The 142880-nt window shown below is 41.6% G+C and overlaps 7 protein-coding genes and 1 long non-coding RNA gene across 14 annotated transcripts in view; 6 read left to right on the top strand and 2 right to left on the bottom strand.

Moving 5' to 3' along the window:
* Positions 1 to 25106: 25106 nt before the first annotated feature.
* Positions 25107 to 30948, top strand: cfap73 (cilia and flagella associated protein 73). The gene is made up of 8 exons (XM_061260868.1): positions 25107 to 25315; positions 25544 to 25646; positions 26434 to 26538; positions 27390 to 27590; positions 28324 to 28545; positions 29096 to 29254; positions 29599 to 29690; positions 30213 to 30948. The coding sequence occupies exons 1-7, from the start codon at positions 25260 to 25262 to the stop codon at positions 29686 to 29688; spliced, it is 936 nt and encodes a 311-aa protein (XP_061116852.1). The 5' UTR covers positions 25107 to 25259; the 3' UTR covers positions 29689 to 29690; positions 30213 to 30948.
* On the bottom strand, positions 28580 to 32033 carry LOC133140721 (uncharacterized). Its single transcript, XR_009710028.1, has 3 exons — positions 31990 to 32033; positions 29580 to 29656; positions 28580 to 29480 (listed from the first exon to the last, which is right to left on the bottom strand). It is a non-coding gene; the product is annotated as an uncharacterized LOC133140721 (long non-coding RNA).
* A 1775-nt stretch (positions 32034 to 33808) lies between these two features.
* Positions 33809 to 46732, top strand: LOC133140719 (taperin-like). Its single transcript, XM_061260867.1, has 4 exons — positions 33809 to 35923; positions 43702 to 43885; positions 44800 to 44927; positions 45183 to 46732. The coding sequence occupies exons 1-4, from the start codon at positions 33911 to 33913 to the stop codon at positions 45243 to 45245; spliced, it is 2388 nt and encodes a 795-aa protein (XP_061116851.1). The 5' UTR covers positions 33809 to 33910; the 3' UTR covers positions 45246 to 46732.
* A 4968-nt stretch (positions 46733 to 51700) lies between these two features.
* On the bottom strand, positions 51701 to 59591 carry LOC133141091 (microtubule nucleation factor SSNA1-like). The gene is made up of 3 exons (XM_061261484.1): positions 59317 to 59591; positions 54285 to 54484; positions 51701 to 51962 (listed from the first exon to the last, which is right to left on the bottom strand). Exons 1-3 carry the CDS (start codon positions 59366 to 59368, stop codon positions 51873 to 51875), a joined length of 342 nt encoding a protein of 113 aa, XP_061117468.1. The 5' UTR covers positions 59369 to 59591; the 3' UTR covers positions 51701 to 51872.
* Positions 59592 to 63043: 3452 nt separating this feature from the next.
* hdhd3 (haloacid dehalogenase-like hydrolase domain containing 3) lies at positions 63044 to 65690 on the top strand. Of its 4 annotated transcripts, XM_061261431.1 has the most exons (4): positions 63087 to 63182; positions 63390 to 63554; positions 63830 to 64164; positions 64434 to 65690. In XM_061261431.1, exons 3-4 carry the CDS (start codon positions 63835 to 63837, stop codon positions 64827 to 64829), a joined length of 726 nt encoding a protein of 241 aa, XP_061117415.1. In that variant the 5' UTR covers positions 63087 to 63182; positions 63390 to 63554; positions 63830 to 63834; the 3' UTR covers positions 64830 to 65690. The 4 variants fall into 4 exon arrangements, with proteins under 4 accessions (XP_061117414.1, XP_061117415.1, XP_061117413.1 ...); XM_061261430.1 differs by lacking the exon at positions 63390 to 63554 and having other exon boundaries at positions 63044 to 63182; XM_061261429.1 differs by lacking the exon at positions 63390 to 63554 and having other exon boundaries at positions 63087 to 63342.
* An 866-nt stretch (positions 65691 to 66556) lies between these two features.
* LOC133140445 (V-type proton ATPase subunit G 1-like) lies at positions 66557 to 71266 on the top strand. Its single transcript, XM_061260419.1, has 3 exons — positions 66557 to 66788; positions 69752 to 69852; positions 70161 to 71266. The coding sequence occupies exons 1-3, from the start codon at positions 66707 to 66709 to the stop codon at positions 70332 to 70334; spliced, it is 357 nt and encodes a 118-aa protein (XP_061116403.1). The 5' UTR covers positions 66557 to 66706; the 3' UTR covers positions 70335 to 71266.
* A 3115-nt stretch (positions 71267 to 74381) lies between these two features.
* kansl3 (KAT8 regulatory NSL complex subunit 3) lies at positions 74382 to 93329 on the top strand. Of its 4 annotated transcripts, none has more exons than XM_061260238.1 (22): positions 74382 to 74625; positions 75310 to 75591; positions 76195 to 76365; positions 76617 to 76707; positions 76902 to 77087; positions 77630 to 77761; positions 77998 to 78114; positions 78507 to 78608; positions 79112 to 79183; positions 79728 to 79802; positions 80405 to 80562; positions 80723 to 80786; positions 81009 to 81197; positions 81507 to 81663; positions 83579 to 83656; positions 85640 to 85819; positions 86321 to 86408; positions 86930 to 87045; positions 87128 to 87237; positions 88249 to 88444; positions 90240 to 90355; positions 92243 to 93329. In XM_061260238.1, the coding sequence occupies exons 2-22, from the start codon at positions 75380 to 75382 to the stop codon at positions 92243 to 92245; spliced, it is 2613 nt and encodes an 870-aa protein (XP_061116222.1). In that variant the 5' UTR covers positions 74382 to 74625; positions 75310 to 75379; the 3' UTR covers positions 92246 to 93329. The 4 variants fall into 4 exon arrangements, with proteins under 4 accessions (XP_061116222.1, XP_061116225.1, XP_061116226.1 ...); XM_061260241.1 differs by having other exon boundaries at positions 87131 to 87237; XM_061260239.1 differs by lacking the exon at positions 74382 to 74625 and adding an exon at positions 74739 to 74761.
* A 13385-nt stretch (positions 93330 to 106714) lies between these two features.
* bmp1a (bone morphogenetic protein 1a) overlaps positions 106715 to 142880 on the top strand; it is a 39380-nt gene continuing 3214 nt past the window's right edge. The window contains exons 1-16 of the mRNA XM_061260982.1: positions 106715 to 106977; positions 122865 to 122978; positions 123667 to 123816; positions 125914 to 126031; positions 127198 to 127376; positions 128014 to 128119; positions 134695 to 134819; positions 136557 to 136672; positions 136908 to 137010; positions 137285 to 137401; positions 137727 to 137872; positions 139481 to 139676; positions 140264 to 140389; positions 141854 to 142014; positions 142345 to 142525; positions 142677 to 142802. Of these exons, the coding sequence (XP_061116966.1) occupies positions 106833 to 106977; positions 122865 to 122978; positions 123667 to 123816; positions 125914 to 126031; positions 127198 to 127376; positions 128014 to 128119; positions 134695 to 134819; positions 136557 to 136672; positions 136908 to 137010; positions 137285 to 137401; positions 137727 to 137872; positions 139481 to 139676; positions 140264 to 140389; positions 141854 to 142014; positions 142345 to 142525; positions 142677 to 142802 (2209 nt within the window). The 5' untranslated portion in view covers positions 106715 to 106832. The remainder of the gene's footprint in view (positions 106978 to 122864; positions 122979 to 123666; positions 123817 to 125913; positions 126032 to 127197; positions 127377 to 128013; positions 128120 to 134694; positions 134820 to 136556; positions 136673 to 136907; positions 137011 to 137284; positions 137402 to 137726; positions 137873 to 139480; positions 139677 to 140263; positions 140390 to 141853; positions 142015 to 142344; positions 142526 to 142676; positions 142803 to 142880) is intronic.

Genomic DNA, 142880 nt, shown 5'->3' on the forward strand with positions numbered 1-142880 from the left:
ATCTAGCTAAGACATAACAATATTTGAATTGTAATGTAATTTGCAAAGCAGTACTCTTTTCAATGCTGTCAACCAAAGTCTAATAGGACCATAGAGATACTGGCAAATGCACCCTGCTACCTTCAGAGCACATTTAACAGAATGTTCTGTTTAAAAGCCAGTGAGCTTAAGTGTTTTTTAATGTAATGCTATTAGGCCATACATTGCAACAATGCCTAGATTGAAGTTAATTTACCTAAATGAGAGTTTATGGCTGGAGCACTTATACGTTTCTAAGGAGTAGATCTTAATGTATTAGTACATATTGTCGGGGGAAAGTGGGGGTATATTGCAGAATGCTCTCTTTTGTTTAGACAACCAGAGGTAATACCCACAAGAGACAACCTTTTACAATTAGGTACAGTTCTTTTGGCTGGTCATGCAGTCATTACCCCCAATTGGCTCATTAGCTTGAGAAAAAAAAAGTCATTTTGTTAAGGATTTCAAGTACTTAATTGACATCATAATATATTTATACCATTATGCATGGGTGCACTATCTAGTTAAGACCCAAGCATATTAAACATTCACACAAACCATACATACACTCAGTGACCATTTTATTAGGTAGCTTGTCAATGCAAATATTTAATCAGCCAATTATGTGGCCACAAGTAAATGCAAAAAGCATGCAGATGTGATCAAGAGGTTCAGCTGTTTTTCAGACCAAATGTCAGAATGGAGAAGAAATGTGACCTGAGTGACTTTGACCGTGTAAAGACAGGGTGATTTGAGTATCACACAAATTGCTGAGTGTTGCACACACAACACTCTCTATCGTAATAGCAGAAAATGGTGTGAAAAACAAAAAACATTCAGAGAGCATTCTGTGGGCAAAAAAGTGTTATTAATGAGAGAGATCAGAGGAGAAGGGCCAGACTGGTCGAAGCCGAGAGGAAGGTGACAGTAATGTGAATAACCACACATTACAACAGTGGAGTGCAGAAGAGCATCTCTAAACACACAACGCGTAAAACATCTAAGTGGACAGGCTACAGCAGCAGGAGACCAATAAGTAAAAAATAAGTCTAATAAATACATAATAAAGTGCTCACTATGTGTAGACTCACAAAGACAACCAATAATATCAACACTGTTTTACTGACATGGTGACTTGGATTATCTTTTGTCTTAATGGAAAACAGCAACACTTTTTCCTACATACCCATACTTAGACGAGATGTTTGATTCATTTTTATTTTTGTGCATTCACTGTCTGAATTCCCATGTTAGCAAAACATATTAGCCTAGCATAAAGACTTGAAGCCTATCGGAGTCAGTAGAAATACACCTTACAGCAGTTCTACCTTTTAAAGCTACATTCAGAAGGTGTTCAGATCACTGCGCTCAACCAGTGGAAGCCAGAAGTGGTCAGTGGTTATAGTTCCAACCATCTAAGTTCTCCGAAAAGTTGCTGTAAGGTGTATTTCTTCACTTTGAGGAAGGTTGGTTACTGACTCCGATAGGCTTCAAGTCAATGCTAAGCTAACATGTTATGCTGACATGGAAATTGAGCTAGTGAATGCACAAAAATGAAAATGAAATCGAATGTCTGGTCTGGGTAAGTCGGAAAAAATATGTCCCAAAATGTTTTCCTTTAAATTGTGGCTCTAATTCCAATTGGTGGAGTGGCTGATGAACAGAAATCATCATTAGCCTCAGCTCATTGTCCCAGAGATAATGGGCCAGCTTCTGCCTGCCATGCAGCCATATTTCTAGCTAAAGAGGTAGGCGTGACCCAGAGGGTAAGAGATTGAAAGGGCCCATTTGACGGGTCACTGGGCGGCCGTTAGAAGAAAAGGGCTGGGTCAGGGGTCAAACTAACATCAAGCCTCTGCAGCACAGGTCAGCCTCTGCACTGACAGAGTGGGTAGGTCAGGCAGGGGAGCCAACCGGAGTCAGCCCCACAGACAGGGAGATTAGGGAATCTGCCACAGCCTCATTACCAGAGCAACCTGAGGATGAGGATGGTGCTGGCTGATGGAGAAGATCATCTGCCGTAGGGGAGTTTCATTAATAATAATCCAGTCAAATCCCATCAAAGAAAGGTTGAATGCAAAAAGAGAAATAGGCAGCTCACTGGGAAAATTCAAAAGATACTGCTCAGACAAGACAACTAATTATGTGGACCTTATTATGGTCCTTCCCTCACTGGTTGCCTCTGCTGCATTCATATGTATTACTGTATAAGTTACGCATGCTTTGCATATTTGCACCTTTCTACTGGCCGGGTATGGCATTGTTATATTACATTACAAAATATTAAAGTGCAATATCCAAAAGAAAGCACAAACGATGCATTTATAATCAGACAATTAGTACTGTAAATACTAGTATGTACCATTTGACAGCTTTTACCTATCTTACACAGCTATAGGTATAACATTATTATCCCAGTTTCCTTTGCACACAATACATATATGCTGGGATAGGCTCCAGCCCTCCTGACCCTGAATTTGACAAGCAGGTATAAATAATGGATTGATGGATAAAACAGTGCTTTACTTTCATAGTAAATTATACAGTATATATCATTATCAATTTTAGGCCACCCTATATACAGTCAGGTCCATAAATATGCACAAAAATACTTTCAACTAAAAAATAATATAGTCATTAACATAAATGTTATTTATATAATTCCATGAAAAACGGGTTTCACAATTAACATGGTTTAATACTTTTCCTATAATTTATGATAAGGTTTGGAGGGATTTTCAACCATTCTTCCATGTAGAACTTTGATATCATTGATATCCCTGGGTTGCACTTATGGACTGACTCTTCAGTTCAGACCACTGGCCTTTGATAGAATTAAGTCTGGAGACTGAGAAGGCCATTGCAGTTCATGGATGTTGCTTTTCACTCAACCATTTCTGTGTGGATTTTGTAGTCATGTTCCTGCTGGAAAACCCACCTATGACCAAGTCTAACCTTCCTAACCACCTTTCTAACAGAGACAGCCTGGATAGCACTGTTGCCTCGCAGCAAGAAGGTTCTGGGTTCAAATCCCAGCCAGGGCCTTGCTGTGTGGGTTTCCTCCGGGTACTCCGGTTTCCTTCCACAGTACAAAGACGTGCAGGTTAGGACACGTGGGGGGGAGGGGTACTAACAGGGCATTGCTGCAAAAGAGCATCTGTGCTCAGTCAACTTTCCCTGTATAAATAAGGAGAAGCATCAATTGTACAGCGCTCTGGATAAAGGTGCTATATAAATGCCAACCGTTTACCATTTACATGCTAACAGTAGCTAAACTGACCAATAAATAAAGGAATCCAGGTGCCCTGTTAAAGCACCAGATAAGTTTCCGACTCCAAAACCTATAGGCTTGAAAATGACTTGGCTACTACAGATAAGAAGTGGGTTGTATGGTTATGTCTTGGGATTTATGCATTTTTCATGACACGTCATAGATTGAGGGGTGCTTTTGTACATTTCTCTATGTCGCTTTTGAGTGCTTGAGATTGGTAACAGCAAAAATCTAATCGAGAACAGGTGGATTTTATTGTAGGATGATTATTAGTTTAGCCAGCTAGTAAGTCTTTGTCTGTAACATACTCGTTGTCCAGCGATCGAGTTGGGAAATATATAATAGGCTAACATACGCAATGTATTTGTTTAAAATAAAGATATTGCCTTGTTTACCTCTGAGAAATGACTGCAGTGCCGCTGAATCTAAAAATTGTTTTGGCTATGCAGTATGGTGCATGGTGCCCCCCAATGCAGGTTTGCCTTGTTATTACATTATTGGCATTTGGCAGATGCTCTTATCCAGAGCGACGTACAGTTGATTAGACTAAGCAGGAGACAATCCTCCCCTGGAGCAATGCAGGGTTAAGGGCCTTGCTCAAGGGTCCAAGGGCCCTATCTTATTGTAGCTACACTGGGATTTGAACCACCAACCTTGCCTGTCCCAGTCATTTACCTTAACCACTATGCTACAGGTGTCAACAATTTCACAAATTAGGAGCCCACTGATTCACTTCAGTCTTATTTGATCAGTTATAATTTTTCACTTTTCATGCAATTTCTCTGCAAAATGTATGCATTGATTGCAGTTTAGCACAATAAGTAGAATATGAACCTGGGAATTTATATTCTTTATGGTCTGCATATCTATCTCACAAAATGTGGTTTAAGAGGGTAACTAATCCCTCTCAAAATGAACAGCGCCTAATTCAGAAAAATTAACAGCTTGTTAAAATTCTTGGGTTGCAATTATGGGTTGAACAAAAACCAACATATAAAGGGGTACTCCAGGACCCAGTTTGGGAACCACTGCTTAAGTAAGTCAAATTTTATTTACAATAATTGTTAGGGGGGCCAATTATTTTGACAAAAAAAATGATTTAATGCCAACATTGAAATACAAGAGTAAATGTTTTGAAATAAAAATATATGGTTTTCCCATATTTTTTAACATAACATATAAATTATGATCTGTTGTCTATCACAGCCTTTTTTCTTCATTTTTCTTCAAGGGTGCCAAAAATTCTGGAGCTGACTGCAATAGTTAAGACTAGTTTTGACAGGTCCTGTCATATTTTTAATGGGTTCATTATGTTAGTTGAGTGAAAGATTATTCCTAGAAATTTCTAATTTAAAAAGTTTGAAAGGCAAACAATTGTTACGTCTACATTCCATCTGCAGTGCTTAAATATGGTCTTTACTAGAACTCTTCATATTAATGCGTCGACATTAGCTCAAGGTAAGAGCGGTCGCCTGGCAGGTTGCCTGTTCGATTCCCAGCCCTGGCTGAATCGATGTGTCCCTGAGCAAGACTCCCATGAGCTGATTGGTACCTTGCATGCAGAAAAAAGAGACCCTTAAAACTACATCAATCAGGAAGCACCATTTGGTGGCACTTCCTTGGTGGACCCCATTGGGATACAAGACAAAACTACCCTTTAATTCAAACAGGGTGATGATAAGGAAATCTTGGATTGTTGGACTGGGAGTAGGAGGGGATCTAATTACTAATCTTCAATGTCTTATAAGCATTTATGATGGAATGATTGGAGGGAGAGAGGGACCCTAGGCTGTCCCAGACCCCACCTGTGAACAGTCAGTCTGCCTGGCACCAGACTGGAGCATAGCTGAGCCAAGATGTGTGAGAGCCCCCTGCTGCCAGCATTCAGGCAGGAAGGAGAAACAAACCACTCCTAATGGAGACATGACATGCTCACTGGGGCGGAAACTCAAACAAACGATTAATGGGCCACGGACTCTTCAGCATAGCCACCCCCCCCAAGCCGAAACCTCCAGCCATCTACAACCCAACCCCCACCCTCTACTGCCAAGGGCAGGGTATGCTCTTAAAGGGATAGAAAGACACCTAGCAAAGACAGGGAGCAGCCTAGCTCCACACTGGTCTATCTTAAAGAGTTCATATTATTGGTAATGTCTCATTATTTCATGTAAAAATCAGAGGCAGAGCATGTAGCTATGGACTTGAGGATGGAAGGTTAGAAATGCAGGACCTTTAATAAGTACACAGATTCATTGAGTACAAGGGATTAGAGTGATTGATTTATAATTACATTTGTGTGCCTTAATTTCCATTTTGCTGTAGTTTAGGATGCTGTCTGATCACTCGGCTGGTATTGGGGCAGGGGGGAGGGTGGCAGCAGGATGTGGGGGGTTATGACATCATGGCTGTGTTGTGCACAGAATGAAGTACCTTTTAATAGGATAAGGAAGAGGCCAGTCTCTGATGAGGGTCAGGACACTCCAGCCCTTCCTAGCACAGAGAGGCTCAAACTCATTTTGCCACGCTTGGCTGGGGGAAGTGACCTAATGAGGTACCAGCAGTGCAGCCGGAATGGAATTAGAGCGAGTTACACAGAGAGGCAGATCATTAGATGGTAAAAGCACACCACACTGTTAGACAGAGACCTTGGTGTACTATTGAAATGCGAATTAAAGCGTAGCAGAAAAGTAGACAAATATAAGCACACTGGTTCTCTGAAACTGGCTGTATCAGATATACTGTAAGGCTTTGGCTTACATTGATAGGAAGAAACAGACAGTTTTACTTATTATATACACATCACTCATATTTATAACAAAGACATTGTGTGTATGTAAAGTATATGTTTGAAAGTATGTTGACATTTTCAGTTGTCCTTTTACTTATTACTGCTTATTTTCATTTCCCCTATATTTAGAACGACACTCAGTGAGCACTTTATTAGGTATTTATGAGACTTGGTTTTTAGTCTTCAGCTGCTGTAGCCTATCCACTCAGAGGTTTGATGTGTTGTGTGTTCAGAGATGCTCTGCATACCACTGTTGTAATTTCTGGTTATTTTTGCTACTGTCACCTGTCAGATTTGACCAGTCTGGCCATTCTCCTCAGACCTCTGTCATAAACAAGGCATTTCTGGCCACAGAACTGCAAAATCTTTTACACCATTCTCTGATAACTCTAGAGACTGTCCCTGGAGATCAGCAGTTTCTGAGATACTCAAACCGCCCTGTCTGGGACCAACAATCAATGGTCAAAGTCACTTAGATCACATTTTTCCTCATTATGATGGTTGATGTGAACATTAACTGAAGCACCTATCCCGTATCTGCATGATTGTTTGCATTGCACTGCTGCCACACAAATGGCTGATTAGATAATTGCATGAATAAGTAGGTGTACAGGTGTTCCTAATAAAGTGCGTAGTGAGTGGGTCTGTTGGAACCACATCACTAAAATACAGAACCCCAAGCAATTTCCTGGTGGTAATATAAAAGCTACATTCTAATAAAATGGCATGTTTTTTTCCTGAAAATTGGTGTAGCAGGACTCACTGTGTTAACTCACCTAATTTTGCTATCAAATCAATGCACATTGGGTACTCTTATCGACTGTGTCCATAAAATAGCAGTTGAAGGATTCACATCATGGTCAGGATTCTTCACAGCTTGGTCCACATCAATATGAGGACATAGGCCTCCAAGAGAGCAAGGCCCCATCCACTAGCTGCGTCCCAAACTCTAAAGTGCACCGGAGTGAAGGGCAGCCGTCATGCTCATGTGTTTTGATTTGCAGGTAATGATCTTTGATCCAATATGTTGACTGGGAAAGTGCGGCTCCGATTGAATTCCGGGAGATGCTTGGACGACCTGGAGCCAGTGTCACTTCTCATTACAGCCAGCAGCTCGGCGGCCCCTCGTAATCCCCCCCAATCCCCTGTCTCTCCGTGGGGGCTCACTGCGTAATGATATCAATAGCAGCAGGGGTGCAATGAATACAAACCCTTGTGTGGAATGTTTGGACAAGAATGTGCTCCCCAACCTCTATCTGCACCATTCCCACACACCAAGAGTCCCAATGACTCCTGTTGGAAGGGTGCATTGCCTTTATCTTTAATAGATTACCATTAGGACTTCTGTCTTTAGAACATTTTTGAGAAGCAGACAGAAACCAAAGTTAATGAATGGAAGTGTTATTTAGAGAAGCTGCTGATTCCAACAAAAATACTGAATCATTGAAGTTCCTGTGAGGAAGCATCACACCTTAGCCCCTCCTCATTACCCATTACTACCGCTGTTACAGGACCTACTAACCTGCATTCAAGTGCATCCATTATGTCTCAATCCTTAACCCTCCTCATCATCCTCTCTTTTCTCCCATTCCCAAAAAGGGTGACTGAGTTATATTTATATTTAAGTTATATTTGTATAAAACCAAAAACCTTGATTTTACCATGAGAATTTTGCGCATGTGTTTTTTATGAAAGAATAAAAATCAAATGAAGAGAATAGTGGACATGTTTTCAACGTCCTTCTATTCTTTATGGGGGACTTCTGACACACGACCAAGACTTTTAATTCACTGATGAAGCAGGATTACCGAGACAGGGGGGGATGAGGTGATGGGGTTCACAGACACCAACCCCGGGCTTATCGATAAGTTTGCAAAGCTCTCCACTGAGACGTGCAGTCTCCAACGACGATGTATTTAGCCCTGGTACAATCCCCACAAAATAACAAACATACAGTAATAATGACAAGCAACAACAGGTAGATGTTGAAACTGCCTGAAACTTTCCTGGAGCCGAAACCAGATCTCCAGCTAACATCTACCTAGTTTGGTGACAAAACAGGTTATGATGAAAGCTGTACTCCCAGCAAAGCCCACCTCTAGTCCTACTAGCGGCTACCAAAACGAGGCGAGAAGGGAATAGGTACAATCTCCTATTCAAGTCCAAAGGTACAGGGTGTTCCTACATTGCTAACAGTATGGAATATAGCATGTGTGGCTTGCAATCCTACACACGAAGGGAACAATAAACGTATTCTTTTAATTATGTTTTCGGGTTGTCCGTCTATCCATTGTCTGTCCGTCAGTCCCATTCTTGTGAACACTATGTCTCAGGAAGGCCTTGAGGGAATTGATTTCAATCTGATTTGAATTTTGTGGTCAAAGGTCAAGGTCAATATGACCACAGAAAATATATTTTTGGGCATAACTCAGGAATTCATTCACTAATTATGACAAAATTCATGCAAATGTCCATTGGGATAAAATCATGAAATGATGACATTTTATATCCAGAAGGTCAAGGGTCAACTTCACTGTCACACTGTAACTGAGAAAACGGTCTTGGGTTATTTTGTTTGTTGATTGGTGATGTAATCATTGATATTAAGTGAGCATCAAACACTTTTTATATATTCTTCAATTGTTGTTAGTTTGACAGAAAAATTATAATGAAAATCAAATAAATGAATACAATGTTGTTCAAATATGTGCAATTTTATTTAAAAAATAAAAGAATGAAATATTTGTACTTTTCTTTGCCCTCCCTAATAAGGATCCAAAATGCCCTGATTTGTCACACATGCCCACATTTACCTTCCTTCCAGTCTTTTGAATTATCATTCTTTGACATGCTGATCATCTTCCAAGGGTGTAAAATGCTGACTGCACGCCGAGGATACCTAAAATTCCTCCCTGAGCTACATAAGAGGCAGGTATGTCATCTGGGGAACATTCCAACTGGGACAGAGTATTTTTCCAGTTTACTGTATGTGTTGCTTTCCCGTATATGATCTACAAATTGCTGTTGCCCCAATATGGCTGGGAGCTTTTGATATTCCTTTCATTCCCAGATGTGTGATTCTATGATTATAATTTTTTTTTAAAAATAAGCAGTCTACTTCATATTTCTCAGGAAAATAAAAAAAGAAGGCATTTTGTTCTTTGAACACCATTTTGCAATCTATAATCAAGGCGCAGTGAAAACAACACTACGCTCTCACTGCACCAGTTAACCGCTGTGGTTGTTTGCCAGGCCCAAGCTTTCCCTGGGTGTCCCCAGGGGTTTGTTTGTAATTGCTCTTGTGCCAGGCCTCTTTCTGGTTTGTGGCTTGTCATCAGCAGACAAGGATACCACTGAGAAACTCAAGATTTACACAAACAGCAAATAAACAAACAAATGCACAAACCCCCTTTACTCCCTGATTCCTTTGTTGTAGATGACGGAAGGCCTTGTTTTCTCCAGCTTTGCACAAATTCACGCAGCCAAAATGAGATCACTCCTCATCATTTATCAATGGGTTGAAAGTGCAGCCTGCACACTGTATCTCCATTCCCAGCAGCATCATTTCCATAAACATCCTCAGCCTCTCAAGGATGCCTTTTCATTGCATGTAAATAATAAATGCTGAAGTATTTATCCACCGCCTTCCCTGGTTAAAAAATGATATACTCACAGAAATATGTTTACGGCCATTACATCTTACATGGGGCTTTCCCCTAGGGACTGGAGTGAATTGTATTATGATAATCACAATAAGAATCTTTTCATGTCATTGTATGGCCTTGCTGTGGCAACCTTCTTTATGTTTTATATTATAATTATTACAATCAATAATATTAACTACTTGTATAGCACTTTTTAAGTACACAGCACAAGTGCTTTATTGCATTAAAACAGCGCACTAAAAACACAAACAAAAATAACACAATAAAATTACTTATTCAATTATTAAAAGGAAAATACTGGGGCAAGAAATAGAGTAATACAAGTAGATAACAACAGATAAAACAGAAGTCAAATACAGGGTCCTATGAAGAGATTTATTACAGTGGCTACTGAAAGTATTTAGACCCCTTCACTTTTTGCACACTTCATTGTGTTGTAGATTTAATTTTAAATGGATAAAATTGCCATTTTTGGCCATCAACCTATACTCAATAACCCATAATGATTAAGTGAAAACATGTTTTTAGAAATGTTTGCAAATGTATTAAAAATCTAAAACTGAGATCTCTCATTTACATAAGTATCACTAGGAAACCAGATCCCTTAATTTAATAATGGGAATAAGGCTATTATAGTTTTTGTAATTTTTTTTATTAAATCTGATGAATGACGATGGCTGTCATGTCAATGTATAATAACCTGTTATGTAGCTCCTGCCATGACAATTGTTATAACAGTTGAGCGTCAACTAGCACACAGCTAAATATGACAACCAACAAAAGCTGCCATGTCAATACAGTGGGGCAAAAAAGTATTTAGTCAGCCACCAATTGTGCATGTTCTCCCACCAGATGAGAGGCCTGTAATTTTCATCATAGGTATACCTCAACTATGAGAGACAAAATAAGAAAAAAAAATCCAGAAAATCACATTGTCTGATTTTTAAAGAATTTATTTGCAAATTATGGTGGAAAATAAGTATTTGGTCAATAACAAAAGTTCATCTCAATACTTTGTTATATACCCTTTGTTGGCAATGACAGAGGTCAAACGTTTTCTGTAAGTCTTCACAAGGTTTTCACACACTGTTGCTGGTATTTTGGCCCATTCCTCCATGCAGATCTCCTCTAGAGCAGTGATGTTTTGGGGCTGTCGCTGGGCAACACAGACTTTCAACTCCCTCCAAAGATTTTCTATGGGGTTGAGATCTGGAGACTGGCTAGGCCACTTCAGGACCTTGAAATGCTTCTTATGAAGCCACTCCTTCGTTGCCCGGGCAGGGTGTTTGGGATCATTGTCATGCTGAAAGACCCAGCCACGTTTCATCTTCAATGCCCTTGCTGATGGAAGGAGGTTTTCACTCAAAATCTCACGATACATGGCCCCATTCATTCTTGAGTTGAGTTTTTACCAAAAAGTTCTATTTTGGTTTCATCTGACCATATGACATTCTCCCAATCCTCTTCTGGATCATCCAAATGCTCTCTAGCAAACTTCAGACGGGCCTGGACATGTACTGGCTTAAGCAGAGGGACACGTCTGGCACTGCAGGATTTGAGTCCCTGGCGGCATAGTGTGTTACTGATGGTAGCCTTTGTTACTTTGGTCCCAGCTCTCTGCAGGTCATTCACTAGGTCCCCCCGTGTGGTTCTGGGATTTTTGCTCACCGTTCTTGTGATCATTTTGACCCCACGGGGTGAGATCTTGCGTGGAGCCCCAGATCGAGGGAGATTATCAGTGGTCTTGTATGTCTTCCATTTTCTAATAATTGCTCCCACAGTTGATTTCTTCACACCAAGCTGCTTACCTATTGCAGATTCAGGCTTCCCAGCCTGGTGCAGGTCTACAATTTTGTTTCTGGTGTCCTTTGACAGCTCTTTGGTCTTGGCCATAGTGGAGTTTGGAGTGTGACTGTTTGAGGTTGTGGACAGGTGTCTTTTATACTGATAACTAGTTCAAACAGGTGCCATTAATACAGGTAACGAGTGGAGGACAGAGGAGCCTCTTCAAGAAGAAGTTACAGGTCTGTGAGAGGCAGAAATCTTGCTTGTTTGTAGGTGAAATACTTATTTTACCAAGGAATTTACCAATGAATTCATTAAAAATCCTACAATGTGATTTCCTGGATTCTTTCCCCCAATTTACCTATGATGAAAATTACAGGCCTCTCTCATCTTTTTAAGTGGGAGAACTTGCACAATTGGTGGCTGACTAAATACTCTGCCCCACTGTATGTGTTATAACATGTTATGGCGTCTACCACTTCATGGATTTTATGTATGACATTTCCTTATGCTTATGATTTTCATGAAGTCCCTGTCATGACAGCTGTCATAACACTTTTGGTTCATGCATTCATTCATTCATTCATTCATTCATTATCCTAACCCGCTTATCCTAACAGGGTCGCAGGGGGGCTGGGGCCTATCCCAGCATATATTGGACGAAAGGCAGGAATACACCCTGGACAGGTCGCATCGCAGGGCACACACACCATTCACTCACACACTCATACCCATGGGCAATTTAAACTCTCCAATCAGCCTAACCTGCATGTCTTTGGACTGTGGGAGGAAACCGGAGTACCCGGAGGAAACCCACGCAAACAAGGGGAGAACATGCAAACTCCACACAGAGAGGCCCCGGCCGATGGGGATTCGAACCCAGGACCTCCTTGCTGTGAGGCGGCAGTGCTTCCCACTGCACCATCCATGCCGCCACTTTTGGTTCAGCTTGCACAATTACTAAAATTTGGCAAGTAACATAAGCTGTCATAGCACATGACATAACTAACATATCTGTCATAATATTTATTGAAAAATTGACAATAATGTTATGTAATTTGACATGAACTGACATCAGCTGTTATGTCATCTTGTAACAGGTATTATGTCATGTGTATGACAGTGTTATGTCAGCCTTATGTCGAAGGGTTCAAGTAAAGTTATCTACCTTTCCATTGCCTTCTCTTTCAAGTTATTACTCCAACTGTGTGTCTGCTTCCCACTGCCTTGTGCCTGTACTGTGTTTTTGTGGATGATATTAAATAGAGTGTGTCATATGGCATATTGTTTCAATTTGTCTCTGAATATTTGTATCAACAAACAGTTGTGCCCACTGATGGATTGTCTCGCATGCTTTTTGATTTGTAACGTAGGCTCATTGATACTGCTGTCTTAATCGCTTATATATTCCTGACTAGTTGTACTATGAGGTTCAACATATTGCAAACATACAGTTTTCAAAAATCAAAAGAATATTATTTTTCCATGATATTTAATAGTAATATTCAAGGTAATATGACCACAACCAAAGTCTTGTTGACATTCATACGTTAGTATGAGGAAACATAATTGTTTTGTTTTTTCAAGAACTGCTGAGACAGATACTTAATAGATTTTAAGGGTTTTTTTTATTATACAAACTATAAGAAGATTATTGGTTAAATTACAAAAAAGTTAATACTCATTTCTTAGGTTGTCAGAGATGGAATGCTTGCTGAGGGAAACCCATAACTTGTGACCTGGGGAACCAAAAAAAATCTAAATATCAAAATAATGATGGAAGATAATGCGAATGCCCTGAAATATTCATAAGCCTGCGTGTTGCCATCTTAAAAGCGACGGTTGACTTTTACATGGGTGTGAGGAGCCCATTTCCAAACAGGTCACACTTGGGCCCCCCTGACAACAAAAGCTTTTATTCAAATATGCTACTGCTGCATTAGTATTAATCGAGCGAGCACAGATCAGCCCTCATTCCCACATGGTACACATTAATGAAAAATGCATATGGCTGCATCCCAAGGAACCCTTCTGTTTTTATTACATCCACTCTCCCCTCTCTTCTGATCCATACCGAGTATAAACTAGTCTGTGATCAGATGCCCGATGTGACACCAGCTCATGTTTCTTTCTGGGTACAGACACCGAAGATGCATTTCTCTGGTTTGCTCATTCATTCTCATTTAACACACCAGTGCTTGGCAAAAATATAGATACTATTCACATTAATTTGTGAAAGCCAACAGAATTTTCCACTAAAGACCGTTAACAGTCATTTCATGTTTTTTCTTTAACTTCTGAGAAATAATTCAGTTACAATGAAAGTTAAATACAGAAAAAAACATAACTTTGAATCCTTAATCTTGAAAGCTGATGTGTTTTTCAGAACAAAATTAGAATATGATGTCAATGAAGATCACATTCATCAACTCATGATAATGTGCCATTGATGCTTTCCAGAAACAGAATATGTTCGCCAAATGGAAATGTACAGCATCTTACTTTTTGTAATGAGGAAAGAAATACTGAATAAAAAAAGCCCAGAGACACTGTGAGCATTATACCAAACATCGTAGATATAGTGGGGTGAAAAATTGTGGGCACCCCTGGATGAAATATCTGTTACAATTAATCTGTAGGTGATCGAAAGGAAACCTGGACTCTAAATGGTATATAGTTAAACATGAAACCTTTCTGCAAATGTTTTTATTTTCATTTTTTACTGTTTATAATTTTTTTTTTAAAGGAAAAAGGCCCTGTGCAATTAGTCAGGTGAATATAATCCCAGGGCAGAACTTTTGAAGTAAGTAACTCCATGCCTTCTAAAGTATCTAACTACAGTGGCTGTTTTGTCTGGAGTTGTCAAAGGATTTCAGAATGAAGATGGTTCATTTCCACAAAGTGGAAGCACAAGTGCTAGCATTAGAATCACAGTCACACACCTACTGCAAACCAACGACTGGCAGTCTCCGCTCTTGCAAAGGCTCTCTGGGCCTCTCTGGGAATAGCATATCCATGGCCCAGGGGCACAGAAAGTGCACCCTGCCGAGGTTCTGGCAGCAGCAAATCAGTATGTCACCTGAAACAGAAAAAACGCGTCTCCAGTCGAACCCCCATGAGAGCGCAATTCAATGTGCCCCAGGGCCGGAAGCAAGAGGCGTATCCAGCCAAAACTGAGCGATCTGAGAGAAAAAACTGAAAACTGACAAATATTTTTATTCAAACATTCAAAATATTTCCATTATTTTTCCTCACTGACAGATCGGACGTCAGGCAGCACCCAATGTGCCCCTATTGAGCAGACTCCACTGTCTAACATTTTAAAGCTCTTGGGCACTTTCATTGACCTTAACAAGAGCCTCCAAAACATACAAGATTTGCCGCTATATTTCAGTGTAGGTATGATGTCCTTTTCTGACATAAGTATCCCTCTTCCGATACTAAGTCCACTGCTGGTTTTAAGCATTTGGCAGTGAAGCTCAGAGCAACCAATTTCATACATGGTACATGTAACAGTAATGGCCTACTATATTTTGCAAAAGTAAATGGGAACGAGTCCATTGAGAAATTCCTTTTCTTGATTTTTGGACATGTTTGGGCCCAGAGTAATTTTAGCATATGGAAAACATTACTCTCTTTCATAAAGATGCATTATTTTATGCCAATTATTAAGTGACTGAACATGATTGAATGGCAGCCCACCATGTTTCCAAGCACTGTAAGGAAGTGTGGGCCTTATAAGTGCTATATGAGTAATAATACTGAAATATATTTGGGAATTCATGAATTTCATGCATATTGATTAGACATTTAAAGGGATTGTGTTAGTCCACAATCCTTATCTAAGGACATAATTTAAAACTTTGTTAGGCTGTACAATTTGTCCTAAAAAGTACAAAAACACAGAGTTGGTTGTCTATTGTGAAATATGTTGTTTTCAACACAAGCTTGTACATGTAGAAAAAAATCCTCCCTCAAAAGCAGACAAAAGTCTGACCCTGAGAAGTTTTAGATTCATCTTGTAGAAGTATGGCCTGCACCTAATCCCTTCTTCCCTTTTGAAGTTAGGGGACCGTGGGCAGTGGGGTTTGATTGATGGCTCATCCTCCTATCAGACGCAAGACTCCCAGGTCACGTCCTGTCTGCCCTCACCCAACACACACTTCCACATCATGTTTCCAGGGATGAAGACTGGTCAGGCCAGGGTAGTAGCAATGCGCCCTCGGCGCCATGCAGTACTGGTGTTCAGCCATCCTGACTTCTGGGGGAGCCCATCCTGCTGCCCATGTCCTGTCTGGTGTAATGAGACTCCAGGCCTGCTAAATCAAATGGGTTTCACTGTTCCCACAGCACAGCCATACAAGGGAAGGGCTATCACTTATGAAAGAGAGGATGTTTTGATGCATCAAACAAAAGTATGTCTTAAGTTACGTTAAGTGGTAAAAATGCAGTGTAGCATGAAGTGTGAGCATGGGTATCATTTAGATTTTGCTGATACAGATGTGGAAACGGTTAGCATCTCTATTAAAATAAAAAACAAACAAAGACATTAAACTACACCTTTTTATTGCACAGGCAAAAATAATTGATCAAATTCATTGTTTTATTTAATTGTATAAATTATACTTTATACTTACAATTTAAACCGTGGGGTTTGTCCGCCCGCCCACAGCATCTCCTGGGTTGTTTCTACCCATAATAAGCTTGTTGGGCCTCACTGGTTAGGTAGGGAGCAAGCAGGCTGACCCACTCTGTCTGAGCCCACATCGCTCACTCTGCGACTCGTTCGAAGGTGCGGGGGTACACCTCAACGTCATCGTCAGCTGTCATCTTGGTGAGGAGGTCTCGGGTGGACCCGGGGGAGTGGGAATGTTGGGATCCTGCCCAGGGGCATATGGCCTCCGCCAGGCATGCTACCTGCTTCCCTACCAACTTGGAGCTGTTCCAGGTTAAATTCTACCATAGGCCTCAGCAGCTCCTCCATGGTTCCAGTTAAGTTAAGTCAATTATTATTATTATTATTATTTATTTTTCCCGCAATATACGCCTATGCCAGTGCCCGCAAATTTCCACTAGTGTGATGTGGGCAGACACCCACAGTCACAGAGGCAGGGCACAGACGAGTGGAGGAACAGTAATACATTAAAGGGGGGAATTTTCAGTGAGGAACAAGTGCGATTGTTGAAAGTAAGCCTGGTCAGTGCAGGGTGGTGCCGCTTTTGTCCAGGGCAGGTGGCTGTTTGGGCCAGCTGGGCTGGGCTTGGAAGGCTGGGACATTTGCACAGGTCTGAGGTCCAGATTCTGGATGATTATCCGATGATTACCCTGGTGGGGATTCCTGGCTCTGTCCTGTGAAGATGACATCAGCTGCTGATATGAGGACGTGTGACGTGGCCGGTAGCAACCTCCAAAGAAGAAGAGCCGGTGTTTCCCCAGGCCGCATCAGAGTACTTATGGTCTTTTTATTTTAGGATAATGACCATTTGGGGAGCGTATGTAATTAATTTTGTTTATTGATAAAAGTGATTTATGATGATTGATAGTGATATAAAGACCCACAAGTGTGCGGCCAAACACTTAACAGGGGCGTGTTTGTGGCATTTGGATTACTTGGCTAATGGGGAGACAGCATGTCTTTAGGGACAGTGCATATGAGATTCAGATACATTTGCGGAGGACTATGAGTGGCTGATGTTTGCACACAACCCTGAAGGCGGCATGCCTTTTCTGCGATTTCTTGGGTGTTTCCTAATGCAAATTAACATGGATGGGCATGCTCATTGAATTTACGAACAATTGCCATTCATGAGTCATCACTGATACGCCTAGGATACGGACAAAATCCAAGGTCTGCACAAGAACAAAAGTAAGAATAATTTAAGAAGCTTTGTGAATGAGGCCCAATCAGTCAGTGAAAAACCTTTATTCTACTTCTTATTTTTCTGTATATGCCAAATTCCTGAAATGTCATAATCTGGAATGGCCAACTGTTTGCAATGGTAGCTACGTTCCACGCGTAAGCACCTTGCCAATGTGGGAGGACTGAGACATGCGTGGTTTTCCTCTGAAACATGTGGTGTGCAACAGCAACTTCTTTTCACATCCCAGCCTGCAGCGACGCTCACATAGAGCAGGGTCAGAGGAGAACCTTTCATATCTGGCATTGACATGCAGTCTTACAACCAGCAGTGGGGGTCCCCTGAGAGTGATGACACGTGGATCCCTAAATAACAATTGCGTGTCACCCTACAGCGCTACCAGACACAGTCAGCCCAGATTTGATCTGAGGCCATGATGCTCATTGATGTGTGACAGATTATGCACCACAGCATGGTGCCAAACAGAAGGTGAATGGGCCATCCAGCTGCCAAAACCTTTATTTTTTCATGCATGCTTATTGTATATTTCAGTTGAATGGTCACAACTTAATAAAAGTACAATTTGAATGTGAAATTTGTTTAAAAAAGAAAAGTAATTTAGTATAATCAATATTGTCATTTTGTATAACCATACAGTTGGCCATTCCAGATTGTGACGTTTTAGTCTTGAAAAAATATTTTTTTCTCTCAAGTAGAAAATAGCTTATTTGTTTGACAAGCAAAGTGTTCTTACCTCTTGAAATGAGTCAAAGTGTATTACCTCATTCGCAGTATTTTCACTTTTAGCTTTTGCTTTTTGAAACAAAGATTATACATGCCTAAAAATAATTTATTTTCTTTTGAAAGCCATTGGAGTCACATCAAAGATTGTAGCGCCACCCTATGGCAACAAAAAGATGTTTTAGCTCAGAGCTCATACATTTTTGGTAAATGTTTTAGCTCAGAGCTCATGAATATTTAATAAAACTTCCAACACTGATAATGACTGGAAACTGATGTTCATGTCATTTGGTTAAATATGTGTTTCCCATAAAACAAGTTTTCAGAAAACAAGGGAAGTCATAGTCTTTTCAAATTGGTTTTATATTTAAGTCTAAAGCAATAGGTGGTGTATATTGTTAAATAAATAGCTTGGAAAAATACAGGGTGAGTAGGTGCGCGCAGGACATAATTTATGTGCTACATATATGCTTCTTGTATGGAAATTTCAAGCAAGCTTTTTATCAGAGGAGTATACAATCGCTCCTTATAACCCAAGCAACATGACCACAGCCAGAAAAATGAGTGTAAATCTCCTGTAAATCTGTAAAAGTGGGAACATAAACAGCGTGGGCCAAGTGTTTAGGCCTGCTTGGTGGCCTTGCTCGGCCCCAGTCAGCTGTGGCCTGTTTTAGAGCTGTCTAAATACACCCCACCAGGGTCAGGACGAGACTATAAGGGGATTAAGATCAAAGACACTACAAAAATGCTTTCGGTAACTGCCTGCAGGTCTCTGCCAAAGCATCCATGTGCGCACCGCTGTTCCTTTTTATAAGTTTTGCGATAATCACAGATACATGCATACATTAATAAATGCAGACATCAAGTCAAAAATTATGCATTCATAAACTCTCCATCTTAATTAATGGCTGAGGTTGCAGAGCCTAGTGGTTGCAGTCACCAATATCCACAGTTATACTTTAAGTCACCTTATTATTGGATAATTTTAACCCTTTATGGCAAATTTGAAGAAAGAGAAAGGAAGCGTTGGGGGGGGGGAGCTGGAATTCTTTTCATATCCAGCACATTGCTGCCTCTGAATATGATGAATGAAGTGTCTGGCCACAGAGATGAAACGCTAAAGAGAGGGCTAAAATTGAAATCCTTTACAAACATTCAGCAAAATACAAGAATAAAAGGGGAAAAAAGGGCAATTCTCACGTCTGTGTAAGAGGCTGGGTGAAAGGTTCAGAATGAATGTCAAAAACAGGCTGAACACTTTACAGGAACGTGTACACAAACCCTGGGTTAAATGGAAGATCATCTCGCAAAGGTTTATGATGAATGACTGGCTCATAAAAGGAAAAATAACAGTAATTTTCTTACAGAGTGCCAGATACCAATAATACATTATGACAAAAGAGTAATACTCGGTTTAGTTTGAATGGTAGTGAAAATGTAAACACACACCTCACTGGCTGATGGCTGCATGGAGCTTGATTTATTGTATTTAAAATGAACCAGCAGTGCCATAATTTACTGGACAATTTTCCAGGTTAAGCTGCAACAGCACAACAAATCAGTTGTCATGTAGCTATCAGGAGATATATAAAATATCCTTTAGATTAAAACAAAGCGGCCGGCTGGTATTTTATCTTACTGTGCTCTCAGTTTAATGATAATGGGTCTGAATTAAAAAACCCTTAACACCCGCAGCAGCTCACTGTAAGTACTCCGGCATTAACGTCCCATCAAGATGGAGCAACAGTCCAAGATTGAAGTGGTCAGGCCAAAAATACACCGTTTAATTCTGATACAAAAAATGGGGTGCTCATTTCGTGCTCTTCAGTGGAATCCCATGTGTGCAGAGTGTGTTATCGAGCAGCCAGTGGTTGGATTAGGGAGATTTGCTTGGCAGCGTAAGAGGGGTGCAAGGTGCTGACTAGATACAAACGAGTTGGCCTTGTGAAGTGCAACAATCTGGCTGATAGCCCCCACTTCCACCCCATTCAGAAGGACGTCTTTATAAGGCCTTGCCCTTCATAGTGCAGCCACCTGAGTCTCCAGAAATAAATGCGCTGGCTCCTTGCCAGAATGTCACTGACAATGCATGCTACCAGGTTACCCCATTGGTGTGTGTGAAATTCAGGACTTCTCCTTTCCTAGTTTTAGTAGAGTTCCACCAAATGTTTCCTGTCCTGAAAAGCCACTTTCTATCTTCTTGCATTTCTGAAATGCTATATCGATTAAAAATAGCCAAATAATGTCAAATTTTGTTGTCATATGCATATACAGTATATGTCTCATTCGTTATGTAATTTCATTCATGTTCTCATTTTGATATCCAGGTGCCTAATGTACTGCCTGAGTGTACATATTTGGCTTTCATTTCATGAGTGTAAAATGCTTCTCTACGGCACAAAACAATGAAAGGTGGTACAGTTCAGATTGATTTCTAGCAATAGCAATTATCACACATACAGGTGCGATTTTGTTACATTACTGAAGCATTTATCCATCTTCTAAGTTTGCCTTCCCCATCAATGGTGAGAAGTGTCAAGGTGTTTTTTAAACTGTGCCTTCTGAATACAGTCTGTTTAGCCTCAGTATAGGGGAGCCACCTTTCTGATGACATACAAGTACATGTATTTTGTAAAAAACATATTGTGTCAGTTTTGTTAACACTGATTAAACCTAATCTTAGACTAAATTCTATTTTGATTGAAGATTCTCCATATGAAGCGGAAGTTATTCCAGGCTGAAGCCTAATCTTTGTCCATGAAACTGGCCCATTAACTATAACTATTACTAACTATAACATGCTGACAGGATGTGCAGTATAGACTGCACAAGACTTTTTGGACAGTTAAGAAACAAATTCCTCCTACTGCAAACATTCAGCAGAACACACCAAGATTTAATTCAAATGAAATAAAACTCTAGGAGACCACAGAGCCTCCAGGCATACTACTCTGTATGGCTTTGACAGTAGGAATGGCATAAGAAGGGATTCAAGTTCCTTTCTTTATGAAAATAGATTAGATATAGTGCAGTATACTTAAAAAAGGAATACTGTTGGCTTATATGTAAAAACGTTGTCTCAGAATTTAATTACTATATTTTTAGTACATGTCCATATATTAGGTATTTACTGGATAATATGTAAGTGATTGTTAATAAGCTGAAAGCAGCTGTACAGATAATAAATAAAGATAATACATACATTGACTAAGAACAACAAATCATAGGATGCAACAAGTAGCACATAAACAAGAAGTGTATTACTGTAATGTACATAAATGTAGCAGAGAATATTAAAATGATAGCTTGAAGCATTGACTAGAAGTTAAGATAGCCTGGGTATTCACCCTGTGGAGCAGCCCTTGAGTGATCACCACGGATGCAACAATGCAATGCTGGTTATAGAGAACACTGCCATTAGCAGTGTGAGTGAAGCTATGGTAAAAAAAATATTGCATTGCCTCTATTGTGAAAACATACTTCTGAAACATATGAATGAGTGGCAGTAATACAAATTCTAATATATAATGTACATATATTTGAAAATACATTTGTTATTAATATGAATATTATATTTTAACATTTTTCCAATATTTGTGGGGGCATCATTCTATACCATCAGCAGAGGGGACTGGGGAGATAAAGAGCTTGAATTAATAAGGACAGTGACAGGCTGTTCAATATGAGGGCTAGCAATTATAAGCAATATGTATGTTTATAATGAATAGGAAAAAAGTATTCACAGAATCAATGTTCTAAGGCACACTAAGTATTACTTTTGTCTTTTTATTCTACTTTTCATTCACCCTTTTAATCAGTAAAATTTTATTTTTTTATGTAAATTAAATTTAAATGATTCCAGGAGTTTCTTTATTATCTTATGTCTCATTTTTTAAGTCTGGTTAAAGCCCTTGCTAAATGGTAGAATCAACATTTATGACAATAATACAATAATACTGCTAGCTCTGCTGCTTTAACCAATGTTACAGTTTCTGTTTTCTCTAAAATATATATGTACTATAACACAACTAAAAACGAATAATAATAATAATAATAATAATAATTTTCTATTTTTCATTATAGTGACCATTGTAAAGTCTCAGAATCCCCCAACCATCCATTTCCATCCAGCCTCCCCATCACTTTGCACATCCATCGTCAATATCACAATGGAAGCCATTCGCTCTGGTAGCTGTCCAATCAACTCTGAGGCAACAAGCTGTGGAGGGGTCATAGGTCACATTTCCGGGGGGTCATGAGGAGAGGTGTGTTGGATCTGAGGTCGTGACGCTCGAAAGGGGGTTTAGGGGGTTTGGAGGGGGTATGGGAACATACAGGGAGATACTGTATGGCACTGTGCTGGGAACACAGATTAACTATAAGAGGCTAGGAAAGAAAAACTGCCTTTAATTAACAGCGGAAGCAGCTCATGCTACAGTGGATCCCTGTTGCTGTATTGAGCCAGCAAGGATCAATCTTCAAACAAAAATCAGTTTGAAGTGGATGTACACACTGGACATTTGGAAAGAATGTAGCATATTCCGTGCTCTCCCATGCCACCTTGTGGTGGACTCGCATACTAGTTTAATCAACGACTAATCTCAATCTAATACAATAATATTACAGTTTGCACGTGCATATTTGCATGGAAAAGGTAAATTAACTTCTGGTGCTAGATCAGGGTCTTTTGCCAACTTGTAATTGTAAATTGTAAAAATGTTAATTGTAAACATGTACAATGCTTATTATTCCAAATATTACAAAAATGCCTATAATATGATAATTACAGCATAGCGTTGAACTATTCCAGCTTGAGACAAATTAAGGTCTGATGATGGAAACTCAATTAAGGTAATTCTGACACATCACTGCCTGAACAGCATCTGTAAGTACCAGCATCTCAGTGAGCACTTTATTAGGTCTTCATTTGACTTATTTTTTAGACTTATCAAGTCTTCTGCTGCTGTAGCTTATCTACTTGGAGGTTTGACGCATTGTGTGTTCAGAGATGTTCCTTTGCATACCACTACTGTAATGCGTGGTTACTTGCGTTACTGTCACCTTCTTGTCAGCTTTAACAAATATGGCCATTCTCCTTTGCATCATTCTCTGCAAACTCTAGAGACTGTTGTGCGTGAAAATCCCAAGAGATCAGCAGTCTCTGAGACATTCAAACCACCCTGTCTGGCACAAACACATTTCCACATTCAAAGTAACTTAGATCACATTTTTGTATGATGGTTGATGTGAACACTAACTGAAGTTCCTGATCCATATCTGCATGATTGTACAGGTGTTCCTAATAAAGTGCTCAGTGAGTGCATGTATTAGCGCTTTGCATTGGTCAGGTTTCACATGAATGCATCTATCAGATTGGTGACAGTTTTGTGCAGCTGGACCCATGTGAACATTTTCAGGTCATGTTCTCAGGCATGCAGCATTGATGCTTGCATAAAGATCAAATTGCTGATTTGGACGATGCATTTCACTATGCAAGGATGTGAGAAACGCCCCCTGCGTTGCTCTGTGCATCATTGTGTGGAGTATGTAATAGGCTTTAGAGTAGTCACAGCCCTGGGCCTGCTGGAAAGCTGTGCTGTAAGCACAGTGGCAGGCCTCAGTCTGATTCCTTGCTGGGGTTATCTGAAGTGGATGCTGTGTACACCACAAGACAGAGATATGGTGCCCTTCTGGGGGCTGAGTTACTTCAGAGCTGCTGGATTCCTGAAGCACAGCAGCCTGGGAAAAGGGCAATATGATCAAGTGCTTTATCGGGATTTGGGGAAACTGTTGCTGCCAGATTAGTGCACGTCAACCCAAGGCCCTGCTTGTTCCTATCCTTTCTGATAGCACATCCATTGACATTCAAAACCTGTCCAAATATGAACGAGGACACCAAAATTCAGTTCAGAACCGAAAGTCCACAGGTATTTATTAGACGTCTCTCATTAACAAGGCATTTCTGTCTGCAGAACTGTTGTTTTTTTAAAGTTTCTTACGATCTTAATACGTTACTGTATTTTCGTGGGAGTGTCATGTGATCACCTGGATGGGTGGCCGCCCATAAACTATGTTTGTGTCCAGTGACGTGTTTGAAGTTTAGGAAACGGCTACACTGACAGTTATTTTAAAAATGCCTACAGAATTTAAGCATTTCCTCCAAATAATCTCAATTGAAAAAAGCGTGACAGTGCTCCTTTAAGTCTCAGGTAATAGTATGTATACAGATGCATTTAAAAAAATGTGAATATCGTGGAAAAGGTTTTCTGTTATTTAATTCAAAAAGTGGCATTTTCATATATTCTAGATTCATTACACATAAAGTGAAATATTTCAAGCCTTTTTTTGTTTTAACCTTGATGATTATGGCTTACAGCTCACAAAAACCAGTATCTCAAAATATTATAATATTACATAAGACCAATCAAAAAAAGGATTTATAATACAGAAGTGTCGACCTTCTGAAAGGTATGTTCATTTATGCACTTAATACTTGGTCTGGGCTCCTTTTGCATGAATTACTGCATCAATGTGGCGTGGCATGGAGGCAATCAGCCTGTGGCCCTGCTGAGGTGCTATGGAAGCCCAGGTTGCTTTGATAGCGGCCTTCAGCTCGTTTGTATTGTTAGGTCTGGTGTCTCTCATCTTCCTCTTGAAAATACCCCATAGATTCTCTATGGGGATCAGGTCAGGTGAGTTGGCTGGCCAATCAAACGCACAGGGTTGGTTGTCACACTATATAAATATTGTAGTGACCAAAGAAGTTTTACATTTGTATGCCTACCTTGTGGTTAAAAAAAATGCAGGGCAAATGTATAGAAATGCTTTACATGATTTACGTGGTTCATTATGTAGCCTAGCTGAATGAGTTTTTGAATGAGTGCTTTTAATGAACAGCGTGTGCAACGAGTACAAGAATGAGTAAGCACATGACAAGTGATTTCGGCTGCATTGTCATTTTGAAGCCCATACTGATCAACGAATAGGCTGCCAACAGGGGCGTCATTGAGACAGATACAAGACGCTTTGTTTGTTACCTTGGTAACAAGAACCGAGTACGGAACGGACGCTGTCGTTGGAAGCAAAGCTACCAAATTATTGTCAGGTAGTTTGAAGCAAACCGCCCATAGAAAATGACTTTGGATTTAAAGGATTACTTCCGAACGTTCTATGAAGAACAACTGACAATGTGAGTGTGAATGTTTCCCCTGTTAGTCTATAGCCAACAATTTCGTCTACAGAGAATCTAAATTCCTTCGCAAATGTTTGCTAGTTATTGTTGTAAGTGACCTAAAATACAAAACTTTCCAATGTCGGAATTGCTTCGCACCACTGAAAGCTGAAAGACGTTCGTGGATACACGCAGTTTTTTTTTAAATAGCTTGTTTAATTGTTTTTACTCTGTAATATTGTGAAGTCTGCCAGTGCCGGTTGAAGTGCACGTGACGGGGGCAACTCGACTGTTGGAGAAGAAGAATGAGATGAAGGATGTGGAACAAGCACTCGCAGCACAGAAGGAGGTTCTCAAAATTAAAACTGCACACTGCTCCCCTACTAAAATATAGTTATTTTAACCCCAGTAAATGGATTCAAACTTTTCTGCCGAGACGTATGCCATAATTGCTGTTATATTACCCAATATTAAACAATGCTCGGATAAATAGCTTGTGGGGATTCTGGGGAAGTAAACTGAGCTTATACTTTAATTATACTTGCATCGTCATAATCACTACGATCGCGCCATCCGCACTTCGAAAAACAATATACAGCTGAAAACTCTACTACTCCCTCATTCAGTACTCCAAATGATACCGTTTGGTTATTTTGTTCATCTGGAAACATGAAACAGTAGCCTTGAATACTCAAAAATGGTCATTCAGTTCACTGCATGGCGATTTTTTAAATTCCATAAGTATCGTTACCGATACATCCGATTTACCTCCCTTTAACCCCTTTACCACTTTTGCTCACCTAAAAATTGGGTGGTCTGATGCCAAAGGGGATATTTTCCAAGTATTTTGACACATCTAGGTGTAAATACCAGGAAATAAAAACCCATTAGCACACACTGATTTTATGCGTGACATTGCTAGACTGGCTAGTGTTTGTGGCTGCAGTTGTGCTGATACAAGGCAGACAACGATAGAACCTCTGCAATTACCAATGGAGATGCGCGGCAGAATTTGAATTGCGGACAGTTTGACCACCGTTTTTCGCAGTGCGGATGGCGTGACCGCAGTGTCGTAATCCTAACGCAGTGTCAGTAATTAAATTAAATGTCATGCCAGTGCCTGTTGTGTTCTTTAGGAGTTCCAAATGAGAATGGAGAGTGTTCAGCAGCGCAAGGACGACCTGATAGAACAAAAGGAGCAAATGAAAGAGCAGCTGACTAAATTCGACACATTTGTCAAAGTAGGTGTGAATCCCAACACCAGTGGCTGAAAGTTAACCTGCACCCCTTTCTAATTCACAGACTGAATGATGTAGAGTGTGCAATCATGCAGCATTTGTGTATTATTATAATGCTACAATACGGTTCTATGAATTGGCAGGAATGTAGTTGTTAACTACTACTGGGCGGCCTGTAGCGTAGTGGTTAAGGTACATGACTTTGACCCGCTAGGTCAGTGGTTCGATGCCCGGTGTAGCCACAATAAGATCTGCACAGCCGTTGGGCCCTTAACCCTGCATTGCTCCAGGGGAGGATTGTCTCCTGCTTAGTCTAATCAACTGTACGTCGCTCTGGATAAGAGCATCTGCCAAATGCCATTAATGTAAAAACTAACTACTACTTGGAAGTTAATCTGTACAGCTTTGTTAATGTATTTGTACATCATGAGTTCATGTTAACTACCACATTATTTATTGTCATATTGGAATGAAAAAAAAAAATCTCACTGACATGTTGACTCACCCTCTGTCTGTGTTTATAGTCCTTAAATTCGGGTTTCCAAATATACAGTTGACGGGTCGTCACTCTGTACCAAAACATTGTATAATATGAAAACAGGTTCACAGCATATAGGCTAATCTATAAGATATGGAACTATAAAGTATATAGTTCCATATCTTAGGCACATAAAAACAGAAAGAAGCCTCTCCGCTCTTGTTGTGCTTTGCTTTTGGAACTTGAAGCAAGTCTGCTACTGTAAAGGTCAAAAGATGATGACCATGCATTAGTCTCATCTACTGCTAATGAAGACATGTGCTCATGTTTCTATGTCAGCCTCTGACAGGAAATATGTCACTTTTACCATTTGTAGGAGAATGAATCAAAGTGCAGTCGAGCCAAGAAAAACGCAAGCGCTGATAAGGAGCTGGTGCGGCAGAAGGAGCTGGAGATAGAGCGTCTGGAAAAGGAGATCACCATCCTGCAGGCCAGGAAAGACGTGCTGGAGGAAAGGGTGCAGAGGAATGCCATCTACTGGGAGTTCTTAGAGAAAGTCATTAAGAAATCCAAGAAGGTGACGATATTTAGGAATATTTATTTTGCCAAATATTCTTAAGAGAATCTCTCTTCTGCTTTGCCTGTTCTGGTACAATAATACAAAAGCACTGTTACTGTGGGAAACAAAGTTACAGTGGGAGTTTTTTTTCTTTTCAGACACACTGTTATAGCCAGCAAAAACTGGATATAGGATACAGGTGGTGAACAGAAATGTGGTTAAAGGTACATGGGTCTAATCCCAAAGTAATATTGTATTATTATTATTATTATTAATACTAATGATAATAATAATAACACATAATATGTATATTTATGGGGGCAGTACATATGGTGGACTCATCGGAATATTATGCATTGGTAAAACAAATTACTGATATCAACATAACGCAGTATGATTGACTTAACATCACCTTACTCAGGTCTGACCTGGTTGGCACTCTGATGTGATCCACCCAAATCCACCCAATTTCTGCGGATGTGCTTAGCTAGTAAATTAATGACGAATTAGTCCTTCAGACAAATTGTGATCTTGGTAATGCGATCTCCGATTGCAATATTTTAATAAATGCTGATAATTTGCACCTTAACCCTGTAAATGGTTTTATTACAATTATCTTTATTTATTACAGTTTATTCACAGATGGAAAATGTATTCCTGTTCTTAAACCCATTCAAGTTTTAACCCAGAACTTCAGGTTTAACCCTGCACATTAATGCTGCCTCTTTGGTCGCTCTGCTTTGGCCCGCAGTTTGAGGAAGCCCGGGAGCTCCTGGGTCGCACGGACACCTTGCTGATCACGCGGGACCAGCTGCTGGAGAAGGAGAGTGAGGGGCAGGAGCGCAGGGAAGCCCTGCGGATGGAGCTGCGCCATTTTGTTGAGGAGCAGAGCAATCTTGTCCTGCATCGCAATAACCAGCTGTCAGCTTTACAGACCCAGCTAGACCGCACGCGGATGCTGGCTTTCAAATGGGTACACCCTCCCCCAGCAACCAGCCGCTGTCCCAACCGCACAAGCCCCTTCCCATGATTCATAATCAATCCATATATAGGAGCATGGAAGAGAGTTGCAGGTTCTGTTCACACCATTTCCTGATTACAGTTAAGGCCCATCCACACCATGAACTATAACTAACAGTAACTATAACGATAACGACGTGAGCATCCATTACATTACATTATTGGCATTTGGCAGACGCTCTTATCCAGAGCGACGTACAGTTGATTAGACTAATCAGGAGACAATCCTCCCCTGGAGCAATGCAGGGTTAAAGGCCTTGCTCAAGGGCCCAACGGCTGTACGGATTTTATTGTGGCTACACCGGGATTAGAACCACCAACCTTGCGTGTCCCAGTCAATTACCTTAACCACTACGCTACAGGCCACACTGATGAAACTTTCTGTAAACAGTGGCACCAAGCCATTTCACTCCAATTTTTTAGCCTTGCTTAGTCCTACTTTGCATTTGGCATAGGCTACACGTGCTTGTCTGAAAGCAAACTCTTCTTTTTCGGATAAACAGGAAAGCACATGGAACCACATCCAGTCCACTGCAGCGAAGGAGACCCTCCTCCTGGGACAGATAAAGGTGGTGACCCTTAATCTCTTCCACATGATGGGTGGGAAGACAGGCCAGGACAAGGCTGTAGCCATTGAGGACACTGCACAGCAGCTGGAACAGGTAAGTAGAGCTGAAACAAGTTTTAATCCAGACATTGCCAGTACCAGTTGTGGCCAGGTTTTCAGTCAGACAGCTCAGAAGTTGTCAGGATGATCCTCGTTCGACTGGTTCCAAGCAAGGCCCCTGCTTGTCTGGGTGCCTACAGTTTAACTGCATGACATGTGCAGTCGTCTGATGCACTACCGTGCAGGACTCCGAAACCAATGAAAATTATGCAAGGAAAGGCCTACAGTTGGAAAATGATGGAAGAAGCATGTTGCTTGGTAAAAAATTATGTTTCAATGAATACTTGAATTATGACCAAAAACAAAGAAGATAAACTTACACTGTTGTACTCTTACCAGATCCAGCTCTTCATCCAGGATAAGGCTGACATGGTTTATGATCTGAGAAGGGCTAGCTCTGGTTCAATAGGAAACATCAACAAGGAATAGAGGTAAGAGTCAAGTGTACAACATACTTGCAGTAGAATACCATCAAAATTCATATAGAAATTTTTTTTTCAATGGTGTAATTTATCTGCTATTGCAGTGATTTAACTATCCCGATGATGGCTACTGGAATTTGGCTACAGTACCATACAATATTTTCTGATCCATTTTGGGCCGTGTATTTGGAAATAAATCTGATATCTGCATCAACTGTCAACTAAACACATGGATTGGAATTCCCCGGTCATTTGGATTTGCACATCATTCCAAATGCAGTATTCTTATATTCTTTTACATTTGAATTATGTGTAACACACTGTGTGTGCAACCAGCACTCATAATGTTAAATGTTAAAATAAGTGAAATGGAGGATGAAGGCTCAGGGCTGTGAATGAACACAGGTTATGGGGTGAAGAGTTACTACAGGCAAAAATAGAGGGAATGTCTGTTGCAGAACTCTAAAGGTGTGTCAGACAGTAACAGCTTGACTTATTAATGACTTAATGTATCATTTGTGTCCGTTGCAGATGGCGATATGGCTGTGCCTGTATCAGTAGCCAAACACTTGTGTATGTGGACTGTTTCAAGTGTAAACCATGTTAACACACATATCAGATATGGGTCACTTTTCAAAGTAGATGTAAACAGGTGGAAATATCAGATACAGGCACAAAAATCGGAACTGGGCATCAAGACCTGTGGCATAAACATAGACTTAGTGCTTAGACATTGTTACTTGCAGCAATATTCATGTTATTATTTGCCAAGTCTTTGTATATTTAAATTATAACAGAAAAGAGGTCATAGAATCAGTTAATATTGTTTAAGCAATATTTGAGTTTTTTTTCTCTTTTTACATGCCCTCCCTATACTGCCTCTCTGACTTCGCCAATTTCAACCCTTGGTTTTCATTTGGATGGAAAACAGAGTAATGTACTGTCATATAGTAAGGTTCCAGAACAATGACATCCACTTTTGAAAAGCACTGGGGGTAAAGAGATTTGACATTGAGGGAAACCCTCTCTTAAGGTTTAGAAAACTTGGGAGTCAGTTTTTTTTAAATAGTAGATAATGAAGTGAAATGAGATTGAGCATTGACTGCATGGTAATTTCAGACATACAGTAGGGTGTGTCAACAAATCTGTAAATGCGTACATAGATATACATTTCAGCACCCCTGGTTTAAATGTCTTACAATGAATCTGTATGTGATCGAAAACAAACCTGAACTCAAAATGGTACATCATATTTTCTTTTAAGAGATTGTGGGGGGGGGAGAGTATTTGTTGTACAGAACAAATAAAAATTGGAAACCCAAGAGAATTGTAGTTGTGAACACTGAATTTGCATTACGTTTTAGATATAATTACATACACTTTATTGGACTTTTTTTAGATTAAGTCATCTGCTGCTGTAGCCTATCCACTTAGAGGTTTGACACATTGTGTGTTCAGAGATGCTCTTCTGCATACCGCTGTTATAATGCGTGGTTATTTGTGTTACTGTCACCTTCCTGTCTAGCCCTTCTCTGACCTCTCTCATTAACAATGCATTTCTGCATGTAGAACTGCTGCTCACTGGATGTTTTTTTATTTTTCACACCATCCCCTGCAAGCTCAAGTGACTGTTGTTTGTCCCAGGAGATTAGCAGTTTCTGAGATACTCAAACCACCCTGTCTGGCACCAACAATCATTCCATGGTCAAAGTCAATTAAATCACATTTCTTGGACCCAAACACCCATGCAAATCAACCTAAAGGTGCTCACACACCAAATTTGGCGACCACATGACGCGTCGTACTCCGAAGTTTTCTGTTTAATGCATCAAGATACAGTTTAATAGGTGGTATTGTAGGTGGGTGATTGATGGCTCCATGGGATCAATACGAAGAGGGACGTAATCTACCGCAGAACAGTCGGCACCTGACTGGATAGCAATGCGTTTGTTTGTTTCTGCAAAACAAAACGGACCATTTATACACTTTATTTTATTCCTCCTAAACAATCCACTATGTTTCTGAAAGCATTTGAGGAGAGAAATAAACAATACAGCTACTGAATCTTGATTCATATTTTATCTGCATCACCTATTTTGATAGTTTTATCCTAGTTTTGTGAGCCATAAAACGAATGAAAGCAGTGCTATCCAATCAGGTGCAGACAATGTTCTGTGGGAGACTACGTCCTTCTTAGTACAGACCTCATTCCCTTCAAAAGTATCTATGGTTTATGGGAGTTTTTTTTAAATCCTTTTTTTCATCCCATGGAGCAATTTATCAGACGGAACCCACCTATAGTACTCACCATTAAACGGACAGATTTTGGGTACTATGCATCACCGTGTACGGTGGCCGGATTTGGTTTGTGAGCACCTTAACTCTCCCCATATGAAATAAAATTTCTGAATTAGAAACAATTAGGTAATTGACTGTGCAATTGCATTGCTTATGGGGACCCTCAGAGGATAACCATCGAAATACAAGTTTAAATCCCTGCAAGTCACATGGTGCAAACAAACTGGCAGCCCTACTCATAAAACAAGTAAGGAACTCATGCTCTTTTAATTTCGTCAGTTGTTTTCAGGTGCACTAGTTTCTCTTTTGACTTGTTGAGCTGCATGCTATAGCCCCAGTTAGCCACGGGGTGGAGCCATTGAGTTGTGCCATGTATCAGCCCTTAATCACCTGGCCCCTCAAGCTATGCATAGATGGAGTGCTGGCAAGGTCTGAGAAACAGTCTACTACGACGGAGGAGTTCAAACAAACATTTTTATTCTTGTACTCCATGCAATCAGGAGTGTATTACAAAAACAGAGGAATTGGCCTTGCTGTTCCAATTCCTTTGGAGGGGACTGTAGTATCTATAACATGAACACCCAAGTGAGGTTAGTACATCTATGTAATAATTAGGGCTCAAAGCAGTATATTCATAACTAACAAGTGTATTTAATGTCCTTTCCATTTTAAGATGCACTCGTGCTAGTATTAGACTGCCACAATGGAATGCAGAACAAAAACATCAGTGTGAAATATAACACTGGTTGTTATCAGAAACTAGTTATATATTTAGTCTCTGATATCTAATCTCTCAAAACTGGAAAGAAATGTGGCCTAGTTTGAAAACTGCTTTAGAGTTTGTCTGCTATTACTTTATGGAGAGATCAAACTTTCTGTGCACTCAATTGATCAATGAAAGCAGTTAATGAAACACTTAACTCGCCTCACCTTGTTGTTTCTTGGGTCTGAATCAGTTACTGATTTTAAGGTGAAAACAAAAACCAGCACACCCTGCAGCTCTCCAGGACCAGGGTTGCCGACCTCTGGGCTACGACACTCCCAATTTGAATCTGATCCTCTGACACTACAACACTTAATAGGCTTATGCATATTAATAACCAGAAATGCTGATATCATTATTTTCTGCTCAAAAAGCCAGTTTCCCCCTTGGAATTCATTCACTTTTGACAGCAAATAAAAAATACTTCCAATCACATATTGATGTTAATTCTGTGTATTATATTAAAAAGTAAAATCACTTATCTTTCTGACGTAGATGGGAATACACTAATTCGCCAAGGTACTGCATACTTGAACCCTAGCCACATTTCCTATGATATTTTATATAAGTGGCACCATTTCTGGACAGTGGAGGATCCCAGGTTTTCAGAACACCCACAAATAATTGAGACACTCTGCCCAGGGGAGGCAGAAGAGCATGATATAATTGATCCATTCACCTGTACTAGCAGTAAATAGCAATACACTAATTTGAGTAAGCACACCACAGCTGGACCCAAACAATATTTTCTATAATATTTTTGATATCCATTACATCATATAAATGTAATGAAGGGTTGTACATTTCAAAATACCCCCATATCATCGACACTGTCTAGTTGGTATAATATCAAGTTAGCTTGTTATTACATACTTTTTTTTGCTACCTTTTTTGTAATATATAACACGCATGTATAATTTTTTTGTAACATTGTGATATGTGTGTATGTTTTTAACATATATTGAATGTTTGTATTTTAAGTGTGTATATTTCTTAACATTACATGGGTGACAGGTGGAGAGGGCGGAGTCGGGAAAGCGCTCATAGGAAGTCGCTGGAACAGCGATGGAGAGATGCGTGCGTGTGTGCTGTGAACAGTGGATTGTGAGTTAAGTGGCTGCAAAGGACACAACTTCGACTTCGGTTTCGAAAATAACGTCTCAGCAAAATGTCTGGTGATGAAATAAACGTATTCCGCTGCGAGACAGAATCGGACAGCTCGTTACCGCCCTGGAAGAGAGAGATTCTGGAACGGAGAAAAGCAAAGAACCGAGGTGCATTCGACTCATTCTCCAGTGCTTTCACATCTCGGGTTAACGACGAGACGCATGGGAAGAATGGCAGGTCTGAAAAGTCTAGTACTTCTAATGGGAACTTTACAGTTACTTCTGCTTTTGCATGTAAGCGCGTTTGCACTCCTGCCTTCCTCACTCCGCTTAAAACAAACAAAAAGCCATGGTCTGCTTTCGACCACTATGACATTACTGTACCGGACAAGAATGTTTGTTGCCATAGCGAACAAGAGAGTTTGGTTTTGTCGGACAGTCTGGGCCCATTACACGATAATCTCTTTATTAAAATGGAAAGGGAGAGTAAAAAGCGCCAGGACCAAGAGAACGCTGCACGATCCATACAACACATATTAGAGTTGTACGGCGGTGTGCCTGGCATCCGCACTATTCGCGCTGAGAACATTATAATTATAGAATCCGACCCGGATTACTTGCGAATGCCTCCAGATTTTAGAACTGCCACCAAACCGCAACATAACGGTAGCTACAGCTCCCTAAAAGACCTGTTGGATCAGAAATGTACTTCAGTGACTGAGATACATGCAGAAGAAGTGGTCATCTACAATTCAAAATTAAGCAAAAGTGAGGAAAACCTGAGCACATTAGGTCATTATGGTACTGATGAGGAACTAGTACACATACAGGGCCAGGGCAGGGTCAACCGTATGCTGCAGAAGTTTGACTGTAATTATGACAAACTCCAGCCTAGGTCCCGCAGCAGCGAAAACCTGCTGGATATAGACACCCGCTCAGACAGGCGGAGACTTCAGCCTAAACCACAACTAAATCCAGTGCCAAAGTTTGTGACACCTGCAAAATCCAGCTCACCAGTTTTAAGTTCAGAACCAGTGCATACACATTTAGTCTTCCAGAGCTCAAAGTCTTCCCCATCTTCCCAATCTCATACCTTGTCTTCTGTTGAAAAGCAGGAGAGTGGTACACCCTTTTCTGTATCCCTCCAGTCTGAGTGGGAGGGGGAATCCAGTACACCAGTGAACGTGAGGTTTCCGACTAAACTCTCGAGAGGGAAGTGCTGGGATGCTCCAGAAGAGTCTTCCAAACCCAAAGTGCCAAGCTCTTTGGGGAGACCCAGCAATGTTCCAGACGGTCCATCTTGTCGCCTGTCGCCCCAGTCCTCTACCTTTGAAATCCGCCCCGCTCCTCGCCCGGACTTGTCCTTGTTGCCAGACGACGACATCCAGGCACGTGCCCTTGCCAACCTGCGCCTGCAGTCCCGCAACTCTTTCACCGTCATACCGAAATGCAGGATGCCTGTGTTGTCCAAAGCTGAGCCTTCAAGTCCCATCAAACCTGCATCCTCTCCTTCCCCACAACCCGTAGCACCTGAGCCTCTGGCCACTACAGTGCCAAAGCCCACACCCCCAGCCTTGCCTCCACGCTCACCTAGTCCCCCCAAAAAAGAGGAGATGGTTCCCGGGCATGCTGTAACAGAGCTGCCTGAACCAGATGTCCCTGTGAATCCTTGTGCCTCGCCCTCATCATCCACCGTGGACTTCACACTGGATCCCCCTATGCAGTTGACGCTACCCAAAGAGCCCCTTTGTATAGACCAGCTGCCAGTCACTAATATAGATGATGTAGTTGTAGAGCCAGTGTGGGCTGCTCCAAGCTCTTTGGTTCACCAGCGGAAGGGAAACACCTTCACGGTGGTGCCTAAACGTAGGCCTGACTCCCAGGTTGCGTCTCTGGAGCCCCAAGAGCCTGGGGCTGACCGGCCAAATCCCACCCAGGTGCCCAAGCAGCCCCCCTATGCAGAGCTTGGTTCACTCCTAAAGAAACGCTATCCTAAAGCAGAAGAGATAGAGGTCATCGGTGGATATCTCTCTCTCAGCCGTTCATGCCTTTCCAAAACCACTACCCGCAAGAAGGTAAGCATCTTAACATGTGCACAGGCTATAGTACTGAACTGGTGTTCTATTAATTGTAGAACAGTGTTAAGCACTCAAGGCATCTGTTAAGATATACCATTTTTATTGAAAAGCCGGTTGGATTACCACCTTATCTTTTCAAAGGTATGCACTGTATACTTTGGCATCTTATTTGGGTGTACTTATTAAGGTTCAACTGAATCACAATATCCATCACCTACCTTCATGTGTTCTTGTACATTTTGAGACAACAAAATGCCTTGGCACTGTTAGTCATGTAAGCTGGTGCTGTTGATCTGCCATGTTTTGTGTGGGTGCAGTAGATTTGTTTACATTCACAGGCAGGTAGTTTAGTAGGCTTCCTGACACAGATTCAATCAACATTCATCCTTAAGTTGAATTTACATTATTTCATTCAGAAAGACAGTTTAGTCAGTTCAGCTATTACTACATCTAAATTGTCAAACTGAGTTCATGATGACAAAGCGAAATGTTTTTAATATAAGGCCACAAAGGGAGATTCATATGTGGAATGGAGTTCACTGCCCTACAGGCTGCACCACACACTCTCACTCCATTTTTATATATCCTAACAATGTTATATGTAATGGTTGCATATGAAACTAGTCTCAGTGAAACAGGCATTTCAGATGCAAACATGGGAGAGGATTCAGACTAATCTTTAAACAGATTGTGTTGGCTGTATTATTTCCTAATACTTATAGGCAAGCCTGCAAACAGACAATGCATGCCATGTTTAATTTTTTTATTATATTTTATCATTGTGCAATTATTATATATTTGGTAGAAATTAATGTTCTTTTAAATTGGCTTATACAGCATGTGATGGTGTAATATGAATGTCCAAGTTACTATTCAAAATCAACTCCTGAGTGTTTTTTGCAGTGCATGATTGTTCCCTAAACATTATTGGTTGGTTGATACTTGAAATCACAGCCTCAAATCTAGATTACTTTAAATCAGTAGATTTGTTGTGTGTATGCTGTAGTACTGCTGAAATCTGTTTTTGTTCTGGAAATCAGAAGAACTGAAAGTCATAAGCATTTAGGGCCGTTGCATATTCCTGGAAACCTTTCATTCTCTGATTCCATATTCTGTAAATGTAGAGTACATTTAGCTGAACAGATCCCTGTCAATGTAAGAGGCTTCTAATTTACTCATCTGACTTACAGTGGGCTCCAGAATAATTGACACCCTTAATAAAAAAGGCTACATATGATAAATACAGATGAGCTATGTTATGTTCAAACATATAGGACTATATGAAGATACTATACTTTTATTTAAATATTTACTTTGATGTTTCAGTGTTATTTTCATTCAGTAATCTCATGAAAACTATAGGTGTTCGCACCCCTAACAATTATTGTAAATAAAATCAAATTTAAATGGCCAATAAAATGTTACTTAATTTAGTTAATCTCAGTCTAAAGGAACTATATTGTGTAATCCCATCAATTCCTATTTCATGGGAAAAAAAGAAATGCCTAAACCGTTAAACATACCTCTTAGTACTGTAAGGGCAAGAATAAAAAAATAAAAAACAAATGGAAGAGGACGCAAGTGCATTTTATCCCCACGGATGGTGAGGAAGATGGTGAGTGATGCCATAAAGAGCCTTTGGATCCTGGGTTAAGAACTGCAGAGATTGGTTGCATCTTGTGGTCACACCAAGTCACAAAGAGAACCATAAAACGGTTGGTTGCACAAAGACAGCCCTTACTGAGCACAATAAACAAAACCAAGCATCTGAAATTTGCTAATCCTCACCTCATTGAAATTTTAACTGGGAACTGTGTGCTATGGTCAGATGAGACCAAAATTGAATGTTTTTACCACACACACCATCAATGTGTTTGGAAATAAAAGAGGAATGCATACAGGGAGAAGCCAGTGTTCCGGGGGACTATTTAAGATCAATGGCATAATGAATACAACAAAGTAGAAGACAATTCTGGCAGAAAATCTGGTTGGCTCTACTAGGAAGCTGAGACTTGGTTGTAGTTCAATTATCCAGCAGGACAATGACTCCAAACATGCATTATTCACATCACATCCATGTTCTGCAATGGCCATCTCAGTCTCCAGACTTCAATCCCATCAAACTTAAGAAGGGGGTCCATAAGCACAAACCCAAGGATATCAATGATTCTCAAAGGTTCTGCATGGAGGAATGGTCAAAAATCCCTCCAAATGTGTTCTCTAACCTTATTACAAATTATAGGAAAAGACTCTTTGTAAGGAGTGGTTGCACAAAGTATTAAACCAGGAATGCCAATAATTATGAAACCTGTTTTTTGGAGAAATACATTTTTTATTTGAAAAATCTAAGACGGATTGATTCCATTGAATAATGAATAAACCACTTGGCCTTTGTCTAGAGCAAATTACAGTTTACATTCTTATTACATACAATACATTTATAGCTGGATATTTACAGGTACAGTGGTGTGCTAAAATATGGGCACCCCTGGTCAAAAAGGCTTTTAAAATTAATATCTAAGTGAACAGATGCAAACCATTATATAAATATAATCCATTAATCAGATTAATGAAATAGGCCCTAGTTCTTATCTTTGTTGTACTGTTAGCACTAGAAATTGTACTTCCCTCTAGGGTCTTCAGTGCACTTATCCCTGGTTATGGGTATGCACTTTGCACTTTGATCTATGTTGCTCTGGATAAGTACATTACAGTACATGCCAATAATGTACTGTAATGTAATGAATTCACCTCCATACGTAACAGTTGGTAAGGTGTTCTTCTCAACAAAGACTTGACCCTTTTTTCTCCAAGCATACCTTCTTTAGTGATGGCCAAAAAGTTCCATTATGTTTTCATCAGTCCAAAGCACATTGTTCCAAAAGGCTTCAGGCTTCTCAATGTTTTCTTTTGCATACTTCAGATGCTTAATTTTGTCTTGGTCATTCTCCCTGGCAACTCTGCCTTGTAGGTCTTTGTTGTTTAAAGTATGTTGTATTGTTGTCCTGTGAACAGCTAGACCTGTTTTTGCTACTCTTTTGCAACGATGTGTGGGTGCATTTCTCTCCAGGTCTCGGCCATTCTATCTGAAAACGTTCTTGTCTTCTGGACCTTGCCTTGACTTCAACTGTTCCATTCATTTTTCATTTTTAATAATGTTTGTGTCAGTGGCAATAGGTTTGAAACATTTAGAGTTTTTGTAGCCTTCTTGGAGGAAATTAACCATCTTCATTCTGAAATTATAACTGTTTAGAGGGAACCCATGGTTGTTCACACCAGATAGAACAGCCACTGCAGTTGGATACTTTAGGCATGGAGTTATAGAAGGCCCTGAAATTATACTCACCTGACTCATTGAAGCCCTAATTAGTAAATCACCTGGGTCCGGGCCTTGGTAATCGTCTTTTTTATAAAAGTAATAACGAATAATCCAAAAGGGTTCCCAAACATTTGCACAAGGCCCTTCCCCTTTTTTTTTTATATATAATTTATAAACGGTAAAAAATAAAAAAGCAATCTTGCTTTAAAATTTTCAGAAAGGTCTCAAATGTAACTCCTTTAGAGTTCCTTTAGAGTACAGATTTCCTTTTGATCATGTACAGATTCATTGTAACAGACATGTAAACCAGGGGTGCCCAAATTGTTGCACTCCAATGTACAACTCAGGTTAAGTACTTTGCTCAATGCTTGCAGTAAGTATGTTTTCTAAGTTCCATGACCATTATGCTACACTGCTATCCTGCAAGAAGGAAAGGGCATGAGAGAGGGCGTGAACTCACTTTGCTTTACAGTACAGTACAGTACCTATATGGGCCAATCGATATTCATTTGGACATAAAATTCCCTTAATATCTTGGATTTTCCTGAACCTGTCCGCAAAGAAGCTCGCTATGGAGGAATGATATCTAACATTTATTTGAGATTTGGGTCGCATTTGTTGCTTTTAAGAAATCAAAATGACCATTCTGGAGCATGTTTTGGCCCCAAAGATACCTTCATTAATGTGCTGTAATTTGTATACGTCATACCGACCATTATAGTCCTGATGGGGTGTGCAGGAAACGGTGATTTTCTATGTTATTTTTGTACAGTAATTTATTAATTTAGAAAATTTCTAAGTAATTTTGCTAATTTTGCTCCTCAATATTGACAATATTATTTGGCTCATATTGGTATTGGTAGATGGCAACTTAAAACAATCTTCTCAGCAGCATTGGCCAATAAGCTATGATAATGGCCTGTGATGGCTCATTAGGATGATGAAGCAGAGGAAATGCATTTGATCAGCTGCTGATGATCTAAATTAAGTGCATAGGTCATGCTCAGAAAAGAAGCTTAATCATAGTCTGAACCTTTTTATTTCTTATTTTCAATATTATTTACCCGCCAAAATCAAGGACAGATACTTGGTAGCTGTCTAGGCCTATGCTATGCTTAATTTGGAAAGGCTGTTGAATTATCTTTATGCAAAGATAATGTTATATATTTCTTCTTCATAGGCTGACTGCTGTGCCAATTTACTTATTTTTGCTATAATGTAAAACAGGGAGGTAACGGTATCAATATCAGCCAGTATCGCCTGCCAAATATCAGTTAATGATATTTTCCACAGAAATATTTCAATGTCAAACAAACAATGCAGACAATCATCAGACCAACAACAAATGCAGACAAGCAACTACCAAAGCAATATTTTGACTGTAATGCTCAATAGTAGCACAATCCAAGCAGCCAAGTACTGCAGATCACAGAGAACATGCACCACATGTTCTACAGAGCTTATTTCAGTGTGATGTAACCTAAACAAGAATAGCTGTGGTCATATTCCATCATGCATTCCACTTTTTCAGAATAATGGAGACATGGAGATGGAACATTATTCTGAATACTGTGTGCTCTAAATGCAGTTCATGTTTGTATTTTCCAACAGAAAATATAGAATGTTTCAGCCTGTGCTGTTCCATCTCAATCTCAAACAGTGGAATGTAGGTGTCAGTGTAATTAAGAGGCATTTTGGAGTGGTAGTTATTTCATCAAGCGTGTTTCCCTGTTTACGCATCTTTGTGCATACTTGGTTGAGCAATATTAAGTATCTGCCCAGATTCCATACCAAGGTGGGAACCAAGTGGTAGTACTTGTGTATTAAGTAGCATGTGTATTAAGCCTTTACCTTTCATTTAACCAGTGCAAATGAAAGTGATGTGTGTGTCACGGTAGCCTGTAAGAGGAGCCAGTCCCACTGCTGTGAAGCGTCCCTGTTTTGGTGCCCAGAAAGCAGATGGTGTGCCTGAAATACCCCCACCCCCACTGCTTGTGCAGCTTCTGTGTTACAGGAAACCTGTAGGTGTGGCGTCAGTTTCGCTGGCTGCCCTTCTGCTTCTCTACCACTCCCACTTCACTCTTTCCACTTTCCATGCCCACCTCTCCATTTTGTCTGGTTGTTTGTTCATTTGACAGCAGTAGGGCGACATCGTTATATTCTTAATAATAAGCAGCCTACATGTCAGTGTAGATTGACATGTCAGTTTAGAGTTGTGTGTTTGGTTATCCTGCTGCAGAACTGAGTGTAATTTCTTCACAAAAAACATCAAAAAAAGGGTCTGCAGTCAGGTAACTCCAGATAATATTCAGGTCACCTTGGACAAGGCATTCCCAAAGCAAATAGTTTGCTGCACACACAAGTAGTTGATTTTGATTTAGACTTAGTACTGTGAACAATAGTTTTGTATGGGCCCCATTTTTTTCCTTTAAGAGAAAATGTTGACGCCGTTATACATTTTTTTCATTCCTGAAGGTGGACCTCGGCTGTGTGTAAAAGTCCACACTGCCTTTTAATTATTTACTTCCCCTATACTTGAACTGTGCCCCATTCCTCAGCCTTTACAGCCCCTGCTGTGTGATTCCTTCAGTCTCTCCTGTTCTTTGCTCTTTCATTCTACTTTTCATTTTTCCCCTCTTTTCTTCCTGCTGTCCTCCCTTTGTCCTCTCTTGTGAGGCTCTCTCCACCACCGCCAACATTTTCTTGGCAATTTTAGAGGTTCTAGCTGGTGGAAGCCTGTTTCTTCCATCACCTTGCCATCACATGTGATCACATGGTGGAATAAATGTGCATAACTTTAATTTGTTAATTAGTTCCAGTTAGTTGGTGCCTTTATCACGTTGGACCTTTTTGAAGAAACCAAGGATCTCATTAGGGATCCTTTGCTTTAATGAGGTGTTCCAGGATTCTGCTTAGAAATGGAAGTGTGTTTTACTTATGAGTCTGAGCAGTACTGCCAAAGTGGCCCGACTTATCAAGCTGAACATTGTGTTTTTATGTCATACGAAATCTGTCATACAAGACATACAATACATTCAATGGCCACTTTATTCAGTCCACCTATCTAGTACTCAGTATTATGTATATTCCATCCTTGTTCCATCCATGTTTCCTTTCCATTACAATTAACCACTGAACTAAATAATTAGTCCTCCAGGGGAATAATTGAAATTCAAGTTTAAATACCCGTGGGTCACACTACAGACACCTATGGCATCAGATGTACTCTACAACACATCCACGCTTAACCTACAATAACAAGATGGTACCAATCCTGTCATAATAGCATTACGCTCCGGTGCTTACCATTTCCTACCACATTATGTGGGATCTTTCCTGTTCTACACATTAAATATCTAAATATTACAATGCAAAATGTACTAGTCATCAAACTCACATGCGTATACCCGTATGTATTTTCCAGTTGTCCAATCTACCATTTTATTCTATTTTACAGTAATAAGGATAATTATTATGTGTTATGAAAACCAACTAGTTGAGAACATCTGTTTGACCCCATTCCTACCATATTATTATGCACTCACTATATGTTTGCATTGGTTGGCTCTTCCATCAGAAAATGGAAGAAAATGGTTCAATTTGAACCTCAATATCTCACTCATTTTTAAAACCAATCTCAGTGCCATTTCACAGGTCTACTACAATAGAAACAGGCCTGCCAACCTCTTTCTCAATCCTGTGCTTTCATGCAGACTTACCATAGCCATCCATAGCACATCTTTATTCATACACAGAGCTTGAAAGCTCTCATGGCTTGTTATACAGGGTAGATTTGTAATGGAATCACAATATAGTCCATCATCAAAGCAATCACAAGTGAAGTGTTTGCTGCGTTCGTCCTACAGTGCTCTAAGTTTGAGGTCTTTCGGAAAACTGTGAAAACTACAACTTGTATCTGTATTGTTCTTGGCCTGCTTGAGGCAGCCAACAAGCTCAATGAGGCATTTTAAATATTGACATTATTAGACATAAGTCAGCTCTTGTTCAATTTGTAGTTATATCTGCACTGAAATGTAAACCACTGCAACCATGTGATGTTACACTCCCTAGATGCTTGGTGAACTTAAATATTGTGGCGTCCAGGAAATTCAAGCCTGGATAAGCCCCTAATTTTGTGGTAAATAAAATAAAAACTAAATCTCAAAAAACAAAAACTAAATCTCAAAAAACAATCTGCTCTTTTCCTAAGGCATATCCCCTTTTATTACTATTACCACTACTGAAGCTATTACTTTCCATTTGATTTGTTAAAAAATGTGCTCTTAATGGACCTGCCTGAATTCAAAAAACGTTAAATGAAAGAAAAAAATTAAATTAGACATACTGCTCTTCAGATACACACAACCCATAATCATGGCGACCAACAGAAAAGGGTATAGCAAAGGAAGACATGACCCAGGATTTAGGCTAACCCCTCTCCCTCCTCTGCCCACAGTTGAAGATTTCCTTCAATGAGTCAAGCCTTCACAGTACTTTCGAGTACCCCTCAGAGAGCAGTCTAGTGGATGGAGGGGAGGTTGAGGATGAAGAAGAAGAGGAAGGCGTTCCTGCCACCACAAGATTCCAGATCCCCCGTCCCAGTTATATAAGCTCCCCTACCAACTCCACTAGTAACATTGGTGAGAGAGAGAAAGAAAATGTACTGGGAGACTGAAGTTTAATTAAAAGGATGCAATAAGGTTTTACATACCAGCTTTGGTACATATCTGCAATGGCTCAGGAAACCGGTTCAACACACCAGTGGGGTGTGGATGGCTGTAGGTGCAATAGGAATCATAGAGGTGGTTGTGAGGAGTATGTAGGACTGTGGCTCCCTAACTCATTCCTGGGGGCTCCCTGTGTATGCTGGTTTTTGTTCCAACCAAAATTGCAATCTCAGAATTTTAACAGTTTCATTTGGCTAAATTAGGTGCTTCATGTTTAAAGGGGTTATGTAAGCCACATTATGTTCAATATAGCTATGCATGCCCTACATAATAAAATTCACAATATAAAGTTCATATTGTGCTATATTGCAAACGACTGCATAAAAATAAGTAAATTGCTAAATCATCTAATTAAAGCCTGTGTTGAATCAATAGGCTCCTAATTGGTGAAAGTGTGGACACCTGGCTACTAAAACTAACCATCAGGAAGATAATGGAAAAAATTACAGACAAAATGATAAAGAGCCAAATCTGTATGATGTTCATTATTCATGAAATAACATAAATAGGAGCAAAAATGTATTTATGTAATTGTTTGCAATATAGCACAATATGAACTTCATGCCATGCCAAATTAACTGCTTGTTAAAATTCTGAGATTGCAATTATGGTTGGAAGAAAACCAGCATACGCAGGGGGCCCCTAGGACCGAGTTTTGGAAATGTGACAGGTTTTTTTGTTCAGCGGACAGTAGAGACACCTGTTGGTCAGAGTAGGCGAATGTATCCTTTTATGTGAGAGATTCTATATTAATAGGTTTTCACTTGTTTTTATGTAAATGTTAGCGACTGATCTATTATATCCCCTCTTTTCATGTCTAATTACAGATCTCTCCAGTTACACTCCCAAGCACTCTGTGGATTTCAGTGCTTGGCAGGAACATAAGAATGATGTCCATGTCGTTTCTGGGGATTGCAACACAGAAGGTGCTGAGCTGTGTCTAGAGGAAGTCATGGTAAGATTTACCACTTTTTTAATGAGTGTAGAGCTTTGGCTGTTTTTAAACATTCATCTATTTTGACAAAGGAATATATTCAGAAACGTGTTCATAAATATAGGTCTGGCCTGTATTCTACACTCTGCAGTCAGGTCATATAATTGTTCATTTTGCCACCAAATTATAGTAATGCGATGTTTTGTACGACAGCACGTGATCTCATGATTGTCATAATCAGTTATTTATTTAACTCAAGCTTCCTTACTTCCTCAGCTCACCCCAGCTGTTGGGTCCCCCGTCTCAGACTTCCACAGTGACCCCGCGCTCTACTTCTGACATACCTAGACCACATGGTGAAAGCCGCAGCCAGGTGGCAGCCATGAGCTACAGAGTGCCACAGGACCAAATCCACACACAGCAGCAACTCTGCCCAGAACTGAACACACAACCTCTAGGCTTCTGGAAAATCGCCCTGCAATTCTCTATTGAATTTAATAGCCATCGTACCCAAAACCTGAACAATTGAGTTCAACCAAGTAATTCACCAGACACAAAGCACCCAACTCTCAATTAAATATGCATCACCATATGGTGACTTGGAGCTAGCAAAGAGTCAAACATAAACTGGCTGTGCCAATAATTGTACCTACAGAAAGAAATTGTACTTTCCAGAAAACAGTTCTTACAGAAAAGGTACTGCTCTATGGCAGGGACAGAAAACTAGGCAACAAAATTTTTTAGGAGAGTTTTTATTCATTGACTTTAAGTGAAGGCTGGAGGTTGCCATAATCCTTCCTTTAAGTCTGCATCTGTGTATATGAATCCTCCTTGACCTGGAACACAAATCTATACTTTTCATGCATGTGTATGCTCTACAATACTAGATATCATTCTGGCCATTCCACATTTAAAGACTCTGATGTATTACTCATGTGTCTTATGTCCCAAGTAATAGGAAAACAACATTTATTTACATTGTACATTCTGTGCTATGAAAAAGTATTTCCCTTTCCTAATTGCCTCGATTACTGCATATTTGCATATTAGGCAAAGGAACCGAGTAAATGCAAACCCCATTTAAAAACCCCATTTATCATTTAATTAATAAAGTTATGAAATACTTCACATGGGCAATATGGGTAATTGCCCCCTTAGTTACATAATCAACCAATTAACCTCAATTAATTAATTTAATTGATCTTTGGATTCAGCTGACTAATTGCATCCAGCCCTGTTGAATCTAAACCTTACTCATATTGAACCTTTATGGAGCGGATTTAATGGCAATAGCATTTACACGTTTTGCACATCATAAGTTTATTTTCTGAACTGTAAAACCCAATCCACATGTGTATTGCAAATTGTTAATGTATTTTGTGAATTGCAAAACACAACACTTGTTGTAGGCATAACAAAATTACAAATCCTGTTCTATGCATACAACGCATTTTGGCACAATTGTTCTATGTAGGACAGGAAACAAATCACAATCGCCAATGAAAATTAAGGTATCCTGACTTGAACCCAATAGAGATGCTGTGGCAGGACCTGAAACAAGCAGTTTGTACTTGAAAATTGTTTGTCTGAATTAAACCAATTATGCAAAGAAGAAGGGGCTAAAATTCCTCCACAGCAGTGTAAAAGGCTGATGTCAAATTATTTGAGGCATTTGGTTGCAGTCACTGGTGACGAATATGCAATAATAGAGGAAATCAGGAAGGCCAATACCTTTTCATGGCACTCTATTATACTTATATGTTCAATAATTAGGGCTGTCAAAATTAATGGGTAAAGTCTTGAAATTAATGTAATGCCTGCTTAATCCCCCCCCCACCCCCCCCCCTCCATTGGCTGTGGCAATTATAACCAATTCTCAACCAATGAGCTTGTATAGTTTGGTATTGTACAGCTATACAATGTTTCAGTGTCGGTCTGAAGTACTGAAGTTGGAGAACAAAGCTTTTCATTTTCTCATCTAATATGTGTAATAAATTTCAGTTCTCTCCATTTATTGCTGACAAACTTTTTCCATGTCAAATATTTTTTTTATATATGTTGAAGAAAAGCTAATTTCTCTCTCTTTTATTACATTAGGTGAAGTAAACCTTGGCAAACTGTGATATTACTTTATAAGTGGCATACGCTGTATTTAGAGGAAGTCAGAAGTACGTTAGGGGGTTGTATTCTATTGTATTATTGAATTGACATTTTTACCGGAACGGAAATTTAACTGAAATTCTTAATGAAAGTAATGTCAAAATTCTAAAAGCCAAAATCTTCTATTAGGTTAAATTGAGTTGCATCCAGGCCATTATATTTATTTTGTTACTTGCAAGTAAATAATTGAGGTCTATTTAAATGTTATGTCAATATGAATTAATATATCTAGCACTGTATAGAAATGTAAATTATAATTGATCTTTTGCGAGTTTAAATTTCATTTTGTCATTTGGCAGCCCTAATAAAACCAAGCAATACACTGTAGTAACTAGGAATTACAACCATATTGCATATTCTTTTCCAAAACTACATACAGTACACACACACACACACACACACACACGCACACACACAAAATGTGAATTTCAAGAGGGTGTGTTTTTAAGGAAAAAATGGTAACCAGAAAAATGTATCTGCAGTCTGATACATGGATGACAAATAAAGAAACATGCTCAAAAAGGTTTAATTTTTTGTTTGGCTCTACAGTGGCATGACAAAAAGATGTACTTATCAGTGTAAAGCTAGCCACAATAAGAAATCAACTTCCATTGTAATTTCCTGACCAAGTTTTGAAATAAATGTCAAGATTACTTACATTATTGGACTATTGGCTATAATTTTCATGTAATTCTACTTCAATAAGCATGGAAAAACCATATGATTTCATATAAAACAAACATAATAGTATGGCTTATTGTAAAAGCTTACAAGTTAGTTGATCCACAATTTCAATACTTTTGGTCCAAAATAAATACACATGCAAATTAGGTGCTTTTTTGTCCTTAATTTGCAGAAGACACTTTTAAAAAAAATATGTTATAGGGTTGACACGCCTTTAGATATTAAGTTTTCATGTTATGCCTACTATCAGCAACAGCAAACCTCTGAGTATGATCAGAAGATAGGTCTAACACGTGAATTCTTAATGTTGCCTATCATTTTCTTTTTCACCTCAAATATTACTTGTCTTCCCATTTGTTTCATCACATGACTGAAAAACTAAAAATGAAAATTAAAAAACTAAAAAACGAAATTGCATAATAGTTGTTGCACAGACCTGGGTCCTGGAAATAGGTTGAAAGTACAGAACATTAGAGAACCAAACATACTGGGAAAGAAGTTCTGAAATGGTCATTGTGAACTAGCTCTAAGTGCCAGACATTTTATTGTTTCCCCCAATGTGTGTTTCCCTCACAGTCCCTCCAATAACAGACTCTCCAATGGTGAGAGTTCCAACCAACGGGTATCAGGGAGCATGTGACAAATGCTGGGGGAGGTGGGATGCCTGTGTCTATTGATTCATATTTCCTCAAAATTCCCCCCAAAGCAATTCAGTACCCAAAACCTAAAATTATGCAGCAGATACAGCAACAGATATATACAATCGGACGACTGTATGATACAAAAATAAATTCATAATTAATCAATCCGTGTGCAAGTTTCTGAACTGAGCAACAATCCTCATTTGATAACCTATTACCATATATATATATATATATATATATATATATATATATATATATATATATATCAGATGAAGTAAATAGCAATGTATTTATCTGTATGATGTGGAATAAGTTAGTCTTATTATCGGTTCCATCAAAACAGAATTCACACAAAAATAAATACAAACACTTTGAGAAAATAACAGTAGTAGCCTAAAATAACTGAAGCGAGAAAAGGTGCCAGTTTAGATCAGAACTGAATACTGCAGATTTGCACATTATTTATTTTTTATTATATTATTTCAGTACACTCAGTGACCAATTTATTAGGTAGACCTGAACTCCAGGGCCAGGTTCAGCCCGCCAAACATAGAAAAATATTTATTTAAACTGAAACATAGGCCTATATCATACACCCCTGACACACCCATGAAACGGGAGCAAACATACCTCAAAGCCTGTTCTAAAACATTGCAAACCATGGAAAACATATCGTTCAACAATGAAGCCATAGCAAAACATTATCAGATTTAACATGTCCCAGCTTGTTAATGCAAAAATTTAATCAATATTCAATATATAAATATATAAATATCAGAATGGGGAATAAATGTGATCTAAGTGACTTTGACCATGGACTGATTGTTGGTGCCTGACAGAAACTGCTGATCTCCTTGGATTTTCACACACAACAGTCAAACACACAAAACTTTGTTCACACACAACAGAGTTTGCAGAGAAATGGTACGAAAAACCAGCAGCATTTCTGCAAAAACTTGTTAATGAGAGAGTTCAGAGGACAAGGGCCAGATTGGTCGAAGCTGAAAGTGACGCAAATAAGCACACATTACAACAGTGGGATGCAGAAGAGCATCTCTGAACACACGACACATCAAACCTCTAAGTGGATAGGCTACAGCAGCAGAAGACTTGAGTCTAAAAAATAAGTCTAAAATACCTAATAAAATGCTCACTGAGTGTATATAATTTTTATTTAGCTAATGCAAATTTCTCAAGCCAAGCAGTAGCCTCTTGATCTAAATTGTGGAGGGAGATTAGACCTCCTTTCAGTCTTTGGAGAGGGCAGGCTTCAATAATATGCTCCATAGTTTGCTCCTCATCACAGGGACACAGTGGGCTTGGGCTGCTTCCCCATCTGTGAAGGCTGGCCAAGCAGGGACCCTGACCAGTCCTGAATCTGTTTAAGATGGACCACTGTCTCCTAGGGAGGTTGGTGCCAGGGACTAGTTGGGTCGGGTCTGACACTAGATGTTTGTTTGGGATGTCTTTGGATTCCCATTCTGTTGCCCAAGCAGACATGGCATCAAAGTCAGTAGGTGGAGGGTCCTTCCAAATTGGACGTCTAGATCGGAGACATGCGGGTGGTGGGTTGTAAGTGGGGGGAATCTTTGACCTTTTGGAGCATCCTATAGGTGAGTTCAGTTCGTCTGATATCGGGGGGAAGTATGTTAGATAAGACAGAGAGCCAGGTGACTGGTGTTAACCGGATAGTCCCAGTAATGATTTGCATAGTGTTGTTTAGTTGGGTGTCTACTTGGTGTGTGTGGGGTGACCTGGACCAGACAGGGGTGCAGTATTCTGCTGCAGAATATGACACGGCCAGAGCCAAGTGTACTCTGAACCTCCTATTGTTGAGCAGAGTTTGGATGGTGGCTGTTGCCCAGGCAGGGAGCATTTTCCTGAGTTTCAGCAGGAGGCCTTTATGCCAGACCATATCGTAGGCTGCTGTGAGATCGAGAAACACAGTCCCTGTTTTGAGCTTGCTCTCCAGGCTGTTTTCAATGTAGGTGGTTAGGGCCAGTACTTGTTCCCCTGTACTGCGTCCTTTGCGGAAACCGGCCTGATCTACATTAAGTTTTGACTCTACTTCTGTGGATATACGCTGTAGTATTAGGCATTCCAAGATTTTAGAGGGGACACAGAGCAGAGAGATTGGGCGGTAGCTTGCTGGCAGTTTATGGTCTTTGCCAGGTTTTGGTATAGCAATTACTTTTGCTGTCCGCCACTTCTTAGGGATTGTGTTCGTATGTACAATCCGGGTGTAGAATTTGGCCAGCCAGGTAAGAGCTTTGGGACCAAGGTGTTTCATGAATTCTGGAGAGATGTTGTCATAACCTGCTGCCTTACCACATTTCAGTCCCTGCAGGGCTTTCTCCAGTTCGTTGACCATGAAAGGCTCAGGGTTTTGTTCCTTGCTGGGATGTTTGCCTTCTGCCTTCAGTTCAGTTAAGATTGCTCTTCTGGTGTCTTTGTCTTGGGCTGCCTTTGCAACAGACAGTAGGTGAGTCGCGACTTGGTTGGGGGTGACAGAGGGTCGGCTCTGGGTTGGGGGTTTCTGTGCAGCTCCAAGGCAGCGGATGAGACTCCAGCATTTCCTGCTGGAGTGGGCGAAATTAATCTCTGAGACGGTCTCCTCCCATTTCTTGCGCCATGCTGTGTTTAGTGATTCTATGAGGTGGTCTGCTAGATTGGGGTCCCCTGTTGTTTCATAGGCATGTAGGAGGGCAGCGCTTTCCTCATCCAAGCAAGGGACATAGAGGGGGTGGTAGCCTCTGGGGATTGCCGTGAGACCAGCTTTGTAGACGGCACCACAGAAGCGATTGTATGCTTCATCTACAGTGATGTTTTGGAGGGGGATGGTGACAACACTTTGTTCCAGAGCTTCGCTATATCTCGCCCAGTTGGCTTTCCGGAAATTCCATCGCATCTTCCTGGGGCTGTTTATGATGGGGAGTTGTAGGCCAATGTGAATGAGTGATGGCTGATGTTGACTGTGTGGAAAGTCATCAAGGATGAGAGTCTGTGCAGGGTATGGGGTTCCGTTTTCAGAGCTTACCTAGCACAAATCAGGGGAGTAGTCCTTCTTCCACCTGGCTGAGTGGAAGGTTCCTCGTTGTTTGGGGTCGTACATCAGGGCAAGGTAATTTCTGGATGCCCATTCTGCCAATGCCTCCCCATCGCTATCCACTGCTGGGTAGCCCCACTCAGGGTGATGGCTGTTAAAGTCGCCCACATAGATGGCAGGGTGAGGGAGGAAGGGTAGGACTTGTTGGTCTGCACAATTCCAACAATATAATCGAGTAACTACACATGAAAACATTAAAGAAATGGCTGCTAGCTACAAAATGCCTTTATTAATTTATTAAAATCTTGCTACAATCTTCTGCACAAAGCACTGAAATCCTGATTAATTGTACCCATACTCTTAAATGCATAAATATATTACAAACTGTCTGTGGGAATACAAGTGAGAGGAGGAGTTCTGTTTGGGGTCAGTTTAGTTGCATCCTCGGGGATCAGTGACCTTGCTGAGGTTCCCTGTCTCCTGCTTCAGCACAGTGAGCAGAGTCTGTGAGCTCTCCAGGATCTGTGGGAAATTCAGAGCACTTTATCAATGACAAGAAAAAAAGAAAAAAACATTTGTTAATTTGTTCATCTCTCACTCACTCTCTCCCTCCCTCCACTCTCAGAAATAAAGGTGCAAAAAGTGCCTAAAAAGGTACAAATGCTCGTCATTGGTGTGGAGAAATAAGGGATCTACTCATGATCCAAAACATACAAGCTCATCTGTGAAGCATGGTGGAGGAAGTGTCATGGCTTGGGCTTGCATGGCTGCTTCTGGAGTGGGCTCACTAATCTTTATTGATGAAGTAACTCATGATGGTAGCTGCAAGATGAATTCAGAAGTCTACAAAAACATTGTCTGTCAATTAGTTGGAAAAATGCATCCAACTAATTGGGAGGAACTTCATCATGCAGCAAGACGATGACCCAAAACACACAGGCAACACATTACATTAGGGAGAATAATTGAAGGGGGTTTTAGTCAGTCACCGGACCTAAACCCACTTGAGCAGGCATTTCACCTTCTGAAGAGGAGAATGAAGGGGAAATCACCAGTTTGGTGATTTCAATGGGTCGCAGGCTTGAAGCAGTTATTGCAAGCAAGGGATACGCTACCATATTAAGTGTTATTTACTTGAATTTACTTAAATACTCTCTGTTCCAATATTTCTGCTCACCTAAAAACTGGGTGGTCTGATACCAAAAGTGCTATGTTCTAAGTAGTTTAACACATCTAGGTGTAAATACCAGGAAATAAAAGCTGAAATGCTGTCTCACATTCAACTTTTTATCTCATCCCCAAATGTATTCCAAAAACAAAGGAATTGGCCATGCTGTTCCAATACTTTTGAAGGGGACTGCCATTCAGAACATGTATAGGCTTACTTCCTACCTATTTGTGATTCTTAGTATTTCACTGTAGGAGAACAACTTTTTTTTTGCATTTTCACCTACTTTGTTTTGTATCTAAATTATGAAAATAAACTAAATTGTAAATTGTGTCTTCATTTAAGCCATGTCAAGTCTCTGTGATGATCATCTCTGGAGTTATAAAGCCTCAAAGTAGAACACTGCAAAATGGGTGAAGGTTGCCAGATCTTGAGGACTGCGCAAACAGGTTAAAATCTGACAATGTGCACTTTAACCACATTTGATTTTCTTTTATTACAAATCTCTAATTGTGGAGTACAGAGGCAAATAAATGAATGATGGGTCTTTGTCCCAAACATTATGGAGGGCACTGTATACATATGCATCTCATCCAGGGATTTAACATTTATAGAGACTTTCTCCAACTTAACCACTTTCTCATCCAGTGTACTCTATATTGGGCTAGGCAGTAGGCAGAGAGGGCATTTTTCAGGGACAGACTCTCTCTCTGGGCCCTTTCCAATTGCTTATTTTCCACCTCCTACTTCCTTTCCTTGCTCCTAGCTCTACATATCAGAGGAGGCAAGGAAAGGAAGCGAGAAAAGGATGCGAAGATAGGGAATCAAGAAAATGTGAATTAGACAAATGGAATGTCCTTTCTCCTTCAAAGGTCAGTTTGAAGCCAGGTTGGTTACTGATGTGGCATTTGTATTGCAGATGAAGAGAGGTGGATCTGCAAGTCATTTTCTGTCACGCATTCCAAAAAAATAGTTTTGCAAGCCATGCGCTCAAGGATTTCCTTGCTCAAGAAATCTTTGGGAGCCTCCTAGCTCCTGCTTCCTAGCTCCCTGAAGGAACATTTAATGGATTGGAATGTCCTTAAAGATTGCAAACCTCGATCGATTTCCGCGTCAGGCAAGGAACAAGGAGACAAGGAAGGATAAAATGGGCATTTTCCTTCTTGTATGGGCGGGCGAGCACACGCACACACACACCTGGCTAATGGGTCTCTTCAGCTGGAGCTGTTACTGTTGTTTTTTAATTAGCACATGCAGCTCCCACACTTAGTGCTCCCACACATAGTCACAGCATCCAAGCAACCACAGTCTGCCACTTCATTATGTATACTGTTGAGGGTACAGACTAATATACAGAGCTGTATAACAAACATAAAGTGAGCTCCATAATCTTTGGGAAAAAAGACTGATTTATTCTTTATTTGACCCTGTACTCCACTATATTAGATTAAAAATTAGGGGCTATATATAAAAAGTGCTGTCCATGGTGAAACCTAAGTGTATAAGAATAAGCTTTAATAAAACAAATCTGCACTTGTACAAACAATGTATACTGTTGATTACAAATATGTGGAGTACACAGCCTAATCAAGGGAATATATGTCTGTCCCAAATGTTATGGACTGTAGGTAATGCTACAGACAGCATTAGTGCTCTCTGTGCTGTGGTTTAGTGACCTTCATATATGCAGCCTCGGTCTCTGCAATGGTGCGGTCGAAGTCTGCGCGGGCAGCCAGCCGGCGAGCCAGGCTCTCATTCACACGGCTGAGCTTTTCGGTCAGGACACGGACGTCATGCTGCAAGCGCCCCTTCTCCTCCTCCTCCTGCTGGATCTGCCGATTCAACAGCTCCCGCTTGGAGCACAACTCTTCAATACCTGAGGGAAAACAATTGGTCGCAATTTAGTGCTCACTTGCGCATGCATATGAAAAATACTGTATGCTCCTGTAGACAGTTTTACAAGTGGGACCTTCAATAATTACCAGTGTACTGACCAAAATCTTACTAGGAACAGAAATTATTAACACAAATCTATTCTGATTAATCTATTATGAAAATTGAATTATGAACCAAAAAATAGAAACACAACAGAGTGCTCTCTAATCACATTTTACTTCCATCGTATCATCTTGCAGAGTTGATCCCACTCTCTAAGTGTTGGTTTAACACTGACCATTTTACTGTGTAGAAGGCAAAGTTATCCATTTAGTGGTAAATTGCATTTGCTTACATTATACTGCATTACATTACTGGCATTTAGCATGTACTCATAGCCAAAACAACTTGCATAACTCAGAGATTTGAAATGCATACTATATACTGCCAATGGGTATAACAACAGTGTTCTACAACAAGAATGTGAGCTTTGATTGGAAAATGTCCAGCAGTCATAAATTCATTTTGGTATAATGTAAATTTTTCATAGCATGAAAAGAAATTACCCACATATTGTAATGTACGTTCTCTTTCAGTTACAAACCCAGTTCCCTTTCCCAGTTTCTTTCACAGACATGAATACATCCATCCATCCATTATCTTAACCCGCTTATCCTGAACAGGGTCGCAGGGTGGCTGGAGCCTATCCCAGCATACATTGGGGGAAAGGCAGGAATACACCCTGGACAGGTCACCAGTCCACCACAGGGCACACACACCATTCACTCACACACTCATACCCACGGGCAATTTAGACTCTCCAATCAGCCTAACCTGCATGTCTTTGGACTGTGGGAGGAAACCGGAGTACCCAGAGGAAACCCACTCAAACCCAGGACCTCCTTGCTGTGAGACGGCAGAGCTACCCACTGCACCATGCGTGCCGCCATGTTTAGGATTAGTTCAGCATTTTATAGTAGGCTACAATGGTTAACGTTAGAATTGGGGTTGGGAAATCTGATCTGTACAAAAGGTGCAACAAATAATCGACGCAGTCCACTAAAATCGATGACCAATTTTAGGCAACAAATTAAATTGTCCATTATTTGGTGACATCATCGCATGCGTTTTTCGTGCTCCGACTTGTAGGCATTACTGCTTACTGGAGTGAAGTGAACAATAGCGCGATGGCAGCACCTTCACGACCACAAACCACACTGAAGTGGTTTATTTCCTTTCATAGTTTTTTATTAATTTCAGAAAAGAGAATTACAGTTATATAGGAGCACATCCATCGATTATAGCTAGACCCTTGCTAACTAAATGGAATTTAGCTAATAGCAATTAGCAATGTGTTTAGCGATCACCATCTGCACAGACTGGATAAATCAGTCACCCACTTTATAATTTGTTAAATAAATAAGAACTAGCAGAACAAGTACATTTCAATTCAATTCATTTCATGGGAATGAATACCCACGTCAACCATCGAGAAATGAACTTTGGTGATTCTCTAACTTTGACGCTGCCATCGAACGTAACACGATGGCTACAGTGGAGCCGCTGTGATTAATTGCAGTGGATTTGTTCACTCAGCGTCCGATGTCTGACATTGATCGCTGCATTGCAGCCGTGCCAATAAGATGAAAGTCTTTGGAATAATATCATTGCTTACAATTGAGAACTCTTATACTTGCCAACCCAAGCTGCAAACAGAGATTTGCAAAGTGTTGGCTTGTGGACTGCTTATTGTAAGTGGACAAGTTGTAACATCAGTCACGATAATGTCAGTCACGGTATATTCATGTAGCTAGCCTAATTACTGGAAAAATAAATAACCATTTTCTTTGATTATTATCTGTGTTTATTACTGATATATAGTCTTTACAATGTGTTAGATGCAATTTTCTACTTCCAGTAGTTTGAAGACAATTTTGAATCAAAGCTGACTAGATTTTATGCAAGTCCATTTTTTGTAACATCAGTCCCGCAACAAACTTCTACCACAGCACAAAGAAGCACATAGTTAAAGATGAATTGACAGTATTTCCATGTCAAACAAGGGCCTAGTATAGGTAGCCAAAAACATTGAAACTTAATAATAAGTACAATGGCAGCTGTACAATAATACTTGTCACAAAACTCTCCGATTTGTAACGTCAGTCACGACGGATTCGCCTTCAATTAGACCACAAGAATCAGTATCAGCTGGCCTTGTTGTTGCAGAGGACTGTCTGTACCATGTACCATGGGATAGAGTATACAATAAAATGCAAGTCTGCAGGACAGTGTAGGAACACCCATACTGCCTAGTCTAGCCCTCTGCCAAATTAACCCTCCACTCCCCCACATTTTTAGATTGCAGAGATAGGGAAAGCATTATGGGAGGCTGACTTTTAGCCTATCATAGTGACAAAATTTGAAAATATTAATTATTTATATGTGCATTCATTCTGTGTCCTCCCATTACTCCTGGAACTAATAAAATAAACATATCCCTTCCCTCAGTAAACAGCCATCAGCAATTCTTTCAGGGGATGTGCTCTTCTCACAAAGGATTGTTTCTTACAGGTCTTAATATTTGTAGGCTCTGCATAGAGGAGAGATTTAAAGTGTAGTAGAGTAAATATATTGATGCATTAATTGCTTAATCCAGTCCATCACATAACGAACAAGCATTCTTGTTTGCCTTTCATTCAACAGAATATTGTTAGAAATCAAATGCATTACATTACATTACATGGCATTTAGCAGACGCTCTTATCCAGAGCGACGTACAACAAAGTGCAAATCAAACACAAATACCATAACTAAAGTAGAACAAACGTCCATAATGTCATTGATTTCAGTTTATTTTAAAGGATTTCAAAAAACTCCATTCAATTCTCCCACATACGGTCAGATTTTTTTGATCCGGAAGTCTGGAAAAAAAAAAAACATTGATATTTCCGAAGGGAATGACGACACGACTTCTGAACTACAGTCTATGCTTCTGAAGCCAATAGGGAGGTAAAGCGCAAGTCCTGCTGAATGGCATTTCCGGTATACTGCTAAGTGTTATGTTAACGTATTAATCATAGACCACAACAACAACTTCATATAAGGAAATGAAGCATTAAATATTTCTACAGACATAAAACTTAAGATCATCTGCAAAAACATTTCGTATACAGTCAGATTTGTGTACCAATTACAACAACAAAGACGACGCTTTCTATCCTGGGACGGTCAGTCTCACAACACATTCACACCCCAGGGTTTTTTTTTCCCCAATTGCAGGTTGCCATCTATAGGCCACTGATTACACGAATGTATCCTATTTGTAATCCAGTTTATAAATTAGAATTATGCCAGTTAAAGGTACAATAGGTAATTTCGGACTCCTAACGGTCAAGAGAGAAATTGCAAGAACAAACAACCACAGACCACAACACTGTTTAAGCTTCCCACAGTCTATGAATACATGTAATATGAAGCCTTATTATACAGTTCAGTTATTATAAGTTGGCAGTGACAAACGCAACAGAGCCTGCTGTCTTTCTGTAGTGTTCTCGAAAGAAAATGTTCGCTGAATGTCCACAACACTATTTTTATTTTTGGTCTTTTTTAAGTCTTCACTTAGTTGCTTGGCTACATAACTAGCTGGCTATATAATTAAGATATGATAGTCCACCACAAACGATATAACTGTAACTTAGAGTTTGAGAGAGATAAAGGTTCAACTAAACACGTAAAGAGATAAAAGTGATCACTTGTCTGGAGTGCAATTTGGGCAGCTACACAAATCTGAATAAGCCCTCACGCCATTGGCTGTGGCAGTTAGAATCAATTTTCAACCAATGAGCTTGAATTGATGTACAACTGTACAATGTTTTGATACACAGTGACAGCCCAACAAATTTACACTTTGAAACGTGAATTTAAGGACTATAAACACAGGCAGGGGGTCAGTCAACATGTCAGTGAGCCTTTTTGAATGATAGAAAGAGATTTACAATGGTCTTGTAAAAATGTTTTAACACAAAAATCTTACCTATTGTACCTTTAAGTCAGAATTTTTAAATTTCACAAGTCGGGACGATAAATGAATAGACACACTGTTGGTGGCATTAGGATGGTCCAAATTTTGTCACTGTGATAGGCTAAAAGTCAGCATCCCATAATGCTTTCCCTCTCTGCGATCTAAAAATGCAGAACATGACATTCTTTGCAAACTCTAGAGACTAGTGTATGTGAAATTCCCAGGAGTTAAGCAGTTTCTGAGATGCTCAAACCCTGTCTGCCACCAGCAATCATTCCACGGTCAAACAAAGTCACTTAAATAACATCTTCTCCCCATTCTGATGGTTGATGTGAACATTAACTGAAGCTCCTGATCCGTATCTACATGGTTATATGCATTCACTGGCTGATTAGATAATCTAATGAATAAGTAGGTGTAGCGAATAAATGTGCCTAATAAAGTGCTCGGTGAGTGTATATTATAGACGGTGTCCGTTTTTAATTAACGTTAACACAGGGATATTATTGGTCCAATTCACATCAATCAATCTTTGGGATAGCCAATAAGGAACCATATTCAGAAAACAACATTTATCAGGAGAAAAACTAGCGACTATTGAACTGACGTTAACTTCTGGTGGAAGCGGCCGCTTCCCCGTGTTCTGTTCGGGACACCGTGAGTCTACGCCACTACTACGTTATATTTCAGTATTTAAATAAAATGTACGCTAACATTGGCTATGTTATCTTGCTAAAGCCAGATAAGTTAAATGTTTTCATTTTCACTGTACAACGCGGTAGACAACAACAACCAATATAGAGCTAACTTACACTTCACGAGTTCGTTGTTGTACGTCTGCAGCGCTGCTCCTTGTTGTGTCATGGTAACTTACCGAGTCACAACCCGGTCCCAGAATTTTCTTCCGTTTTTTTCTTTACAGGGAAAATTGTGCTCTCAGCAATTAAAGGATGATAAAAAAAATCTGCACAATTATCTTTCTTTTTTCAACCTCTTTCTATTTTTGTGCTGGAACAACGAGTTTTGATTTTCTTACACCAACACCACGACATCTCCTTCTTTTCAACGTTAAGTTACTTCATTTGGTTTCCAGGGGTAACAGAATTGTTTTATGGGTGGGACGAGAGAGGGACGGACAGGGGCGCCAATAGAAACCTTTGGCAGGAACCTAAGCACTTTCCGCTTTCCGGTCCCATGGATTCCTATGGGAGCTCTGTTCAATGTTTTTTTGCTTTAAAGACAAAGTGTACAGAACTCTGGTATAGAGAATTTAATTACAAAGGTAGTACAAGTTGTATGTTGCATATATAGTTGTAGAATCATAAGAACATAGTAACGAATATTTAATACATAAAATAATAAAATTGTGTAAAATGTACAGTTTTAAATAAAATGGTAGAGATGAGAGATAATTATACATTTTCTTTGAACATTGCTTCATATCGACTGAGAAATATTTTGCTTTTAAGGGTTTTAAAGCACTATAAGTCATCACTGGAAGGACACCATTGAATTGTAATATAACTGGAAAGGAAACGTGATCACGTGGTTCCATTCAATAGGGCAGTAAAGCGGAAGTCCCGCTGAATGGAATTTTTGGTATACTGCTAAGTGCTATGGTAGTGGATTTCACAATAGATGGCAACAACATATAAACAAACTAAGCATTAAATTGCATATTATTGCTATGCAGATTTTCATTGCTTTTTAAACATATACATAGTTTTTTTCCACAATTGCACTTGACATCGGTTGCAGGTTGCCATTGATAGGCAAATAATTACACGAATGTATCAAATTTGTAATCACGTTTAGAAGTTAGAATCATGCCAATTAAGTCGGATTTTTGCACGAGTCGGGACAATAAATGAATACAGACACTGTCGGTGGCATTAGGATGATCCAATTGTGGAAATCTTGTTACTATGAAAGGGAAAGCATTATGAGAGGCTGAGTCTTGGTGATCTAAAAATGCAGAACACTACTTTTTACAGACTGAAATCACATCATATTCAGTATATAGCTATGTATTTAAACATGAAAAACATACTTTGGATTGACTTCAACGCTATGTAGTTTGCTTATATTTAACTTTCACAGCTCTATTTAATAGGGGGCAGTATACCGGAAGTATCATTCCCCATACATCTGCCTTACCTCCCTATTAATTTGTTCCACAAGTGGCACTACCAAACGATGGCTGCCATGGCCCAGGAATAGAATTTCTATGAGTGTTGTCTAAACTCATCATACTCGCTCCAGCGTGAATCTCAGATTGCAGTCATTAATAGAAGCAGGCAATGTCACTTTACAATTTTCCAGGGTCCAAATCATTTCTAGGCTGAACCAAAAAGAAAGAGAGATCATCAAAAATCAATGCGATGAGTATGCAAACTGATTTCTGATTTCATGGACTATGTATGACTGCCAGGACGGCAAACTGCTCGGGTCCCAGCTTACGTCCTTGATGACAAATTCTTCAATTTCCTCAATCAGCTTCATCCCCTCTTCTGACAGCAATTTAGTGAGGCGGGGCACCATCATGAAACTGACAGACCAGGAATTCAAGCTCAACGGTTTTATTGCTCCGGAAACACGTGATCAAGCAGTCAGGTTTCAACATAGTACAGTGTTTGAATGGTGGCTGGGCCGATAGCCCCTCAGCCGCCCCCAAACCCCACACAGAGTAACATGCACATTATACAGTGTTCGCTAGTCAACTAACACATTCTCAATGACAATGCCGCCAGCCTTTTCAAAAATAAATTAGGGAATTTTAAACCAATGTGTATTACCATTTGCTAATAGAGATTGTAACCATTTTAATTGTTCATTTTAAGGTTCCATTCATTGACTCAAAATCTATAGCATTTCATCCACCTTTATCAGAAGGTTTTACTATATCATTTTTTCTAAATGAAATTGAAATTCAATATCAATATCCTTGTCCTGACAAATATTGTGAGATCTCTTTGGAGCCATGAATTGAGGGTGGATTCACCTTTCTTTAAATTATTTTGAATATTCTCCTTTTAGCTAAACTCTTTATCTTTCGTAAAAAAGTTCAATTTTTTCATGTTTAAACATAACTCTGAAACTTTAGAGAAGAACCTAATAACATTCAAAGCTAGGGGAATTTGCCTTTCATTCTTTATGAACAATGTTGTGTCAACTGATAATTATAAAGTCATTTCCACTGACTTTTAAACCTTGAATATTTGTATCATTTTTAATCAAAAAGCATTTCAACCACCATGAGGAATAAAAGTGGAGAGCTGGCACATCCTTGATGAATTCCACGTCTAATATAAAATTGTGGAGATGTACCGGTAGGCAGAGCCACAGAGCTCTTGATATCATTATACATTATTTTGCTGAAGTTCACCAATTTATCTCCAAATAACTCCAATGTTTTGAACATAAAGGCATGGTCCACCATTGTCAAATCCTTTATAAAAGTCTAGAAATAATATAAAACCATCATCTTCAATTATATTTTCATATTCAATTAAATCAAGGACCAAACGAATATTGCTATGGATCAATCTTCCTTTTAGAAACCAAGATTCAATGATTATTTGTCCCACCCCGTTCTTTAATCTTGAGGCAATAACCCCAGTAAACAGTTTATAATCCACATTTAACAGAATAATAGGTCTTAGATTATCCAAAGATCTCTTGTCCTTGCCTGGCTTTCGAATAAGTGTTATCGGCCGGGTCATATGAGGTCATAATATCACCCTTATTTATACACTCAACTTTCACATCAAATAAGATCCTTTATATCCTCCCAAAATTCTTTGCAAAAATAACCAGTTAACCAGCCTGGACCAGGTGTTTTACCTGGAGCTATTTTCTTAACAAATTTCAAATTCCTCAAATGTAAGATTTGATTCACATAACTCAATACTTACGGTCAATAGAAGAGAAACTTTTAAATCTTTCCTAATACGTTCTGGGCATCACTTGGGCAATAGGGGTAGGGGTAGGCCTACAGCTTATTGTAAAACTGATCAACTACCTTTGCAATTTCACTTTGGTTATAACTTTCAACTCCATTAATAATCAAGCTGCAAATTGCATTCCAATTTTGCTTTATGAAGGTATAGGATGTCTACTTTGCATTGCAAATCAATGAATTAATTCTTGTCGTCGTCATTTAGGATGCTTTTGTTGGAAGTCTTATGAATTTTCTTAATTAAATCAGTTTCATACATTCATACATTTTTGTTTGCTCAAATATTTGCCAAATCTAGATTCGCAATTATTGCTAGGTATACAATGTACAAAGGCAGCCATTATAATCTGCAAAAGGGACAACATGACAATATTCACATGACATGTCACGTTGGCCGTTTTTCTGTGGCCGTTTTTCTATTGGGTTTCCCCCAAGTTAGAGTGACACTCTATTGTCCATTTTGTATTAGCAGGTCGGAAAAACTCGAGTTGTCTGGAACGCAGCATTTTATGTTGATGTATCTGCTCACTGAGAGCTACGGAACCGTTTACCGCGCGGTTGCTTGTTCTTGGCAGGACCCTTTTTCGTGATGTACCATGCAAACCATTGCTCCCGTATAGCGTACTTTGGGTATCAGTGTCTGTAAGGTTATCTTATACTAACGCGGCTAGCAAAACGGCTAACTCGCATTCGTGAAAACTACAGCTGAGCCGACGTCAGGTATAAATGAGCAGTTATAGCTAGCTATTACACTAATTGATATTGTTACCAATAGATAGTTCAAATAATTTAAATAAATCATGTTCTGCAAGCACGGAACCTACAAAGAAGCTGTTGGTCACATTGTATTCCATCTGCAAATTCACTGGAAACGTGTTGAGTGAGCTCCTTCTTAACATATTTATATGTATATGACTGTCTATCCAGACAACACGCGAGCATTAACCAAAACTCTGATCTTGGTTCGAGGCTTCAGTGCCCCGAAAGCAAGCTGGCTAACCACGACCGTATGGCGGTTGGGAAGGAATGTGACCTCTAAATTCTCGACTGTACGCATTCATTGCAATATACACTCAGTGAGCACTTTATAAGGTACTTATTAAGCCTTCTCCTGCTAGCAGAAGCCTATCCACTTTTGGTTTGATGTGTTGTGTGTTCAGAGAGTGTAGTTCCACATTTTTTTCCCTTAGTTGCCCTGACCCAGTTAGCAAGAGTAGCAGAATACACCAGTGCTATTTTGGCTGTAGATTAGAAAGGATACAAGAACAGCTTCAGCTTCAGTCATGTTTAGGTTTATCAAGACATTTTGATAAAATGCCAGTAAATTAGATAATTAAACACTGTACCTTGTGTACTCATCATGGCAGGTACTATGTATGGGAGAGTGCGGTGGGTGCTATGGGATGTGAAGGACACCCTATTGCGAGTCCGCAAGTCAGTGGGGGAGCAGTACTGCCAGGAAGCAAGGCGGGTTGGGCTCAATGTCCCTGCAGCTGAGATTGAGTCGGCCTTCCGTTGTGCTTACCGCCAACATTCTCGCCTCTACCCAAACTATGGAATGGTCCAGGGGCTTGGTGGGCAAGCCTGGTGGGCAGGGGTGGTGCAGAACACCTTTTCCCAGTGTGGGGTAAGGGACCAAGTCCTGCTTGACAGACTAGCTGAAAATCTCTACCACGGCTTCAGTGGGCCAGAGAATTGGGAGGTGAGGATGCACATAAAGGCCATGCACATAATTATGGCACACTTGAAGAGTGATAATAATGATAGAGTGAAACAGCCTCACAGATGGTGTATTCCACCCCTGATTTAGTGAGAACCCTTTCATATTCAGTATTTGAATGTGTTTAAGAATAATAATTTAATCAATATGTAAATTATTAGTGTGCAAGACAAGTTTAATGGCATGTTGACACTGATTAATAGCAAAAATGGACCTCCTGACCGTTGTGATTACTGTTTTCTTTTATTTAGGTGTTCCCAGACTCAGAGAAGGCTCTGCAGGGATGCGTGTCCTTAGGATTGCAGCTTGGTGTGGTGTCCAATTTCGACAACCGCCTAGAAGGGATTTTGCGTGGCTGTGGAATGCTGTCTTATTTCAGCTTCCTGTTGACTTCTGAGATGGCAGGGGTGGCCAAGCCTGACCCAGCAATCTTTCAGCTGGCACTGCAGAGGTGTGGGGTGGCAGCCACAAGCGTGGCACATATTGGTGACCACTATACTAATGACTTCCGCACTGCACGCTCCTTAGGCATCCATGGATACCTAATTGACAGGAAAGGTGACACTCGCCCACCAGAGGTTCCCACTCAATATCGACTGTGCTCCCTGGATGAACTTCCAATGCGACTTCAGCAAGATACACATTAAATTTGTTATTTAAAAGAGTCCACCCCCAAGGTCTACAGTGAGCTGTACTCGGAATTATTTGACAACATCATGCCAAGATTATGTCATGGCCTCAAATGGAATTACTGTTCAGTGGTCCAAATCAGAATTAGGAGTTTACTTTGTCACTTAAATATAGTCAGGTCCATAAATATTTCTACATTGACAAAGTTATTGTTATTTTAGCTGTCTACCACAGGATATTGGAGTTGGAAGTAAATTTAATTTGAGGGTATTTACATCTAAATCGGGTGAACGGTGAATACAGCCCTTTTTATATATAGTCCCCCCAATTTTAGGGGCTAAAAACAAATTAGACAAATTAACATAATGATAGATTCAAATGTCATTTTTTTATACTTGGTTGCATATCCTTTGCATGCCATGACTTGCTGATGTCCGCGACTTATCAACATCATCAGAGTCTGAATATGTTATTTTTGAGTTTGCAAAGAATGGTGCAAAAAAAAAAAAAAAAGGTCTGCGGACAGAAAGGCCTTGTTAATGAGAGAGGTCAGAGGAGAATGGCCAGACTGGTCAAAGCTGACAGGTAGGTGACGGTAACTCTGAACACACAACACATAATAACTCTAAATGGATAGGCTAGAGCCTTTAGAAGTCTAAAAAATAAGTCTAATAAATACCTAATAAAGTGCTCACAGTGTATATCAGCTACTGTACCTACAATGGGCTCCAGAATTATGGGTACCATTGACTGGCAATGCAGAAAATATACATTTAAAAAAGAAACAATATGTGTTCAGAATGTTGAACATAGACTGTACTTTATGAATGTTTCAATGGAATCAAATATCCTTTTAATAAAAAATAGATTTGACCAAAGTCAAGATTCCATCATTATTGGCAGCCGTGGTTTATTTCTTGGTGCATCCACATCTGGCAAGGATAACAGTGTTTAACAGTGTTTTCCGGTAATGCTTGACAAGGTGACACACATTTGGACGGATTCATTCTGTGCAGATCCTTGTAAGATCATTCTTGGATTTGTGCTTATCAAATGCTTCGGTCTGGTGCCTGAGCTAGCCATTGCAGAACATGTTTGCATTGTCGCAGCCATTTCTGTGTGGATTTTGAGGTAGTGCCCCTGGACCTCAGAATTGTCATGGAAATGGAAAACAATGACGCTAAATATACTTTTAAATCATGCATTGTTATGCATACTAGCTATAAAAACAAAACCTTTGGTTGAGAACTCAACCAATAAATTAATCATCAATGAATGGCATAATACCACTTTTTAAGTTTTAAGTAAAATGTTTGAAAGCCTCAAAAGACCCACCCACAAATCACTTTGATTATCACTGTAGGAATACATGTTACAATTACTAATATATACTATTAATTTCAGTTGAATTTATATAATTTATATTCATTATTAATGCTATGCAATTAATTGGGTATAAATGAGAGTCTTGGTCTGCTAAATACGAATATAAATTACAGGGCTGTAGCATGTTGTCAGAGATCTGTGCTGATACTTTTATGGAGAGCATGCTGATGTTCCTGTTGGGGCTGATTAATTTAATTTCCTGTCTTTTGACGCTTTCAGCAAATGCAAACATAGATTTGTCAAATGAACTCATTCATTAGACAAATCTAAAAGAGGGAATACGTGACAGCATGTTTTCTGTTTTTCGACAACACTGCGATGCGCAGATGGGTGCGCACTACCCTTGTTCACGTCACGCTGAAAAATCACATGATGTGCACGGCGTATGATGTCAGCAGCCTCAGTTCGCTTGTCCTCCTCGCCGACCTCCGCCATCCAAACACTGAGGCGTCCAGGCTACATAATTTCCTCCCCTGCTCCAACAGTGTTAACATTACACTAGCAAAACATGGCCAGCCAGTCCCAAGGAATTCAGCAGTTATTACAAGCGGAGAAACGAGCAGCTGAAAAGGTTGCGGAGGCCCGGAAACGTAAGTTATTACATGGTTGTCATGTCATTTTCCCCTCTTGTGTTCGCTAACAACTAGCGATGAGTTAGCTAAATGCATCGTATTTTCTTGTTAATATTTCCTGTAGCATACGATTATCTACTAGTAGATGTTGCTGTTTATGTCATTGTGCATCTAAACAAGTTAACCTGCCAGCGATACACAAGTGTCTTCTCTTTTTCTTTTTTGATGTACACGTTAGCTGTCTGGCTAGATTAGCGACTACCATAGTTTGTGTTCATATGCCAGCTAGCCTATGTGAGATGTCTAATTACGTAGCGTGGCTATATTTAGCTCAATACATTAAATGTTTTTTAGATTGTCCAAGGCAGAGTTGCAATATAAAACAAAAGTCAATTATTCGCCGTGACTTAGGCTAGCTTTACTTTTTGACTTAAGGCAGTGGTTCCCAAACTCGGTCCTGGGGCCCCCTTGTGCATAACGTTACTGGTTTTCGTTCCAAACAGAATTCTAACAAGCAGTTAATTGTACATAATTAGGTGCTTCGTGTTTAGAGTTATTGTATAAAATAAATTGTCGAATAGCTATGCATGCCACATTCCCAAGTTCATATTGTGCTATATTGCAAACCACTGCATAAAAATAAGTAAATTATAAACTGATCAAATTCAAGACTGAGGTGTATCAATATGCTTCTAATTGGCGAAAGAGTGGACATATTGCCACTAAAACTAATCATAAGGAAGATAATGTAAAAAATTCAGACAATGGAAACTATGAGCCAACCCTGTATGGTGTTAATTATTTATGAAATAAAACGCATGTTCAACAACCTAAATAGGAGCCTATTAATTATCATTTGATTGTCTTTCATTAGATCAAATGTCACCTTTATCCAAATGTTTGCACTATAGCTCTAGCACAATAAGCAGACTATAACATGGGCATTTTATTCTTCATGGCATGCAAAACTATTTCTGGCATAAGGAGAAGGTAAATAATCCCATTAAACATGAAAAGCACCTGATTAAGACACGAACAGCTTGTTAAAATTCTGGATTGCAATTATGCATACCAGCATAAATGGGGGGACCCCAGGACCGAGTTTGGGAACTACTGACTGAACCTAGCTAACTTAACAGTTAGTGGCGAGCCACACAGTTTACTTGTAACATTACCCTTAGTGTTAATGTTAGAAGTAAACTGTGTTGCTCACAACCTAGAAAGCTAGGTAACATGGACAACAAATGTTTGTTTTTTTAAAAGCTCAAATTTAAATAAATGAGAGGAATAAACTAGAATGATAGATCTATCTTGAAGATTAACTACCTTCAAGAACTACCTCATTTTTTTGTTGCCTAATTTTACCACAATTTATCTGGGATACTGTTGTAGCACAGCATTGAAATGAGATTAATGGATATAGGTCATACTTGACAATATATCAAACGCATAATAATTAGCATTACATTCATAAACCAATGTAACGTTGATGTTGGGAGCATCATCAGATGCACGGTAAATCCAAGGCAACATTCTGGCTATGCAACAGAGCGCCGTCTCTGCTGGCCAGAGTGCATCATCTCTGCTGGCCACAGTTACGTGGTTGGCAGGGCTAGATGTGAATGACATGTTAAACGCTCTCCCACTTCCCACAGTCCAATACCCCTCATTTCCCTTCCAGTTATATTACAGTTCAATGACTTAAACAAACTACTTTCTTAGGATGAAATACATATTCTCTCTGCTCATGTTCGTTCACAGTGTAAGTGACACCACCAAGTTTCAACCCAGCCGGGGAAATAGTCAGATGAAAAAATGAGGAGACTAGTTTTTCTTTTACATTGAAAGGACTGAAAATCGTGAAATGCTTTGATGGACGAAAGGCTTGAAAGAAGTTATTCAAACGGGCATTTTAAATCTGAAAACGTTTTGCTACGGTTTCTGTGTTGCATGATATGTTCTCTCCCAACGGTGTGCAACATTTAACAACATGGTCACGCAAACCCCCGACAAACCGTAGCAAAACGTTTATTTAAACCGAAATGGTGGCGCACTGAACATCCTGTTGCAAACTGGACTGACTGACATAGTATAGCTTGCTCTAATGGCGTCTGAGAAGGCTTTCTCCTGCATAAGCCTACATCATTATTGATTCGGGCCACACCTCCGACACACACCAAACACAGAAACTGTAGCAAAACCTTTTCAGGTTGAACATGCCCTAGGCTTTGAAGTATGTTTGCTCCCGTTTCGTGGGTGTCAGGGGAGTAGCCCAATCAATGAAGATGCAGGCCTATGTTGGAGAACGCCTTCTCAGAAACCATAGGAGCAAAATGTACTATGTCAGTCAGTCAGTCAGCCCACGGTTTGCAATAGGATGTCCAACACACCTCCGTTTCTGTTTAAATAAAGGTTTTGCTACGTTTTGTTGGGGCAGAACGTGTAATCTACAGAAATATCGACCAAATAAAAAAACACAGGAAGTTTAAAGACTGCTAAAGGGCTAAAAGCCAATATAAAAAAAAGTGGTTCAGACCCAGCCAATTTTCATGTGAACATTGAACTCCTGATTGTGAAATCCTTGTTGCCTTTGCTGAAGCAGTGCTTCCTCTATTCCCGTGAAACGCTGAGCTTCAGATGAAACTGAGTCACAGTGTACTGTAGACACAGTATTTCTGTTCTTTCCACTTATTCTGTCTTCTCTTTTCATTTTGCCCTTCCACAGGACTGACAGTCCACAATCACTTTAGCTTCACTTCTGCTTTCTCTCTTTAAAAATATTTCCAGGTTCCCCACATTAGATATTTCCACTTCCTGTTTTGCTGTGAGTAGTGTTGATAATCACACAGCAGACTCATCCATTTCAAGTTTTCCTGGCTGCACACATGATTCAGTCATGCAAATTTGTATTGAAGCATGTGTAATGCATAATATAATATTGTAATATACTGTTTGTTTCATTGCCACGTATGTGTACATAGGTAAGAACCGTCGTCTGAAGCAGGCGAAAGAGGAGGCCCAGGCTGAGATTGAGCAGTACCGTCTCCAGAGGGAGAAGGAGTTCAAGACAAAAGAGGCCGCAGTGAGTCTGGTGGATAAATAGAGGACTGTTATGTTGTTAAAATTTATGAGGGAAAGAAATGCCTGCAGTAAGTGCTCCCAAACAACTTAAGTAGTCTGACATAATAATGTCTGCGTAATTATTATGACCAATAAATTACACAAATGTCAGGCACAAAAAGATGATTGGCTCAAAGAGAGTAGAGGAAATCTGGAAGGGGGCAAATACTACTTCACAGCACTGTAGAAGCATGCAGTCTGGCCATTATAACATTTCTGTTTGTTAAATGTGAAACCAGAGCAGAATGCTGACGATGTGTTGTTGTTCAGGCTCTTGGCTCCCATGGGAACTCAGCAGTGGAGGTGGATAAGGAGACTGTGGACAAGATGGGTGGCATCCAGAACAGCTATCAGATGAACCGAGAGGCAGTGCTGGAGAACCTGCTTAAAATGGTGTGCGACATTAAACCTGAGATCCACGCCAACTACCGTGTGGCTGGATAGGACATTCCCCCTGCCCTTGAGATGTGGCGGTATAGGGCTTCCATTGCGCAGCAATTGGGATTAGCATAGAGATGCAAGATAGCTGTCATTACAGCCTTCCGATTTGTGTTTATGTTCTGATATTACTGCTCTCTGATGCATTGCCTTCACTTAAAGCAAACTCTTAAGAGCTGAGAGAGAAAAAAAAAGACTGACCCAGGTTATTTATATTAGAATGGCTGTAGAGTAGTGGTCTTCATTCCTGGTCCTATAGAGCCGCTGGGTGTGCTGGCTTTCATGTGTTACTCAATAGTTTGATCATTGATCATAATTGATCAGTGAAAGCAGTTGATTACATCGTTAACTTGCCTTACCTGGTTTTTTGGGTCTGAATTGGTTGCTGCTATTAAGGCAAGAACAAAAACCAGCAGACCCTGTGTCTCTCCAGGACCAGGAATGAAGATCACTGCTATAGAGCGTCCTGGTATTTATAAAGGTTCACAGGATAAGATTCTAAATGACACATAACCAGTTCAGTTCGAGTTTGTTTTCACTGTAAACCAGCTGTAAAATCTGTTTTGGGCCCAGAATGCATTGCAATGGAAGTCCTCCCCGTGTTGTAACTTATTGATGTCCAGAGGATCATTAGGATCAATAGAGTTGAGTATTGTCTGTGAAGGAGGTATCTGTGTGTGTCTTGCTTTGCGATGTATCGTTTTTTTTATTTGGTGCTCTATTTGGACATTCTTTTAATTGTAGTTGGATGTCAGGACATATTTAGAACTGGACACAGAATTTCTTCTCTATATCAGGTACAACCTAAACAGCCTCTTTTCCTCATAAAATCTAGTGAAATGCTGCCACGGTTCCTGATCTTTTTCTCCTTGGTGTCTGTGGGACCGTAGTTGGAAACTACTGTAACCAAATGGTGATTAAACATTTGCAATTCTGCAGGTTCCTTGTTCCTGAGTTGTTGTTTTTTTGTATTCTGATGATTACCATATGTACTTCAACTTTCTACGTCTTTCAGAGCGTCAAACAATTCCAATCATTTCTCCTATCAACCCCAGAATTGACAGACTGGTGAGACTTGCTGGAGGCTGTGAAATTCCACACCCTTCTCTGTGGAAATGCATGTACATTCACATACACTCTTCGCAATGGCAAAAGTGTGCCATGGAAGATCAATAACTGGCCCACCCTACTCACCATATAGATGAGGGCACACATACTTCAAATTCAGCTTATAAACATATGTCTAACAAATGCACTTTAAAGCACCTAGTAACTAGAGATGCCATGTTAATTAGACGCGGGCGTCTAACAAACATTAATCGTATATATATATATATATATATATATTTTTTTTTATCTGTTAGTCAAGGTGCAGCATTATAAGACATACAATTATCAAGCTTATAGACTCTTTCTATATAAAACTTTTTAAATCCTTATAAAACTTTAACACAAAAAACTGTCTTGATCGGTATAACCAAGATTGTGAAAGGTTGTCACAGCTTTACAAGCCCAGAGCAAGCCTAGGGCGACAGTGGCAAGGAAAAACTCCCTGACTAACAGCAAGAAACCTTGAAGAAAACCAAACTCAGAGGGGGAGTTTCCAAGTGTCATGGTTTTCTCACACTACCCAAAATGTTCTCACACCAAATAAAAAGACAAATGCCGCTCCCTGAATTATCTATCAGCCGGCAGAGCGAATTCAATTTGCAGCCTTCTTGTGCTCCACGTCAACCCCACTTCTGAGTTTGGAAGTGAACAACATGTCATGCATTCAAGTGCTCTTCATCGGAAATAAACAAATAAAGTGGGCACCTTATGCAAGTTTAATGCAGCTAGGATTTTATTCAAGATTGCAAGCAGAATCTTTTATCCTCTTTTTTAACAGAACTGGCTTAGGAATACAAAAAGTGAGCTTGCAAGAGCTGCCAGGTGTAAGATAGATAGGTAACTTTATTCATCCCCCATGGGGGAAACTCATTTGCCACCACATCTCCACATACACAAAATACAAACATTACATTCCCAACACAACAACACTGTTAAAAGCCTTACCTCTCATAACTAACAGCTAAAAGCTGCTGTGAATCACTTAGAAGTGTTCATAAATGATTTAACCACTGCTGGAACAAAGGACCTAATAAGACATTACATGACATTACATTATTGGCATTTGGCAGACGCTCTTATCCAGAGTAACGTACATTTGATTAGACTAAGCAGGAGACAATCCTCCCCTGGAGAAATGCAGGGTTAAGGGCCTTGCTCAAGGGCCCAACGGCTGTGCGGATCTTATTGTGACTATACTGGGGATCGAACCACTGACCTTGCATGTCCCAAGTGAATCTGGGGATAAAAGACAAGCAGGAGTTTCCTACTAATATCTAAGGATCTTAGCTTCCTCAGAAAGAATAATCATGCCTGTGCCTTCTTGAATAAGAATAAGTAGGCCCATGCACAAAAGTAAGATATCATTCAAAGTGCTAATAAATACTAGCAAAGAATACTGAATACTAACAATGCAAAATAATAATAGTACCAACATACAAACATTATTACTCAGTTATTCCCAATATAATGCACACATATGAGGTTTACTTAAACATGAATCTTTGATAAGACTTTCGTCTTATCCTTAACCTTTGCTTTAATTACAATTATACCAATTATTGGAAGTCTCTCCAATCATTGTTTAAAGTGGGAGCGTCTGGTGCCAAAAACCTAATTCTCCATTGAAGTCCATTCAAAACTATATATGGCTGTGTTCGAAACCGCAGACTTAGAATACTACTCGTACTACATCCATCCATTATCTGAACCCGCTTATCCTCAACAGGGTCGCAGGGGGGCTGGAGCCTATCCCAGCATACTTTGGGCGAAAGGCAGGAATACACCCTGGACAGGTCGCCAGTCCATCACAGGGCACACACACCATTCACTCACTCACACCTACAGGCAATTTAGACTCTCCAATCAGCCTAACCTGCATGTCTTTGGACTGTGGGAGGAAACCGAAGTATCCGGAGGAAACCCACGCAGACACGGGGAGAACATGCAAACTCCACACAGAGAGGGCCCCGGCCGACGGGAATTCGAACCCAGGACCTCCTTGCTGTGAGGCGGCAGTGCTACCCACTGCACCACTCGTACTACATTTAAATGAAAATCAGGAGTAGTATGAGTAGTATGCGGTTTAGAATACAGATTTGCCCGGGCGAATTCATACTATGTTTTACATAACATTACTTTTAAATTCGAAAATGCCAACTGAAATTATTTTTTTATTCTCAGCCGAACAGAAGAAGATAAAATATATTTTAAATTCCTATTAATTCCTTCCCATTTAGACACCCAGTGCGCATGCTGTGGTGCTAAAAACAGCGCCAGTGTTCATGCTCCGGTGCCGAAAGAAAAAGCCTGATAGACAAACATGACAGTCTCCATGAATTGACTGGCTCCAGTTCTTATCTCAATGGAAGCCCATAATCGAACGTGCCCATTCTTACTGTTAATTGATACGGATTCTCCACTTCGCGCCGTTTTGCTCTGAAGACATGGTCCAAAAATAGGGCGACTCAGGTATCATAGAAAAGTCTCGCTTTGAAACTTGAATATTCCTGGGGGGGAAAAGACATGCAGAATGTTCCAATTTGGTGAGGTTGTATGCCATTCGGAGAGGCTTTGGGACAATTGGGCTGAAATTTAGTTTACAAAATAAATTACACATCATAGCTAATGAGAGCCAAGCTGACTGGGAAGCGGAATGTCTGTATTAAGTCACGTTGGATCTATTTTTACTACAGTCAAAATAATACATAAATTGTGCTTCTTTTACTCATAAACAATTGGTGCAATTTTAAGTAAATGGGGTCTATAGACCAATAATTCCGAAAAGAAGTAAAAGAATAAATGACTGGCAATTAAGTTGGTTAGAAGGTAATAATTTATACATGCTTTGTGATTTCTACAGAAACAGTTGCAATGGAGCACCCGATTTAGGACGGGAACACTAAAGATAGAAGCACGACACAAATACAGTGCACGAGTTAAAAAAAAAATCCAGGCCGTGTTTTCCGGGTGTGCGGGTTGTGGCGCGGATGTAAAAACAAAAGGAAATAGGCCATGATGGTATAAAGAATATGTGGAGTCCAAACGTAATATGAAATATTTGTTCGTGACTTTCAAGGAGACATTAAATACAACATTTTTGTTTTAAAACTGTTCTGGGTGAGATTACTTAGTCACGACCGCGATTTAAAATGCAGTGACTTGAAGCTTATGGCGAAGGCACGGGAAAGTAAGTATCATCGCGTTAGCTAACCATTGCTAGCTTGTATGCTAGCCAGCAAGTCAGTATCGCTAAGACTATCTAATATATAGGCGGTTTAATATCACTTAAGTCGCTATGTAATTGTGCAGATGCAGTGCAGCGGGTAATGCAGTTACACATTTACTTCAATTTTGTGTGTTATTTAATTTGTTTTATGTCAGTGTGCGTAGCTGTCTAGCTACCTAACGTTAACTAGGCCAGGTCTAAGTAGCTATCTACATAGGCCAAACCCGCGTCCACGGACTTTCCTATGGGTATATGTGGCACGCATAGGTAGCGTTATGCTAGTTGTTATGGCAAATGACTAATAGCCAAGTGCAGGGACTTTATTTAATTCTCGTATTTGCACAACTCGTAACTAGCTAGTTACCTATATCTGACTGTAACGTTGCTACAGCTATTGCGATGTGAATAGATAAGGTTAGCTAGCTATATCTTGATTTTTGTTTCAGCTGAAATTGATCATGTTTTCGTAACATGTGTAAGAGCCCTCAAATGAACGTCTCGTACATCTTAGCTGTAACTAATTTCTGCGAAGCTGTATGTTTAAGGGCGTTGTTTATAGCAGATGACGAAAGCTGGGATTTATTTTTATCTGTTCTGTTGAGTGCCGATTGATCGGGCACCTGTACCCATTGTGTATGTTCCCAGGTCAGACTTGTGTTGAGGCCGCCCCCTCTTCCCGAGAGCAGTAGGGGTCCAGTCAAGGCCCCAGGAAACGATGTACCGTGGTGGGGAGAGGGACTTCCAGACTTCAGCCAGAAGGATGGGCACCTCCCTGCTGTTCCAGTTGTCGGTTCACGAACGAGAGCTGGACCTGGTGTTCCTGGACCACAGCTACGCAAAGCCATGGAACGCACACCCAGACGCGAGCAGTGCCCGACCCACACGCATGCTGTTCGTCACGCCCCGCAGACAGCAGGACACCACTGGGTGAGTGTTGTGCCAGTTCTGCGTGAACACAAAAGTCACAAAACAAATGTGAGCTTTGCTGTTGCTGATCCAGAATATATGAAAATACCTATATTTTCATGGACGTTGTGCATCTCTGTGTCCTAGTGTGGGATAGTTAAGGACCTGTGACTACATTTTGTTGGTTTTGTTCATTGCCAGGATCACTGCAAATTTACATTTTACATTACATTATATTATTGGCATTTGGCAGACGCTCTTATCCAGAGCGACGTACAGTTGATTAGACTAAGCAGGAGACAATCCTCCCCTGGAGCAATGCAGGGTTAAGGGCCTTGCTCAAGGGCCCAACGGCTGTGCAGATTTTATTGTTATAAAGGGAGACTTGGTAACACGGAATGTGTTGATGGTAACACAACATTGTCCATAACTAAACATGGATGAGCGTTAAAAAATTACACATTATGTATCAGTTTAGTACATCTGTTTTGAGGGTGTATCAGCTCGGCAGTCTCCTGATTTCAACTATGACATGGTCGGTTGAACTGATCTATGGCCATAATTAAACCTCGTATTTAATATTTAGACATGTATGTGAACTTGTGTAATCGCTCGTTTCTGCAGCGAGACGGACATGTCCATCGACGTGGAGACGGTAACGGCCACACCCATGCCGCTTTACGACAACCAGAAGGCGCGCAGCGTGATGAATGAGTGCGAGAGGCACGTCCTGTTCGCCCGGACCGCTGCCGACGCTCCCCCGCCCCCAGACGACTGGGAAGAACACATCAACAAGTGAGTGTGCTCCCCTCTGCCTCAAACAGAAGGGCCTCCATGAAGCTGTGCTTTAACCTTCATTTAATTTACACATGCTCTGTTACTTAACTGTTTTTGTGTGTTTTTTTTTTTTTGTTTTACTTAATGTTTTTGATATCTCCTAATTTTTATTCTTTAATCTTTGTAGCCTTATAGCCTGTAATGGTAGTGGTGGGCAACTCTTGGCCTCACCTGGTTGTGAAAAAGCGCACGTTTCTGCTGTGTTGCAGGGCAGGATGGTCCATGGCTCAGAACAAGCTGTTCAACAAGGTCCTGAAGGCTCTGCAGGCTGAGCGCCTGGCCCGCCTAGCCAATGAGAGCGTGAGTTTTCTGTCTCCGTGCAGGACGAGAGCTTTTGTGGGCTTGTGACTGGCTTTACTTAAATTTGACTGATGTGCAAACTTGGCAAGGTACGACTAGTGGCATCCGCTAACAACAAGTCCAACAGCTATTGCATAAAAGCACACACACACACACGTCTCACCCGCTGTCCGTCTCTGCGCTCCGCCCCGCAGGCCTGCAACGAGCCGGTGATGCGACGCATCGCCGTGGACAAGTGCGCACGGAAAGTGCGTCACGCGCTGGCCGGAGTGAGCTGGGACACCAAGCTGACACAGTGGCTGCACAGCACCCTGGTGGAGTCCCTGAGCCTCGCCATGCTGGCTGCGTACCTGGACGTGCTGCAGACACTCAAGAGCAAGGCAAGCCCTCTGTCTTTCACTTATTCTCTGTCCTGTGTAGGGTAGATGTCTCACAAAAACCTGTTTGTCCTTTTTTCCCCCAAAACTGAAACTATCGAAAGTCCTCATTTAGCTGTATGCACTGAAAATGTCTCATTGGTCAACAAGTAACCCCCTTGTGGCTTAACTGTGATGCTGTGTTGATGTTGGTATTTATTTATTTTTTGTGTCTGGTAATTACGTTTTTGTAGGAAGCTTTTCTTGGCACTGTATGGTGTTACAAGCTTTATTCCGGTATATTCACAACACAGCCCAGACAGGATAAACAAATGTATTTAATTTGCCCTGAAACGTGGTTCGATTGGATAACATTTATAAAACATGCTATCCATTTTTCTATTACAACTTCTGGTTGCCTTTGTGAAGCATTGGATTTTCCATTGATCGTTTGGCTCAAGGCATTAATCTGCGAGTGGGTTTTCTAAATTTCGGGCAATTAAGGCCTCTATCAGCCCTTTGTGTGAGTAATGGTGATGTCACGCTCTGACTTCCTTTGTCTGCAGCTGCCCTCGCTGATCGACAGGATGCTGCTGTCCTCCTCTGTGAAGACGGGAGCGGCGGGGGCCGAGGCTCTCTCCCTGCTCCTGAAGAGGCCCTGGGACCCGGCCGTGGGAGTCCTGTCTCACAACAAGCCGGTGCAGCTCCCATTTCCCTCCTAGTGTACTAGCACAGTCAAGTCATATCCCAGACAGAACCTGCTCGATCAAAATATTCACATTGTTATAGTATCAAATGTCATTTTATTTTATTTAGGTTCTGTATGAGATTTTTGTCCTTTGTAAGTTCTTTAACTGCTCCATGCAGGATTTGGTATTAGTCTTTCAGAGGCATATTTTTGTGGAAGTAACGTGACCGTCTGTTTTTGTTTCAGAGCAAACTCCCCGGCTCCCCGCTGATCCTGATTGCACCTTCTGGGCCCACCAGTCCAGTGCTCTCTACCTCCCGCCGCATGCGCTTCTGGCAGTCTCAGCTCTCCTGCCTGGGCAAGGTCAGCTCTCACACGGACACAATACACACGGACGCACTCGCACGTGCAGACACGCGCAGACGTGTGCGCACACATGCATACATATACATTCACACACACTCACACACACACACACACACACACACACACGTGTGCGCCCATACATACACACACTGACACGGACATGCGTGCGTACACGTGCTCACACAGGATCAAATGTCTCACAAACCTGTGATGCATTCATGTATACAGGTTTTTAACAGAATAATAAGGTTTATGTATGTGAATGCAGGCCTGGAATCCATAAAATTCTATGATGCAGCAGGGGGAATAATGTTGTTTTCTGAGGAGAGACATTGCATGTTTGAGTGAATGTGTTTAGATGTGCTATATTTTCTGTCCCGTCCTCTCAGGTCATCCCCATTAACACCCACCTTGTGAATGGTGGGGCCAACGTGGGCATCACACAGTGTTTGGAACACATGATCGCCGCTGTTAGGGGCAAAGTCCTGGAGGTAAGGCTGAAATGCTCCAAACCTGTAGCCACGCAATGCAAACTGGTTTCATCAGATACGCACATGCACAATCTTACACACGCTCTTGTAAGGCCACTTCACATGGTATGCGAGTTAGATAAATTATTATGCATCCACAGTCAAGGCAAGCTATAGGCATAGATATGAGGGCACAGTGTTTTCCTTTGCAGTAGAAAATGGTTTATTTGAACATATTGCATACCATAATGGTGAGAACAGGCCATTCAGCCCAGCAATGCAAACCTTTTCCTACCACTAAAGTGTACCTTCTGCTTTGTTTGCCTAAAAGCTAAACGGTATCAAGCAGCGTATCAAGCCTGGTCTTAAACTTGAAATATCCAGCAGTGCCTCTCAGCCCCTTGTTCTCAGAACTACAGAAGCTCCCAGAAGCCTCTGTGGAGAGGGTTGATTGACAGGATGTGACTGACGCTTAGTCATTTCTCAGCTGTAAGACATTTCCTTTCTGTCTGTTTGGGGTCCAGGTGCACAGCCATTTCCCTCACAAACCGATCGTCTTAGTGGGCTGGAATGTCGGCGCACTCATCGCTTGCCACGTGAGTTTTCCTCTACTCTCTTTTTTCTCACCGTGTTTGAGTTGAGTTCTGCCAGTGCAGGGCTCTGTCCAAAGCAGGCCTGCGTCAAATACATTGTTTTGAATTCAAATACTTTTCTGTGCTCGATTGATCTTGCCTGGTATAGTTGAGCCAAGCAAGGGGATGAGACGGTGGGACTTGCAGTATTTTGTAGGTTCCAGACCAGCTAGAAAAGTATTTAAATTCAAAACAATAGATATTTGACAGAGGTCTGGTCCTGAGATGGTGCTGGCTTGATTCTCCAGCATGTGGTGTGAAAGATGAAAAGGTTCAACATTTAGAGAAATGCTGATGAATGATTGTGCATTGGTTGTCTTTGTGTTGGCTGATTTTGATTTGGGATGCGACTTAGATCAGATGCTGCCTTTGACTGGAATATTGAATGCTGGGTTACAGGATCAGATGCTGCCTTTGACCGGAATATTAAATGCTTGTTTACAGGATCAGATGCTGCCAGAGTGTAATATTGAATGCTGGTTACAGGTTGTTGTGTTTCTGCTCCCAGGTCTCCATAATGGAGTATGTGACTGCTGTAGTGTGCCTGGGCTTCCCTTTGCTCACCATCGCTGGACCCAGGGGGGTAAGGCACCGTTTGTATGATGTCAGATTCAAAATACAATTATTTAAAGAGCAAATTTGTTTTAAGGGCTGCATATTTTAAAGATTGTGAAATGTGTAAAACCTCCGCTCCTTTGTTTTAATACGCCAGTTGTACTTTACTTTTCTTGCCTTAAAGGTGCAATATGTACGATTTTTTGTGTTAAAAATGTTAGAAGACCATTGCAAAGGCTCACTGACATATTGACTCACCCTCTGCCTGTGTTTATAGTTTTTAAATTCAGGTTTCAAAATATACAGTTGACGGACCCGACACTCTGTACCCAAACATTGTATATCTGTACGATAATTCAAGCTCATTGGTTGAAAATTGGTTCTAATTGCCACAGCCAATGGCGTTTCAACATCAGCAGGTTCACAGAGAAGGTGGAGGTATAAATAGTGTTGTGGTTTAAGGGTGTTTGTTGCTGCAATTCCTCTCGACTGTTAGAAGTCTGAAATTACCTATTGTGCCTTTAGATAATTAAATAATGTGTCCGTGTGTCTTTTGAACACAGGAGGGCTGTTGAGCTGTTAAAGTGCTCAAGATGATTTGAGTTCTCATGATTTGTTTCCATTGGGCAGGATGTGGATGACCCTTTGTTGGACTTGAAGACCCCCGTGCTGTTTGTGATTGGTCAGAACGCCCTCCAGTGTGGTTCCGAGGCCATGGAAGAGTTCAGAGAGAAAGTGCGGGCGGACAACAGCATGGTGGTGGTGGGCGGAGCTGACGATAACCTAAGGTGTGGGTCACATGACAAAACAAGAGTATGAGAAAGCCGGGCAAAAGGGACCGGCCAACACATCAGTGACTTGTTACTGATGTCACTGACATGCATTCATTTTTACTTTTCCCATTTTGTTTGTTGACTGCCCCTTGAACAAATTCATGTCCTGTCCTAGAATCAACTCAACAAAAATGAAGTCAGAAGGACTGACGCAGACCATGGTGGATCGCTGTATCCAGGTTAGAATATCGCCCATCGCCCCCAGAAGCTTTTACGGTTCAAGATTTCATAAAAATATTCATTGGAAATTCTATATAATTGTCACGCTGTTACCTGAAGGAGAGGCATCAATTTTTACGGAGCCCCTCGAGATATCCTAGGTTAAAAAAAAATATATTCTGCCCAGCGATGTTCGCCTTTTCCTGTCACTAAAGTGCCTTCTGGCGGCTCTTCCTGTCCAGGACGAGATAGCGGACTTCCTGACGGGGGTGCTGACGCGGGCCGACGGGCACGGGCACGGGAGCGGGGAGCCTCGAGACCTGGACACGGAGAAGAAGAAGAAGCCACGGCGGGAGCTGCCCTACGAGCTGGAGAGGACCCGGCCCTCCTCCCCCGCCGTCAGAGTGCCCATCTCCCCCTCGGGCTCCGAGGTCAGGCTCCACCCCCGACTCTTACCACAGCTCTGTTTCTTTGTTTTTTTACATGGGGGAGCAAATAGGGGGCAAGTACTCAACATTCCATACAAGCAATTCAGAAAAAGACATAAATAATACAAAATTGCATTAAACTAAAATCAGGAGCTCTTTGTTGTCACTTCAAAGGACTTAGAGCGGGTTGTTTTTCTGTAGCCCCTTTCCCGATGAAAAGGCTGAATCAGTTGGATGTGAGCTTTGTAAATGAACACAGAGGAGGGCATTAATGTGAGTGAGTTGTGCTGTTTTTTTGTTTCCTCCTCCCAGGATCTGTCCAGTGTGTGCAGTAGTCCCACCTCCAGCCCCAAGCCTAAAACCTCAGGCCTGTCCCCTGCACAGAAGTCCAGCCTGATCACAGCCACTCAGCTCCTAAAGACCCACATGCAACGCTCGGGGACTGTACTCACTCATAAACAGGCGCAAGGTACTGGTCTGTCCCCTCACACACGCACGCTTGCACGCACGCACACGCACACACACATCATCTGAACACTGGACCACTTGGTGGAACTTGCTGAGGTGATCAGTAAGTTATTGTGGCACTTGCTTGGGTTGCCAGTAAATCATGGTGGCACTTAGTGGTCTGTAAGTTACGTTGGCACTTGGTCAGGTGGTCAGTAATTTGTGGAAGGTCCATGTGGTCCAGTCTGGTGGAAGTGTAACTATTAAATGGGAAAGGTTATGTAAGTTTTGATGATGTTCTTTTCATTTTGCTATATGGATGGGTCTCTACAGTCTGATATCCACATTGGTTTTTCTGTTTTAAGATTTGATATTTGACATGGTGAAGTCAGTTTAGCATGAGGGCCTTGTAGGAATTCTGATGTCTTTTGAACAAGTTAATTTCCTTTCCATTCTCTTGCACCTTATAAGGCCCCTCTCTTCAGTGAAATCAATGAACTTGTTTGAGCAGTATGATTATACGGGTGTAAAAAATAATGTTTCTGAACAATGCAATTCATGCTTGTGTTGAATTTGTTGGTGCATTGATGGAGGTTGAAGGTGGCATGTTGCCTTGATTCCTGGCAGAGGATTATTGCAATACAGTGGTGTGTGTTTCATTATTTTTTATTTTTTTTCAGTTTCAAAATAATACAAAAAGGGCCCTGTGCAAAAGTTTGGGAACCCTGTCAGCTAGTACTTTGTAACTCCTCTGGCAACTTGAACTGCTTGGTGACGCTTCCTGTAGTCTTTCAATTCTTGCTTTTGGAATTTTCCCCCATTCTTCCTGGCAGAACACCTCTAGCTCAGAAATATTATTTGGCCTCCTTGTATGTACGGTATGTTTAAGATCTCTCCACAGATTTTCAATAATATTCAAGTCTGGGGACTGTGGTGGCCATTCCAAAACCTTCATCTGTCTTACCTGGTGGTTTGGAGGTATGCTTTGGATCATTGTCTTTCTAGAATGCCCTACCTCTCTTCAACTTCAATGTCCGGACTGACCTTTGAATCCATTTTCCTTCCACTTGCACAATATTTCCTGTGCCCCCAGCTGCCACACAACCCCAAAGCATAATGAATCCACCTCCATGCTTAACAGTGGGCAAGGTCTTCACTGTGTTCACTACAAAGGCTTCAGCCTTTTTTTCTCAAAAAATACCTTCTTTGGTGGTGGCCAAAAAGTTCAATTTTGGTTTTGTCATTCTAAAGCACATTTGTCCAAAAGGCTTCAGGCTTCTTTTGCATACTTCAGACGCTTAATTTTGTGTTGAGGTCGTTCTTTCTGGCAACTTGGCCACGTAGATCTTTGTTGTTTAAAGTATGTTGTATTGTTGTCCTGTGAACAGCTAGGCCATGTGCTGCTACTTTTCTTTTGTCTTTTTGCAGTGATGTGTGGGTTCTTCTCATCAGGTCTCGGGCCATTCTATCTGAAATCTTTCTTGGTCTTCCAGACCTTGCCTTGACTTCAGCTATTCCATTCATCTTCCATTTTCGAATAAAATGGAAACAGAACAGCCACTGCAGTTGGATACTTTAGAAGGCATGGAGTTGCTTCTGAACAAAAAGTTCAGCCCTGAACTTATACTCATTGAAGGCCTAACGAGTAAATCATCTGGGTCTGGGCCTTTTTACAAAAGTAACAAAGAATAATCCGAAAGGGTTCCCAAACTTTTGCGCAGGGCCCTTTTTAATTTAAATTTGCAGAAAGGGCTTGTGTTTTATTTAGAGTTCAGGTTCAGAATTCTTGCGACCCACTGTAGGTGTTGTGTCCACTGCCAAGTCACACTGTTGCTTCAGCCTCAAAGCCAGAACAGTACATGCTCTTCTAGGTGTTTGTCTCTTTTCTGTAACTTTCCCCTTTTTCTTTCTTTTTCATTGTTTCCAATTCATTCCAGCTCAGTTTGCTGCTTTTATGAAACAAAACATGCTTGTGAGGAAAAGCCTTCCTCCTGGCAGCCCTTCCTGTGTCTTTGGTGAGTATCTCTCTTTTCTCTCTCTCTCTCGGTCTGTATCTTTCTCTGTCTCTCTTCCTTTTCTTCATCACCCTCTTTCCTGTCTTCCTTTGCCTCATCCCCTCTTTGTCCTGCTTTTCCCGCGGTCTGCACAGTATGGGACCGGGCAAATCTCTGGAATGCTGAAATAGAAAACTGAATTTCTATGAACTGATAATTATGATGAGGTGAAATTCTCTGTGACTGAAATAATTATTTTTACTGGCTGCCTTTTTAAAGTAGAGCTCCAGTAGGGGGTGATGTGGTATTTCTTCCTCTATTTCTCTATTCAGCACTGGGTTTTCTTATGTTTATTTGTAAGGCATGGGTAATGGTAAGCTTTCCATTTCTATATTTTCATGGTCAGTTGGGCTTCATAATCCCAGCATTCCTAAAATTTATGAAATTAATGCTTTAACTATCTGTTTAGACCAGTAATTGGAGGAACAGATTATATGAATGCAAGCAAGGGACAGTGAATTTAATCTGTAACGGTAAGCAGAGTTGTTTGCTCTGGCAAAATGTTACTTGTATGCTTCTCAACTTGTTCTCGAGTCCGATCAAATTTGTTTGGAACATAATTTTTCGGGCATAAAGCAGTTGCATCACAGATGAACTGTCGAGTTCATGCACACACACACACGCACAGGTGAACTGAGTTTGAAATTGGCTGTGTTTTAAGCATTGGAAAATGAATGAATGTAATGAATGTAATTTTACTACAAGCAAATGGCAGTCATGTTGCCCCCACCTCCATGCACTGCCACCTCATCTGATTTTTAACAAAATATATTTTAAGCCAAGCTTTTTATTTTTTTCCCGGATTTTTTCCCTTTTTTTCTCCCAATTTGGTAGCCAATTGTACCCCGTCTAATTCAGTTAGAGCTAGTATTAGATACACCGCCCACACCCCGTCCTTCGGCGGCCCTACGAGAGCAGCACGCCTTCTTCAAGCCGTCTCGCCACATGCTGGTAACCGTGATTCCGAGGCGCCCGAGGTGCTTTTTGTGCGGCGATCTTCTAACCCTGCCAAGTCCCTCCCCCTGGACTAGCGAGCCTATTATGCTGCTCCACGTGAGTCGGCCAAACTTGGCTTTTGGCAGGACCAGGAATCGAACCCGGTGTGCAACTGCAGCGAACTGCAACCGCAAGTCTGCTGCATCTTAGCCTGCTGTGCCACCGCGGCCCTTTAAGCCAAGCTTTTAATTAATAAAAGGACTAACTTGAAGTAGTGTGCTAAAATTTATAAAAAGTCAGCAGCCAAAGAACGGAACATCTGCCTACCTTGTAGTTTACTTAACAGCTAACATCATTACCTTCATTTAGCTGTCTGTCCTACCCAGATCAGCTCACAATGTATCCCGCTGCATATGCCAGTTTAGTCTGCATTCCCCAATTTCGCCTGATTAATGAGAAATACAATTCGAACAATATTCCCCGAAGGGTAATTTTTTAATTGATTCTTAATTGACAATGTGTGTTAACGTAAAGACAATCACATGATTACAAATAACCTTTTAGTGATGGTCCTTATTACTTTCAGACAGCCTTTGACCTTAATGTCTCTGCTTCTCAGCTAGCACATTCTGGTCTTACGGCAAGGTCAACAAGGGGTATTCAGAAGACAAAATACAGAGTGTGTATAAGAGTCTAACTATGTCTGATTCAAATCAGAAAGCTGGTAAGCTTTCTCACTTTCTGTTATTTCTTTGCAAATAAATACGAAAGTTAAACTCAAGTTTACCTATTGTTGTTTTTACTGGGATCCTCAGACGATGCTCACCTGTGAAATGTTAAAAAGGGCATTTTTTCCCTAACAGTAACCACGACCCAAAGTACTAATTCTAAATAGGTACACACCCAAAATATATTTGTTACCGGGATTGTTACCGGACGCTGACTGAGGGCTGGTGTTTGTGTGTGTGTGTGTGTGTGTGTGTGTGTGTGTGTGTGTGTGTGGGGCAGTGCCTGTCTCAGGGGACCAGGCTGAGGGGCTGGAGAGGGAGGACCTGCGGGCGCACCTGAAGCGGAGGCAGACGCCCAGCCCCACCCCTGCCAAGGCCTCCAAGAGAGCCAAGATTAAAGTCACAATCCTGTCCCATGGAGAGGCAGCAGGGGGCGCCAACACCACCACTGCTCATGAAGGTAAACCAATCTGTCACAATTATCTGTCTCTTCCGAAAGATTTTGGTTCATTTTTCACAAAGAAATATACATTTAATATAAAGCTAAAGCAAAATGAGTGTGCCACTGTGAACTCGATCGTCGTATTAGTGTGCCTTTGGTGGTTTGATTCATAACAAACTCTTGACTATTCTATTACATTTTTCATTTGTTGTGTGAATACCGTTTTCATTACATGATGCATCATGTTATTCCAGTTGCCTTAAGTTACTATAAAATAATGAAAAGATTTATATACTGACATGCACAGGCACACACAGATTTATATACTGACATGCACACGCACACACATACTTTACTTTGTTAGTTCATTATTCAGGAGTGCTCAAAGCTAACCTCTGCTCTGAACAGTCAAGTGCACCAACATAGGTCTCAAAACACTTCACAATAAAACAACAATAAATCAACAAATGTACATATGCACTTCCAGGTATAAGTTCCTCTTGTGTTTTTCCTTTGCAGTGGGGTCCTCAGGGAAGCCTCTCACAGTGACCATGGGCCAGACCGTGTCAGGAGCCAAGGAGCTCTCTGGACTGCTCACCACGCAGAGGTGTGTACCTGTACCGTGGTGAGGTTTTTCTCCCGCGACGCGCCCTCTGGTGTGCCCTCGGAGCTGCTCCAGCTGTCACTGAGAGCTGCGGCCAGATGCTGCAGAGCCACAAAACCGCTGTGACAATTTGAGCGCTGTGGAAATGGCTCGCTGCTGGGAAGATTGTATTCCGTTCCGTTTCACCGTTTAAGAAGACCTATCCAGAGCGACTTGCACAGATTGCATTTTTGCACACAGTCCATTGAAACGTCTGGATGTCTTTACTGAAGCAGTTTAGGTTCAGTACCTTGCTCAAGGGCACAACCACATTCACTGAGTGGATAATTGAATTGACAGCCATTTTGTCTCAAGCCTAGTTTCCTAAGCATTGTACTACACTGCTGTCCCAGACCCACTTCTCCCTGTGCGGGAATGGGACCCTGGCCTCCTCCCGGGCAGAGGGGACTCCACACTAGCTGAACTGCCCTTGGCCTGGATGCTGATTAACACAGTGGTGCGTTTGTGTGTCTGTTTCCCCGCAGGTCGGGAGGCCTGTCGGAGATCTCCGGGGGCTCCAGCACTCTGCACGCTCTTCAGAGCCGGATGGGGTCCGGGTCCTCCTCGCCGGTCCACACGCAGGCCCCCGTGGCTGCCCAAGGTACTGCCCGAGTGCACATTTCAGGGTGAGGATGTGTGACCTGCTGGTGGCTGGGTGTGAAAGCGTGTCTCTCTGTGTGCAGCAGCTGCCTCGGCCAGCAGCCTGCTCCAGGGCCTCAGCTTCAGCCTCCAGGAGATCGTCACCAAGTCCCCCAGCCTGCCCTCCCCAGCCAGCCTGGGCAGCACCACACAGGTACACACACCCTTCCCATCATGCATTTCAGCAAGGCGACCTAACAACCAGACAACTACCACAGGAGATGAATAAATCAAGGACAGATTTTCTCTTCATCTGTACTGCTGTGCATCTTAATCTTTTTCTTTTCAGACCTCTTGTGAAAATAAACCTTTCTGCTGCAGCAAGGAACACTTCAAAGCTCTTGACACTAACTGCAGGCACATTAACACAGTCTGTCTGGCTGTTTGATTTGAACATGATTGCGGTTAATTGTTTATGTAAGCTATTTGGGAAGCCTCTGACAGTGCGGTATTAAGAATGGATACAAGTTAAAACCATAGAAGCAATTGGCCTGCGGGGGTTGTGTGATTTTTTTTTTTTTTTTTGATCCACACAAAATGTCCGCCGTATAGGAACGCAGGAGAGTTCTGCAGGAAAAGAGTGGCTCAAAAAAAGGCCATAAAACTCTGGATTTCATTATAGCCTTTAAATTCTTTGTCTTCCAGATATAGCAGTGCTCTGTTTCCTAAGTGGTTGTGTTGTGGGTGGGATTTCTAGTCAAAATCTCAACACAGAGTGTTCTCTGGGAGACGTGGCGCTGGCTACATAGCCAGAATTTGTTATGTACAGCACCATGCAAGCAGCTGTATTTCATATGGACTTTCATTTCTAATAGTTACAATAAAATGATGAAAATGCTTCAGATATTAAATCAGCACAGACCATTTGATGTTATTACTCTATTTTATCGATCTATTATCCTCCATAGTTATTGTGTGCTTTAAAATGTCATTTCGGCGAGGTCCCAAAAATGATTGGGAATGAATTGGCAGTTGGACAAAGGGGAGTCTGTTAACTGTTGGTAGGAACAGCTGGTATTCATTCTCTGCAAATAAAATAGGGGAAAGCTCCACAGAATGAATTGTCTTGCCGAGGTGATATCCCTTTTAATAATGCTTGTTTGAGTCACATCTCTGTTGGACAGAAGCCCCCTGTAATGTTCGGCTGGTCCTCCCTCCCTCTCAGGCTCCCGGGGGGAAGATCCAGAGCCAGGTCCTGGGCATTGGCAGCGGGAGCAGCACCCTGGTCAGGGCTGTACCGGTGACCTCCACAGGGGGCGTGACCAAGACTACTGCCATCCACCAGCTGCTCACCAACGGGGGGCTGGCCAAGCTGGCAAGTAGCCTGCCAGGGCTGGCCCACATCTCCAACCAGGGCGCCGGTACGTCTCGCTCTGCCAAGCCCAGGCGGCCTCGCTGATTGGCCCTCCCGGCCCGCGAGTTGACACAGTCAGCAACACCGGCCAATTAGAGTAGAGGGCTACTCGCCAATGGGCTCGGTCAGCACTACAGGAAAAATTTGCAGCCGTAATGGATCGGAGAACCTGATTGAATGTCATCCTGAGGTCAGGGAGGATTTGAGATGGAGATTAAATTTTAGGTTTTGTCAAACTAATAAGTTACCTCTGCAACAGTTTAGCATGTGTATAAATGCTTATTATGAAGCTATGGTTTGTTTTTGTATCCATGTTAATATTTAACATTATGTTTACAATATACAGTTTATCAGGATTTTTTTTTTTTGTTGTTGTTGGTTTTTTTTGTTTTTGTTTTTTTAATAAAAAAGACCCGCAAGTCGCATTTACACTGCTCCAAATGAGGGGGACACAATTTGGGGAACTGTAAAAAATCTGTTCAACACCTTTTCATGTGTGAAAATTAAATTATTCAAGAACAGCCTGATTAAATTGAGGAAAAAAAGGTAAATTGTTTCATTCCATTTTGAAATTGTTTCATAGTCAACGTTTAAAACTGCCAACTCATTTTAAGATCAGCTCTTCTCAGACCGTATTCATTTGCCAGAACAGTCCTTCAAATGTATATAATTGTATAATTTTTTTTACCTAGAGTGAACTACAGGATTCTTTTCTGGCAAATTAATTGAGACATCACTGACCAATCAGTTGCAAGCGAGGGCCCAAGCTGTCACTCAGAGCCCTGCGTTGAGACAGAACTGTTTAGTGTTGGATCAGGCTGGAGAAAAAGGGTAAACAAGTGGTGAAAACAATTCTATCCATCTGTACCGCTTTCTGTCATCGCAGTAATAAAGAATGGAAATTCAGCCGTTTTCTTTTTTTTCTTCTAAATGAATTTGATGAAAATGTAAGGGAGAAAAATGAAACGTTAATTTGTCTACTGCTTCATTTGCAAAAAAATAACTTTAGAAAAGGCATATGAACTTCTGTAGTATAAATTCAGTAGTGGGCTATATACACTTGCTAAAATGTGTAGAGGAGCTGTGGAGAATGGTTGGGGACAGTAAACGGATCTCACGGACATTAAACATTGCTTGTTTGTTCTGGGAGCTGTTACCAACAAATCAACCATTTAGACCAAGATATATACAGTGAGCAGAAATTCTGGAATTCATTGTTGATTTACTATGGCTGTCAACTGTGCTGACCTCCGGATGCCCTGCGATCGTTAAAATGTTTGTTTCCAGTTGAAATGACCGCACCCTAAAAAATGTGCGGTGGAAATGCGCCCCTAGTGGATGTGTGACAGATGGATGCGGTCTGACCGGGCCCGAGGCTCTAAGAGGGTTGGCCATATTTTTGCCCTCAACAGCACCCTGAGGGCAGACGGTCGTGTGGAAAGGGTGATCTCGCATTGTAATCTCGCGCCTTCAAGTTTGCTAATCAATCCAAATACAACCTACCTGTTCCTTCCCCCCCCCCCCCCCCCCCTTTATTTCACTCACAAAAAAAATATACAATAACAAGTTATATTTTTCAACTCAGTGCAGGGTGTTTTGGGAAAGGCCCTGGACTGAGAACAGGTCTTACCTGGAATGGAACAGGTCCGTTGGAGAAACTCCCTTTAGAGAACGAAGAGTTCACTTCGGGAGTAACATCAAATGAAACGGGGCCGTCTGCCCTCAGGGCGCTGTTGAGGCCCTGAGGGAGGGAGGGGAGGTGAAGGTGCCCCTGTAACCCGCTCCCTCCCTGTGTGTCACAGCCGGGCTGAAGGCCCCCACCACCATCACCGTGACGCTGCGAGGACAGCCCAGCCGGGTCACCACGCTCAGCCCTGCTGGGGCCGGCGTGACGCTGCCCAAGCCCTCCGACGTACAGGTGGGTGTGCCGGAGGAAATGCAGTGCAGTACTGTTCTGTGGGAGTGTGCTTATGGCAAATGTGACCAGGTGCATGGAAAAGGAGAATAAGTGAATTTCAGAAAAATCTAGAATAAATTCTCTTAAGGAATGGAGTGGAATATTTTGGCAGTTTGAAATTTAAAATGTACATTTGAAATGTAAAAATCACTTTTTAACATCAAAACATGGAAATCAAGGAATCCTCAGCAAGCCATTTCTAAGGGAAGAGGCACCTCATTTTCCACATGTATAGATGTTTCATACCAGCGTTCCTTTTACTCATGTACCCATTTAAATTAGATTGTCTGCTGAATATTCTCCATAATAAGCACATTCATTCAATGACAAAGACAAGTCTAAAGCAGGGATCTTTCATGTTAAGTATTTTGTATAAGCATGTGAATGCTGGTATTTGCAAGAGCACTTGTTTGTCCATCCATCTCCTGTTGCACTGTTCTAGCTTTACCCTGGTGAGGGTGGTGAAATGGCTAATTACCACTGTAATATAATGTATCATACTGTAATGTTAAACCAGAGAAACTCTTCTTTTCAACATACAGTGGGCTCCAGTATTATTGCCAATGCTGACTGGCAATGCACAAAAAAGATACTTTTTCACTTTCACCAAAATCAAGGTTCCCTAATTATTGGCACCCCTGGTTTAGTACTTGGTACTTCCACCTCTGGCAAGGATATCAGCATGGTGTCTTGGAGTCTTTTCCTGTAATGCTTGACATGGGTAAGGAACACATTTGGAGGGATGTTGGACCATTCCTCTATACAGATCCTTGCAAGATCCTTCACATTCTTGTGTTTGCTCATTCCTGGATTTTGTGTACTTTCCAGCATGACTATGACCCAAAGCATATATTAAAATCCACAGAAATTGTTCAGTCACAACAAATTCTATGCTCTGCAATGGTCATGTCTGGTGCTGGACCTCAATCCAATGGATAATCTGTGGGCTCGACTGACAATTTTTATTAAATGAATGTTTGACTTTGGTTGGTTCCATTGAAACATTTATAAAGCACAGCATTAAACTCAGCATTTTGAGTTTCTCAGTAATCATATTTTTTATGCATTTCCAGTCGGGTGCCAATAATTCCGGAGCCCACTGTATGTCCTCTGGGCAGTTAAAGATGAAATTGAGCTGTGGGTTTATTTTGTTTGTATTCAGAGTTACGTTTAAAGCATTTTGAGAGAAATTTCATAAGTTCTTTATAGCTCAGGTGATTTTGATTATTTTGCCATCTAACTTTACTTTCACATTTCTTTAAATATGTTTTTCACACATCAGGCACCGTGCGGTATGAATGTTGAATGAAAGTCACCTTGAAGCACTTGAAAGAGTGGCCTTTACTTGAAATGCTTGTCTAGACAGGCATTTCTAAATTGCCTTATTGGGACAAGTGGTATGGGATTTGAGCAAGGTCCCCGTTTTGCATTTTGTTTTATTTTGGTATGCTAATTTGATACATTTCCATAGTACATCCAGATCCACGTATCTAAGTCCGAGTGTCAGCTTTATTGAAATGCCTCATTTCCATCTGTGGTGAAGACTGCTTATTAATAATTTGCCTCTGAGGATGTATTATTTATGCAGCCAATTTTGTGCAAAATGTGCATCTTACCATATTATGCAAAGGTTGGGACTAAGTTAAACTGGTTCTTTCCTTCTTTGACCTGGGTGTCCTGGCTTTCCTGGCATTGAATTATTTAACAAGAGGTCTCCATAAATATTTCTATCAGTACTTCAAGTTTGCGTGTGTGTGCGCGTGTGCGTGTGTGTGTGCATGCCTTCAGTCTGCTGTATTTTTGTAGGATGGGAACTGTCATCTGATTGGCCGGTTCTTTGTGTTCCAGTGACCACCGCCCGGCCGTTCCAGGAGCCGTTAAGTAGTACCGAATACCGGAGCGGTGACGCTGACTCTACTTGTCCTTTTGGGAGAAAATGGCGGCCGTGAGGACTCCCTCCCTCCGGGCTCCATGCCAGCCCACGCCACCCTCCTCAAACCCCCCCGAGGATGCTGGGAAACGGGAGGGGCGCTGTGCCAGAGGGCCCTAAACCTGCCCTCCTGCCCCCAGCATCCGCTCAACTGGAGCAGGGCCTGCTTACGCCTGTAGGAAGGGAGCTTAATCCCAGGTATCTCAGAGATCCATTCCCACCGCTTCTGATGCCCCCAGCGTTCACCCACGGGGGCAGATCTGAGGTGTCGAAAGGACCGCTTTGCTTTCAGGCACTTCCTCAGCTAGCCCCAGAGCCAGCAGCACTAAGGGGATGCTACCTTGTTAAGTGATTCTCAGCTATGGAGTGAAGATAGTAAAAATGGAGTAAAGGTAGATTCATGGAGGGAGTATACCAGCTAGAGTGTAAATGAAGGATTATGTTAATGTCTTTTCAATGACCAAATGGCTCTCTGAATGTGGCGCTCAAATGGGTGGGCAAGTAGTCTGCATACATAATGTGTAGTTTCTGAAGGTGGGATAGTGCAACACCAGAGCATCTGTTTTCTTACATCACCACAGGATGTTGTTTTTGTTTTCTTTTTTTTTTACACCTACATTAAGAATATTTCTGTTGAAAATGTGAGACCTCAGAATGAAGCCTTATTGAAATTCAGTGTCATCACCTTCAGTTTGTAGTCATTTTGAAGCAATATCATTGTCAGGCAGGTTTTTCCAAGTTCCGTTAAACGCAAAAAGCTGGCGTTTTGCATCTTTTTCTTCCATTTGGCAGCTCAGCTTTATAAATGGTTTATGTGTTTTTGATTGTGAGCACCGTGGAATATAACTTCTGCTGAACAAGTAGATCATGTGTTGTTACCGAATGTGCAAGGAGGTGAGGTTATTCAAATTGTACTTGATAGGCTTGGCTTGATAAAAAAATAAAATTGTCTGTCAAAAAAAATGCTGGTATGGATTGCTTTTCCAAATAAATGTTCCAAGTTGAGACGGCTTCTGGAATCATTTTAATCAGTATGAATATTTGAATAATTCATCAGCTGTTGAAGGCTAAAATAACAGATGTTAACAGAAAACCGAATTCAACACCTTTCTCCCTGAGATTGAAAGAATTATACGGTCTCTGCAGTCCTCCAGTTACCAGTTGACAGGCGTTTTGGCTTATGTAACAAAGCACCACTATATAAGTAGGCCTCCTTCATCTCGCGATTTAAATGTCAATCATATGGTAAGTTTAAAAAAAAAAAGAGGCTGACGGGTGTCACAAGGATGATCCCTTACTAAAAGAGATGATCATTCATAAATGTTCCAAAAAGGACACCATTTTAAATCGTTTGAATCATTAGCAAGGTGCATGATCCCTGAACATATGCAGACACAAGAAACTGACATCTCACAAATTATCCACGTGGTGACGCGTATTGAGCTATAATGTATATTTAAGCCCATTATGCATGGTGGCACAGCAGGTCACAGTCAGTAGCCGTGTTATTCAGTAATAGGGAACCCGCATCAGAGGACCATCACAGCATTGCACATGGCAGGATTATGGATACCTCATAATACAGCCCATCTACTAGATGAATGTAAGTTAAACAAAAAGCATGATCAAGTAGGCTGTCTCCATGTTTCACCACTGAGCAGTCATTTCTCAAGAATGACCTTGGGCGTGCTACAGTATATTCAAATTTTCAATATTACTGTTTTCAGGCGGAAATACTGCTGTATGAAAAATCAGCCGGCCTACCAGATTATGGCAGCACTTTAAATCAGGCAAAATTCTGGGTGAGCCCTAGTGGAAATTCATGGAGAAGAGAATGAAACTACATGAGTGGGAAGATTATCTTTAGATTTTCTTTTTCCTTTAATACTGTCCTAAACTGAATGAAACTTCATTCATTTCTGATGTTTGCAATAATGTCCCAATTAAAACATTATTTTTATCCATGTTTCAGGGCATTCATTCAGTTCATTCAAATTCATTCAGAGATGCTGTGGTAGGAGCTGAAACAAGCAGTTCATGCACTAAAACCTACCAATATGTCTCCATTAAAGACGTTATGCAGGAGTTGGCACAGCAATGTTAAAGACATCAAATTATAGAAAGCAAATGATATGATAGTTTGATTGCAATTATTCCTAACGTGGTGCCACCACTTTTTAAGGGGGTGAAAAAGTACACAGGGGTGGTATGAATGTTTTATAACTTTTTTCATGAAGTACACAATAATTAAAAATGTGTTTTGTGTTTACTCCGGCTCCCTTTGTCTAACTTTACATTTTGTCTAAAGATCTGAAACCATTCAGTGTGATACACAGTAGGTAATAATAGAGGAAATCAGGAAGGGGGCAAATCCTTTTTCAGGGCACTGCAGGGTGTACCTTTAAGAGCTTGATGCACATCAGACCCCGTTGGGCTTTTATCCTGCATAGGGTCCCTGCAACAACTGCATCTGACACAAATCTACATCAAAATCTCAAGCTGAACAGTTGAGTCAAGGAAAAGGGCTTCTGTTGCATTTCAAATGTATGTTTTTATGTCCCATGTTTAGTTTCAGTGTGTCACAATATGTGGCAATGTACAAATATGTAAAATTCAGATGTTAATGCATTATGAATGTGGAAAACTCAAAAGTGCTACCTTCAGGGTAATTTCTGTAAGCGTTCATTTCTTCTGCTCCCTAAGTTGTTGGTGTAAGCATAAAATTGTAGAAAATAATGACTTTCGTTTAACGCCTACCACAAGTGCCCCTTGCAATCAGTTTTATCCTAAAATGTATTCAGTGGAAGAGGAAAATATTCACACTTCAGCATATGCTAAGGAGGAGATGTATTAAATAGCAGAAGTCACAAGAAAACATCTTACAGAAAAATGCATGGATTATGCTGGCAGTGTCACCATAAAACTTGTTTTTCTGTAAGTCTGGATGTATTGTGTCTTAACATTTTCTAAACCATCATTATATTTACCAGAAGCCTCTCACATCACTCTCAGGCATTCTGCAGACATTTTGAAAATCAAGGTGATGCAGTATCTTGAGTTCTAAACAGAAGTCATTCAAGTCGCATTGCTGTTTGAGAGGAGAAAGGAAAGACTTTGTGTCCAAGCATTTAAGTGAGGGAATAGTGATGTAATTATCCTTTTGTTTCCTCAAAACAATTTAACTTGAATTAATTGACTCTCAAGAAATGACGCCTATCATGGAAATGGGAAAAAAGCAACGTCTTCAATTTTCAGTACATTCTGTAATTTTCTCTCGTTTTAATGGGTTTGCATTGGATATGAAATTACGAGAGAGTGCAATATTTTGTAAAACATTTGTCTCCAGGGTGATGACAAGATTATGCTCTTGCCATCCTTTCTATCTCCCTCATTCAAATCTAATTTCATTCACTTTTCTGGCATTGAAATGTATTTTCTTTGCCAGAGCTTGTACTGATAAACAAATGTAAAAACATTAGTGAAGTAATTCACTAAGGAAAGATGATTACTGATGATAATCTGACAATAATGAGGAGATCATTTAAAAAAAGAAAAATTCTAAAATAGATGTATTTAAGTATATGTAGGATATAATTTCAATTCAGTTTGTCAAATTAATATCCCGGCGGCACGGATGGTGCAGTGGGTAGCACTGCCGCCTCACAGCAAGGAGGTCCTGGGTTTGAATCCCCGTCGGCCGGGGCCTCTCTGTGCAGAGTTTGCATGTTCTCCCTGTGTCTGCGTGGGTTTCCTTCGGGTACTCCGGTTTCCTCCCACAGTCCAAAGACATGCATGTTAGGCTGATTGGAGAGTCTAAATTGCCCGTAGGTATGAGTGTGTGAGTGAATGGTGTGTGTGCCCTGCGATGGACTGGCGACCCATCCAGGGTGTATTCCTGCCTTTCGCCCAATGTATGCTGGGATAGGCTCCAGCCCCCCTGCGACCCTGATCAGGATAAGCGGGTTCAGATAATGGATGGATGGATGGAAATTAATATCCTGAAGTTCTACTCCCTTCTGTTCTTTCCACAAAATCTATACTGTAGATGTCTGCCATTACTTTCCCACACGCTCTGTCATTAAAAGACAACTGGTCATCGTGATTCTAGTTATATGGCAGTGCCTTTCTTTATTTAGAATGTTCTGCACTTTATTCAGTTAAGTAACCTTATGATCAATAAAAAACTGAAATGTACACTTCTGTATCTATGCAAAGTAAGGTTTCTTTAAGCTGTTTTACATAATTGCCATTGTCTTGGGACTGACTGCCCATTCCTATTTATTACATACTAGGATGCCGAGAATCATCAATCACTGAGGTAATTATCAAAGGACTTATATTGGCTGACTGATTTTTATAGTTTTCATGATCTAAACAAGATAGGGCCTTTGCTCCCTAAATATATGACTCATTATGCCCGTACTAACGCTAATAGGCTAGGTATGTAACAAAGCCAGTGGAAAACTGACACCAGGAGGAGGTTGATAGCAGTACACACATTAACTGGCCTCGTTTAACCTTCACCAGTCAATCGTGCGTATACTGTATTTTGGATCTTAAATGAAGACAATGTGTTGTTTTTTAAACGCATTGAAGAGTGCCCCTCCTCCCTGCCAGGGACAATGCAGCCTGCGGTGCCGCAGAGAGGGGGTGTCCAGTGGTTAAAATCCTGTCACACTTGTGTGGTTAAAATGTCCAGTGGTTAAAATCCTGTCACACTTGTGTGGTTAAAATGTCCAGTGGTTAAAATCCTGTCACACTTGTCGTGTGTATGAATGAGTGTTTATCATGCTCCCAGAAAACAGCTGAGGACAGCTGGGATGAGACATCTGCTACCTCGCCCAATGTGATGGAAACAGTGAGAGAGAGAGCAATCAACGTCCTGCAGGCTTTTTTTCTTGGCACGTGCAATGCAGGCTCCCTTTCCCGCAGCATGGAAACAGACAGTGGATACCATGCGATTGTTTTTACTCTGGCGATTTAACTAAGCTTCATAATAATAAAACATAGTTTTTGTGAATATAACACTCAAGGGGAGCTTTTATTGGTACACTCGATACACCCCCTTTCACTGAGCCAGTTCTCAGTGCTGCCTCTGGCATATGCCACTCAGTGTAGTATAATAGCAGTACAGCATTTCTAGGGTTTGAGGAATTTCCCCTTTAGGCAAATGGGAAATGACTCACTACAGCTTTATTGAATTGCATATGACCAGAAGTGCATTACAGAGTGCATCAGAATGCTGATACATTTTGATTGATTTATTTAACTATTTTAAAATGCATATTATACTGCACTGCAGGCATTACATTCGATAATGTAAAGGATAAAAACATATTAAAGGCAAAATTGTTTATCTCCATTGCGGTTCTCCTACACGGCCTCTAAACACAGTTCAAATACAGATCATATTATCACCCAAGCACCTATTCTCAGAGGAATGTGAACTGGTCAGTGCAAAGGACAAGACAGTGGTATATTTTCTTGTTACTGTATTATTTTTCTAAAAATGAAAACCATTTGTGACGTGTACAATGTGTAATTCTCCTGAATTGGCAGCAGGTGGCATAAAACTCAAAATAATGCTCCGCTGCAGGTGACCTACTACCATGTGCAGAAATTGTAGAATTGTGGGAAGACTTCTTGTAGCAGATAGGCTACTGTATAGTGTATACACTCACTCCATGAGTTGTATTTTATTAGCCATGATCAGCATTACTGTTACAATATTTTAATTTCTGAATGTCCAAAAAAAAAAAAGTGAAGAAAAAGAAACTTCAACGCATGCCATTTTATTTTTATTGTAACACAGGGCAGCACGGATAGTGCGGTGGGTAGAACTGCTGCCTCACAGCAAGGAGGTCCTGGGTTCGAATCCCCATCGGCCAGGGCCTCTCTGTGTGGAGTTTTCCCCGTGTTTGCGTGGGTTTCCTCCAGGTACTCCGGTTTTCTCCCACAGTCCAAAGACATGCAGGTTAGGCTGATTGGAGAGTCTAAACTGCCCGTGTGTGTGTGTGTGTGTGTGTGTGTGTGTGTGTGTGTGAGTGAATAGTGTGTGTGCCCTGCGATGGACTGGCGACCTGTCCAGGGCGTATTCCTGCCTTTCGCCCAATGTATGCTGGGATAGGCTCCAGCCCCCCTGCGACCCTGTTCAGGATAAGCGGGTTAGGATAATGAACGAATGAATATTGTAACACAGGAATATTTGGAAGTACTGGGACTAATGTTAAAGGCCAGACTTAACACATTTCACAAGGTTGCAAGTGAAGATGGATCTATTTTCATCATTTTATATTCAGATGACAATACCTAGTCATTCCTCTGTAAAGTGTGATTATATTAATTTTCAGAGTTCTCATTTGAATCCAGCCTTGACTGACTTTTCTTCTGCTGTTTTGCACGCCTTCCTAAAATAGAGCTATTTCAGGAACATTATTCCCACAGGACACTTTTGAGGAAAAAACTATTCATACACCTCCTTAGTTCCCACAGTCACATCCTTCCCTGCTGCAAACCGATGATTTCTATCTGTCAAGCATCAAGAGATGTTGTTTGAATAATTTAACAGCTATTCTTTGCACTTTCAAAGCACAGTTTAGCACACTTTACACTTTAACACAGAGTGTAAACTGAACAAAGTGAGGGTTCTGTTCTGGATTCAGTGTTAACTGATGATTAGTAAAGGCAGCAAACTTTTTAATTTGGATTCTTTTTAGGGAACCCCCCAATGAGTCTTTTAATACTCCACCTTAATACTCCTTGAAAGAGAATGATTGCCAGAATTTATTACATTATTGGCATTTGGCAGATGCTCTTATCCAGAGCGAGGTACAGTTGATTAGACTTATCAGGAGACAATCCTCCCCTGGAGCAATGAGGGTTAAGGGCCTTGCTCAAGGGCCCAACGGCTGTGCGGATCTTATTGTGGCTACACCGGGATTATATATATTTTTTAAGCTTTATATTCTTGCTGATGCCATCCTGGAAATTGTTTGAGCAAACCCTAAACTCATGAAACCTCCCAGTTATTAAGGATAATTTAATTTAATTTAGACTTTCAGTATGTGTGGGATCTATTTGAAATGATTTGTAAAACATGTAATGTGTTTAAAATAGTGTTCATTTAAATCAAATATGATTTTTTATCGATTCAAATGTATGTCCCGATTGTTGAGGTACAATATAAGTAGGCATAGCGTGAGTGTTGGAGTGTGTATTCTTGGTGCTAAGGAATTTCTCTTTGCTACAGATGAGGAGTGTAAATATTATTATATGTAGAAACCCTGGAATTAATTGAGCGAACCTGATCAGAGCTGAGGTTGCCAATCCTGGTTCTGGAGAGATGCAGGCTTATGCTGGTTTACATTACCAGTATAATGAACCTATTACATTACCAATTGAACACATTGATTATGTGGTCACTTCCGCTGATTTCGTGCTTCATCTCTGTTTTTAAGGAGTACACCATGTACTGGCCACCCCTGGGATAGAGCATTCACTGCAGCCAGTTAGTCCTTAAAATATGTCAATAAATATTATGCGACTGGATGAAAACAATGCACGATTGCTTTCCACTCATTCATGATGCACCAGAGTTAGCCTTTCTAGACATTGTTTTCACTTCCTTATTGTATGACTGAAGCATGTATTTGACCTGGTGAAGAAATAGCTTCCAGGGAAGCATGGCAGCATGAGGACAGGCGGCTGTGTATTTCCTGCAACACACATCCCATCTGCTGATAATATGTGAGGTTGATGCTCAGCATGTATGTTTTCTGTTTTACTTAAACAAGACTCATCACATGTACTGAAAGAAACTGTTTGTTAAGCTTATTGTGGCCTTGTTTTGTGATACACTCTATTTGCTGACCACTTTATTAGGTTGACCTGTACACCAGCTTGTTAATGCAACTATTTAATCAAGCAATTATGTGGCGGCAACTAAATGCAAAAAGAGGTTCAGCTGTTTTTCAGCCCAATTGTCAGAATGGGGAAGAAATGTGATCAAAGTGACTTTTATATCATGGAATGATTGTTGGTGCCAGACAATCATAGTGGTTAAGGTCCGTGACTGGGACCTGCAAGGCCCTTAACTCCGCATTGTTCCAGGGGGGATTGTCTCCTGCTTAGTCTAATCAACTGTGAGTCGCTTTGGGCAAAATTGTTTGGTTGATAAGATTCTTCTGTACTTGAGAATTCATTCTGTTGCTTCGTCATAAATGAAGACAAGTGAGCCAGTACCTGTGGCAGAGATAAAGTCCCAGCCAGAACACCCCCACCACTATGTTTAACAGATGCTTTGTATCTTGGGCAGCTCCTTTTTTCCAAAACCCTGTTGGCTCTTTTAGGTACTTTTTAGCAAACTGTAACCTGGTCATCCTGTTTCTTTTTATGGCTAATTAGTAGTTTGCATCTTGCTGTGTAGCCTCTGTAGTTCTGTTTGTGATGTCTTCTGCGGACAGTAGTCACTAACACATCCACATCTGCCTCCTGAAAGTGTTTCTGATCTGTCAGACAGGTGTTTGGAGGCTTTTCTTCAGTACGGTGAGAATTCCTGTCATTAACTGCACTTTTTTGATTACTGACTGACTTTTGATTTCTCATTTCTCAGCCTCATAATGGCTTCATTGACCTTCATTAATACAACTCTGGTCCTCAAACAGCAATAACAGACTTCAAAGGTAATCAAAATCCTAGCAACAAGACTAGAAGCTCTCTTATACCTGCGCTAAGACAATAATTGATCACAACCCATGATTCAGAAACACCTGTGAAGCCATCCATCCATCCATTATCTGAACCTGCTTATCCTGATCAGGGTCGCAGGGGGGCTGGAGCCTATCCCAGCATACATTGGGCGAAAGGCTGGAATACACCCTGGACAGGTCGCCAGTCCATCGCAGGGCACACGCACCATTCACTCACACACTCATGCCTACGGGCAATTTAGACTCTCCAATCGGCCTAACCTGCATGTCTTTGGACTGTGGGAGGAAACCGGAGTACCCGGAGGAAACCCACGCAGACTCCACACAGAGAGGCCCCGGCCGACGGGGATTCAAACCCAGGACCTCCTTGCTGTGAGGCAGCAGTGCTACCCACTGCACCATCCGTGCTGCCACCACCTGTGAAGCCATTTGTCAAAAAAAGTGCTGTAATTTCTACTTATTAAAAGCTGAGAATCTTCACTTTAACACATGTGGATTGTTTGATGAACATATAAAATTATGGAGCACAGAGTCAAATTAAGAAATAATAGTAAAATCTTTGTCCCAAAAATTATGGAATTCATTATTTATATACATACAGTGGACAATGTAGTTGCTTTTCCAGCTGAATGTAGTGAAAGGTTCACAGACCCCTTTGTATAGACTGACCCACTGCAGAGAACAGGTCACTTGTCTATATCACTTCCCTATTGTCTCAAAATTGCTCAACAATCTAGTTTGTTTTATATGCGGAAAATGCAATTCAGTGTGCACATTCCAAAGAACAGCTAAAGAAAAGGTTAAAGCTTTGGATCTTCTGCCCTTAATTATTTATTTAATTTCCCAAATATTTACTCCATCTGAAAATGTTTGGAAAATTATTCATTACAAATGAAGAAGTTATTTAGCATCCTTATCCTTTTTACTTCAAATAAAAATGAATACATGAACTAATATCTTAACTCAGTATTGTACACAGCTTATACACGCCATCTCTCCAGGACCTCAGTTGTGCGCCTCTGTGAATGTAAAACTCCAAACATGGTTCATACCTTACAGCTGAATTCTGCATGTGACTTTTATCTGTTTTGTGATATATTCTCAGTTCTCTTCATTTGTCTATAGACCATGTTTGTTTCCTGTACTAATATAGTCACAGAACACAAGATCAACTGCATATGCCACAACTTCTCTGTTAAAGTGCTTGTAATTACTGAACAGGAACAGTATAACACACACCAGTCTGTTAATCAGCTCACAAATAGTGAAAGCACAGCCAGATGGAAGTCAACAGACTACGTAGTTATATAATCAGATACATTTTGGTGACTGAATTTGGTTTTTGCTAGATTCCCTACCTTTTTGTGCGCTCAAAAAAAACATTGGATTTACTTATTTGAATTGTGAGCAGTGGTTCCTCATGATATTCTTGCTTTAAATGTTACCTGGCATATTTCTGTGGGCCACATGCTAGTAGCTTAAACATACAATTATTACATGAAATAAATATGGTTGAGGAGTTTCAATTATGCACCTCTTTTCCTCCTTTTCCAGTGTGCCTTGCAGAGCAGTTAGTTCTTGCACAACATGTGTTGTCTGCTAATAGAAACCTCTCCCCAATATATGCAGTCGGAAACAGCTCCCTTGTGACGCCAGGGAAGGCAAGTAAGGCTCACCAGGCCTTGGAGCTTTCAGCGCATCCCAGCAGCAGCAGATGAACTGGGCTGGTTCAGTTGCTGGATCTGGAGCTGTCCATGTGTAAGCCACCTGCCGCTATGCTTAAGCAGCTGATCTCAAGGTGGAATACAAAGTGCCATTGTTGAGCAGGTTCATTCCAGGGCTGCCCCCAGGAGATGTGCCTCTGTCAGCTCCTATGCCTGGACCTAGCCCCAGGTCACCCCTGAGCTCACCTGCTGGTAAACCCCTGCTAGTCGTGCAACAGCCGATTCTAATTATGATAAAGAAATGCACCTTTCAATCAAAGAACGCACTAATTACTGTGCCGCGCTGCGTCCTTTTCATGACTTTATTCTTCCCGTAAAAGGAGTAACCACCATCTGCTAAACTTGTCAAACCCCGTTTGAAAGACAACTGTTGACAGGATGTTTTCTTGAAAGTGGTCAGTAGCCCACCTTCCTTTACAATGAAAAGGTTTTACTTATTTTGCCAACTATTCCTTTTGAGTTTCATTTCGAATAATCTCATTATTTGCTATCAATGGTTCCCTTGTGATGAATTTGAATGTGCTTAGCATGTCCACAGGCTTTCTGTGGTTTTTGCACTCATGTAAAGCCAGCTCATAGGTACTGTATTATACAGTGTTTACTGCTCAGGCCAGAACATGAAAGCAAGACCTGTCGTGTTTCGTGAAACCTTCTTTCATAAAAAGTTGAAACAAGCGAAATGGAAAGCAGGAGAGGTTGAGTGCAACTACAACAACACCAACAAGCTGTTTATGCTATGTAAAAGTTGTCCCTCCCTGTTGCACAATACCACAACTGACAAACGAATTAGAACAAGGGGGTGAGTGGAAAGGATTATTTTTTGTGCTGCAGAGGCAGAATTCCTCAACAGCCCCCCACACTTAAAAGGGAACAGCTGCCCTGCTCTAAAATCTAACAGACAGTGTGCTTTGTTTTGTCCTGAAACAGATATATTGCCAGAGCCATACATTCCAATGGACCCCTAACTGGAGTTTATGGGCGACCATGAGTGTTTCAAGTTGAATGGCTGGTAACGTTAAACTGAAGTCAATAGTAAATTTAAAGACAGTCTTTGAGACAATATTAAAAAAATAAATGAATACTTTGAATACGCAGGAACATAGGAACCATTATGTTCAGTGAGACTGGCCATGTACAGGAACTTGTGGAGAATGAGAGATAATGAATGTAAGTGGCCACAGGTTACTATAAATAGACACCCTATGAATAATACATGTGCCTAATCTGAGCCCCATGAAGCAAAGCTGGATTTATTTATTTTTATTGTGTTTTCTAACCCCATGGGCTGTAGATGATCGTGACCAGGGATTGTGAGCTATGACAAATAAACAAGATCAAAAGACCATTCCTGATTATTGTGCCAAATGTGTGACGTCAAAAGTTATTCATGAGTGAAAATCAGTTTGTGAGTGAAATAAAATATTGTGAACACATCTGGGCATTCCCATTGGACATTGTGTTGTCCAGTGATCATTACTTATTTTCACAGTTTTGCCATGCTTATAATATAACTACATCCATATTCCATAGATATAGGTACAGTACATATACAGATGCAAATACATTGACATTTATATATGTATACATATATATTAATAGACAGGGCTGAGAGATCTTAACATGTGTTTTCCTTAGCCTTTGAGATGCAGCTGTTCTCCATTTCAAATTACACTGTTCCACTGTCAATTCTGATATACCTGTACTCCCTGCAGCTAATTCCTGAAGCATTAGGCAGAGGCAGACTGTAACTAGTTCAGCATATAGCTGCATGCTAGGCCTCTACTGTTAATTCAGGCCTACGGGGCAGGCTGAAGCACTGTCAAAGGGTTCCGCACACAAGTAGAAACATAAAATGAATCTTTGATATAAGAGATTGCATGCCACAAATCAAATAACCCAGGCAGATTTCTGTTGTAAACCTGGCCAAAAATGAGCCAAATCCAAGAGAATCAGCCAAAGTGCTAATAACAGGGCAATATTATTTCTTGAATTTCATGAAATACAGAAGATCATAATTTTGAAAACGTCACATGAACAATGTACAAAGTCAATTGCTGACATAGTTTAGTTTGCAAATCTATATTTACTCGTATAAGCTCTTTGTAAATAGGAGTCTAAAGTATCCTCGAGAAGGTGTGAGTTTCCAACCAATTTTTCAATCTTTCCTTAATCATCTACCAAATCAGTCCCAGTCCCACTTGTATATAATAAAGAAGGGATTCAGTGTGAGATTAATGTGCCAAATGGGAAATGGCTGAATGCTGCAAAAGGAATAAACACATTTGGCAGCTGTATAGGGTGTAATATATAATTATATATATTATATATATATTATATATATATTAATTGGGCAATACTGTCAAGACTAACAAGACCAAAATTCAGGAGAAGGAAAGAAAATAAAGACAACAGGCTATCATCTAAAATGTTGAAAGTCTTGATCACTGTTGTTGATCACTGACACAGGGTAGGGGCAGGCTAAAAGGCCTTTATTGTCCTGGATGATGTTTAGAACATTTGAAGACTAAACAAACAGAAAAACAATGACAGCAGCAGGTTTTACAGTATTTGATGTGATTCATTTTGCAGTTGCCTCAGTTTGGAAAAAGACACAAGGGAGCCAAGTCCTGTCTGGTGAAAAAATGTTAAACCACATTATAGAACAGCTGTTCATGCACTAAAATCCTTTCAGATGTCATTAGATACCTTTTTACACGTGGCGTATGCTAATGCTGAGTATTGAGGAGGGTTGATAGAAACTGGCATAAAAATTAGGACCCAGGAACATCCACAGTTCTTGAAAGTTAATTATGTTGTGGGTGGAATTACTATTTGCATAATTCATGAGTTTATAATCCCAAAGAAGCTTTGGGACTATGCTTTCTTGGAATGATCCTGAATAACTCCTCAATTTAAGCCATTTCATTCCATTAAAAAGCTCGAAAAGGAACGTGCTGTGTCTTGCTTTATGGAAATTCCAGTTTTAACGCCTTGTGTTTTCCTTGGGGTTTTTTTTTTTTTTTTTTTAACTCAAATCAGTTGCTATGTTGCTTAGTTGCTATGGGCATTTATTGCATTATGAGTCCAGAGCGATTACATAACCTAGTATGATATATAAACTTTTTTTATAAAGTGGTTTATAGAAAGGCCCAGGATTTATTCTATAATTGTTGGCAGTTTCTATGGAAGCGTGGATACATCTTGTTCTGTTCCTTTTCTAGTTTCTCCGCAAGTATAGGCTACTCCATAGGCCCCGGTTATTTATTAAAAGTTACAACGACCTCCATCGTCCAACTGGTTGTAGATAAAGAAAAGAGCTGATGGCTCCAATTTAATTAAGTAGCCTATTGTTATTTAATAAGAAACGAAGCACAGACATAGTCTCCTGAATTATCACTATTCCAATCTTGTGGTAGTGGCACGGCACTGGTCCCGAATCGGTAGGCTATGGTGTTTATTTTATTTATATATGCTTTGCTATTAATAAAGCCCAAGTAATCTTAAGGAATTATTGCTGAGTTACCATTAGAACGCTAAAGCAAATTTGCTACAAATTAGGCTATACTAAATTTGGTGAAATTAAATTCAAATTGGTTATGAAATACTTCCAACTAAGCTTCTCCAATTAGCGAATATTAAAATTATATTTTTATTTATAGCATGTTTGTATTATGTACATTGGCACGTTTATTTATTAACTGTGCTGTAGGTTAGTGGAAGAATTCACTAATTTGCTTTAAAGACGTTTCCAAAAATTAGGCTATGTATTTTGCGGACAAGGCAAGAAAAGGGGAAATAGGCTATGTGAATCATGTGTGCGATGTGCCACGATCTCCGTTTTTGCAAAGTTTTCAGGCTGTATACTGGCCCCGAGCCCGACTGTAAGAGCGAATCACTGCCCCAGAATCAAGACATTATGGAGAGGCAGAGCTCTGCTTTTAAACCCGCCCTCCGGAGAGATCTCATTTCCCCCTAAACCTCCCATTTTCTCTCTCTCCCTCTCCCTATCTCATTCCTCCTCTTCTTTTCTTCTCTATTTCTTGTCTTTCCTAAGCCGTACCCCCCACTCTAGAACCATGGATCTCACGACGAGATGTTTGTTTCTCCTATCCTGTCTTCGCATGTTATTGGCGATCGATTTGGACGCAGTAGAACCAAGCTACTACGTGGAGACCTCTGCCACTTCAGATGTAATCGACTACAAGGATCCCTGCAAAGCTGGTAAGGTTTAAGAACGTTATGCTTTGTTGAATGCAGAGGTAGAACATGTTCAGAAATGCTATTGTGTGTTTGGTCTCCTGTGGTCAAGAGAAGAAAAGGCATTTGAAGATGACAGCGGTGAATCCTGTTTGTATTAAGGGCAAGAGAACAAGAAGAAAGAGGAAAGCATTCGTTCCAGATCTGATTTGCTGGCTGTTTTTGATACACATGCGATCAATGACCTGTGCACTTTGAATTAAACGTGTTAAAAAAATCTTAATCGCGGTTGACGAAAATGAATGTTTGAAAATACCAGAGAGGAGTAATAAAAAATTGGATATTTTCACCATTTTTCAGGTAGTCAAAAAGCAACCATAAAAGTTTTGGACACTGTTTCAAGAAGAGGACGGACTTAAGTTTGGGAGATTTTGTTACCCAATGAAAGACTTATCTTTTCCAAGGAGCACACGTAGACAGCTGTCAAAATATGACACTTGGGACATAAGGGAGACTTTGTTCAATTCATCCATTTTGATAACAATGATAGCATTTTGAACGAAAGAGATTGTTTAGATTACTACTTGAGAAAACAAGAAACTTTATACGCCGTTGTCGTGGCTAGAGCATGCATTTCCCCGAAAGAAACCCGTTCATAAAAATAAAGCTACAGCGAAATAAAATTGGAGAAATACGTTCAAACACTTTTCCGGAATGTTTTATCAATGCGCAAAATGACGTTGATCTCGTAATGACGCAATTAGCGTCTTACCGGTCTTCGGATATTTGAAGCTCTGGGTTGCTCTTTGACCACGACAACGTAGAAAATAACTGGTTGGTGGGGGGTCGCTACATGCGATGAGCTCCATTTCCGTAGCAACGAGCTCTTGTCCTCCCAGCGGTGTAGTGTACGCGAATCTAATTGACTATAATTAAACTAATTAAATATGACTATCGTATATCCGAACTCATGGTTATTTTCTCCATCGCCTGAGGCTGTAAATCCACTTTTACATTTTTGATTCACGAGCTAAAGACTCCTACTAAAGATTCCATAAAAGTAAAGGTTTCTAATGAGATGCTCTTAATCATGAATCGGTCAAGGTCAAGCTCGGTAATAACGATGCTACTTGGCACGATGGATGCTATCTCTCCAGAGTTTGATTAAATTGAACAAATCCGCCCAATTTTGTTGAAACATTAAACATCCTAATGGTATTTTTAATGGTAGCCTACATGAAATGCATAATATCTTAAAAGTGACATGGCGCAAACCTGAAGTGATGGTGCTTACAGTCCCTGAACTGTAAATCTGAAGAGGACTGAGGCACTCTTCAGATTTATTGGGAAGTCTGTGTGTTTTGAGTTCTTGCATCTGCTGCTGATTCATCTTGCTACCTTTGGGACAGGCCACAAACAGAGATGCTCTTCTGACTGAGAAGTTCAACAAGGCCAGACTTGATAAAGTCAAAAGAGCTTGACACTAAGCAAGGTTTATTTTACTTGGTTTGGATGGTTCGGGCTGGCATGTCTCTCATCCCAGCCCCTGTGGTGTGCACACAAAAATATACTTGTAAAACTCAAGGCTCTAGTCTCTGTGACTACACCAATGCAGTGTCCAAACTCTAGGGTCTAGTCTCTGTGACAACACCAATGCAGTGCCCAAACTCTAGGGTCTAGTCTATGTGACTACACCAATGCAGTGCCCAAACTCTAGGGTCTAGTCTCACCAATGCAGTGCCCAAAGTCTAGGGTCTAGTCTCTGTGACTACACCAATGCAGTGCCCTAATTCTAGGGTCTAGTCTCTGTGACTACGCCAATGTAGTGCCCCCTCCTCTTATGTTCAGCTTTTTCGTAGCCTGAATTCCCCCCTTGTCACAATTTGCTGCTGAAAGGACAGGCTGTGTTCCGCACCCCCCACCCCCAAAACATTTTTTTTCAGTGATAAGAGATCACAATAATAAATCTGTCACTGGCCCAAATTTGCTGTGTCTGCACATTGAGCCTTTTGACCTTGAAATCCCCAGGGAACATTGATTCCTCTGCTGGGCTTTCTCTAATGTTCCTTTTTCTCTGGTTCCTGATACCCACTTTACAGCCTAATCAATTGTTGCATGATTAAACAGTGGCAAAACTACAGAGTTGCATTCTTTGTCATGACTTTGATTATACTGTTTAAATACAAAATAACCCAATAATTACAGAGGTGAAGGGGTATAGCATGGCTTCTTGTAGAGTATAGCCTGAGGGGCCATGGCTTTTTGTTTGTCTTGCTCACTCAGTGTGTCAGAGGTTATGTGATTACTTCATGACTGGAAGAACTCTATCTTCTGTCCTAAGGTTCACGCAAGTTGCTACTGCATTGTATAACTCTTAATGTAAACACTTGCCTCCTTTTAGGCTTGCTTTTTAAACAAACCCACATCTAATGACAATGTTTTTGTCCAGTTCCATTTTAAGGTGGAGCATCTTTTTATAAATGTTTTTTTGCAAATGGACAAAGTTGGGGAAGGGGAAATGCAAGGGTGAAGCTTCCAGTAATTCTGAGTATGATTCTCAATCACACGAAAAAGAATGCTGCTGGATGATGTGGCGCCAAGAATATTTGCTTTTTGGGTCTCTCCTGTCAGACAAGGCATATCTGGCAAATTACAATTTTCTCCCATCTGCAGTCATGAGTTTCCAGGGAATCTGGCTTTCAGCAGGGGACCAATGGGTGTCAACAACAGTGTTTGGCATAGATCAAAGGTCACAGGCGGCAATGTTGTTCAGGGTATTTGGTTTTGTTTAGAATTTGCTGTGCACTTTGCTTTTTGGAATTCTGAGCATACATTGTATTGTGACTCTGCCAGAAGAGCCAACTGTGGACAAAAGCTGTCAATCAGAATGTGTGTTTTTTTTGTTTTTTTGTGGATGCATGTTTACGAGAGGGGAGGGGAGTGTTGAGGTGTGTATATTTAAGACCATTAAAATTTTGTCAGTGAGGATCGATGCAGACATTTGCAGGCACTCAGAATGTAATAAAGTTTATATTCATTTTTGAACTTGTGAACTGACAATGGCTTATGGTTCTTTGAGATATGGCGCAGATGAAGATAAACATGCCTAATCATTGATGTGTCTGATTAAGCATGTTTCAGAAATCTGTCTAAGAGCGACCTGACCCATTTTCTCAAGCACAGACCTCTACCTTCATCTGTTTCGCAGATGTCTGCTGTGCTGCTAAAGTATTTAAAATCCTAAATTTCTTTTTAATAGCTACCCCCCCCCCCCCCAGAAAACCAGTTCTGCTCTCCCCTATTGCCACCCTATTCCCCTCCCCCTCCTCACATGTTCAGTTGCCGATACGTGTTTAATAATCCAGGGAAAAGCACACAATGACCTGGAACTGGCTTGAACTCAACTCTCAGAGCTGTTGTTGTGGTGTGTGCACACGCTTATGTAAACAGTGTTAAATTTGTGACAAGTACACATTCTGAATTTGAAAAGTTGATTGCGAACGTTGTGTGATTCAGAACCTTGCACAGCGTCACTTTGATTGACTCATTATTGCATTTTGTCAAACTGTGATCATAAGCCTTAATATTGTACATTGTTCTTAGTCACATCCTTGCACTTAGTCACAGCACAACTAACATGAATAGATTCTCAGCTGTATTGTGTCACACCTGCCTTAAACGTACGTGCAGTTAGCATAGTTTAACAATTAAAGTGCATCAGAAAGACATTTTATATTTGCTCTGAGCAGCTGTGACTTCTGCATTTTTTCTGTAGCAGTGATCAAGAGAATATGCCAAACAACTTTTTTCATCTGGAGTTTTGGCCTGAACTTGTTTAGATTTTCCATAGATATTTGAACTCATACTTCCAAAATAATTATTGTTTCTACTGTGATTTTGGTCTTGGCATCTGAATACAGCACGAGAACATGTGGTGCAACTTTAGCACAGGGCAGGGGACCCAACCAGCTGAAGACCAGGCTGTCCATTATAAAACCAGGGAATAGGACCAAATGGTGAAAAAATGTGCAGTGAGGAAGAAATGCACACCCATGCCAGAGCGCTGCCTTGCTTTGCCCGTATCCATTGAGACTTTCAAGAATGGCTTTTCATGCTTTTGTAACCTTTGACCTAATTCTGTGTGCCATCTGCATGCTGTACTCCATAAAGTTCACTGGGATTGTGATTTTTGCCTGAACTCTGGTTTCTGGGAAGTGTATTAGCAGTATAATGTCATTATGCAGTAAGATAAGCAGTACATTTTCAAGACTGTGAATTCCATTATGTCATTATCCAGACAGTTGTACTATAATCTTTACAGTAACATCACCGTGGTGTTGTCTAATTTCTCAAATTCCTGCTTGCTGCTTACACTGCACCTCCTTTGATAACTAATCTTAATGGGGCCTTTAATTATATACAATTTAACATACCTGTGCAATTATGAAATTGTACAGCCACAGGGTAAAACATGATGTTAAATATTTTTTCATTGAACTGATGGTGTATTTTTGGAAAAGACAGACATGAAAACAGAATGATGTATTTATTCTGGTTTGCTGTCGAAATATGAAAAATATCTTGTATTAGAGATATTAGAGATAATATCTTCACACGGTTAGGATGTCTGCTCTCTCAGTCATTTGTATGATTATGGGACTTTCCATTCTGTATTAATGTGTCTCACTTTCGGTCACTGCCTGGCCAGTTTGATGTTCTGTGGGTGGTTGATGTTGCCGAGCATCCTATGAAACTGAGCCAATAGGTTAATCACATTGTGGAGTGCTATTACAGCTCTCCAGAACACAGGGTCTTGGCTGGGTAAGCTGTGGTTTAAGTTCTAGTAATATTGCAGCAGTTTTGTCAAATTAAAAAAAATATGGAATGGTAAGACTCATCTGCAATCCCGCCCTGAAGAGAAGTTTGCTCCAGTGTGCCACACACCTTATGTAGTCTCATTTAGCACCTTACATCTAATATCTTTGCCTCTGTTCTCACAGTCTTTGTTCTTTGCTGGCTAGGACTTTGAATACCACCTGCCCTGTTTGTGTGATCTCAGTATCATAGTGGAGTTTACACTGTACTCATGATTGAGTGTCATGACATGTTGCAGCTTCGCTAGGTTTTGCACCAAGCATGATTAGTCAGGTATTGGCCTGCATGTCAGAAGGCTGCTCTGTCAAACACAGAAATGTGGAAGCGTTTGAAAGTGCATTGTGCTTGCCGGGAAGACTGACTGTCCTCTTTTCTCCACCTCATTTGCTTTATGGGCTTCTGCTTTCTGTCATACAATAGGCTCTTCTCCGGCTCCAGAGCTGGGAAACGCAAATCAAGACCAAATGGGCTTGAGCGTGGCAGAGGTGAATCTAAGGCGAAGTTTACGTCCAGAGGCTGCATAAATGAGGTCCACAACCTGCCAGCCATGGGCTGAATTTTGCGCAATGTTTTGCCTCGTGATTTTACCCCAGGTTTTAGAGATGACTTTCATGTGGCCACTTGTTTACTCGTGACCTTTATGTTAACTCCGTGGTGACTGCAATGAAAACACAAGAGTTATCCTGTTTTAATGAAAAGCTGGACTGTGTCAGCTGTCCATTGCCCCAGAGGCCTCTTCAGACAGACAAAATAAAATATGAATAGCCTATATCACTTTTTATGTGAGCTCATTGGGTAAAAAGCATCTTCTTGTTTTGGGGGCTGTACATATGACTCTTCTAAAGACTTCTGAAGACATACTAACAAAAAAACACTTTTTGATCTTCTTTGATCTTAGAATATGTTTAGTCCTCTGGAGGCAATTGAAATGTACTGTATTAGAGGGACTTGCTCAACCACATTGGAATCCATATGGGTTTCCACGTCTTGTGTGTCTACTGTAGACCTTGTTCTGCTCTAGGGCTGTGCTTTCTAAACCGTACTAAGTTTGCGTGCCTCTTGGACAGTGTGTAGAGAGACTTCTCTCCATACTTGTGGCGTCAGTCCACCTTCCACCCCCCTCCCATCCCAGACCTTGACTGCAAATGCAAGGATTTCAGTGTTTTCCTGCCCCCTCGCCCCGGTGCTGCAGCCGGCAGACTGTAGGTCATTCACACCATGCCAAGGGAGAGCTCTGCTGGAAGCTGGTCAAAGTATGCTGGGCCACACCACCTGCCTGTCAGGGAGAGTGGTGGCCTTTCAGTGGGGACTTGCTTGCTAGTTTTCTGGGGTTATTTACTGCACAGCAGTGTAGGAGGCTGTGTGTGTGTGTGTGTGTGTGTGTGTGTGTGTGTGTGTGTGCGCGCACGTGTGTGTGTGTGTGTGTGTGTGTATGTGTGCACAAGCTGGCAGATAGATGTTTTCAGATCAGCTTATGTGCCTGGCTTCATGTCAGGGGAGGAAAAGGGGATTTGGAATGTTAGGATGACATCCTTTTCATCCATTTGACATTCCAGGAATCCCTTTGGATAGCTCTCTGATGCATTTCAGAGGGGCTGCGAGCCAGTAGCCACTTATTGCTTCCAGCTTGGGGTCTTGTTTTGAGGCGGCTCGTACAGGCCGTGTGGCCAGTGCCCTGCCAGGGCAGTTAGAGGTCTGCATTGTTGTCACCGTGGCGGCTGCCTTGTTCTCAACACGGTGGATGTAGGACTCTGTAGTGAATGTCACCTTCACAGAGACTCCAGAAAGCCATTATCCCATTTCAGTCCATGGGGCTGGTGTCAGGCCTGTCACTGCACCTGGATGTGCTGGCATTGCATGTGGGCCCCTTTTGCACAATGAATGGCCCGATGAGCACCAAAAACATCAACAAACAAAGCCCTGAAACATCATACACAGCATACGTCCGGTAAGGACACTGCCAAATATTCCCTGAGCCTGTGTTGATTGGCTGTTGAGAAAAGATCTGAAGGCTTGGGCACTGCTAAGATAGACTAGTTCAGAGAGAGAGAGAGAGAGAGAGAAAGAGAGAGGAAAAAAAAAAAAGATTGTACTTTTCTTTTGAAAGGTTTGGTTTCTGTCGAGTTTGTGCCTCAGACACGTCACCCTGGTTGTTACCCCCTTGGGAATAGTGCTGGCCTTGCCTGCTACCTGACTGAAGTGATTTTGGTCGACTGCAGGGGAGCATAAAATGCTCGGTGGAAGCGTTATTCCAGCTAAAATGAGTTATATTCACTTTATGGCTGGAATGTTTTGAAACGTGCCTGTGTGGATTTTAATTTAGACTAAATCTTTAAATGGTTTTAAAAGCTTTTAAAAGGGCAACAACAAAGAACTTGCCACTTTCTTACAGCGATGATTAATTGGGTATGTTTAACTGGAGATGGAATGAACATGTATTTCTGTAAATAGAAAATGTATTTTTTATGATGTACTTCAGGGTCACTAGTTAGCAGATGTTTATGCTTGCTAGTTCGATGGCCCCTGTGACCCTCATTATAATGCTTTGTATGTCTAGCTGTACACTTTATTTTTATCATCTCATAAAACCACATCAGACGCCTTAGTCCACTTACATCCATCACCCTGAACAGTATAGCAGAATCCAAGCACAGTGTCAAAGCTGACCCTTTACATCCTGTGATTTTTGGAGCTGTGCCCATCCAAGTACCTTTTTATTCAAGTTAAAGGGCCTCCCTGGCCAGTCAAAGGTAATTAGAATGCTCAAGAATGAGCCTGTTCTGCCTTATAAAGGCTAATTCTATTTAATGCATTGCTTGGAACAATATGTTTGTTGTAAGTGCTAACAGCGATAACAAAAGCCCTGCAAATGCTCATTTAAATGACTCGACTCACGCCCAATTACCCAATGATTATGAGAATGTTAACTGCCAGAAGAAGCTAGGCTTCATTCTCCAAGTTAATCAGATTGGTAATTCAGTTCAACTGTTTTGTCACTGAATAATTCATTGTATCACCATTGTTGTTCATCTGGAACTTTTTTGGAGTTTTGATGTCTTAACTCTCTCGATGAAAATATTTGAAATATTTATGGGCTTTGTGGCTGTTGGAGATGTTTCAATGTCTAATATTTATTTTTTCTTGTTTTATACCACTACCCATTTCATGCCATGTTGCTTGGCATTGTATTTACTAAGGCTATATTAACTGTTATCGCTGAAGGCTTATATTTCACTCTTACTGAATTGAAAGATGCATGTACAGTGCAGTTTGTAAGTACAGTGACACATTCTTCTCGCTGTACTCCAGAAAACAAACAGTTGAAATGAAACAATCAATATGTTGTTCATGTGCACTACAGTCACTATGTAGTAAAGGCCTCCAGCTTTAATTTAAGTGTAATTTAATTTACATCCATATTTGGTGAACCATGTAGAAATTAGAGCTGAAAAAAAACCTTAGAGCTGAAATGAGAGTTTATGCTGGCATGGTCTTGATGGTTGTCTTTAACACATCTGGAGAGATTTTGTGATCTGTTGAATAGTTACAAAGGGATTTTTATTCACCATTCAAAGGATTGTTCTGTCATCCACTACACTAGTCTTCCGTATTCTACCTGGTCGTTTGCCATTGCTGAGCTCACCAGTGCTTGCTTCTTCAATGTACCAAAAAGTTGATTGTGACACCTACTTTTTGGCTATGTATCTGATCTGATACTGGCATTGACACTTCTTTGGTCCTCATGTTGAGAAACACCAACAACAGACGCAGATGCAGATGGATCCTAGAATCAACTCTAGACCTTTTGCTTTTGCGTGAACTAACTATGAAACTTAACACACCTGCCCAAGAAACATTTGAGCATCCAATTGTCCAATCGCCCAATATGGATGTCAAAACCCTCAAATTAAAGCTAAAAATCTGCACTTTACCTTCATGGTCATTGTTTTTTTTTTAATTCAATGTGCTAGAGGACAGAGCCAAAACACCAAAGAAATGTGCCACTGTCCAAATACTTACGGACTGCACTGTATTCTGCTTCGCTATGTGACTGCCTTCTTAAAGTAATCAGTTGTTCATAGTTTATTCTTGATATACGTAGAGCTTTCATTGACAGTTTACACAATATTATGAAATCATTGGCCCTTTAGACCATGATCTTGGTTTTGGCATTCATCAATAGAGAATGAATGCAGGTGGTGCTACTTAAGGACCTGGGGTTGTGGGCATCAGCTGTAAACTAGAGTGACTGCCCAAAACAACAAATGCAGATGTTGTCATTGCTTTGAGAAACTCTGCACGGGCATTGGTTCTTTTGGCCAGGTTGATAGCACGTGGTTCAGAAAAGCTATTGGTCATTGCAGGGAGAGTGGGAGGGGGATGGACTGCTCCTGTTATTTCTCATAAGCCATCTCTCTCTCTTAGCTCACTGGCAGGGCAAGGGCAGAGCCGGGGCAGGGGGGGGTGGGGGGGGGATTTGAAGGTGAAACGGGAGCATGACCGGCACTGCACCGCATGTTGGCTTCTGAATTTATCAGCGCTGCTGGGTTGTTAGCAGCAGGCATCCTCCTGGGCCTCGGTGCCTCCATCTTACTCTGCTGCAGGATGAGTGCACCAGTGAGTCCTGTGCGATCAAATTGCGGCATTAGGAAATAATCCCCTCCCCAGGTTTGAGCTTTCCCCTTAGGCTCCCCAGGAACAGCTCTTCTGATTATACATTAAGGTACCTTTTAAAATAAGCAGCCAAGTATCGGGCTCAAATTGCAGTCTATACAGCTGTGAAGGTAAGCATTTACCAAAGATTTACAGCTACAGTGTTTTCTTGAGGGTTTTTTTTTCTTTTCATTTTTCGCCATGATAGGGGGTTCATTATTTATTAGGCTTCTGTTTCTCATAACCCTGCCACCACCTACACCCCCACATTATTTAATGCCTCCGAAAGAACTAGTGAAATCAGCTTCCTATGCAGGCTACTCATTTATTTTCTGCCCTGTACCTGTTCAAGTTGCACTACTATTGTGCTCCAGAGTAACTGTTATGTACAATGTAATATACGGAACAGATATAGCAGATCACATAAATAATACTTAGACTCATCCCACAGTAATCTTGGCCCAACACACAGTGCCATTGAAATATAAATGCAATGTTTATGCCAAAACAAGCCAGTAGTTCAAGGCACGGCCTTGCCTTTGTCATGCATGGCAAGTGCACACACAAATAGAGTCATGCCCATTGGCTGCAATTTTCCATCCCTCTACTGAAGAGCACAGCCTGAAGGTAAATATGGAGCTTTCCTTGCTGGTAAAGTTGGGTGACCTGATCCATGTTTTTCATGAAATTCTGAGCTGGCTGCCATTTTGGCAGGTAAGGGCTGATTATAAGGCAATGTTATGATGTGGATGCTGCCTCTCTGCAGAATATGTGGCGTAATCTATGTACGTTTTGGTTTTGAGAATGTAACTGACATAAAGCTGCCATCACTGTGTGAGTTCCATTAAGACTTAGTGGCGCGTCATTAGATAGGGATCTGGTATGTAATCTGACAAGACAGGCTCTGATTGATATGCCTTGGAGGATGGGGGGGTAGTTGGACAGGAAGGCGCAGAGAAGAGATTGAGATTAGGACGATGAATATTATTTGAATTGACTTCCCACAGCTCTGGGAGAGATTACGTCCCGTAACAAGCGCAATTAGTCAAAACCACTCAAAGACATCTCCTTTCCTCCTAGTTTGCCTCAAGAGGAATTCTCCCGTTTCCCTGTCCAGACTTTGATAAATCGTTTGTCGCTAAAGACCACAGTGCTTTGGGACATGGGACACTGGGTTTGTCACGTTGTTAGCAATGGCAGATATCTTCCACCACAGAGAGTGCTGCGTTGGAGCTGCGAGATGGTGGCTTTACAGGGACTGTACGAAGTTCTGCTGTGAATCCGACAGCTCGTTCACAGTTGAACAGTGCCACTGCAGATCCAGAATGTCTTCTTTAGGGACTTCTGTGGGTTCTAGTACCGCTGATGCCCAGCTGCAGCTGTTAAAATTTATGTAACGAACTTGGCAGACCCAGTGATGCTAATCTCCCATCTGTCCCTCTCCCATCCCTATCCCCTTACCTATTAAGGGGGTGGGAATTTATTATTTAATTCACAATGTCAATTAAATCTATTTTCAGTCTGCTACATATAGAGTATGTAGTTTAGCTATATATACATACTGTAGCTTAGCCATATATATTATAATAATGTTTCATGTAAGCTCTGTTCCATTTTGTGGATTCCCAAGTTTCTAGGTTCTAATCTCTGGATAATCAGAGCCAGGAGACAAAGCAGATTAATTGGAGATCCCTCTCAATGAGACTTTTGGATAAACCCCGTTGTGTCTCCACAATGACTTTAAAACCCAAAAAACAGTCCTAATTCCTCTTGTTTATGCATTTGTTCAATTCTGTCTTGGCTGTCACAGAGGAACAATTATACGGCGGATTAAAAGCCTGTCCCCTGAGCGTTCGTGGTTGGTTGCGGCTCAGTGGAGGGAGAAGGGGATTCTGTCCCGAGGAGTCCAGGCAGAGCATGCCGAGCGAGGTGGTGGAGCCGGTCCTGTGCTCCTCTGTATGCTGAGCGCGGTGCTTCCTAATGCCGTTTATTTTGTCGTGTGTAACTGAAATGGGCTGCAGCTGGGTACTGGCTGTGAGAATGGCTGGTTATATATGGCATAGTTAAAGTAGAATAACATTACTCCGCTTTTCTCTGCACCTTTTCTCTCAATTAGGTGCACAGAGCTGAGCAGAAATGAATAAACAAATAACTGTAGTGTCCACTGTCAATATATCATGTCTACTGCAGTCAAAACATCATTATAAAGTATGGGAGACGGGTATGTTGTTGTAGAAATAAATAAACAAACGAAAGTTTCAACGCTTAACCCTTGTGTTGTCTTAAGGGTCAAAAATGACCTGCCACTGTGTTTAACAGCAGAGAAAGTTTGTGATGAGTAACAGGTTGTTTCTTCATGCAAAATAGATTTGGGGTTTAAAATTCAATTAAGCTGCTTTATTTTAGGGGTTTAGTGAAGACCCTTAGGACAAGGGGAGTATACAGAATGTTAAGACTACACAAGGGTTAATGTGGCAGCAAAAATCTTCCAAGACTGTGCTTTCATCTCTGCTTGCTGTCCTCAAAGTGACATGTGTTATGTCCAAATGAAGAGTTTTGTCAAAATAAGAAGACACATCATTTGACACAACAAGTAAAAAACAAAACCCTGGTTTGAATCCCTTCCTTGTATGTCTGGTATCTGTGTTTAGAGCTTGGAAAAAAGTTATTGGCCTTGCATCTCAATTCTTTATTAGGGGTGATCCTACATAACCACTGTTGTGTGTTGCAGGAATGTGGTTACAGTGATTTGCCTTTTGTGCCAGTGCAAATTAGAGGGGCCTATTGACCTCTAGTATTCTAAACCTGTCTTCTGAGCTTGCCTGATCTTGCAGGCAAAGATTTACACCTTTGTTGCCGTTGTCATTAGTTCCTAATCCCATCTAACCCAGCCGTTCGACAGCATGCCCTCCTCGACCCCTCAAGCTGCCTGTTCTCCCCGGCGGGATATCGTAGCTGCCTCCTAGCTACATATTGTTTCACTAGTTCTAGGGAATGGTGAACAAAAGCCAATCCTGTTTTTTTTCTTTTTCTTTTTCCTCTCTCCTACTAGCCTACACATAGAAAGAACAGAATTCTCGGTAGGCTTGGCTTTGCCTGACCTGGACAGCTTAGAATTCCAGTGCTTAGAATTCTCTGTCTTCATTGACATAAACCACAAGCTCAAGGTTTGCCCAGGACTGTGTCTGGGAAGCTCAGATTGCTCTCCATCTCTGGTTGTACAAGTGCTCTGTATTTGTGATGAATCTGTGGAATTTATATTGTGGGAGGGGGGTTGGTTCTTTTAAAATGAACCATTTGCACTGTGCCTGTGGGATGTTTGATTTTGAAAGCAGGGATGCCTTGTGATGTCACACTCAGCCATGTGCTGAAGGTGGGCTGTGTTTGCTCAGACCACAGTGAGACCCAGAAGCTCTGGAGTCTACGAGTTCAGCCCCTCCACAGCATTTTTTTCCTCACGGCTGCATTTTAAGACATTCACCCCGGCTCTCAGACAATACTGGCAACAATGAGCTACTCATGGAAATATGTGTCTGTGCAGACCTCTGGATTCCTCTCTAACCTCTCCCCTACAGGAGAAGCACAGTTTTGCCTTAAGAAAGGTCTGGAGGTTTCTTTAAAGCATTGCCCCCCCCCCCCCTGCCTGCCAGCCAACCCCCCATGATCCAACACTTGTCTCCTCAGCCCCCTGCCCTGCCAACCCCCACCAGCCCCATCCTGTCCCCCTCCAGCCTGTGAATGAGACCGGCAGTAAATCCTGCAAACGTGCTGGTGTTAAAAGCTTGTAAAACAGTGCGTGCTGTCTCTGCCCATAGAGCTTGCGTTCCAGCCATTACAGGAATAGAGCGTTCATCTCATAAAGCGTGTCTGTCTGTTTATTTACCCTTCACTTAGGCCTCATTTAAAAAGATGCCCTGTTTGCAAAAGGGCTCTGAAATTCAGCGTAACTTCCTCTGCGATGGTTTACGGTTTCATAGCCAACTGAATCGGGGTCATTTGGGTGTTTGGCAGAGAACCTTCATTCAAATATATATTTTTTGCTCATTCACAAGCTTAATATGTCATTTTGTGTTCTCAGACTAGTTGAAATGGGACTGCAGTAGTTCATTTGATATGCCCTCTCTTAATGCATTAAAAAAAGTGTCATTGTTCCTCCTCGTGCTTTTCTTTGCAGCGAATGCTGCACTGTAGACAGCATTCCTCCTACTATTGTGGGTCATATAACGGGCGGTGTTGTGAGCGCTTTTATGTGTGTGCGTGTGAGAAGCCGCATCGGCTGGTTAAACAGTGCGCTGGGCTAGCGGGATGCTGTGATCTGAGCTACGATCAGAGACACAGGGCTGCCCAAATCCAAGCTGTTCGCAGGGCAGGGCAGGGCAACAGCCAGAGGGAGGGGCCATATGTCCCAGAGAGGCACCTTAAACAGGCTGCAGAAGGCCCAGGTCAGGGCCTAATCCAGCTTCTGTCTGTCAGTCCAGTGAGGCTTTGAGTCCCCCTCCTGTCACCATCACCTTTCCACTAGGTCCGTCTGCTTCTCAACACGGTCCCTCAAGTTGGCTCTCGCTCATTGTAGTGCCGGCCTGCTCTTTCTATCTTTGTCTGAAACTGTCCCCTGTGTGAATTTATACCTGTAAATGGTGAATGTGCTCCAAGAACCAAGATTTGGACTCTCAAATCACCAGCTGGTGTTAAAGCCCAGCATCCTGGGAGGCGATGCTTAAACGGTCCTATCATTGCCCAGAAAGGGAGGGTTTGTGTTGGAAGGGTCCCCCACACCTCATCACATGACAGCTGTGAAAGTGTCACAGTCCTCTTGAATTTTAGAGTGAATAGAATTGGCAGCCAGCTAAACTGGTGCACCTTTCTTAATGGATGGGTGACTTTGTTGTGAATGGTTGTGGTTGTCCCAAGCCTGCTACTACAGTTAGCATTGGCATTCAAAACTGTGGTATAGAAAATAATTAAATGGATGCAACAGTATAGTCAAATTCTGCCTTAACTTTCAGCCTATATACACATAATTGTGTACAAATAGGAGATGGGGAAACCGCACTGTACTAAGCAGTTATTTATGTGGCAGCCATGCGATCAAAACTCTCTTTGCATTCCTGCTCAATCGAATGATTCAGATGAGCTGACTGTTGAGACGGCACAAAGTGGTGAAATCGACCATGTCTACCAAACCAAATTTCACCCACAGCAAGTAGCTGTAAGGCTCACAATTGCTGTGTTCTGATTCATTTATACCATGAAAAGTACATTAACTAGCTAGACTAACTAACCAGACGACCTAGTTGATCATAATCTTTCGCTTTTATTTTTCACACCAGGTTGCAGAAGCATTGTTCACAATTTCATTTTATAGGCTAATGGTGTTAGCTGGCATTAGCCACGGGCTTCTTGGCAATGAAATACAAGTGCAAATCCAGGGTTTAAACCTGTTTTCTGTGCAGTAAGCAACACTGCTGCTTCTGGTATTTAGAAAATTGCTATTATTTTAATATATGGCTCAATTTTGTGCTCATTTAAAGACTTGCAACCAACCTCTTAATTCATTCCCTGTGGAAACTCCGCTGAACTTTCCACCTCGGTGGTTGAGCCTTGAGAGATCATGACATTTTTGTGTGCGTGTCCGCTCTTGCCGACTGGATCAATGACAATAATGAAATATATTTACTTATAATGTCTCATGGAATATTCTAGAATTCTAGCTGGTGCAAAGCTGCATGCTGCATTTTAGCAAGCACCAATGGCAATCAATCAACATTTCTTTCACAAATGGAATGTTTTATTTATTTTCTAAGAACCCTGCAAAAATAGGTTGTTGGTGTAGATGGCATATAGTGCACATTACCTTAAAATAATGTTCTGTAGTATATTTCTCAGCCCTGGTCAGCACTGTGTATGTTAGCTGTTCAAACAACTTATTTAACATATCTGAAAATGTACAATATTCCTCCACAAGAGATATGTGAAAATCATTGGTACTGGGGATGTGTGTGCTGAAGTGAAATAAAAGTAAATGATTTTCTGTAACTTTTTTATTGTTACCCCTCAGCAAACAGCAGTACTGATTAGTATTCACCATACCCAATTAAAATGTTAGCTGAAATGAAAACAAGCATACGGACTTGCTACCCTGGGACCAGGATTTAGCAACACCATTCGGTGTAATAAAGCATGTTTGAAAACGGCCTAGCCTCTGGGTCCCTGCTGTAGTTGTTTAGAGGGTTTGTGTGATTAAAGAGGAGGAAGTCCTTGGGGGCACGTGGGAAGCGAGGAATTATAGTCTTTCTGGGATCCCTCCCGTGAGCCGCGTTAACCGGAAAAGCGGCACCCCGAGGCCCGTCTGATACGACTGTCCGTCCGTCTGTGTGCCTCAGCTGCCTTTCTGGGAGACATCGCCCTGGACGAGGAGGACCTGCGCATGTTCAAGGTGGACCGCATTGTGGACGTGACCCGGCAGTCGATCCGGACCGCCAATCGCACAGCTCAAGGTGGGTGAGCTGACATAGGCAGTGGACCAGGCCCTGTTCTCGTGTGGAGGCTGAATGGTCTTGGACGCCCTCCTTGGGACTCCCCCCTGTGTTTTTGTTCTCAGGGGGCTGACCATGAGTTAGAGTCCAGTGGAGTATACTGCTATTTCACACCTCAGCAAACTACTTCACCTGAACCAGCACGAACAAAAATAGACTATGGGGTGTTTAAAAAAATGTTCAAACGTGTACGTGTGAAACAACTTGCTTTTCCTCAGTGGTATAAATCTTGCTAATATTATGTTCTGTGATGATACTACAGTTGATGCCAGTAAAATCTTAGTAATGCCTGAAATATCTAGCACCTGGCCATGGCTACCCTCCAAGATTGTGTAGGTGGTAGCAACTGTTAAAGACTGAGCACTGTGCACGTGTTTGATAGCATGTATAGATTATTACGCAACATATTTTTCAGTTATTATGATTATTTCTTGAGCTTGAGTAGACAGTATTCCATTACTATAATCAACAGGCAGCTGATGAAATTGACAGTGGTCTATCCCATTAAGGCACTAGTTGCTATGTAATTTCGTTTGAATAGATGTGATTGTGGAATAACTGGAGATGTTTTAGGAGATGTTCCACAGGTTCAATTAAAGGCAGGTTTTTTTTTTCCTGTATATAAAACCTCTCTGTTGTGCTTTGTCAGTGACAGGGTCTTCAGCAAATGTGGCTAGTCGGAGCAGAACAGTGCCAAATCGACACGGCATACGCCGTAGGAAGAGGGCAGCGACCTCCAGACCTGAGAGGGTGTGGCCAGAAGGTGTCATTCCTTATGTTATCAGTGGTAACTTCAGTGGTAAGTCTATTTGTGTCCCTAATTATAGTATAATTATGGACACCTATGCTAATATTTGTGCTTGAATGCTTGGGAGGCCATCTGACTGAGCAAATACAACCCTCGGGTACAAGGCTAATTATCCTTAGAAGAGCTCAAATATCAAAGCATTGCAGCGCATTTTTATTTATTCAAAACACATTTCCATAACAAATATCCAAAACTTGATTATTGTTTATTCCATAAATAATGTAGGAAGGATAATATGTTGTTTATTTTATTTAGATAGATAAACCAAATTCACTGCTGCCTGTTGCTAGGAAAAATATAGAGGTTTGGCTTCACATTATTGTGTGTAGGGCAATACAAGGTGGACTGATTTCTAAATAGAGTTCACTAGTTTTTATTATAAGATGGACTAATTGGTTTTATTTAAGTTACAAAGACATATTTCAGTGGCTCTCTCTAGGCTTTTGTCATTTTTGTGTGATTTGTGATGAGTAAATATCGAAAAGAGCTGCACATAAGCTGATCTCATCTCTGGTGGATTGAGTGAGCCTACTTCAACTTAAAACAGCTGAAGGAATAAAGAGGACAGGAACACAGAGTTCCTGCCAGATTTTAAAGCCTTAGTCGCCTGTGCTTTGAATGCTGTCATTTTGCACACTGAGCCATATGATCACACCATATGATATCATTTGGCAATCAGTCTCATCTCACATAAAAATAAAAACCATGTACAGTACTGTAGAAAAGGCACCTGTAAAAAAATCCATACAATGAAAATGCTTTCAAAAATAATTAAATGAAGGGTTCTGAAATAGCAGGAGCCGGAAATAGTTAAAAATTAAAAATCTATATTTGGTGTGAGCACGCTTCGCCTTTTAAAGCTGCATCAATTATCTTACAGTAAGTACACTGTCCTGCTGTTTTATAAGAAAATCAGCTGGTAGGTTGTAGCAAACATATTGGAGATCTACAGTTCTGCTGCAGACTGGCTGTATCGTTTACTTCAGGCTCTCCAGGTAACCCCAGATTAATTTATTAGGTAGACCTGTACACCAGCTGGTTAATGCAAATATTTAATCAGCCAATCATGTGGCAGGAACTAAATGCATAAAGGCATGCAGACATGGTCAAGAGGTTCTGCTGTTGTTCAGACCAAATATCAGAATGGGGAAGAAATGTGATCTTTGACTGTGGAATGATTGTTGGTGCCAGACAGGGTGGTTTGAGTGTCTCTGAAACTGCTGCGATTTTTACGCAACAATCTCTAGAGTTTGTAGAGAATGGTGCAAAAAACAAAAAACATCCAGTGAGCAGCAGTTCTGCAAGCACATTGTTAATGCGAGAGGTCAGAGGAGAAGGGCCAGACTGGTCGAAGCTGACAGGAAGTTGACAGTAACGCAAATAAACACGCATTACAACAGTGGTATGCTGAAGAGCATCTCTGAAAACACAATACATCAAACCTCTCAGTGGATAGGCTACTGCAGCAGAAGTAAAAAAAAAAAAGAAGTCTAATAAATACCTAATAAAGTGCTTGCCGAGTGTATGTTACTTTATTTAACAACAGACAAACAACAACAGATGCTGTGCAGTCAGAAGTGCCCATTTTTATTGATTTCATATGACTGGCCTGCAGGCACATAGCAGTGTGGTACTGAAGTGAGGTGGGGGTGTACAGTATTTGGGTGACCTTAATCACAATGCTAGTGTAAACCGATTCCTTAAATAATCTAGGTCACAACCCACATTAATTGCAACACGTTTCCTGTGGTAGGGATGGGGATTCTTGAGAAGGCAGGAAATGGCTAAGGCTGTACATCCTTGCCCGTTCGAATATTAATGTGCAGCCTTTGTTATGTGTAATCCCATTAGCTTGCCATACTTACTGTTACAATTTCCATTAAAAGATAGCAGAGGGTCCCTCAACAGCAGAAGGCCCTGAGTGAGTGAATTTTATTCCAGTTTGTTGAATCAACTGAGCCTGAGTGAATGGTGGTTTTAGCCTCTCAATGTCAAACGTTTCAAACGTACTTCAGCAGAATATGATGTGACGGCGGGGGGGGTAGCTCTCCTCACGCATCACCCCAAACCTTGCCTCTACTTCTCCAGGCAGCCAGCGGGCTATATTTCGGCAGGCCATGCGCCACTGGGAGAAGCACACCTGCGTGACCTTCATTGAAAGAACACAGGAGGAGAGCTACATAGTCTTCACCTACCGGCCGTGTGGGTGAGTCTGGGGGCGGGGGGTTTGATGGGGCAGGACTGGGGGGGGGGGGGGGGGGTGTCAGGAAGGAAGCACAGTCGGTGATCCTCTGCTCAGGATGACATTGAAGGTGCTGTCCCTTCTGAAACCCCATATCTTACTGCTTAAGTGCTTTTCCTTGCTCGTTCCTGGACAGTCCTATAGTCCTTGCTCATCCTCTTTCCCAAAACTGTCTGCTTGAGTTGTGGTAATTGCGACCCCCCCCCACCAGACCATGAAGCACCCCTATTCAGCCCTAAAGAATGCCTTCCTATGTCTTAGAGCCATAGGGCTTCTGTGGTTGACTTCATGCATCACGTGTTTTGGTTGAGCTTTGTGTGCAGAAGGGTTCCCAGCGAGAGACCAGCGCTGCTTTAATCTTTCCTGTCATTCTCACTCTGGTTTAAGCATCTGGTGTCGTTTTCTTTCTAAAAAAAGAGCAAAAAAATAAACGTAAAATGATTTCTCAATGTTGTTCACTTCAGTTTTCGAGTGTCACCGCCAGATCTTTCTCTGAAACCACTGATGGCAGAGGAGAGCCAAGGCACAGTAGTCATTGGCCGGCTGAAAGAGGCAGAATACCCTTGTTTTACGTCCTCTGCTGATGAATGATTTAATTTCAGACTTGTAACTGCATCCAGTAGGGAACCCATGACAGAGGTGACATTATCCGTGCAGACAGCAGTGGCTGGCAGTGGGAATTCCTGATGAATGCATAATCTGCTAACCTCCTCCGTTCTCTGGGCAGTTAGAGGCCAAGTGCAGGAGTGTCTGGCTGGACTGAGAGAAAATTATAGAGTGGCTTGCGCGAGCCAGATTGGGTGCGGCGTGCGTCAATTGACAACGCTCCCACAGTGGGCTTTCATGTGAAAAAATAACCTGCAGTCCCTTTCTGGCCCAGCCAACCAAAGACACAGCAATCCCCATGAGTGTCAGATCCACAGTGTTTATGCCTGCCTTTCCAACCGGCCCTTTGCTGGCTCCTTCCATAGCCTTTCTGGAATCTGTGCTTGACGTTTGCGTGTGACTACGTGGTCAAAACAGGATCATGTTGTCCTTTCTGCTGCCCGTGCTGGGAGTGGAGTTTGGCCGAATGTTGGCTCCGCTCCTTCCACGTCCGCGTCCCTGACAGGACCGCGCCTCCCCTGCAGATGCTGCTCTTACGTGGGACGGAGAGGCGGCGGTCCCCAGGCCATCTCCATCGGGAAGAACTGCGACAAGTTCGGCATCGTAGTGCACGAGCTGGGCCACGTGATCGGCTTCTGGCATGAGCACACCCGCCCTGACCGGGACGACCATGTCAGTATCATCAGGGACAACATCCAGCAAGGTGGCCTACCTCTCTGAGCTCTGTTCTGCGTTAAGTGCTTTGGGTGGAAAATGTGGTTCCAAAATATGATGTATTATCACTATGATTATTGTAGCTTCTGAAATACAATGTATTATTATTATAATTATAATTTCCAACCTAGATAACTCACTTTATAAAAGGCTACTTCTGTGGTCTCTGTGGTCATGGTGCAAAAACATAAAATATGGTTCCTTGTGGAGTGTGTAGGTTCATTCTTCTTTATCGGGAAAACATTTACTTGAGTTCGCTAGAGCGCACATTTAGAGACCATAAAATGGTTCCCATAACCATTTCAAAGGATTAGAAAGAAATTGTTCTGTGTTAAGAAAAGTCTGTTCTTACCCAACGTATAGTAGGTTCTGAATGACTGCACTGCAGAGAAACCATGAAGAAAAAATATGGGAACTACTTAAACATACTGTGGCTGAGTAGAATTAGTTCCAAATTTAGCCTTAAACTAGAATTAGTGGACTTCCTTATCCACTCTGGTGAACTGATTACAGTCTTTGAAAGGTGGTGTTGAATTTCAGAGGGAACGCTTTCAATGATGTCATGCCTGGCTTTTCTTAGTGTCAATCTCTCCTGCATGCAAATGCTGTTGGGTGTCTCCTCACAGGGCAGGAGTACAACTTCCTCAAGATGGAGCCTGGCGAGGTGGACTCGCTGGGGGAAGTGTATGACTTCGACAGCATCATGCACTATGCCAGGAACACATTCTCCAGGTACAGTAAGGCCACACACTAGAATTGACACATTTGAAACAAGGTAACACATGACATTTCTTTGCATATTTTCGCTTTCAATCTAACACAGAACATTCCTCTGCTACCAGTCAATGTTATTCGGTTCAGTGGTTCATCATAGGGATTCAATTATACCGTGCCGGAGGCCTGAATTGTCTGTTCAGCGACCTTCTTAATTGTAATTCTTCACATACTGTATGTTGTAAAGTTTAATTTATGGCTGTTTTTCCATAAGTTAATGTAATGCCTGACATTTAGCGCTTGCAGCGTCCTTATTTCCTTCCCCGGGCTCCCTTGCACAAACATTCCACTCCATATCTAACCCCGCTTCCCACTGCGTGGGCCCGCGGTCTCCTGGGTGACTCTTAATTGGAGCAGCGCTGCGCGTGATTTTCCTGCACGGTGAGGTTTACAGCTGCGTCTGCGGCTCCACCCGCGAATGTGGAGTCACAGCGAAAAAACAAAGCTTTTCCTCCGCCTTTTGGGTTCTGACCGTCCAGCTCTTTTGCCAAGCGTCCCTGTCTCCCTTGCCTTAAAAGCCGATGGTTTGGGGCGACAGACAGAGGTGCTCCTGGCTGGGGCAGTTGGGGATTAAGTTTAAGAGACCTGGCTGAGGGGGTTGGGGATTTAGCAGATCTGAGAAAAATAGATAAAAACAAAGGCTGTCCCCTTTTAAACCCTGCGCCGTTGATGGCTGAGGCAGCTTTTTTTGGCCGAGTAAGAGTGGTATCAAGCTATCGGATGATTATAGCTTTGGCCGCCACTCTCTTTGAGGCCTGTGTTTAATTCTGCGTTTGATTTAAAGCGGCTCCCAGCCCCCCGTTCATTTGAGTTGATGTGACTAACGTTATTGGATAAACAGAAGATTTGGTAACACGTGGTGCCTGTGTTTCCGTTGGCTGTGGTGCCGCCACACTCCTCCACCTCTCGAGTCCACCTTTCGGGAGAGAGGGGAACGCGTCCGGGGAATGTGGTGTCAGCTTTTCTTGCCCTGGCAGAGGAATATGAATTCCTTTCACCTCGGCATTCTGGCGCTGTGCTTTAATCCAAACTCTCTTCCTCCTGTGGTGTCCAGCTCCATTAATGTGTGGGGGTGCAGTGGCTCTAATCTGGGCCATGTCTGCAGGGGTATGGCTGCATCAGAGGGAGACCGTTTCAACCTTTATTGGCCAGTCCTTCTTGCGTTCAGCTTTTTCCAATTAGCTAACCCCCCCAATGCGTGTTGGCTCCTGTAGCTGTGACAACGCGCCAGGAAAACCTGTGCGCTGATCCCGTGAGTTATTACGCTGTCAGGGGCCCTGCGTCACATCACCCCGCCCCTCTCTTTCTTCTTTCCATAAACGTCCTCATAAACCCTCCCTCCTCGTACTGCGATCTGCCTCATTATGCTGCTTTGAAGAGGCTTTGATCATTAGTGGCGAATTTCAGCAAGCCGTGTGTTTTCTTTCATTAAACTGCTGTTTAGCCTCCAAGCTCATTCGTTGAGCGAAGAGTCAGACTGAAAGGCTGTGATTGGTTTGTTTTCTTGGGCCGCAAGACATAAAATATGACTTGAGAGGGCAGTTGAGTTAGAGTGCAGGTGCACAATCGAGAAAATGTCACACGAGAGCATAAGCCCATTACGAACACGGCAGCTTGTTTGTGTGGGATCAGTTTACGATGCTATATATTTGCACACAGTTCTGTTCTCCTGGGTCACCTTGGTCTGCAGTTTTGCTTTCAAAGCATATTTTCTGAAAATCATCCTGGTGAGTGGTTGACTGGAATATCAATGGGGGAAGGGGTTCACTGCTTTCCAAGAGTCCATGGCAGGACTTTTCCCTACAAATCCATTAGTCACAGATTGTAGCGTGTCCTGCGCCTGGAGAAGAGTTAAACAGATCAGGTCTGAATGGACACAATTCAAGGGTGGAATGACAGGCAAATGGAGAGGGCACCTAAAGGGCTTTTCTCTCTGGGTGCTGTGGAGCAGGCTGTGCGTGGGTCTAGTTTTTATCATAATCTGCCACTTGTTGTGTGTCTGCTGCCCAGATCCTCCTTTCTGTTTTAACTGAGCCATCGCTGTGCTGGGCAACATTTTATGCCAAAACATCTTGTAACCATGCATGCATTATTTAAATCTGTGTAGCTGGCAAATTGCGAACAGCAAAAAAAAAGTGCAGATGCAGTGAAGACCATTGTTTTTGTGGTCTTGTTTCATCATGTGAGGGGGAAAAAAAGCCCCCGCCTTTAGTAATTGGAAACAGACTATTGTTTTGACACTGGAATCAGTATTAGTTCATTACTGTCACAAGATACTTGTTGCAGACAATTTGTTCCTGCTCTGTTGTTCCAACACGTAGCACTAGCGGTAACAAAGGGTGCATACAGAATTTCGGTGGAAAATATTCCTACTGTCTAACATAGGCCTTCCATGTCTGGTTAACCATTTTAAAGTTATGTGACCAACTGGCTTCCTCCTTGGCAAAGAAAAATAGAGGTGCAAATGTTTCACCTTAACAAAGCTGCCTTGTGCCAACCTTTCAGTGTGCTCCAGTTGTCTTAATTTTTGCCAGGATTCTTATTAGACATTTCTGGAACGTCTTTCAAATTCCTGTCCGTCAACGAGTGGCTGTTCCGTGGTCTGGATTGTGGAGAGAAGCCTTGGTGATATGCAGTGTTTTTTGTTTTGTTTCCCCAGTCTCCTTTTTTTGGGGGGGGGGGGGGGGGCTGGTTGATATAGCTATGGTTTTGTGTGGCTTAGATTGCTGTGAAAATTAGTTACTGACTTGACTGACACTGACTTGAGGGAAAGCATCTGCCCTTCTCGTGTCTTATATGCTAGCGGCTTGTAAGACAGTGCTGGGGTTTTACTTGATAGCACAGCACATTTGGGGATGGAGATTATTAATGAACACAGAGCTGTAGGACATGAACAGCAGGGTTTATAAACCTGCATGTTCCGTAGGTGGGTACTGCAGGTGTGAACTGCAGGTGCAAACTGAAAGCGGGTGTTTCTGGTGGGTTTTGTTTAGCGTGAATTGTTGGCTGTTGGTGGGTGTTAGGTGTGCTTTTCACATTCCAGCCTCCGTTCCTGACAGGCCGCTGCAGTAGTTCCCCTGTGTGACCGTAACATGAGCAGCAGTCCACGCGAGCAAGCACAGAAAGACCAGGCCCGGCTGTGATTATTACCACACTCTTCTGATATGAGAACCAGCTGTTTGGGCTTTTTTCCCTGTTCTTATTATTCATTTTTGTTTTTTTCCGGTCCTATTTTCCCTCTGTGCCCACGGCATTTTGTAGCTGCACTGTCTGGGTCCTTTCCAAAACTCACTGCCATTCACTCGTGGCAGGAGGATTCTGGGAATTGGAGGGCAAATTCTTTCAACAGAAGATGGAGGTTTAATACAGAGCCAGACGTCGGAAGGGATTAGCCCATATTACTCAAAGTCATTTCATTCTTGAGGAAAGAAAGAAGAAATCTGAATGCAATTGAAAATACAATTCACAACACTGACAGCGAAGAACTCTGTTCAAAAACCAATATTTTTCAGTGAAGTGCTCTGGAAAATAATGTAGCAAAGAGATTGCCTTTGAGGACAGTTACTCAAAACTGAGTTGATATTGCTGTGTTAAAGCTGCAGTCAAACCGCTCTTACTGAGATTCACCCCTATGCTGTAATTATCCAGCAAAAGGAACACACCGCCTCCAACTTTGTTCACTTTTAGTGGATGTGAGGTTATGTCCGAAGCCGGCTGCCTTTTGGCAATATTTCACGGCGAGGGTTTAAAAAAAGCACAAGAAGTTTGTTTTCAGGAAACCAAATTAGAATTCTGTCTACTTCAATAAATTGTAGCCTTTAAGACTTTCCCTGCCATCCATTGTGCTGGTTTGGTTTTTAAAAGAACGCAGACCCCTTTTGTCACACTGTGCCTGATTAACCTATTTCAGCTCCCTCCGGTGTCTGCGATATGTCTCACATTTTCTCTTTGTAAAAAGGGCAGTTGACAAGCTGATTTACTTTTCTCCACCAGTTTCCTTTATTTTTTCCCCCGTCTCTGTCCTTGGGACTCACAGAGCGTTTTTACTGTAAATCACCGTGGGAAGCCGGCACTTCTGCTCCGATTGTTGTTTGAGGGATTTCACGGCCGGGCTTCTTGACTGGACGAGCCTCTGGGGGACCAGAGAGGCAGGTCCCCTCACTCCTCTCTTTTTTGTCTGGTCCGTGTTACCCCAGCCCATTTATTTTTAGGAAATGTTTTTAGACCCACGGCCTGGAGTGGAGTGCCAAAGCAAATAAAGACCTGCCAGTGCGTCTTTTGTCTGGGCTGACACCGGCCGGAGTGGCCTTATTCCCCAGCAGCCAGCACTGGGTTCCTGGGAGCCGGCAGCCCGCGCTTAAACTGTTAGCTCAGGCTGCTCTGTTTGCACATGCCTGCCGTTGATGAGCGTGTCGCCATGGGAACGGAGCGGGAGCAAGCCTTTGCTCGCCAAGGAGGAGGGAAAAGAAGGACGATAAAGTAGCAAAGTGTCAAGTGAGAAAACAGTGGGAAAGGACCCGAAGGGCATCTCTGTGCGGGCCGTTCTAGGCTTCTATTCAGGCGGGGAGAGAAAGAAAACCCAATTGGTTAAGGTATACTTGGAATGGTCATTGTCTGAATAATGCTAATTGTTGTTTACAATGAGAGCCATTTTGTTCTTAAGCATCTAATTATCAAGGACCTTTGAGAGGCCCTGGATCTGGAAGCTATTCAGACCTTATATTACGTGTCTGCTTTGGTGTGGTGCAGTGCTTTCAGGCCCACAGCAGACATCGTGCGTAAATGTTCACCTAGGTGCAGTCACAGACGCGTGTAGAGCGAAGCTTTCTCAGACCGGGTGTCCATGAGCTGATGCAAGAGGGGAACGTATGTGCAGATCTTAGGTACATGGTGTATGACTGTGGGTGTTTTTAATTTCTTTTTATTTACCTTCCTTCCCTTTTTTTTTCTTTCACTATGAAGTGATTGAAATTTGTCATCTGCATTAACTGAAATGCACAAAATCTGATCAATATTGTAGAGTGTATCTTGAGTGGCCGGCTGAAGTGGTGCAGAGACTGGGCAAGGCCGTCTCCTGTAATTTGATTCTGAAGGGGACTGGCCTCCCAGTTGGATGCATGTCGGACCGCGGGCGAGTTGCTGCTAGCAACGAGTGATGCGTTTGTTTGTACAGTTACAGAAGTGGAAAGAAAACGAATGAACAAAACTGGTCAAGTAAAACGACTGGAGAAGGAGTGAAAATGGAATATTTGGGAAGATAGTATAGCTTGCATCACATGGTATTCTCTGTTCTGGGAGCTGTACTTTCCCTATACACTGCAGCTGTAGTCTGCTGTACATGTTTTGTCTATGGGTGTGTGCTGTATTGTATTACAATAACTCATACAGTACATGTTTTCTTTTGTCTTTTTTTAAATATAGCTTTTCACGGGCTTTGTGTCAGGGTTGTAGTGTGTATGCGACTGTATAATGTAGTTCCACATGTAAAAGTGTAACAGCGAGTGTTATGTTCTGGTGTGCTGGTGAAGCTCTGAGCAAGCTGGGGCTGATGTGATTAGTTTTTTGGGTGTGCTATGGGGAAAGTCCAGGGGTCACTTACAGAGGTCAACCCTCCCTGTCCCGTTCCCGTGTTCTCCGTGAGAGCCTGCGTGACTCAGCCCTCACAGTGTGCCCTGGCGCCACGCCCTCTCCACCCACAGCTCGGCAGGACAGCCCCGGAACTTGTGTCAGCATTCTCATCCCATAATATCACCACTGCTGGCAGAGCCTGGAGAGTCGTAGGAGCCAATATTTCCAGGTCATTTATTTGAAAGATATGGACGGTCACACACCTGCACTCCTCCTGGTTGCTTTCCATGGTCTTGCTGCTGTGAAGAATGTTCCCAGTCTAAAGGTCTTAATTCCCGAACATTAAGTGGTCCTTGGAATGACTGAAGGCAAGATTTCTGCTGCCCTGGATTTCCTTGGCACGCTCTTTGAATATGATTCCTTGGCAGTAGTTCCACTTGGCAGCTTTTCATATTGAAACTAGCTATGGCCAATTGAGTCCATATCTGTAGGTCAACATCTAAAGTGAATCATTAAATAACATTTTAAGTCAATGGAGATGAGGTAATGCCCTCTATGGCATAACCTTGGCCATCCTGAATGAATGAATACATGCATATATCAATATAATAACAGTGTTGTGAATGCGTGCGTGCATTTGTGTGTGTGTGTGTGCATGTGCGTGTGTTCAGGCAATTTCAACTCAAAGTAAAACAGTACTTAAAAAGCAATTCTGTGGGTAATGTATTGCTGTCATAATTTTCTTAGTTACGGGTACAGCCACAGATAGCTTTAACCGTAAACAATTTTTTTAACGTTTTGATTCATTTTATTTAAAAAAAAAAACATTTCTTGGAATAAGAATAAGAAATTATTGTAAGTTATATATGTTATGATTCAATGCATCTGAATCTGATTATTGTCAATATGCACAAATCTCTATAAAATAAATGCTCACTTTCTCAATTCAATTTCTTATATTGCAGGGGCATCTTCTTAGACACCATCTTGCCACGCTACGATGTGAATGGGGTCAGGCCACCCATCGGCCAGAGGACGAGACTGAGCAAAGGGGACATCGCCCAGGCACGCAAACTCTACAAGTGCTCAAGTAAGAGTGGCGGGGTTCGCCTGTGGCAGAGCTGGTCTGCAGCTTCTGCTTTCCATCCCACAAGCTGCCTTGGTCCCAGGCGAACCCTATCTGCAGCGCCCGGAAGTGTCTTTGTTCAGGGTGCTCCCATGATTCTCGGAATGCAGGCCTGTTTTATGTAGTCTTGAAATAGCTAGAATAGAGCATCTATCGCCGATGCGTTGCTGTATCCTGGGATACAGTTGCCGTGCCTCCTGGGTTGGGGGAGAGAATGTAAACAGTGCCCTTGGACAGGAAGTCTGTCAGTGCTCTTTCCCAGAAGAACAGCTGGTCTCTAGAGGACGATGGGCCAAGAAGAAACTGTGAATCAACATCAAGCCTACTCCTCAATTTCAAGTTTTGTGCACAAACACTCATATAGTTTATATTATGTAAAGGCGAATGTCGTCATCAGGCTGTCATTAAGACATGGCATTCTCCGGTTTGTGATCGGTAAGTGGGCAGACAAACAGACGGGGTCTTGGAGGACGCACGGAAACAGTAAGACATTGATGTGTCAGCATTGACGTATGTAGCCACATCATACCCTCATCATGAAGTGGCTTGTGAGACCGTACGTACGTATGTGGGTGGACCGGCAAAAACTGATCTTGGAGGAAGTACAGGGACATTAGAATCGGGCATGTTCCTCTGACGAGACGAGGGCTCGCTCCTATCGCTTACTCTGATCATCAAACCGCAGAACCGAGAACTGACATGGTTTTTGGAAAAGATTTGCTGCCTCTTGGAGGTTTTAGGATGATAAAAGACAGTGGATTAGAGAGTGTTGTTTAGTAGTATGGAGTGGAGGAGCCTCGTGCTGACAGCCTGCCCTCGGTGTGAAGGGGTGAGCAGTGTGTCTGCTCTGTGAACCAGATGCTGATGGATGATGTGGCACTCCGGGGGGGGTGGAGGGATCCCCACAGCTGACTCACAGAGAATCTGGAATTGACGGTGGATTCCTTGTTCGCACTGGATTCCTGGGGGAGGTTGTCGGCCTCAGAGTGCTAGACCTCTTGTTAATGGTTTACATCATCAAACTTCTGCTGCACATTACTTGACAAACCTCTTTCCATCTCTTTCCAATTACGAGCAGAGAGACAGCAAAAAATAAACCATCGTCCATCATAGGGGCGTCTTTTATCATAATGGTTGAAATGGAAGAGGGTGAAGTAAGACTAGAGGTAATATTTTATCAGGCAGGCATCCAAGAAACATAATCTCTCTCTCTCTCTTACCCTCTCCCTCTCTTCTATTTCTCTCTCTCTCTCTCTCTCTGGTAGGGGGCCATCTGCTGTGATAATCTAATAGAGATTTTTAGAGAGTAGTAGATAGTAAAGAGAGGTTTTTTCTTATTTATAGTACAATACCTATACACAAGGAGCTATAGAGTATTTGAGTATCTTTGTCCTTGATCTCCTTTCTGCTATCCTTCATCATCTGGAAGAAGTAGAATATCTACAGCAGATGTGCCTTTGAACATGAAAGAGGAGAGATGGCTTTTGATGGAGGTTGTTCTCTGTTGCAGGTCTCCTATAGTGTGTCTGACAGAAGTTGAGCCTCCCAGACGAACGTTTGGTGATGAATTGTATTAGATTGTGAAATTATCCATTACCATACATCACTTACATCCTGACAGTCAATTGCCTGCCTACTCCATGAGCCATCCCTTTGTCCAATGAGGAGTCTTAATGCTCTGCTTGTCTTGTCTCCGGGCAGGATGTGGCGACAGTCTGCAGGACAGCAGTGGGAACTTCTCATCCCCTGGATTCCCCAATGGATATTCAGCCTACATGCACTGCATCTGGAGGATATCTGTCACACCTGGGGAAAAGGTGGGCAGACTGTTGACCCCGCATGATTCAGAGTAGAAATTTACCGGAACAGGAATCCAGAAACAGAGTTCAAGGAGTTCACATTCTGCCCTGTGAGAAAGATGAATGTTTGACAAAATTCTGTTTCGTTCTGTTGGCTTTTTTTCTGAGCAGTTACTGCTGTTATTCCTGGTATGTATACATATTTGAACCTCAACATAATAATAATAATCTTAATCTTCATAATTTCTTAAAGATTATTCTGAACTTCACTTCGATGGATCTGTACAGGAGTCATCTGTGCTGGTATGACCACGTTGAGATTAGAGATGGCTACTGGCGGAAAGCTCCTTTGAAAGGTCAGTTTTGAGCCGAGCTTCTCATAGCCCTCTGAGGCTTTGTTATGCACCGTTCAACTACTATTGAGTTATGTACAATCACATTCTTACTCTGTGCAGATACTTCTTTTTAATACATGATTCTCTTTCAAAGTTTCTGTTTTATAGTCTTAGGGGAACTGAGAATGAAATATTGCTTTTGCTTTGTGTAAGTGGTAAGTTTCAAGTGCAGAAATCCATCTGATTTCTTTAAGGACCTCGGCGCAATGAGGCGTGACTTTTGTGTGTTTTCCAGGTCGTTTCTGTGGGGATAAGGTGCCTGAACCAATCATCTCTACTGACAGCCGGCTGTGGATTGAGTTCCGTAGCAGCAGTAACTGGGTTGGCAAGGGCTTCTCAGCGGTGTATGAAGGTAGTATCAGCAGCCGTCTGCCTGTTCACGCTCCTACTTCACTGAACACCCCCATGCCAGTCCTTGTGTAGGCCAGCAGGTCAGGAGATTGATGCAGTTTCATTAGTGGGCTTGGCTGCCAGACCACCGACCTGCCAAATACATAATGTTGAACGCAATGCTAATCTGGTTTACCACACAGCTGCTGTCTGCCAGAGTCTGGGTTTGTGTTTCCCATGATGTGTAATGAATGAGCCAAGAGGCTTGTTGCTCTTGGTGTCACTGGGCGGTGAGTGGCAGTGCAGTGTCCAGTTGATGATTTCCATGGTGGTTCTCTTTGTCTCAGCGATCTGCGGTGGGGAGGTAAAGCGGGACAACGGACAGATCCAGTCTCCCAATTACCCCGATGACTACCGACCCAACAAAGTGTGTGTGTGGAAGGTCACCGTGGCGCAGGGCTTCCACGTTGGCCTAACCTTCCAGTCTTTCGAGGTGAGAGTGCAGGGAGCAAGCTCTCCCAAACATATATGTTAGTTAGTGGGTTTTAATAGAGGCTCAAAACAATAGTATTGCAGTAATTTTGATTAGTTGAAAATGTATAAAGTTGAGAGTGCCATATGACACTCTTGGGACTGGAAGGGTTAATAAGATATCCAAATAATAAGTCCAAATTTGAGGAAGTGAATAATGATCTGGAAAGAAAAAGTGTAGAAATGAGCTGGTGTTCTTCTGATTGGTACGCTCATTGAGGACCTTGCGTATCCCTGAAGGCCCGTCTCGACCTGTGAATGAAGTCTTGGCACAGTCATGGGAGTGTGTTCTCAGCACTGTGGGTGTACTGTAACACCAAAGACATGCCCGCTTGAGTCAGATAAAGTGGATATGCTTTTGCTTCTCTCTCAAAAGGAAACAAAAGGCGATAACTCTGTGGAAGTTTGATGTTTTTTTTTCTCTTTTTAATTAGGTAATATAGCTGTATCCATTTCATAGTTGAGAGATTCTTGCTCATATTGGTGATACGATCAAAATAACTGAGGATGTTTTCACAGTGGTTAAATATAATGACTTGCCTGTAAGATAAAGAAGACACAGTGATACGTGATGAGGCTGTATACATGGAACAAACCGTTTTTATAATGGCTGAATAACAGCTTGACACCGCATTGGCATGCATGGGCACAAGGTCTGTGGCTGATTTCTTCAATGGTACCTTTCATCTGGTGTTTGCAAAACTCACGGGCTGCGGCTCATCTGTACATTGAGTGCTACTTTGGTCTCTCATGCCGTCAGTGGGATTCAAGTCAAATACCTTTGATAGTCAACTCTTAACCTCAGTTCCCTGTCCCTCGAGCCTCCAACAGTTCCTTTGCACTGTAGACACGGAGGTGCTATCCTTTACCTCACCTGGAACCACTCTTATCTTAGGAATGCTTCAAATTCTGAGTGCAGCTCAGGTCAAAAAACATTGCAGTCTGTAGCTGTGAAAGCTGAATGCACTCTGCGATTCTCTGTACCTGCCAGTGTATTTCCACCAGCTGGCTGTGGACCTAGTGAGATCAGTCTTTCCTTCCTGCAGCTGGCCCTCCCTCCTTTTGTTTAAGAGCTGCTCTTAAATCTGAGATAACCCCAGTCAGTTACTCTGTGTATTCTCTGCGACTCCACTGCCTGAGATACAAAAGCAGAGCCATTTTAAAATCCAGGACCCCCTATATTGAAGATGATTCAAAAATGATTATAATATTGGCATGAGCATGAAGAAAATGAAAGTCAATATAAAAACCCAGTCGTGGCTGTGCATCTGCGTTGTAGTATAAAGGATTAGCCAGAAGAATCATTTTTCTCTCCTGTAGAGTGACTGCTCCCCCCCTTTCCTCTTAAGCGGTGATAAAATCATAAAATGAATTGAATTTCAGGGAATTTCAGGATTAAGTGTAGATCCTGTGCTAGTATTTGTCACAGAAAGCCAGGTGTGAGAACAGGGCTTTTGTTATGCATGGCGAAGCACGCTGCACTGTGCTGCTCCTCACTTTTCTCTTAGGGCAGATTACCCACAGTGCCACTGGCCCTCCTGCCCTCTGATGTGACCCTCTCGCCCTGCAGATCGAGAGGCATGACAGCTGCGCTTACGACTACCTGGAGGTGCGGGACGGAAACTCAGAGAACAGTCCCCTCCTGGGCCGCTTCTGCGGCTACGACAAGCCTGACGACATCAAGACCAGCTCCAACCAGCTGTGGATGAAGTTTGTCTCTGACGGATCCGTCAACAAGGCCGGCTTTGCTGCCAACTTCTTCAAAGGTCAGAGGTCAAGAGCCAAGCTTGCACAAGGGGTTGCTTGGGAGTGGAAAAACTCAGTAGATGTGGAAGAAAAGAGGACTTCTTTTTTCTGGAAACATCCTTGTGATAAAGAGTCAATAAGGATGAGCCCACTTCTAAGCCAGAGATGCATCAGCTTTGATTGATTTTTTTTTCCACCAAAATGCAGCAGATGCTGTTAATTCTCGAAGTGCTGCTGCTTTGTAACCCTTGTAGGAACATAATTTCTGAATTATATTATTGCATATTTCTTTCTATTGTTGCATATTATTTTAATGCACAAATGCTTATTACCCCTTGTGTCCCCCTGTTGCTGATAGTGGACAGTGTTTGTCAACCATGCAGGTTTGTCCATATTGATGCAGTTTTACAAGAAAACATGATCTAGAAACATTGATACACTATATGGTTATTATAAATATTGTTGCAGCTCAAATGCTTATCAACCAATCGGCAAGCAGGACAGGATCAATCATTTTTATGAGTTTATCTTGAGTGTTGTTGTCGCACCACATAAGATTGGTGGTGTTGAGCTGGTGACTCACTCCTATCTGTTGTTTGTACTGCAGAGATGGATGAGTGCTCCAAACCTGACAACGGTCGCTGTGAGCAGCGCTGTGTCAACACTCTGGGCAGCTACAAGTGTGCTTGTGACCCCGGGTACGAGCTGGCATCCGACAAGCGCAGCTGTGAGGGTGAGTGAAAGCCTGGAGCTTATATTTTACCACCCTGCATCTGCAAACACATCAAAACAATGTCGACACCTCGGCCTTCTGTCCTTACAAACACACCGTTTCCCCTGTCTCCACTTACCGACCACCTAGCTCTGTACCCAGAAACACACCGCCTCCCATCTCTCACACCCTCCTTTGCTGTCCCTTCATCACTGTCTCATGTTACAACAGCCTGTCCCTACAAATCTACTGTGCTTGGCTGTTAGGCCTCACTCTTCTGTACTCAAAAACAGACCATGTCCCTGCAAATATGCCATTTCCCATCTCTCACACACTCCTTTGACCCTGTAAGCATGCTGTGTCGCTGTCTCCACTCTTTAAAACGGCACTAAATAAAATTAGAAGTTGATAAATAAAAGAAAGTTTCATTGCAATATAATATTGTCACAGTATATTATGATTATAGTCCATTGCAAACCCCAAGATAGCTTTGCTTTCTTGTGCAATGTCCCACTCTTCCTCTGTCTGATATTGATTGACTTAAACAACCTTGAGATGGTCAAATCAAAGTATCTAGAGGAATGCTGTGAAGTCAATCCCGTTATTTTACACACCTGATATATTCATCAAAACTTCTGTATTGTTAAGCTAATCAGAGGTTATTGTTTTATTGCTTCCGCTCAAAATCTAACCACTACCTACATCTACCGTAGAGGTACTTGTAGGTTATTGCACTTAAAACTGGTCAGTACCTAGTACCTAGCTACCATAATTATGTTCTGCAAAAATAAGACTGCTTAAGGCAAAACATGAAAATAAACGCAGGGTGCTCAACAGACATCAAAGTAATCCAGAAGTAGTCCAGTAGTCGCATCCTGGAGGTGATATACATGACAGGGTCACGCTGATAAATTTGAAGCAGTTTGACGTATAGTACAGTGCACGCACAACTATACAAATGTGCACCAGGCCAGGCCAGGTCATTTGATGAACCATCACTCTAGTCTGTCTCTAATATGGAGTGTCAAGCACTGCAGCAGTGGGCATAATTTATTAAGCATTTGGTATGACTGAGGATTGATAATTATCTCCTGATGCCAGGGCTGACCGCAAGGCCACTGAAGCAGTTTTATCTCGCAGTGCTGGACATGAATTATCTGTTTTGATTTATTGTGGTGCAGTGCTTCATTGAAATCACTACTCAGGAATCGCCTGCAGAACAATGCAGGAGAACTTTGCATTAGAACAACTGAGGACTGCTTTTGATGTCCGGTGTTTTTGTCAGTCCAGCTGATAAACTGCACTACAGATTTTGAACATTGCCTTGCTGTTAAATGGGAAGCTTGCTTACCTGAATTTCCTTACGAACACGTGCAGTGAAATGTCAATGTGGACTGGTGAGAGCTCAGTGCTCTCAGAATGGATTGGTCACGGTTTGGTGGTGGTTTTGTGTCCACTCTGTTAATCCTCATGTCCTCACTGTAGCTGCCTGTGGAGGCTTTATCACCAAACTCAACGGCTCCATCACCAGCCCCGGCTGGCCCAGGGAGTACCCGCCCAACAAGAACTGCATCTGGCAGCTGGTGGCCCCCACCCAGTACCGCATCACCCTGCTGTTCGACGTCTTCGAGACTGAGGGCAACGATGTGAGCGCCTTGGGAGAGGATATTGTATTTTTATGGTTTTAACATTTTTAATTATTTGAAGTGACTTTGGAGGGAATATTTATCGTTATATTGTTATATTTGCACAAGAGAGAGGTTGCACCTGTGGCACTCACAATAACAGTCTTCACTGTGCTCCTACATGTTTCCTTAGCTGAGATTATCACATGACAAAGCAGTCCATTTACACATTGTTGTTTCTTTTCAGTTTCATATCTGGTGCATCTGGTTTCATATTGTTGGAATAAATATGTGTGTAATAATTCATGGAGGCTGTTGGAATCACTTCACACCAGACGTTTATCTCTCCAGGTGTGCAAGTATGATTATGTGGAGGTGAGAAGTGGGCTATCTGCAGACTCTAAGCTGCACGGGAAATTCTGTGGTGCTGAGAAGCCAGAAGCCATCACCTCCCAGTACAACAACATGCGCATCGAGTTCAAGTCTGACAACACCGTTTCCAAGAAAGGTTTCAAGGCCCAGTTCTTCTCCGGTGAGTCACGGGAGGGAGGGCGTCGCCTGGGGAATGCGTGTGGGAGGTTGGGATTGCTGTCATGGTGATTTGCGATTGACATGTGGCCATGGGCTGCGGAGGGCGAGGGGAGCTCGGTGGGCGAGCAGTCACTGAGGTGTCTCCTTCCCAGACAAGGACGAGTGCTCCAAGGAGAACGGCGGCTGCCAGCACGAGTGTGTCAACACCTTCGGGAGCTACAGCTGCCAGTGCCGGAGTGGCTTTGTGCTGCACGAAAACAGGCACGATTGCAAAGAAGGTACTGACGCCCCTGCCCGCCTGGTCCCCGTCCCCGGGGGTCCTGCATTATGCCCGGCGTAACGCCAGCAACCCAGCT

Source organism: Conger conger, chromosome 11 (genome assembly GCF_963514075.1).
Source record: "Conger conger chromosome 11, fConCon1.1, whole genome shotgun sequence".
NCBI lineage: Eukaryota > Metazoa > Chordata > Actinopteri > Anguilliformes > Congridae > Conger > Conger conger.

What these genes read in the sequence shown, in the direction of transcription:
- cfap73 (XM_061260868.1), top strand. Translation starts at nt 25,260, where the DNA reads ATGACTTTGGATTTAAAGGATTACTTCCGAACGTTCTATGAAGAACAA. An exon ending in TATGAAGAACAACTGACAAT is followed by an intron (nt 25,316 to 25,543) that starts GTGAGTGTGAAT and finishes AATATTGTGAAG; the next exon opens with TCTGCCAGTGCCGGTTGAAG. An exon ending in AATTCGACACATTTGTCAAA is followed by an intron (nt 26,539 to 27,389) that starts GTAGGTGTGAAT and finishes TACCATTTGTAG; the next exon opens with GAGAATGAATCAAAGTGCAG.
- hdhd3 (XM_061261430.1), top strand. Translation starts at nt 63,835, where the DNA reads ATGTATGGGAGAGTGCGGTGGGTGCTATGGGATGTGAAGGACACCCTA. An exon ending in GTGGGCCAGAGAATTGGGAG is followed by an intron (nt 64,165 to 64,433) that starts GTGAGGATGCAC and finishes TCTTTTATTTAG; the next exon opens with GTGTTCCCAGACTCAGAGAA.
- LOC133140445 (XM_061260419.1), top strand. Translation starts at nt 66,707, where the DNA reads ATGGCCAGCCAGTCCCAAGGAATTCAGCAGTTATTACAAGCGGAGAAA. An exon ending in GGTTGCGGAGGCCCGGAAAC is followed by an intron (nt 66,789 to 69,751) that starts GTAAGTTATTAC and finishes ATGTGTACATAG; the next exon opens with GTAAGAACCGTCGTCTGAAG. An exon ending in TCAAGACAAAAGAGGCCGCA is followed by an intron (nt 69,853 to 70,160) that starts GTGAGTCTGGTG and finishes GTTGTTGTTCAG; the next exon opens with GCTCTTGGCTCCCATGGGAA.
- kansl3 (XM_061260238.1), top strand. Translation starts at nt 75,380, where the DNA reads ATGTACCGTGGTGGGGAGAGGGACTTCCAGACTTCAGCCAGAAGGATG. An exon ending in CCCGCCTAGCCAATGAGAGC is followed by an intron (nt 76,708 to 76,901) that starts GTGAGTTTTCTG and finishes TCCGCCCCGCAG; the next exon opens with GCCTGCAACGAGCCGGTGAT. An exon ending in TGCAGACACTCAAGAGCAAG is followed by an intron (nt 77,088 to 77,629) that starts GCAAGCCCTCTG and finishes CTTTGTCTGCAG; the next exon opens with CTGCCCTCGCTGATCGACAG.
- LOC133140719 (XM_061260867.1), top strand. Translation starts at nt 33,911, where the DNA reads ATGTCTGGTGATGAAATAAACGTATTCCGCTGCGAGACAGAATCGGAC. An exon ending in CAACTCCACTAGTAACATTG is followed by an intron (nt 43,886 to 44,799) that starts GTGAGAGAGAGA and finishes GTCTAATTACAG; the next exon opens with ATCTCTCCAGTTACACTCCC. An exon ending in TGTGTCTAGAGGAAGTCATG is followed by an intron (nt 44,928 to 45,182) that starts GTAAGATTTACC and finishes TTACTTCCTCAG; the next exon opens with CTCACCCCAGCTGTTGGGTC.
- LOC133141091 (XM_061261484.1), bottom strand. Translation starts at nt 59,368, where the DNA reads ATGACACAACAAGGAGCAGCGCTGCAGACGTACAACAACGAACTCGTG. An exon ending in CAACAACGAACTCGTGAAGT is followed by an intron (nt 54,485 to 59,316) that starts GTAAGTTAGCTC and finishes GTTTTCCCTCAG; the next exon opens with GTATTGAAGAGTTGTGCTCC. An exon ending in CCGAGGCTGCATATATGAAG is followed by an intron (nt 51,963 to 54,284) that starts GTCACTAAACCA and finishes AATTTCCCACAG; the next exon opens with ATCCTGGAGAGCTCACAGAC.